We start from the raw sequence: 127,164 nt of genomic DNA, 5'->3' as shown, positions 1-127,164 counted from the left end.
TTTTGCTACTAGAAGTAACCGTGGGAGTGTTAGCCAGTGTGACCACTAAGAGGTTCCAAACCCCCACATGCCTTCAGGTAGCGTGTGTGGGTTAATTGATCACTTGCCTTCGCCCAGAGAGATCGCGTACTCGTGACGCCTGCGGCTGAAAGGTTTCACATCCACCACCAAGGTTTGTGAGTTGTGACGCTGGCAAACACTCCCAGGGTTATTTCTAGTAGTAAAACATACACTCAAGAAAGTGGATGGGAAAACGGTGCTGTGGTAGCTCAATTGGTAGAGCATCGCACGCGTAATCGTTCCCCAGCTGCGGTACGTTGCTTTTTCATCCACTTTCATTGCCAATAATTTATAATTTCTATAACTCAATTAGTAACTACAAGTAATTTCTCCCAGGTTGTCCTTGGTCTCTTTGTTGGCTTCTCATGATATGATTAATGAATATTGGGCCCCTCCGTTAACCCCCTTTCTTCTCGTATATTTTTCTTAGTTATTCCTAATAGTTTTCCTCGAATGAGCCTCTTAATAATGTGAGCGATATGCATAGAATGCATTTTACGTAGGAGCATAGGGTCCCATACGCTACTAAACGCCTTCAAGCAATTAATAATTGGCTATATGAAATAACTACTGAAAAAAATCATACATTTGAAAACACGATTCCTCACACAGAATTTCTCAATTTGTGCTCGTTATGAAAAAAAAATTATTTTCTTTACTCAAGATAAAAATTTACAAAGCATATGCTCCGGTACTTAAGACAGTGTGGAGGTCTGTGGTATTAGGAATTTCCTTAATTTAGTTTGTCAGCAGTCATTCGCTTAGTAAAGCGTCGTAAATAAAAATAAAAAATGAAAGAAAAAACTAACTAAAAGCCGAAGAAGCAAAACTAAACCAATAAGCAAAAAGAAAAACATTCAACCAAGGCCAACAATACCTTATTCCAGTAGCTCGTCAAAAATTCGTTTTATTATAACATGGAGATTTTTGTAATGTACAGTGGCGCAGCTACACTTGTTTGGCATTGAAATCACAAATAGCTTGAAATACCGGGGTATTTCAGGAAACTCATGCAAAATTCCTTGAAAATAGGGAATATCAGGTAAGTAAATGATTTTCTCCAGATTGGGTTCACCAGACAATCATACATTTGAAATTTACGCGACGTTGTGAAATACCTGTTCATAATATTTAACGTAAGTTTAAACGAAGGGGATCTGCCTAATGACTGGAAAGTCGCCAAAGTAGTCCCAGTCCACAAAAAGGGAGACAAGCTTAATGTAGAAAATTACAGACCTATCTCCCTACTCTGCACCGCTTCTAAAGTTATGGAACACTTTATTTCTAAGCATTTAAGTTCCTTTTTAGAAAATAATGACTTCTTTAGTGAGAGTCAGCATGGATTCAGGCGTGGCTTTTCTACCACTACGCAGTTACTTCATATGACCAACGAAATACTGGCAATCTTGGATCAAGGTGGGCAGGTAGACATTCTTTTTTTAGATTTCGAAAAAGCCTTCGATCGGGTTTCACACAAAAAAATGATGATACAGCTAAACAGTATCATACGCAACGAACAAATTTTGCGTTGGCTTGATTCGTACTTGACGCATCGAAAACAGTTTGTCAGCATAGGTGCTTCGAATTCATCGCTCGCCTCTGTACTTTCGGGCGTTCCACAGGGCTCGGTTTTAGGGCCACTTCTTTTTCTTATCTACCTAAATGACCTGGCTTGCAAATTTTCCGTGCGGTGCCGCTTTTTTGCGGACGATTGTATTGTTTACTCGAGCATTCAATCTGTGGATGACCAATCTAGCTTAACTGACTATCTAATAGCAATACACGACTGGTGTATCCAGTGGCATATGACCCTAAACATCTCGAAATGCGCGCACATGGTTATTACACGTAAAAAAAATCCGCTAATTTGCACTTACATGGTAAATAATATGGACATTAAACAGGTAGAGGAATTCACATATCTTGGAATTACAATTGATTCCAAGATGAGCTATACCGCTCACGTTAGGTATGTTTCTGCGGCAGCAATGAAAAAGTTATGGTTATTAAAGCACCGTTTAAAAAATTGCACTAGTGCTACCAAACTAACCGCATATAAGGCAATTATTAGGCCAACACTCGAGTATGCCGATATAGTCTGGGACCCTCACACAAAGGCTGGTATAGACATTATCGAAAGAGTACAAAAAAAAAGCTCTTAGATTTATCTATAATGCTTACAATTGGCGCATTTCAGTCACCTCTTTAAGGTTGCGATCTGGGCTCCAGACACTAGAAACTCGTCGCAAAATGCACCGTCTACAAGCAATGTATAACATAGTTAACAACCACACTAAAATGAGATTTGACAACTACATGCAATTTAACAAATCGCGACTGACCAGAGGTAAGCACAATCAAACAATATTATTGCCGCGCGCTAGAACAAACGCATATCTTTATTCCTTCCTGCCCAAGACAATTCGCGAATGGAACGCTCTTCCGCAAAGCGTGGTCAACTCAGCCACTCCAGGTTCCTTCTTATCTGCAGTACAGACGTGCTTGTAATGTCAGGCATTCACTGTACCTTTGCTTGTTACATATTCTGATGACTCATTTATTACGCCTTTCCTATTGGCAGCAATGTGACGGCATCATCGTATTTCTTTTGTGTATTTGCATGTGTTAACTTTGCCTATTAGGCTGGTTTTTTTACTTTTTTTTGTATCCCCTTGAGGAAAAAGTTTGAACTCACGTGATGTTTGTACCACTCCTGCCTGGGCTTCCAAATGGAAGCTGGCAGTATTCTGAAATAAATAAATAAAAGCAAGTAATCGTACAAATTAGAGTAATTGACATTTTATTCAAAATAGCCATGCCAATCATTTCAAGGGAACAACTGAAGGAGCTCATAAATATTGTCAGGTGCGTAAAAGGTTCAGGCTGTAAATTCTTACAGTGAAGGAATTCCGGCCAATTTTGCACAGTAAAGCAACGCTGAACAGACGAAGATCGCAACTGCGATGGCCGCCCGTGGGTGAGATTGCCGCTCACGCTTCACCGTCGGGCGAGCACGAAGTGACCGAGATCGCGGATTGATAAGGACAGTCGCTTGATGTTCGCCCAACTGTAAGGCACAACAATCATGTCACTTGATGGGTGTCTATTACGGGCGGGACAGTTTTGAGATAACCAGGTTGGAGATACATACTACAACACTTGCGCTAAGAATGCACTGTTGTTCCACTTTTCCATTCTAACAAAATGCCTTATAATGCATTGAAGTTAAAGATTTAATGAAAGCCAGTGCAATTCGAAACTTTCGGAACACATATCCAGAAACTGGTGTCATCGTCAGAATTCATTCCATGTGGATATGACCTTCGAAGTCACCAGCTACAAGACGTAGGTTGTAATATGGGCCGTAAAGTAGTCAGATTCAAATTTTATGACCGGAACATCGTTAAATTATGAAATATATTCATCTTGAACTTTTTTGGAAGTAATGTCTGTGAGAGTAATGTATTTCAAGTATAATTATATTACATGCGGCGGGTGATTTTTCTAAAATATTCTAAACGCAAAAAAAAAAAAAAACATTGCGCACTTCTATTTGATAAAGTGTTTGTCAAAAAGAGCCCTAACCTCGCAGCTCGTGGCTCATGAGCATGCGTGAACCATGGCGGCAACATTATTTCAAAAATACGTCACAAGATTATTCCACGTTCCGGAAAAGAGAGAAGACTGTGAAAGGCCATCTTAATGGAAACTGCAATTTAATGCCCTTAAGAAGTCCGCACAGCCTTTTAAATTACTACTTATGCCGGAAACGATCATGGAAGACTTCAACAACGTACGTCGAAAAATAGAAGCGAGAGCAATCAATATGCATGGCAATACCTGCCACCAAAGTTCAAATATCGCAGCTGCACAAATATAAGACAGAAATGGGCATCCAGGAACATTTTTATTTTTGTAAAGGACTCTATCGCGAATTTACTTTAGGAATGAGCGCACATAATGAAAGCGCGTGTGCTCCCATCACTGTCCTGAACTGATCGATGCACAGGCCGAGTCGCTAGACACACACTGATTGATACTTCTTACAACTGTTGCCTGATTGATCGAATGCACAACCTCGCACATTGGAGTACTAGAGCAGAGAGCTCAAGGTGCATATAATTTGTTGACCGACAGTTGGCAATTTTTCGAAGCAACGTACTTTATTTTTCTTTCACCGTTATTTTATTTTAGAGCTCTCATGATTTTTATGCCAAGGGGAAGTGTCGCACCATGCTAGACAATTTTTTAAGGAATCGCCATTTAAGCTTCTATACAGTTCATCAAACACATTGGACCACCGCCTGGGGCCCTTTAGGAGGTGTGCGTTCCTCTAGTCACTAACGGATGATATTATATATTTCTGATAGATATAAACGAGATCGTAGTGTAAGATTACGGCAAAGCAGGGAGTTGAGGAGTGACCGCCCTTTTCTGCTGCAGGGAATTGCCGAAGATAGACTTGGGGTTGAACATTGAATTGAGTTGTGAGGCCCTGGAGTTATTCTAGTTAGTTGATTTCTTTCGAGTTAAGTTACCGCTACTTAAATACACGTCACCTCCTCGTAATTTTTTCCCTTGAACTCATATACCAAGCAGCAGGATCGCAGCAAGCTAAATAGTGCATTCGCCAGAAATAAGCGCATGAGCGGAAAGAAACCGGCACGAAAACAAACGATGGACTTCATGAGAACGGTGATTTATTTTCTTCGTATAAGAAGCCTATAATCGGAAAACTAACTGGAAACGCTGCGGTTGACTTAACCAACTTGGCGACACAAGAAAGAGAGCCGCAGACCTGACAGCGGTGCGCAGCGTCAAGACAATCACAACGACCAAAGAAGTCATTTGCGACGAGACAAAATGCAGCGGTAAAGCGACACTTATGACCAGCACTATCAGCGAGGACATGGCGACCGGCCAGCGGCCACGGCTATGGAGAGAATGAAATGGGTGGCTATTGAAAGTAAAGTAACGACTGAGTGATGAGGTCGAACGAGTACAAGACGCCACGGGCAAAAAAAAAAAAGTCAGTATCGTCATGCTAAGAGTAATTAAAGAAATCACTGCACAGTAGTCATGAATTCCCTAACGGCAGACGTATAGGAGGAACTTGGAAGTAGTAGTGAAAAGGCTTCTGAAACGCAAGCTACTCTGCGCAGCCGTTATGCGCTGTTGAACACGTCAGATGAATTTGCATTTCGAATTCCGAGTAACCGGTAGGCCAATGGATGGTACTTTTTCAAGCGGATTAGAGGTCAATTTTGAAATGGGTGAACTACGTGGCAATGTGAAAGCGTGTGTGCACGAACGAACGCGTTAGCGCAAACCACATTGCGACGGCACAATCGGCAAAAAAATTGAGCGAGGAGCATCGACGCGACATTGCACCCGCCGCGGCATGTGGGCACGAGCAAATAAGATAGCTTTGGTGAAGTACGACAACAACAACAAATCGCTTATGACGATTCAGCGATGACTGCACCACCATGCGCTGGATCAGGGGGGAATTCTTATAGATGCAGAAGAATAAGCGGAATGTGAAGTTAGTCTGCTTTCATCTGGTCGATATGGCGCGAGAATGGCACTGTGGCGCGAGAATTGCAGGTTAATTGTACTATGTGTGGATGACGCAAGCAAAAAAAAAAAATACCAGACAACTGAAGTTTGCCTATTACTGCGACATCGGGTTTCCGTTACAACACAATAATGACACAATAAGCATACCTGCACTACACAACTAAAATGCATAATGCATCCTGGTAAATGAGTTCAAGTATTTACCGTCGGTCGGCGTGTCGGCGTCCACGGACACGGAGCCACGGCAACATTATGCATATCGGTGCTCCGCCTTTCTTAAAAGTAGTACTTCGTAGTACCTTCTCAATACGTAGCAGTCTCCTGCACGCAGGCGGAGCCGGCTGGGGAATCATATTCAAGCGTGCCCTAAACTTGGACAGCGTCACCGTATTCGAGGTGATAGCCGTCATGATGGCCACTTGCGTCGTTGAGGTGTTCCTGCTGTTCTACCTGAGCAATGTCCTGCCATGGGCCACGAATTATCCGAAGTCCCCACTCTTCTGTCTCACGGTGCGTGCAGATTACTCTGCGTGTATATCGTTTAGAGGGCTGTATACTATTTAAAGTTGACGACGCTCATGAGTGTTATCGTCACGAACACATCGTTGAACCGTCACTTGATTTTGTGGAGAAACATTCATTGGGTCAACAGTACACAAACAAAGAGGAACAAACGAAGATTGGTTTCATTATTTGTTTTCATTATTTCTACCGCAAGTGCTAGTCTTATACGTCCTTTGTTTTTATAGATGGGACTTTGAACTCTGACGCAGTTCTTACGATTTACAAAATTTATAGTAAAACGTGGTAAGTACATGCGTAGAGTAGACCAGAAAATGTCTACCGGCGCAACTTGAACACTTCAAACTACATATATATATATATATATATATATATATATATATATATATATATATATATATATATATATATATATATATATATATATATATAGCCAGCACTATCTTGACCGTTATGACTAACCGGCTGGCCATCATCACATTCATCGAGGCGCGGCCTCCTGTGACATCTTATACAGGACGTCGCCTGCGCTGCCCTTATTTCCCTAATAATGCGTTGCCGTTGATCACCTTGCTCACCTGATAGTACCGTTGTTGTTGTCGGCTACACATTGTTCTGTGCCTTCTTGTTGTCCTTGCGTCCTTTCAGCACTTGATCTCATCACAAAGTGAACGCTGCTCATGTCACCTCGAGTATACTAAAATACTTTGTTCCGCTTTGCTTTATTCCGCTTTACTTTGTTCCCATTGGGCTCTGATTTACACAGCTCCCTTCCTGTCTCTTATGGTTACGCGCAACATTTTTCATTCCGTCGCTCTCTGCGCTGTCCTTAACTTGTTCTCAAGCTTCCTTGTTAACCTCCAAGTTTCTGCCCCATATGTTAGCACCGGTAGAATGGAGTGATTGTACACTTTTTTCAAGGACAATGGTAAGCTCCCAGTCAAGATGTTGTCATGCCTGCCGCATGCACTCCACCCAATTTTTATTTTTTCTTTACATTTCCTTGTCATGATCAGGGTCCCCTGCGACTAATTGACCTAGACATCCTAGAGCAATGACCAGGTAGCCTCTAGAAAATAACATTATATCGTTGACCAACAGGCGAGCGTAGATTTCTATTACGCTTGAAACCATCTGTTTATCATTCCCATGGCACAGCAACACCTGCAGGCTTTGAAGGGTTGCTTGAGAATCATAGAATACTGCCTCTTTACATGCATCTAAAGTCGGTCTGAACCTATATAGATATTTATGCAATGGCAGACTCTTTACTCTTTAAGTAAAAGGCAAATTTGCTCGTCGGTCAAAACATGGCCCAACGTGATGCTATTAATAAAAAACTATTAACTAGAATGGCTTTTAACGGAGCACTGTAAAATTGAGCTCAAACAAGTACCAACCGAATGCCTCAAACATGGAACATTTCGTTTATTAGCAGTACATAGCATATAGCGAGAATATGTCGTGCGTCGGTATTACGCTGCTCGTAACTGGAACGAAGGCGTAATAGTTGGCAAGAGCGTAGTCTTGAATTACTCACAGTACTAACGTTTTTCGTGGAAACGTCGATCTACACATTACATCAGCGTCGCAGTCACTACGATGTAAAACGTTTCGTTTTGGTAAACAAAGAAAGCGTAAGAAAAATCATCTGAGTTATGAAAAGCATCTTTCTTCCATTAAGATAGAGTTGCAGTCCACTGCAGAAATGTGCAGGCCACGTACGGTTCTTGATAATTGAGCCCCCCCTGTTCTCGCGCTTTAATTTTCCCAAAAAAACGGGCCGTAAGTCGTATCTTCTATGTCTGGGAGCCGAGGGACTACGATAACAAGAATGATACTACCATTTCATGCCGCCATTACATGGCGCGTCTTTGGCAAATAATCATTTTACGCTTATAGCCGGGCTCGAAGAAGTTCTAGCCACGAGGTCGATGGACTGTGAGTTGCTGGCACCCTCTGGAACTTACGGTATCGCTTATATGCGTCGCTGATGCAACAATCCTCCACACACGCAGCCCGGCTACTGGCTTCCCGTTCAAGTAGTACCCGTTGCCGAAGCTACTGCGGAGGAGAGGCGAGACCTGGAACGTTTCGAGGCGTCGCCGAATATAGCCCCCGCAGTGGACATTCGTAGTTTAACGATGGTAAGTGGAGCATGATATATATATTGCAAGACAAGGGGGACGTTGGGTCGTACGTACACCTCGCCTAAATTGCAGCAATCAATGCCTGCTTCGTACTGCTTCGATTCCCTCTTTAATAGAATTACTACCGTATAGACTCGTGTGTGGGCCGCATCTTGAATACTATGTTAATAACGATAATTTCAGTCTACTTGGATATATTGATTACTCTTTTTGTTTCCAAAATTGTGCGTGCGCTGTTTTAAGCTGCTGTCCAAACCGAATGGAAATAAGTTTGGGGCTCATGACGCTGCGTAAATGCCGCTTTTATCTGCAGCCTTCCCTGTATTTTTTCACCTACAAGATCGCCAACTAAACTCATTTCATTCAGTAATTTAAATATCCTAGAGCGTACATTATAGATCTACACAGAGCGGCCATTAGCCTTTCATATTTTATAACTAATCTAGTATTACGCAGAGCTAGTAAACAGCCATTAGGCTTCGGTAACCACCGGCAATAATACATATAGCATCTATGACATAGAGTGAAACAGTGAACTAAGGTGCTGTGAACAATGTATGGCACATTCCTTCTCGGATTGTTCCGTAGAGCATGGGACGAGACAACATGTTTGTGGGAAACCATCACCTATTTTATAAATGACGCACGGACCTGCGTTTGTATCGTTAATTCATGAATGATGAGTATAAACAGATGGGAAATCTAGAAATTGTTCGTTTCCTAAGTGTTGTTAAGTTAATCCCGTTCAACTATATGGTAATTTCCAGTGCATTAATGCGCCAACAAATACGTCTTTGTTTCAGTTGTATTCTTATATGCAATCAATGATATTCTATTTGTTCTTGCTGAAGAAGAGCCTGTACTATAATATATGCTCCCGTCATGATTCTTGCTACTCTGTGTAATACCTAATCACACATATATATATATATATATATATATATATATATATATATATATATATATATATATATATATATATATATAGCATATGTATATCATATCTGATGGTAAACTAACTAATGAGAACAAATTCGAAACCAACGCCGCCTTGTTGATTAATTAAGGAGCAATGAACTGTGGCGCCCACTTAAAGAGGCATTTTGTGCCCTACGATAATTGTCGACGGTGTTTTCAGTATTACTTCCTCCTAGTTGTATTTCTTTAGTGGTTACAACTTTTCTGTTTAGGGAGTTTGCTTAGTTGGCGTGTCTGCATCTACCCTCTTAGGCACCTTTAATGGAGGTGCTGACAATTAAGAATGCACAGAATTTCGTAACCTTAGTCGACAAGAGCTTCACAGGACGAGATTAGCAAAAGCCGCCGCTTACATCTGGCACTCTAACCTGAATGCGACCTTGTTCATGGCGATGCTTTTAGGCAACGCAGGCAACATCAAAGTCAATGAGCCAACCTGCAAATTCCGCAGATTTAGGTCGCATTTCTATTTAGAGTTAGATTGGCATTTCTTGTCGAGTAGGAATGGTACTGGGAACTTCCAAGTCTCGCATATAGTACCTATACTGCGGTCCGCCCCCGAAATTTTCTTGGTAAACAGCTGTTTCCCGCCCACGACGCTTGCGGCAGTCTCCACAGACAGGGATCCCCGCTTGTGGCCGCTGTGACAACTTGGGGTGACAAGAAACACACTTTGATAGCAGCCCTGCCACACATATACATCCACTGGGCATTCGCCTGAGATTCAGCTGCGGGAAACGGAAGCCGGCTTAGCCCATCGGCGTAAGGAATCGGCCCACCAGGCCTGCACTTCAAGGTGTAGTCGTAATCTGCCATCTGCTCAGCGCAGTGTACGCGGTGAGCACGAGTCCTGAATTGGTCTGCTCACCGGTAGTGTACCCATGAGTGGTTCATGATCAGTTGCCATTTGAAAATAGTGACCCGACACTCACTATTTGAGCCGCGTCACAAGAAACACAATGACCAAGGTTTCCTTATCCAGTTCGTTATTGCTCAGCTTTGCCGTAAGAAAGCGCCGAGAAGCGAAAGTGCTTGACCTTTCCGTACCCGACAATTCCCGCCGGGCACAAAATTGCGCAAGGACCATACGGGGGCATATGCGTAACTAGTACAGTAAGTTTTCGCGGCTCAAAATGAGACACTGTCTCAAGACACTGTCTCATTTTGAGCCGCGAAAATGAGACACTGTCTCCGCAGGTACCTGCAGCTCCTTACTTTGGCCGCAGGCGCGCTCTTGTAGCGACGATTAGGACAGTGGGACGCCTGAAATTAACATTGGATGAAGCGCTGTCGCCAATCTAGGAATGAACTTGCAGTGAACAATGATAAGTTCCATGCACCTTTGTAGCACCTACACTTCATGTGGTCGAGGTGACAAACAAATTGCTTCGATGTTTTTCTGGCTATGGTGCAGACCTATCGCCGTAATGATCAGAATGAAGTATTCCACGCGCTCCTTCACGATCTCAATCACAATTTCAGACACACTTCACTTGTCAAATTAGACTGCGATGTCTTGTAGGCCACCGAGTAAGCTGTCAATTTCCGACACCCCGCCAAAGGGAAGTATAATGAACTAAAAATTTTGCTTCAACGTGCTTTTTGTGACCAGTTCCTGCCACATTTTTGTTATAAACTGGTTTAGAGTCTATTCTTCGCCTTCAGCTAGTTGCAGTGGCCTTGTAGACTCAAGTGCCGGCCACACTTGAATCAGATGTTGTTGCAGTGACGACGAGATACTTGGTGCTTCCAAGTGCACTGAGCACATTTGCGCTCGGCCGTACCCATACCTGGTCGTCCCACAAAACCATACGCTTCGACCGCGCCAGCAGAAAAAATTTTGATGACGCGGGAGTCCTGTCTCAGGGCATTTATTGCCGCGGCTAATTGCTTCATTGATGTTAGGTTCAAGTTATCGCTTTCGAGTAGGTGCGTCTGCATATCGGTGTTGGGGATGCCACCCACTATTCGGCCTCGTACATAGATTTACGAACGGGTTCTAAACAGCGGTCGTCCAGCAGCTTACTCATTGCGGTAGTGTAGTCACTCACCGATTCGCGTTCCAGCTTTCGCCATGAAAAAAGATTGAAACTCGTAACTACTTCACAGGTCGTTGGCTTGAAATGTGCGTCGAGGGTCGAAAAGGTAACTGTGTGAGTCGCATCTCTTGGCTTCGTCGACGCAAGCAGTATTCATATTAGCGAGTATATTGCAGCCCCGTAGCTGGTCAAGCAACTGCCTTATGCTTCGCGTAAGCGAAAATGTTAGCAGGAATGTGCAGCAGGACGAGCTCGTGGCACTAAATCCCCTCACATGTGCTTGTGCCAAACGGTAGCAGCGTTTGCATGGACGAGGTAGCCCATAAACGCACAAGACCCAATGTGAGTGCTGAAAGCTTCTTTGGGTAACAACTTCAGAGCGTAGGAAAACACAACCACAAGCACGCAGACCCACTCGCACGCCACCCCACGAATACACCCAGTCTTTCACACAAGCGCTCTCACATGAGCGCTTGTGCCAAAGAGGGGGTCCTTTCTTGGGTGTATAAGGTATTATACGCACTCATAACCCTCTAGCATTTTGCCTATATCTCCTTGATGTCTTATTTATTTGATTAAAACCGTTACTCCACGTTGAGCAGTTATATAAGCTTGCAACGACTCCGAACCTATCATTCTGATCCCAGTTTCTTTTTCCACCAATAATCTAAACGTCTCTTGCTTATCTGCACTGCTGGCCAGTTAATACTTCATTGGAATCGCTTGGAATTCCAGCGCTTAGGAAGGGTCTTCGTGAATTCCTTGGCATTCCATAACCTTGTGCTAAGTCGGTGCATGACTTGTGTTGCAGCAGACACTTGCGTCATCCTGATGTTAATATTTGTTCAAGTTCTCTTTTTTTTTTTTGCTTGAGGGAGCCTTTTAGGGAATCAGATAGCAAATCACTGCTCCCTGTGTTTTAGCTCGCATTTTCCCTCTTGAATTTTCAGTTGCTGTATTTGTAAATCAAAATTTCGTCAGGGATTCTCTTGCGCCGCGAGTTCGCGATGGGCTGGCCACCACCGGGTGACTAGCGAGACGTGCGACGAACGATCGAGCGACGGCCTCCTTCTCTTCTTCCGGATTCTGCCCGCAACTGCCTTGCCCAAGGAGGCGCGTACTGTCGCCAGTCTTCCCACAGCGAACGAGCAAGGGAGCTAAGGAAGTGACAGTGCACCTCTCCCCTATTCATACCACCTCCTCACCACTCGGTTGCGCGAGAGACCCTGCGCGACAATGTCAGCCCTCTCTCCACTCCTCCTCCACCCCTGTCCGCAACTCGGTTGTCCCAGAGCGCATACACTTTCATCGGCGCCTTTCCTTGCCTTCCCTCGCCCAAACGCGACCGCCGTCATACGTCCGACTTACGACAAAAACGACCGATAGAGCCAAAGAATATGATTCGCTTGATAAGAAAGCGTGTTATTCACCCGCACCTCGTTTGGAGTCGGCGGCATTTTTACGAATGATGAAGTTTACAGGCAAGCATGTAGTGCGCTATGTCCTATCGCCTTCTTTCTTTCTCCCAACGAATTGCGCACTAAAAAAAAGTTTTCCTTTATTAAAACACGTATGCCACCTATCTGTTTTTCATTTCACCTGTGTAATATTTATGTAGCAGTTTGAAATTGTTGATGAAGTTTTAGAGGTTACACACGAGACAGGCGTATATGTTAATAGACGGATTATGGCATGACTTTGTGTGAGAGTCACATTATCTGCTGCCTTAGTATGATATTATTTTTGCGAACTCTATACATTGCTGTCTGCAGCTGAGGTAATGGTCTGCTTTGTATTTCTCCCACGAACGTATCCACAGAGGTATGGCTCGTTCACCGCACTTGACAAGGTTAGCTTCAAGATCTACTCAACCCAAGTGACTGCGCTGCTTGGCCACAACGGTGCTGGCAAGACAACCCTCATGAGCACCATCACAGGTCAGTGCCTCTCACGCTATTGTTATCCGTGCGTCCTGTTACAGCGGTGAGACATCTAATAACTGGTCGCGTTGAATTTCTTTTAGTGCACACAAACGGCTATTATATGGGAATTTATAACTTCTTAACTACATCCCAATTTTACAATCTTCCAACACCTACGCCTGCCTTTTAATAAGACAGGTATAAAGAATGTGTCAGTGGTCAGTCTAAGATTGGCTTACCTTGCAGCAATTGTGTTTATTCCATGGATTGCAGGCACTTAATCTCTAATCTGTAAAACGCGTTGTAGAACATCAACAATCTTAAAGGGCCTGACTAACTGCATCACAAAGCTTCGCTTTCGTATAGATTTCAAAATGTGCGATGCCAATTATACGGACACTCGAGGTGCGTTGGCGCCGCCGCCGTCGCGGTCATGTCGGCGTGTCGAAGGCGCATGCGCAGCCCGCGTACGGAGAATCAGTTCTCCAGAGACGCGTAGAACGTTTTGCTGCAAAAGAAACGAAGCAAACTCGACGCACCGTCACGTTCCGCTCGGCTCTGCCGCGGGTATACAGCCAAGGCTATATCTTCCGCTTGCTGGCACGAGCGTTTGTCGTGCAGACGCTAGCGTTCCTCCTGAACAGTTTTCTGCGTGCCACAGCGTGGTACATATGCTGGTCGGAGTGTAAACGACAGTAAACGTCAAGCGATAAACCTTTCATTTGGCGCTGTCAAACGCCGACGAATTTCCGTCTCTCTCGTACCTCGTGCGCCATCGACCTGCGACGGCTGTGACGCCGTCTCCGGCTCATCGCGCCAGCTTGCGAGACTTACCTCGCGTCTGCAGCAGATGTATCGCGCGGTTTGTGGCGCAAACATCTCACCTCCGCGCATTGTTGGAACACCATCCGAGGCCCTCGGGTGCGACGCAAAAGTTTGCTTTCGCTTTCAATGCATCGCCTTCGGGCAGAAATGCCAATTTTCCTTCTGATGGCTTACATGTCTTGCAAAAATGAATTGCAGCAGGAGGTGCCGTAGCCGCAGACTGTGTAATTGCAGATCTGTCCATTGACAGAGTGATCAACTTATATGCGCTTTGAACCGACTTGCGTGGTCTCAGAAGCCTCGTCAACCACTGTCGGGGTTCCGATTACTTCAGTTTGGCAGCCCTGGTCTTCGTAAGGTGCACTTGCTGAGCCTACTACGTCACGTTTACTGGACTGAGAGTATCTGGTCGTACGACAGGCCTAGCGATACCGTCATGTCTTACTACGATGAAACCTATTCCGTCTGCCACACTTCCTCTAAATTCGAATCTGTCGTGAAGGCAATCGATGCCACATTTATTGCGGGAAAGCTCAAGTCAATGAGGTAATTACCGACGACATGATATTCGATGTTTGTGTGAGTAGATCTGTGGCAACTAAACAGAGCGACTTTGTTTACTAGGCATTCATTTCACATGCCCTAGAGCAGTTGCCTTGAACACTCAACTTTTGTAGACAAGTTGCGCCGCATATTTTGCGGTAGGGAGGCTGGAGCGTGAACCACCTTAACATTTCGGTGGGTATAGGCTCTTCAGTACAGTAGTTTTCTAATGCCAGTTTGCTTGTTGATATTGCCGGTGTTTCTTCATACTTACAGAGTGATTAGCAGCCGAACAGGTACAACTTGCTCAATACAGCTGTGATGACCGTCTTTTTGCTTTGTCTCCTATGGTTCATTCAGTGTCAAATGTACACTGCCTTCTCTAGCTTGTTTTTCTGCAAAGAAATACTCGATAAGCTCGCTCACCAATGTTTAGGCCCAAGACTGTCTTCGCTTCCGGATATTGTAGCGGAGCAATGATATTTGCAAAACTGCATTTACAAACAAATTACGTCAGAACCCACCTCACAATGAAATTCTACGTTGATGCGATTAGGTATAGAGCAGCGCATCAACACACCGTGTTGCCAACGCGGAAACCTGTCTTGTATGAGGCGTAAACTGCAGCCAGCCACCTCTCTCGCTATTCACTCTGGACGCGCTGCGCTATCTAGCGGTGCCACATTGAAGTTCGCGCGTGGTCTCCGAGATGTGTGGCGCGTCGGTGCGTGCACACGATGAGAACTGCTTCCTGGCTGCCCGCGCGCATCCGTGCCGCAGCGCTCAAGTGTCGGGTTGCTGTGCTTGATGGGGAGCCGTATGACATGGGTTCGATTTCGCACCCCACCAGAAGAATGTTAAGAATGTTTCTATGAAGAGCAGCCTGAAAAAGGTTAAATAGAGCTGTACCGCATATGCATACCTACACACATACCGCGAAGTGGGTAAAGCTCCCTTAGAATACTAATAACATTGAAGACTGGTCGGTCTACAAAGCGTTTCATTTCGGGCTTAGACAAGCACGAGCACAGGGTGGCTGCTAAAAAACTTTTGTTGCTGCAGTCCGTAAAACAAGCGTTTTCTTCGTCGTGATAAAATTCAGCCATGCTACTTCTTATCTTTTGCAACTTGTTGAGGCGACCGTGGAATAAAAGCTGAGCATTCGATGAACATGTTATGAAGTTCGAGAAAAAATCAGTGTGTCAATATTTATTTCGGTTTACAAACTGCAGGTCTGTTGCAGCCTACGTCTGGCACCATCCAATTTTGCGGTGACGAAACTGACACCGGCACTAAGAGTACCAGTTTTTGCCAGCAGATCGACGTGCTTTTCCCCGATCTCACAGTCAAGGAGCACCTCTTATATTTTGGTCAAGTGAGTGCTTCGTTTCTGCCTCAAATAAAGAAAAAAAAAATCATGAGGCACAGCGATTACCAATTGTGATTATTATATCGTGTGTACAGTCAGTGCAAAGTTCATTTTATCCCCTCTCCCCAGATTCAAGAATTCTGAAATATAATGTTTATAAAAAGATGTCTCTGCCATTTAAGCACACAAGCATTGGGCTTACATTCATGTCGAGCTGATGGTTTAGAGGTTGTGATGAGATATTCTGTATCGTGTTGGGTCTCGTCGTACAACTGTAGAAACTGGCCTGACGGGTATTTGACCTGCGAAATCATACGTTAAATCTACTCGGACTACGTGAAGTAAGATGTTTGCGCAGATTATATGACGAGCACATTCACAAGTTCCTTATTATGTTCCGGACACGCGGCTCACAGATGCGAAGCCGGTGGGGTGACGAGCTGAACAAGAGCATCGGCGAAACTCTGGAGTCCGTGAGGCTGACCGACAAGAAGGACGCGTTTCCCCCGCAGCTGTCTGGCGGCATGAGGAGGCGGCTCAGCATGGCCATCGCGCTGGTCGCCAAGCCCAAGGTAAACACAGCATCGACGGCCGATGCCGTGCCTCCCGCTCGGAAATACAAAGCACGTAGTGGGGTGTCAGACGCAAGCTGTCTCTTGATTTGGACTGTGAGCACAATGCCCGGTGCTTTACCGATCGCGTGACAGACTCGTCGATGGCACGAGGGCAGCGCAACTTTACCACTGTCCTTCTGCTGTGTGATGTGGCGCTATAAGACGGTTGGTAGGTGCGCCACGTCGCATAGCAACAGCTAGATTACATGATCGAAAGCGCGACAGTCTAGTACTTCACTTCTGACAGCGAGCGCTTGGATAAGCTATGCGACTTTGCATTAATGTTTGGAAGTCACCCATGTTGTAACCATAGGGTTTCATACAATTACTAGAGGAAACTGTAGCGCTAGTATATACAGGAGCTACAAGCAGGGCAGTTCAGCCAGCATGGGAATGGTTGCTGCTACACAGACTGCTCCTAAACTTCGTCCTTCGTGCTGTCAGTGGCTTCGTGACGTTGGAAAGTGATAATTAATTAAATAAACAATAAGATTGTCCGATGGCAGGATACGAATACAGGAACTCTAGCACAGAAGCCCGATGTTGAAACCATACCTCCATGGACGCACGAACAAGCGAAACCACTGCAATTAGCAGTGGTTTTGCAAGCCTACAGATTCTTATTACCTACTGCATAAAATAAAGTGTACATTGCTTTGTGATTTTGCCTCAAACAGAGCGTAGAAAACGAAGTCACAAGAACGTATGAAGCCCCAGGCACGAAGATAAAAAAAATCCATGTACTACCCGTAATTGCCACGGTAACTCAACAATCGCAAGCCAGGGTTCCCTCTACTCACTTTTGTAGAAAACTCTATGGCTGTAACGGAACAGGTAGCAGCATTCCTTCGCCGCGGTACAGTGAGTCGTCGTAAAACCATCGCAGCACTTCGCTGGGTGTCTCATTTCTAATGCTGTCGCAGCTTTCGGTATTTTTTCCGGGCTGTGAGTGCCGTGAATTTCTCTCACGATGTGCTATGCACATGGCTCATCACCAGGTATAGCAGTGTGTGTCTGTGTGTCACCTGAAAAAGCGGCAACGTGTCCCCATTTCCTCTGCGTAGCCCTTTGAGAGAAGCGTGGCGACGCGTCCACCTTCACTGCGTCATTTTTGCAGCCAAACGCTTAGAAGATGCATTAGAGACCTTCAAACGGGCCACAAGCGGGCCGCGTAAGTGGCGTCTACAGTGTGACGGCACGGCCAGTTGACGATATGGATAAAACGTGCCTTGAGCGTCCGTATAGTGGCTATTCTATTAAATCGATTTCACACAATCGCGATTGTTACTTCAAGTAGGGCACTGGCGTGCTTGCTACTTTAAATTGAGGGGTTCGTAGGCCTACTGCAAGGACATTTCACTTTGGCTAAATTTCATAAATGTGTCGTACATTACTAGTGAACCAATCCTGGTTAAGCCGCAGGGCTAGTAACTGAATAATTTTTTTTGTTGACAGCCTTTAAGCCCCACTTATACAGACGCATGCTGGTGCACCTGGTGGCTGCCGCTATGACGTAAGTCCTAGCACGCCAGCTCTGAGGTTTTTTAACACGCAGCGAGCACCGGGAGCTCGGGCTGGGTAGCGTTGCCAAACGCCTGGAGCTACGTCACCCACAGAGACCAATCGGAGCACGCGGGTGTTCGAGCACCCGGCAGCGAGCCTACGGGAAGCTAGAGCGGGCGGGCTCGTCGGGGCACCCCGCGACGGCTGTGTATCTACGTTGAGCTGCAGGCGCTGCTACTAGTGATGGAGGATTATTTTTCTGACTCGATTAACCATTATTAATTCATCATTTTAACATTTAACCGATCAATCGCTTTCGATACAGGGTTTTTCATCAATTAAATGATTAAGCAAACATTTTGCTGGGCACCTTAAAACACTCGTAACCCAGTTATCTACTTAGGTAGGACCCTATTTTAATGTTTCAGAGGTAGAACAAAGTTGGAAATACAAGTGTATAAAGCTTTTCAAGAATAATCTTTAATTTTTAAAGACTAAATAGAGCTGGCACAAGTGACCTTCCAAAGGATAAGCAATATATGTTATAAAATGGCACTTAGAGCAAAATAAACCAGATGCTTGGCACTAGTGAATCCTCACACAGTACAGTTAAACAAGAAATAGGAAATATGAGAAAACTGAAAGGCGACGTCCGACTAAAATTTGCAAGGAATTGCAATATGCACAGAGAAAAAAAAAATCACTGGTTTAGGATCTTAAGCCACAAGGTCTTTACTACAGAGCGAAGGAATACACATTTGTTGGGATGCTTGGGTGAAACCGACACCATCTTTGAATGGCCACACAACCAGCATGCGAGAATAGGCGATGGGAAGCTACAGATTTGCTGGGATTGACGTGAACTGCATCGCTGTGTCAAATACACCCTCCAAACCGGTGCGCGTGCTGTGCCACGTCTTTAGTAGAACGGGAGTGCCACGACGATAAACGGCTGGGTTGCTACAGGCCTTCTTATCGGGAGAGCAGGAAAGGGCGCGCGGCGAGCCTTTCCTGCTATCTGGCTTGGGGGATCCGGCGCGGCGCTGCTTAGTGGCTCATTCACACCGGTGACTTGAGGAGGTTGCGCAACCATTTGCGACTCGCGAAACAAAAAGCGACCGAAGGCGACTGACGTTCACACCGACAAGCCCAGCTGAGCGCGACCCGCAAGTCGCAATCCCGGAGATTATCGTTCTCAGCGAGAACTCTCAGAATCTACGCGGAATTTGCTGCGACGCGGGAGGAGGCCGGATGTAGACATGTGAAAGGTCACTTCCGGTGCGCCGCTGATTGGTTTATCAGTTTTGCGACCACGGTCGCGCGACTGAAAAATCGCGCAGTGAGCGACTGGCCCAAAATGGTAGCTTTTCGAGAAAAGCGACGGTTTGCGACCATTTGCGACTGGTCGCTTTGCGACCAACTTGGTCGTGCGACCACTGTAGATCGCCGGTGTGAATGAGCCCTAAAGGTATTGCTGTCGCGTGATGCGGAACGATTTCGAGATGTTTTAGATCGTACCTTGTGAAATTTACGCAATGTCCGTTCACATAAGGTTGTCAGGGAAGTCTTTCGGTGCATCGGTAACTACAGAACGCGGAAATATTTATTGGGGGCGCAAACATGCGACGCGCATTACCAGCCACAGTGTGTGTATGTGTAGTGAACTATTTTGCGTATATAGGTTCCAATTCAACGAAGAGAACCGGCGTCTCTGTATTACCAGTATGAAATAGTAAATATTCGCACTATCTGATCGCTCGGCGTAGGGACCAAAGGATAAGAGCGCATGCTCGTGCACAGCCAAGCTAAGGCAACCACGAAACACCTAAGCGGCAGGGGCTATCAGATATTTGTGATACACCGGCATCGCTCTCACGCATTTCAAGTCTAGTAGGCTTGAAATTACTATATGTCTACGCTAGCCTCTTGCATGAGGCCGATGGCGCTGCTTAACACAGCGGTCACTGCGGTTGGTGAACCAGCATGATACGTTTATAATCTATGTGCTTCGACATTGACTTTTTGCCCCGTAAAGCCATAATACATGAGAGGGATCGCATAAAACGAATGCGATGTCTATTTCCGAGGACAACATTTCCGTATAACTTGTGAGTGCGTCGTATATAGAGAGTAGAACGAACACAAGCGAAAAAGAATAATTCGGTTATCATCCTGTTCTCGAAAAAGAAATAGAAAACGGGCCAACGCCGCAATACCACCTCGCATAGTTACGCCGCACAACGTTTACAGATCTATAAAAGCGCCCCATGCTTGGACCATGCGCTATATGGAACAAATATATCTAATTCAGCACCTACCGCTGCTTAGGATGCTCGCGCAGTTCCTAAACGGTCGCTATGCTGGACAAGTATAGTTCACACTGTAAGGTATGCTGTTATTATTAACCAAAACTATTGAATTTATGGGTGGAAACCTCATCCACCGGAAGAAGTAGTCACGCAACGTAACCTGCAGCTAACAGTTTGAAAGCTTGTCAAATTATGACAGCACATCTCCTATCGTAGCAGAATGGTACCCATGCTGTTACGATCGTCGCATATGTTTTATTGCTCCTGCACAGCAGCTTAAAACTATAGGATAATACTGCAATAAGGTCATATTAGTGAATGGAACTTTCAGAAATAGACAATTGATCTTCGAGGCTGATTGCAGGCTCAAACAGGCGAGCACACATAGCGCTGCGTGCTCCGTCCGCCTCAACGCCAGCAGAAAGTCCGGCCATACCCACTTAAACCACTTCAGTACGTCTCACAGAACCGCTTTCCACGTAGAAGACGCCACCGTTATACTTAATAGACCGCACGAGCACAAAACCTGACGCCAGAAACTGCCGCCGAGCGTATACCTGCCATGCAAAACGGAGCGCTCACCCAAGCCAGCATGCCGACTGCCCGTAGTGGCGCCACTGCGCAGCAATATGGTGGCGCCCATGAAAAAAAAAAAAAAAAAAAAGAGACGGTCTATAGCATGCCTTGAATTGCGAGGGCATTTGCAGTCTTTGCCTTCGCACCGCTGGTGGCGTGTGCGGTGTGCGGGCAGAGAAGGGAAGCGGTCGGATCGGCATCGCTAGGAAAAATAGCCAACAGTCGCTCTACCACAATCACTGCTTGTACGCCACCATTTCAGCACGATTCCAAAAATTTCGCCCCACTCATGTCAAACTGTATAAAACGATTACTCGAACATGTCTAATCGATTAGGTCGATTAAATAAAAGGTTGACGTGTATTAAGATTAGCCGTTTTGTGGGATACGTTTAATCGATTAATCGTTCATCGATATTACCAACCCTAGCGGCTGGTACACGCACCTGCTCGAGTACGTGGTTGCGCTAAGTGCTTCAGTTTGGCTATACGACATGGTGTAGACCGGCGTTGTCCTGCACCCGCTGGATGGCTTAAAAAAATACCGGGTATTTTACAAGCTTTTCGTGACTTTTACACTCGTAGTTCAAACGTAAAAATTTTTCACGTAGGCCTCATATATATATATATATACACACGCTATCTCAAACTGAACTTCTACGTGGTCGAAAATTTTGTTGCAGTTGGCCTTTAACGTCGCGAAGCCACACAGTAGGCTACTGGGGACGCCGTATAAGAAGGATTCAGTGGCACCACCACGAGTCTTTAACCTGCGCCTTCTGCACGGTATACGAGTGTTTCTTGTATTCCGCCCCCACAAGGTTGTCGCCACCATGTCCTGGAGCCGAACATGCGACTCCGCAATACGCCGCGCAGCGCATAGTCCTTTACCTACCGCTGCAAGCTCATCTTTAGGGAAACTCTTTGGTGGGATTACGGGTGCCAAATCCTGGTTATCTTTCAATTTACAATACATCAGAAAGTGTGCTCTTGGGCTCTTGTATTGCTTAACGAACGATTATGAATCATAGGCGGAAATATTTAATGTGCCATCAACAAAAGTTCTAGCAGAAATAGCCGTTCGGAAACTATATAGTGTAGTGCTTACTTTTTTCCGTCAACGAGTTTCCTTCGCCCGAGGTGTGACGTAGGGTGGCATTTTTTTCTACGCTTTGTGCTCGTGCAGCTGCTGATCCTGGACGAGCCGACGACCGGGATGGACCCCGAAACGCGACGCAGCATCTGGGACTTGTTGAGCGCACTCCGCAAGGACACGACCATCTTGCTCTCGACGCACGACATGGAGGAAGCCGAAGTGCTCGCAGACCGGATCGTCATGCTGAGCTCCGGGAAGCTCATTTGCGCCGGCTCGCCAGCCTTCCTCAAGGAATCCTGCGGTTCGTAATTAGGCTTTTCTGCTTTGAAAGGAAAAAAAAAAAACTGAGATTGCCGACGATAACTCAGCCAAAAGAGGAAAAATACGCAAAAGCGCAAGCGCATCTCCAAAGACACTTGATCAATAAGAAGATTAGACTGACAAGGACCTCTGCGCGTTTACGATCTGCGTGACTTCCGCAGCCCTGGGGGATGACAGCGGAACGATGTGACTCGCACGAAACCTACTCCCCATCACTGTATATGCCTCTCTAATATTCGTTGTCTTCTTGTCAATCGTGAGGCTGACAGGCTAGTCTTCGACTATGCGACCTCCTTTTGTATTTCATATCTGTCAAAACATGCAACCACTTGGAAGCAATAAACTTTGAAACTGAACTTCGAAAGACGGTCCCGTAGATGCGCATATCGCTCTGTCTCGCCACAGTGCAAATTTCACTCTACAGCAGGTCGAACTGTTGCTCCTTCAGCAAGGCGCAGTAGGCAGCTGCATGTGCTAACTGCAAAGCTGTACCCGATTTCAGACGCATGCGTACAGTCACGCACCATACTGGTGCGCGATCCAGCCATAATCCACCGCGTGGCTTCGGCGCACGAACAGTTTTAAGCGTTCGTCTTTCAAAGACGGCTCTGCGCTTTCTCATATGTCAATCAACAAGGCATAGTCGTCGTGGCACCGCCTTAGTCGTCATGCCATCATTGTCACTGTGTCGTCGCTGTTGTAACCTTGTCACTAGATGTAGTTACAAGGCTTTTCGCTGGATAGCGGAAATTTCGCACAAGGTTGTACCGTAACACGTAAAAGGTAAGAATACGTAAGAATGCGTAAGAATAGGTAACACTTAACTGATAATTGTATGACAACTAGTACTCACATATTCTTCTGATTTCAACTGATACAGGCGCAAATACTCGACTTGTGCGCAGGTGCGTAGAAAACAGGACTATTTCTAACCAACATGAGACAGATTACCAAGCATTGCCGAGAAAATTGCAGTGAATATTCACTATGGCCTGTTTTTTTAATCTGCTTTCAGATTATATGGTTGAATATCAGTTTTCAGAAAAAGTGATGAGATTACTTGGTAGGCTTCATACTTATTGGCTCTCGACTTGATATTGAGTTCGTAAATGGTCGCTTCTTTCACTAGTATCCAAATACGGAGCGTAAGCGAATTATTACTCAGCCTACGCTTACACATGGCTTCATCCACATTGCCACCTCATTTGTTTTGTAGGCTCTTCCACAAGCACCATACTTTCAACTAAGCTATACTATCTTGAATATTGTGTCAATTGCCCAAAGAATTGAACACTTTCGAACGAGCGCGGCGTCTTGAAGTACAAGAGTATATATGCACACTGCTGGCGTAAATTCACGAAATGTACACTCCTCAAAAGACCACAAAAAAAAAAAAAGCTTGGCTGGTATTCTGTACCTACAGTAATTAAAAAAAGATGGTTGGTGTTCTCATGGCTATCGATACAATTTTGCACAGCATAGGCTAAATAAAAGAAACGCCAAAAAATTATTTTCTCTAAAATCCTGGCTGTGCCTACTAGAGATTACTCTTTAAGGAAAACTTCACTCCGTTTATAGTTAGCCTAAGTATTTGACGAGCTCCTATAAACGCCTCTGAGATTAGGACTTCACCGTCATTCCAGAAATTATTGAGCAATCACGAGAAGCCTAATTTGCAAATTTGCAAATAAAGCAAATTTTGCACGTATTTTTCGTTGTACATTTAGCACTCAGTTGTTTTGTGAACTTCACCGAATCAGCTGTATGCTGCGTCAACTTGGGGATGCGCAGTTTAACAAGTTATGTGGATAATACTCGTGAATACCCAGCACCTCCACCAGATATGTTACGTAGGAAGACACCGACGAAAAGCTATTTACAAGTATATTTACAAGGCAATACGCCGCAGTTGGCCAAGAGGCAACAGCCCGCGCTAGCTTCCAATCGTCGTCGTCGTCTTCTTATTGCTCGGCTCTTCGTCATTGGAAATACTATCGCGTAGCAATATACTTTCTCTGCAGTGGGAATCTGTTCTTTAGCTGAGGACTCTTTGTACTTGTCACTAAAACTTCTTTTTAAGAGCGAAACAAGATACATCAGAAATCAGAAGCTTGCTAAATCAGTAACAAAATGAGAGCTTATAGCAAATATGCTGACTCGCATGTGATGAAAATTATGGCTCCATTATTAAGCGACCGAGCATTGTCGTCGGCAGCATATGACACCGCAGTTGCGCATGCTATACCCGATTGCCCAGCCTAAAAAACTCGCAAAGGAAATAAACATTGTATCGCTGTTATCAGAGCTCAATTAAAAATGCGTAGAAGTAACGCATTCACAAATTTACTTCTGAACCTACATTGAAGCAAGGACGTAGGCATCATGGCGTCTTTTGACCATGTGCTGCTGCCGAGATACGGAGACGTTACTGGAGATAGCAAACATCGACTTAAAGAAATACCCAATCGTGAGTCTCTCATTTACATAATCTTGCTGCAGAGCCTTCAATGCGCATGCATTATGTCCAACTGCGGACTTCTGTATCTTGACCAGTATAAGATTCCAAGCGTAAGGAATATTTCTTCACTCTACGCACGCACTGAAAACAACTTCAGCTAAATCTTCGCTTGTGCAGGTGTGGGCTACACAATCAGCGTGAACACGGAGTCCGCCGATTTCGACCTCAAGAATACGCTGAACATTGTTCGCGAGACCGCACCGACCGCCATATTGCAGGACGTAAAGCAAGGCACCACGACGCTCGCATTGCAGACCATCGAGCACAAGGGCTTCGCAAAGATGTTCAAGCAGCTCGAGGAACAGTCCGAACGCCTGGGAATTGCGAGCTTTGGCGTCAGTGTCGCCACGATGGCGGATGCATATATCAAGTGAGCTGGCACCATAAAACGGCTCGCTTAGCTGAAACAGTACATGTAGTGGGATAGTGTAGTGACAACTGGAAGCAGGTTTCGCCGAAGGCGACGCCATTTCGCTTACTATTCTGCCTATGTGATTGCTTATAACTTGTCCATAGTTGGAAATAGACATTTTCTCGTAAGCTTTGGTGGAGTTGCAAAGCAGGCAGCTTTCCTAGTCAACCAAACACAGAAGTCTGGAGCGGTTGCAGCCTTGATTCTTCTCTGATGGCCAACACAGCACTAAAGCTACCGGAGGCCCGTGACGATTACATGCGGAGGGAATACTTCCATAACATTGTTCTGTGCGTCGTGGACACTTGGACTTGTGCATGTTACCACATAAAAGTTTTTTATCTGTTGCTTTATTGCTATGAAGAGCAAGACAGTGAGACCCGACATTATCAATGATCAAATTATGAGGCCTTATGTGGGAAAATCATGATATGATTTTGAGGCACACTGTAGCCGCACTCTCCGCACAATTTTTTACCACCTGCAGGATTTTACGGGGCACCAATTTTATGCAAAAGCGCATGAGCGCTTCTGCATTCCGGCTCATCACATCGTCGCAGCCCCGGTGGGATTTTACCCACAAACTTCTTCTCTGCACCGCAACGCCATAGCCATTTGTACTTACTCGCTTTTTTTTCGGCGTTGATTTTTCCTTTATTATAGCGCTGATCAAGTTCTCGTTTGGCGCAAGACGGGGCAACAACATTCGACATTTTCAACAATGTCGCACATTCTAATAATGTTGCACATTCTCGAATTTGCCTGAGCAGCAATGATTAATGTACGATGCCACATGTATCGATAACGGGCGCATTTGATACAGTTAAGTAGATCGATATAGGACGACTGTGCTCGGCGACATTGTTCTCACGGGTTGCTTGTTTCCTGATCACGTGTCCGCCCCCCCCCCCCCCCCGAAAAAAAAATATTACTTCTTAGCTCTCACATTTTCCGGCGTTTAATTCGTCATCGTCAGTACAACACAGACACATTGCACCCGGCTGGAAAGGATCTCACGAGTATTTAGGCGTAGCACTGGTTTAGTTGTCTGGAGCTTGACCAGGTTGATCTACACACAGGATACAGGCAGAGACGAGGCAACACAACGGATGATAAAAGACTTAATTATATCGCCTTGTAAAAAGCGGTCGGATGGACAATCTGGTCGTAACAAAAAGCGAAGGTGAAGGCCCAAAAGCTAGAGCTGCCATTGGAGATGGGCGATCAGCTTTCGAACATTTTTAATATAGGGACTGAAAGATAGTTTTATAGTTATAACCTTCGTGACAGTGAAAGCCAAAGACATTCTTTATGATCAATCTCATAGATTATATCACAATTTCTCTGCCAGGTTATAAATTATTAGTGGGTTCCAGTCCAGCCCGGCAAAATGGCTTCTGTGTAACACCACTCGAAATTTTCAATCCAGCTTAAACATGATTTTTTGGATACCATCTCTAGAAAGATTGGTGTAATTCAATTTACATAAAATATTTAGGATTTTGATAGAATGTACTCGCACGCGATATACTCTGCTTCATAAGTCGACCGATTACTAAGTAACTTCACATCTGTAGCCAGCCGAATAAGTAGCTGGAAGAATTACGATAACTGCGTACAGCAGTTCTCTTAAAGTAACGAAACCGTGTGAGACGTTAGGGAGCTCAAACCACACGCGGTGATGTTTCGCGGAGGACTACAGTCTTATGTTGCAAGCTTGTAACTCTTCTCGGCGACTGGGAAATGGCAGGTTTCTTTGAGGAATCTGGCTGCACGCACAAGGAAACCAGCCAGATTGATCGTGCAATATATATTGCTATGGAACAGACGCCACAGTGTGGCTGCACTGAGGAAGAGGAAGACGACGTGGGCCAGCTTGATATAGCGTCGCCATTTTGGCCTTCTGTTAGTGTCCCTGTAAATAAAGTGTATATAGCATTGGGCTTCAGCTACACGTAACATTAATTTGGTGGAGGTGGACGTTCCCCGTACCCGCCCTGGAGCTGTGCAGCGGTCGCAACGGCGACAGTGCAACTTCGGCTCCTGCTGGCAGCACTTCATCTACACAATCGTCTCCGCCTGCAGCCCCGACCTACGTCGCCGTTTCCCCCCCTCGAGATCCTGGTGTTTTCAACGAAGTCGGCAGTCCTGATGTTGACGACTGGCTCCGCTTATACGAACATGTCAGCACCAGTGACAGGTGGGATCCGACTATTATGCTTGCGAACGTTCTTTTTTACCTCAACGGAGCTCCACTTGCATGGTTCCAGACTCACGAAGAGGAGATCTCGAGCTGGGATCTCTTCAAAGAGAAGCTCCGCGACCTGTTTTTTTTTTTTCAATCCGTTCGGTCGCCAAGTCAATGCCAAGAAAGCCCTTTCCACACGTGTGCAGACGTCGACCGAGTCCTACGTGTCGTACACTCTCGACGTCTTGGCCCTTTGTGCCAAGGCTGACCCGACCATGTCTGAGGACGATGAGGTTAATCACGCCCTCAAAGGCATTGCTGACGACGGCTTCAATTTACTGGTGTTTACGAACGTCACCAGCATCGATACGATCCTCAAGGAGTGCCGCCGTCTCGAGCATGCTAAAAGCTGCCGGGTATCCCAGCACATCAAGCGACTTCCCAACACAGCTGCTACGTCATCCTGTGAGGACCTCTTCCACCAGCCGTCGCGATCTGACGACTTGACCCGCATCATTCGTCGTGAGGTTGAAGCGGCACAACCAGCGGCCCCTTCATTCCCGTCACCTGATCATTCTCCGGTGACAATCTCCTTGATCCCGGCCGTCGTCCGTCAAGGGTGGTCCAACGTCGGCCTGCACTCCATTCGTTCCGTATGCTCGGAACCTCTCTCTCCATGCACGGCCCCACCACGCCCTTCTTACTCTTATGGACGGCACAACCCCTCCGAATAGCGAACCGTGGACGACAAGCCGATCTGTTTTAACTGCCGACGCATTGGACATGTCGTTCGCCACTGCCGCAGCCGCTGGACTTCTCCGACACGCTATTCTCCTAATTACCACCCTCGCCCCTCTAGCGCATCCTTTTCCTTCGCCCCTTCTATGCCCGCTCCATCATCTGACCCGGCGACACCTTTGACACGACCCCGCTACTCCCGCTCGCCTTCTCCGTCCCGTCGTCAATCTCGTTCGCCCCCGTCTCGCCGTGCTCCTTCTCCGACTTACTCGCCGCACCCCCGACCGGAAAACTAGACAGTGCAGCTTCTGGAGGTGAAGCTGCAATGACGACATTAGCACGAAATCCTCGCTTCACATTACCCACGAACAAGAATCTTTTGGACGTTCTCGTCGACAATGTTCCTGTGTGCGCGTTGATTGACACCGGGGCGCATGTGTCCATTATGAGTGCTGCTCTTCGCCGTCGGCTCAAGAAAGTTCTGACGCCCGCCCCGAACAGAGTTGTACAAGTCGCCGACGGAGGGACTGTCGCTATTGTTGGCATGTGCTCTGCCCGACTCACCATTGCTGACAGACACACCGTCGTTCTCTTCACCGCCGTCGAGCATTGCCCTCACGAACTCATTCTTGGTCTGGATTTCCTTGCCAATCATTCTGCCCTCATTGACTGTTCCGACGACTCCCTTCGCCTTGACTTGCCTCTTCTTGCCGGCCCTGTGGACCCGCCTCCAAGCCGTTTGAGCTGCATGGATTTTACTCGCCTACCGCCTCACTCTGTGACACACGTCGACTTGTCCTCACCAGCTGTACCTGACGGTAATTACCTGGTCGCACAAATTCCGGCAGTTATCCTTACACATGGTGTTACCGTGTCGCACACTGTGCTGACAATTACTGGCAACCGCACCTGCCTTCCCCTTGTCAATTTCGCGCTAACCACGCATGTTCTGCCTCAGGGGATTTCATTGGCTATAATTAGCGCTTTGCAGGATGATGAGATCGAGCCATTCACAGTGGAAGATCGTCACAGCTCAGCCCATACCGTGACGTCATCGCACGGTACTGACGTCGACATTGAGAAGATGGTTTCCTCTGACCTTACACCTGCTCAAGCTGAAGCTCTTTGCCGCGTTCTTGAAGGCTATCGCGACATTTTTGACTTTGACAATCGACCCTTAGGTAAAACGTCCGTCGTGACCCATCGCATAAACAGTGGCGATGCGAACCCTGTTCACCGACGTCCATATCGTGTTTCTGCGTCAGAACGAGCTGTTATCCAACAGGAAGGCAAAAGATACTTGCAAATGACATTATCGAGACTTCCTGCAGTCCCTGGGCTTCTCCCGTCGTACTTGTCAAAAAGAAGGGTGGAACGTGGCGTTTTTGTGTAGATTATCGCCACCTGGAACAAAATCACAAAAAAGGACGTGTAGCCTTTGCCACGTATTGGTGACGCTCTAGACTGCCTGTACGGTGCCACCTATTTTTCTTCTATCGACTTACGGTCCGGCTACTGGCAGATATCCGTCGATAACATGGACCGAGAGAAGACTGCATTTGTTACCCCTGACGGCCTTTATCAGTTCAAGGTGATGCCTTTCGGTCTCTGTAACGCGCCCGCCACCTTCGAACGAATGATGGACTCTTTGCTTCAGGGGTTCAGTGGACCACCTGTTTGGGCTATCTGGACGACGTTATCGTTTATTCGCAGACATTTGACACGCATCTAGACCGTCTTTCAGCGATTCTTGGCGTGTTCCGCCGCGCCGGTCTCCAGCTGAACTCGTCAAAATGTCACTTCGCTGGCCGCCAAATCACCGTCCTTGGACACCTCGTGGATGCCGGGGGCGTGCGACCTGATTCGGACAAAATTAGCGACGTTATGAACTTCCCTGTTTCGAAGTCTGCCAAGGATGTTCGTAGTTTCGTAGGGCTGTGGTCTTATTTCCGACGCTTTGTGAAGGATTTTGCGACCATCGCACGTCCCCTTACCGACGTCTTGAAGAAAGACGCCCCTTTTTCGTGGGGTCCTGACTATGCCGCATCTTTTTTGCAGCACACTACTCTCCTTACCACGCCTTCAATTCTGGCCCACTTTGACCCGTCTGCCTCAATGGAAGTTCGAACTGATGCCAGTGGTCACGGCATAGGAGCAGTGTTAGCACAACGTCAGCGTGGATATGATCGCGTTATAGCCTATGTCAGCCGAGCGCAATTATTCAGTCAGAGAGTGCGAGTGCCTGGCTCTTGTGTAGGCTGTTGCAAAGTTTCGTCCATACTTGTACGGACGCCCATTTTGTGTCATCACTGATCACCACGCTCTCTGCTGGCTATCCTCGCTCAAGGACCCCACGGGACGACTCGCTCGCTGGGCGTTACGCCTGCAAGAATATACCTTCTCCGTCGTATATAAGACGGGACGCTTGCACCAGGATGCCGATTGTTTGTCTCGCTACCCCGTCGACGAACCAGCTGATGCGGACGCCATCGCTTGCGTTTTCTCTGTGTCCCAGTTGCTTGAAATTGGCAACGAGCAACGCCGCGATCCTTCATTACGAGCCCTCATCGACCATCTGGAGTCAAAGCCTGGCGACGCCTCTCTCCGGATGTTTCTCCTTAAGGAGGGGACATTATACCGCCGCAATCTCGATCCCCACGGCCTTGACTTTCTACTCGCAATTCCATCGCACCTACGTTCGACTGTCCTCCAACAACTTCACGACGCTCCCTTGGCTGGACACTTGGGCGTCTCGCGCGCATACGACCGTGTACGACGTCAATTCTTTTGGCCGGGTCTCGCCCGCTCTGTGCGGCGCTACGTTGCCGCTTGTGAGCCCTGTCAGCGCCAGAAGAAGCCCTCCACACCTCCAGCTGGATGTCTCCAGCCGATCGACATCCCACCGGAACCATTTTTCCGTGTCAGCCAAGACCTGCTTGGACCGTTTCCTCCCTCGGGCTGTGGAAATAAATGGGTCGCCGTCGCTACTGATTATGCTACGTTTAACGCAATCACCAGAGCCCTCCCGACAAGTTGTGCTACTGACGTTGCTGACTTTCTGCTCTATGACATAATTTTAGTGCACGGTGCTCCGCGCCAATTACTCACTCACCGTGGCCGCAGCTTTCTGTCGGCAGTCGTCGAGGACATCCTCCGCTCCTGCTCGACGAAGCACAAGTTCAGCACGTCCTACCACCCACAGACCAACGGCCTCACGGAGCGCCTCAACCGGACCATCACCGACATGCTTTTGAAGTACGTCGCGACCGACCACCACGACTGGGATCTTCACTTACCATATGTGACGTTCGCGTATAATTCATCGCGTCACGACACCGCCGGCTATTCACCATTCTATCTCCTATATGGCCGGGAACCCGCATTGCCCTTAGACACTTTGTTGCCCTCGGCCAAGCGTTCAGCCACTGAATACGCCCGCGACGCGATCGCACACGCCGACCACGCGCGCCAGCTCGCCCGCACCCGTCTCGAGGCCTCACAGGAGCATCAGAGACGCCTCTGTGATTGCCACCATCGCGACGTGCACTTTACTCCGGGTTCTCTGGTGCTTCTCTGGTCACCCATTCGACGTGTGGGCCTTTCAGAAAAGCTGCTGTCGCGCTACACTGGCTCATGCCGTGTGGTGCGACAAGTTACCGATGACACGTATGAAGTCATCCCCGCCGACCTCTCAGCGTCATCGTCGGCTGGAAGTGACATCGTTCACGTGGCGAGACTAAAGCCATACCACACACCTTTAACCGCGAGTGTGTAGATTAAGCACCGGGATGGTGCTTCTACTGTCGGGGGTGATGCTACGGAACAGCCGCCACAGTGTGGTCTCACTGAGGAAGAGGAAGACAACGTGTGCCCGCTTGATGTAGCGTCGCCATTTTGGCCTTCCGTTAGTGTCCCTGTAAATAAAGTGTATATAGCATTGGGCTTCAGCTACACGTAACAATATTAAGCCTAAAGAATTTGTCACATAGAATATCAGTAAATCAGCAGACTATACTTACCGAAATATGTTGCCAGGACGTTGTAAATGACAAAATAACGTTGTCAAGTTGTTGTGTAGCCTCATTTATCAGTGGAAACGTTGGTTTCTCTCGGTCATTACACCTTGTCCGCCCTTAGAAGTAAAGCGCTCGCTTTCCTCAAATATTCTGAGTCAAGAGGTCACTGGAGCGACAAATAGTTGGTCAGTATTAAATTTGGGTAAACAACGCCAAAGAGGAAGCAGAGCAAGAACAACAGGACAACGCACTGCCAAATAACTGTTTAAGTTTATTTCCCCGAAAGACAACCCTGTGGACAGCGTGCATGTAGCTGCATGTAGCGTGCATTTTTTCTGAAATAATAATAACATTGTGCTTACGCACACCTCTTCTCGTGTATAGCTAATGCAGTATTTATAAACTTCACGTGATCTCAAATCATATCTCTTCAGAAAAATATGCGTCATTCCAAGGTTTGTTTGAGCGAACGCACATGAAGTTTTCGCAACCTGTCATTCAGACAGCATCCCACCGGTTCAACACAAGGGCGCCAGTGATTGAATTATGAAGGACTTGATTGTGGCTGTTTACAAAATTTAGGCGTGCTTCTTACTGCAGCCTTGTACGATATTTTTTCTTAAATGAATACTTCACAAATACTTTTTGAAGTGGCACGAAACCCTGTAATTACATTTATAGTTTATATGTTTGTGTGCGACCATATGTGCTGTTCAGTGTTTATCATTGTGGGTATCGAATCTATAATCTACAAAGATTCCACAGCTGCTTTGGTGTTCCACAGGAAAAGTAGAAAGCTATCTATCAAGAAAGCGATCCGGCAAGGAGACGCAATCTCTTCCATGCTATTCACTGCATGCTTAGAAGTATTCAAGCTGTTGCACTGGAAAATATTAGGAATGAGGATAAACTGCGAATGTCTCAAGGACGCTCAGTTTTCAGATGACATTGTCTTGTTCAGGAACACTGGGGAGCAATTACAACTAATAATTGATTACCTTAACCGAGAAAGTGTAAGAGATGGGTTAAAGAATAATATTCAGAAGAACAAAGATAACGATCAATAGCCTGACAAGGGAACAAATGTTCAAGATCGCCAGTCAGCCTCAGGAATATGTACAGGAATACGCTTTTCTAGGTCAATTACTCATAGGGGACCGTGATAATGACAAGCAAATATACAGAAAAATACAAATGGGTTGGAGTGCATACATGAGAGATGACGCAATCCTGACTGGGTGCCTACCACTGTCGTTAATAATGAAAGTGTAAAATCATTCCATTCTACGGGTGTTAACACATGGGGCATAAACTTGGAGGTTAACGAAGAAGCTCGAGAAAAAGTTAAGGACCGCGCGAAGAGTGATGGAAAGAAAAATGTTAGGCGTAACGTGAAGAGACAGGAACAGAGCGGTGTGGATTAGAGAGAAAAATGGCACAGCGGATATTCTAGTTGACATTATGCGAAAGAATGGAGCTGAGCAGGCCGTATTTAGTGCCTAGGGTAGATAATTGTTGGATCATTAGTTAAAGAATGGGTGCCAAGGGAAGGAAAGCACAGTCGAGGACGGTGGAAAACTAGGTAGGGGTGATGAAACTAGGAAATTCTCATGCGCAAGTTCGAGTCAGCTAGCGCAATGTTAATGGTTAATTGGAGGTCCCAAGGAAAGGCCTTTTTCGTGCAGTTGACATAAAATAGGCTGATAATGATGATGATATCGTAATCATCACCCAGAACCTGGAGTGGCATGTCAGGCGGTCAGGCTAACACATGCAGCATATCAATAAAGCTTCTATCTCACTCTCTCTCTCTTCTTGAAGTGGCGTGGTCAAATGCTTATCACATCCCTTTTGATGAAGCAGTTGCCATGGTGCGCGACAAACGCCAATTGCAGATAAAATGTTAGAGTAAAGTAAATGTTACGTTGAGTCACTTAGTGACATGGAAATGCTGTTCTGGAATCTCACACCCCCATACTTATTGGCCTAGTTTGTCAATTCTTCGTACACGTGGCCCTGAGAAAGTCAGTCTAACAAACTTTTGACGTCCTTGGAGGATGCGCGAACTTTTGTTTAACACTCTCGCTCAAAGAACTCAGCGACCCTTGAGAATTTGAAGCTTTCAGTTAATGATCCAGCTTCATCCGCGAGATTTGATGAAACGATATTGTCGCCCCTTTCTTGGCCTCTTTTTGCTGGACATCATGCAGTTCTTTGAAATTTTTGGTGGTATTTATAAATGGGGGGGGGGGGGGGTCGAGGCTTTTTTTCTAGCACAGTAAAATTAACTAAATGACCGAATTTAAGCACGTTATTTCTAGTCGTTGCAGCAGGCAATATTCTTGTCAGTTTACACTTAAAAAGGACTTCTTCTTGGGCAAGTTGGTGCTTAGATTTCCTAGGTATACTCTGTGGCGCTAAATACATTTCTTGAAAAGGGATTTTCAAGAAATGTATTTTGCGCCACAGAGTATACCTAGGAAGTTTACGTTTATTCTCACTTGTTTATTGGGTAAAGGCGTAGAGGCACCATGTTAGATATATATATATGTATATCTTGGCTTTATTTTCAGAATAAACAAGCTTTGGGTCCCGCTTGACGGAGAGGATGACCAGCACATGGACATAAGATCTGCACAGAGTAAGTTATAGCACTGCCTACATGTCATAGTGCTTTGCGTGATAAGAAAAAAAAAACTTGCTCTGCGATATTTTTAAGGTCCAAATTGAAGGCACTCGGTAGACCTCAGCAAAGTACAAGCGTTCCTCGTGCTATATCATACCAGCATTGTACTGGTATAATGCCGAGTAGGTGAACCGGAGTTGGCTGTGTTTAATGTTGAGACGATGGCTGGGTGTGGTGGACTCATAAGGGTGCTATTCGGAGCGGTAGTGCTTCAACGACTAGTCCACATAGTAACAAAAAAGACTTAATGGGGTAAGAAAGAGGCAGTATGCATCATACAAGGCAACAAATAATTGGCATACTCGAGCGTCTCTGCTCTTTCATTTGAACAGATAGGGCTCGCACAGTGGGCGCTAATGGGCTAAACAAGTGAGCAATATTTTTTGCTCAGTATACAACGTAAAGATACGTCAATTCTTGAGTCTTCATAGAGGTCGAGCGATTTCGGAGAAGTTCACGCCTGAAATAACTCCATAGACCGAAATATGGCTAGACTGACCTTTCGTCTTCCATCTTCCGAAATGTTGTCCGGGTCACGGCCGACACCTTGAGCGTTGATTACATGTGCCATAAAATGAAACTCTTCGAATCGCAACTGGCACTTTTCTGGTTCGGTTGTTATACCTGGTGAGTGGGTAGCCTTGAGCGATAAACTCAGTTGCCCTGCGTGCAGATTAAATGTTGCAGAAAGTGCCCCGTCACCCAAGTGTCTAAGCACAACTGCCATTTGAGTCCGCAGAGGATATTGTCCATCTTTCCCTGGAACGTCGCCAGTGAGCAAAACAGGTCGAATGGAAGCGTTCAACTTCTACAATTCGTCTTGGGTCACAAACATAGCTTTTTTTTTGTGGTCTGTCTTATGCATTCCACTTTGCCGCTTTAACTTCCAAGAAGGAGAAATATTTGTGTGTCGTAGGCGATCCAGGTTGTGATCGACGTGTGGTAGGGGGTTCGGGCTGTTAAATTTTAGAGTGCGGTTTTTAGGCGCCCGTTCCTGTGGCGCGCTCCAGCGTTTGCTTTCGCAACTGAGTGAATGAACACAGCAAAGGATGAAAAAAGAACGTGGAACGCAGCGGGAGACGAAAGGCTGCGACAGCAAAGAGAGTCTGAAGAGGAAAACGGAGGCGGAGCGTGCAGCAGAACCACGAGGCGGAAAGCGGAGAAGGAGGGTACGGGAAAAGCGTGAGAGGAAAAGCGCAGTACCGAGCAAGACGGGCTTTGCGGTGACGATGGCTACGAGATGGCGACATAGTAGCGCGCGTCGTCTGTACGGAAACGCGCTTCATGAGCGCTTCATGAGCGGAGGTCTGCCTGCGGCGGCTGCTATGAATCGCACCCACGCACCACCTCTCGCGATCTCTCGATTAGCGAGGCTTTCGCACCACACATCGCTCAGTTTGCAGCGCGCCGCACGAGACACATTGTCTGCACCAGTCAATGTACTGCGAAATGAAAGCACGTATACAGCTGCACGAAAATTTCGAATTAGAGAGTATCGTAATCGTCGGTGAAATTTTGTAGCGATTAGTTCAGAAACAGCACTACGGGCCACGCCTACGGGCTGTTTGGTTGCTGGTTGACATTGTCTTGAAGCATGTTTTGCGCTTGACTCTTTATAATCCCCCTTTCCTTCGCTGATGCTACGGGTGTTGGTGTATCGTACAGGCGTGGTTGTTTCGCCGCTTACTGTACGGTGTTTAGCAATTGCGCTGCGCCGTACCTTGATGAAGTGGAGGAACATTCGGGCGATGAAATCTCGTATTACAGCCTTCTGGGTTGGCGACGGATTCGGTTGATTGAAACTGATGCTGGTGGCGTCGTCTTTAGCTTGTGTAGCAGGTCGCGGTGATGCTAGGCCACATAAATCGTCACTATAGTAAAAGTGTGTAGGAATTTGATGGCTGGGTTCCTTGCGACATCCTGAAGTTCCCTTACACGGCTCGTAGTACATGGCATTGCTCGGTGCCTAGATGGACAGTGCCATGTGCCACAAAAATACCGTTATTAGAGACTTTTAGCGTGTCCGGTATTCGGGCAAGCGCGGGCGGTTTTGCGGTTTAGCGAGGGCGACAACGTGAGCGGCCAGATTGGTGGCGCCAGCTGGTGGCGCAAAGCTCAACCACACAAACACAGAGCTAATTACTATATTCTGCTTAGCTGCTGGCGTAAATTTTCGACAGTGGCGTAATCGTGTTCACAATTACGCCGCTGCCAAAAATTTGCACGGGTGGCGAAGCAGGATATGGTGAGTTACTGCAGTTTTAGCTATGCGTTTGTCTGGTTGAGCTCTACAACACCAGGCGGCTTCACCGCTCCCGTTTACGCCCCGACCATCCGGTAATCCGCCCAAACCGCTCCCGTTTACCGGAATAGCGTACAAGCTAAAAGTCTCTATTGAGCAGTAGTTTCACCTTAGTATCCGCTATACCTGCGGAGTCATCGTATGCTTAATTTCTTAACGCGAAAAGTTCCATTGTATTGTCTCGACACTGTTACGTCATCGTCGACAGCACGTAAGTCCGGCGTGTTCTGTCGCGCGTACTTTAACTTGCTACATTGAGAAAGACGCACTAGCAGTTGATTATGACACCGTTCACTAGCAAGAACTCAATTCTCTGTATTTCATCATCTTCCCAAAATTCCGAGGGCACAATAAAGTGAGCGATACAGGTAGAACATCGAGTTACGATTCTTGCTGCGCTTCTTCCGAGGGGCGTTATGAAGTTATCGCTTTCCGTACGTACCTGGGGTCCACAGCACGGCATCAAAAGTGTCTTCAGTACCATTGAGAGTGCGTTGCTTTTGACCGAATAATTAGCAGCTCTATCCACTAATGGATTCAATATACAATCTTCCATGGTAACACGCAAGTCTAACGAGATTTTTTTTTGTATGTGTCTTGTTCACCCTTTTCTGATCGTCACTACCGCGTTATCCGCTTGATGAAGGATGCTTGCTTTTTAAACTTCAGCGGGCTCGCCTGCCGAAGTCACCCGCCTTAGTTTCCCTACATGGGGCGAGTGAACGCTTTCTTCGAAAAATTTAGATGCATGTGGAATTGGTGATCGATAACATGTTGGCGCTGTCGAGCACGGCTTGCTCTGGTCAACGGCAGTTAGGCTGCGTTGTCCAGACAGGTAGCCTTCAATTTCGATGAGTTTTTCGCCATTATGGGGGGCAAACGGAATTTACAGGACAGCCACGAAGAGTTGCTCGGGGGTATGCGCACATTTTGTATAAGGTTCATGGCTTTTCGGCAGTCAGAAAAAAAGGGGGCACCCTGCCGTAGGTGTGCCATACGTCGCTTTTTCGAAGCCTCAGCTCTGCTCAAAAGGGTGCATTGCGTGGAGTCGGTTGGCGCGGGCACTGGAAGCCACAGATGTAGCATTCTGCACGGTTGGTAGGTGTAGCATGCCAGCGTGTAATTCCGGCGACCGCATGCCGGCAGGGGTTGTTGGAGTGACGTAGTGTACGTCGGGTTTCGGTTGCAGAATGTCACGCCTAACTTCATGCCAGATGATGTTGAGGTTGCCACCTGCATTGCTGCAGCTCTTGAAGCTACTCCTTTGCGGTGAATTGCATTATAGGGATTCGGTTTTACTGTCTAGGTCCGCAGAAATAATGTCCGTGGATGTGCAGCTGGCATCGCCATTGTATTCGCAAGCAACGTGCTGCAGTACCTTCTGTGCGGTCTTAGTTTATGCGCGTAACTCGGCATCTAGTGGGTTCCAGTCCAGTCCGGCAAAATGGCTTCTGTGTAACACCACCTTTAGTTTCGGTGTCAGCTGCCGCTGCTCCGCCATCCAAGAAGGGCCCGTCAACCTGAGTTGGTGCCTCAAAGGTCTCGTCTCCCAAGGTGCAGCCTTCATGGCGAACGCACCGTTCGCAAGAGCGAGTGCCCTGCACCCCGCAAGCGGTTATGGACGTGACTTCCACTCAAACAGCATCACTAGAGCCAAAGGAGCGTTGAGAATATCTCGACCGCTCAAAAAAAAAAAAAAAGATCTCGGGACCCTAAAATGGCTTTGTATGGTAACGATCCTATATTAGACACAGCACAAACCTCGCCTGCAATATGGACACACAAATCATGTGGTGGAATGTTAGGCGACTTCTACGCAGTCTAGATGATTTCAAATAACTTCTTTATAAAATTAAGTCCGGAGGTGCTGTGTGTTCAGGAAACTGACCTAAAATGCGGACGGATAATCTTTCTTAGACACTATGACATCTTTCGGAGACCGCGACGATGCTCTCGCCTCGTCGAGCGGTGTGGCTATAATTGTTGACAAAGGGGCTGCCTGCCAGTAACTCTAGACGTTCATTGAAGCCGTTGCTGTCTGAGCGTCGTTGTTCAATAAGCTAGTCACAATCATATCGGTCTACATTTCTACCAGCTACCAACTGCACAAAACAGACTTTCAGAGCCTTAACGATGAACTTTCTAAAGCCTGTATAGTTGTGGTAGATACAAATGCACACAAAGAACCCTATCGGGACACTCTCATTGCGATGCAAGAGCTCGCCTAATAGAAAATTACCTTTTTTTCCCGAAGTGCATGCCGTCTTATAAGAAAGAGACGACATTATATAGCGTTTCATAGAAAACATTCTCGTCAATAGACATAAGCATAGCGTCAGGTACACACATGCCATGCCTTGAGTAGACTGTCATAATGAATCCTTACGAACGCGACTACTTTCCAATTGTCCCAAAGCTCACAAAACCAGATCAATGCTATCCACAAGTTCCTAGATGGAAAATCGATTCAGGAGACTGGACACGGTTTGGCGAACTTACGCTGTTTGCCTGGGATGATGTTTGTGCTTTTAGCTTTGATGATGCAATGACATACTTAGCAGCGCTAATAATTTATGCCGCATCAGCATATATCCCACGAAGTAGACGTTCGGCTTGGAAACGACGCATTCCTAGTGGAAGGAGGAATGTAAGGAAGCACGCAGAAGGAAGAACTAGGCGTGGTGCCTCCTGCGTGACTCTCCTACGGGACTCTCCTACGGCAGAGAGCTTCATAAGACTTAAGCACATCAAATCACAAGGCAGGTGATCACGACGTATTGCTAAAAGGGAGAAAAAGGGAGATGGAGGCGAAAGTCTGGAACACTAGGCCAATGCGCTTGGAGAGCATTTGGAGTGTATTTCTAAATCAAAACATTACTCCGAAGTTTTCTTGAAGCACAAGAATATAGAAGAAAGTAAAGCAGTAAATCGAAGGTGCAGTGGAAATGAACAACACAACCATCCTTGTGGTGTAGCTGAGCTTAGAGCGGCTTTGATTACCAGAAGTATGTTCCGGGAACTGATCGGATTATGTGCGTAATGATCAAACGCCTTCACCCTGATAGACAAATGGTTCTGTTGTCTCTCTTCGACACTATATGGGCAACAGGATACATTCCGTTAGCATGGAAAGAGGTTATTATAGTCCCTATCTTAAGACAGCGTAGGAATCCTTCTCTTCTGGCAAGTTACCGGCCTATAGCGCTAACTAGCTGTCTCTGTAAGCTATCTGAAAAAAAAATATTAATCGCCGGCTATCACACTTCCTCGAATATGACAAAGTGCTTGACCCTTCTATGCAATGTTGCAATGTTGTATGCAATGTTGTATGCAATGTTGATTTAGAGAAGGCCGATCCACAACTCACCACCTTGGGCGCGATCAGAGATCTTTGTTCGAAACGCGTTCTTTTAGTTGTTGCAACGTCGCAAAATGGCAGTATGCAAAGTTTGTGACAACGAGAGGGAGAGAGCAGCCAGTCGGCAAGCGGTGAACTCCCCGGAACATTACGTACCTCGTTTGTCGTCTGCTTGTAGACAATAAACTACAAAACTAAATGTTTCTCGTCTCCCAATGAATAAAACCTTTATATATATATATATTTTTTCAAACTTAAACACGTCTTCAAGTAGTAATACATGTCTACTACAATTTGTAACTATTGGTTTCTCATCGTGGTTGCTAGGTGATGTCACGCAGAGCAAAAAAAAAAAAGAAAGAAATACAAAAAAAGAAACGACGGGATCAGCGGCACCCTTTTCAAGAGCCATCGTCAAAATTCCGCTGGCTCGCTGCCACCCGATGATGTCGTCGAGTTCGCGCCATACCCAACGCACTGTTCGTTTCTAGAAACGACAGCTACGCCGCAATTCGCTTTCTTCCATCTCTTCAAATGCATTTCGCACTTCCAAGCGTTCTGCTTCGTCCTCGAGCAACGCGGACGCAACAACCGAAGGCCCCATTGCAAGCGCCAATTTCTCGAATTAGCCTGTGGATTGGATCCGAACGGGCCGTTCGGTAGCCGCAGCCGCCGTTTGGACCAAATAGAATCCACCAGACGTGCCTTTTGTTCGGTTTTTTCCGTCGCTGTTCCTTGATATTGAAAAGGCTTATGACACCACCTGCCGCTACAGAATTCTGCGACGTCTCTATGAAATCGTTATTCGTGGCAACATAGCTAACGTAATAGAAAATTATTTAGCGAGCCGGAAGTTTCTTGTTAGAGCTGGCTATGCTCTTTGCAGGAAATAAATAATTATTCATATTATTAACGAATTAATTCTTTATTTATTTATATATACTGTCAACTCCAAATGCGGTTTTTAGTCTGGTGGGTCCACTGAAAGAAATAAGAATTCAAGATATAGCGGCTATGGAATTGTGGTTATTGATTGCTAAGGGTACAAATGAAGCATGTCTAAGTATCAAGAGTATCAAACTAAGAGACTTGAAACTGGGATACCGCAGGGTGGAGTACTTAGTTGTACCCTTTTTATTGTAAAACTTAATTCATTACGTTCGTTTATTGCGCGAAGTATGTTTTATTCCACTTATGTTGATGACGTGCACATGAGATTTAAATTCTGTAGCCATGCAATCTGCGAACGACCGGTTTGACATGGCTTGAACGGAGTGTCCAGATGGGCACCGGAGAATGGATTTAAATTCCTTGAAAAACCCCTCTTTTTTTTTTGTTCAAGAAATAGGACTCTGTTCAAATTAGCTGCATGGTCAAAACTTACATAAAAACCGCGCACACAGTTTTAGGCATCATTTTAGGCAAGAAATTAACCTTTTTTTTCACACCTGAAATACCTTAGAAAGAAATGACTGAAAACCATGAATATTGTTAAAATTCTGTCGTTTACTACACTTGGTAGTGACAGGAAGTGCATCATGAACCTTTACAAAGTCCCTATTCGAACACGCTTGGATTACGGGGCCCTAAGGTATCAATCAGCTGCTCCTAGCATCTTGAAGATGCTGGATTCTGTCCATCAGCTAGGTATCCGCTTGGCAACCGGTGCAATCAGGAAAAGTCCTGTAGAGAGTCTCTGCGTTGAAGCTAACGAGTGGTTGCTTCATATTCAGAGATCGCACTCCAGTTTCACTTCTTAATGTGTGCGCAAACCACCACCATCCAGCTTATTTGACATAAACATTGTAACAGCGCCAACACATGCATACACAAAGTAACAAAGACGAGACACAAGCGCTGTGAACTAAATTTTATTGACGGAAGACGGATACCTTATATAAGGGGAAAGGCACAAGTGAACGGGGAGGGAGTCATAAAATCGGGGAAAATGACATTGCGCATCGATGAACGAACGTGCCGGCAGTCAACGGAATCAGGCGCAGAAAAACAAGAAAACTAGAAAATCTAGAAAAATCTAGGAAAAAGGCGAGGGATACTAGCCTACAATCAAATCAGTAAGCGGTCGCTTCCAAAAATTGAAGCTCTGCAGCAAAAAGCGATACAGAGGGGGTGCTTACGCACTTGCTGCCATATTTCTGTATGGGGAACGCTTCCAAACTGACGCCCGCAGTCGCGTCGGCACTCTTACCGAGAATCTTCGTCTCTCTCAATCGAGCCTCGCAACATGTGCATTCAATTAGGTGCGCGACTAAATGTGCATACTTGTCCATTAATTTACTTAAATTTCGGGCATGTTCCCCCAAGCCTTCATTAATGCAGCGGCCGGTTTGGCCGACATAAGCCTTTTCACACTTCAAGGGAATGTCGTAGACCACTCCTGTGGAACACTTGATGAACGGCTTCTCATGTTTTAGCTCACAACCTCTTTATTTAGAGTTGCAGATGCGTGGGCATAACTGTGCCAGCTTGTTAGGTGCCGAAAAGACAACGGACAGCCCATGCCTGTTGGCTACCTTCTTGAGACTGTGCGAAGTCTTGTGCAGGTACCGCACAACTAAAAGCTTGTCGGTCTTCCGATGGTCATCTTTTCTTCGTGTTCCTAGTTTTAGCTTCTGAAGGAAGGTCTCAGACACAGCAATCTAACCGAATAGGGGAACAAGGCAGAAAGCTGAGGTAGTTGGTGTGTCATCATTAATCAAAAGACTAGCGCACATAACAGGGACACAGACAGAGAAGACGACAGGACGAGCGCTCGTCCTGTCGTCTTCTCTGTCTGTGTCCCTGTTATTTGTGCTAGTCTTTTGATTAACGAATAGGGGAAGCCCGCTGCCAAAAGTCCGCTGGCCTGATTCTCAAAACATTTCTGCCTTAGGTGCGGGCACCCCTTCTGAAGAGACGATTCCAAACACTGCGACGCTATAGCTCTTCTTACAGTTTTGGAATGCGCTGAATCATATAGTCAGAAATCCTATTTTGCGCGAGGGAAGTAGCCCCAGCAAACGTGCTTATCATGAAAGGTTGGTCTCAGGTCTAAAAACTGTAAAACATCTGCGTCAGGTAGTTCATGGGTAAAATTGAGCCCAAGTTCATGCTTGTCAAATGCGTTTAAAACTTCACCTACTGTAAACAGGTAGGTGAAGGCCGAATTGAGCCCAAGATCATAAATATATATATATATATATATATGATGTACGAAGAGAGCGACGCACTTAGGCTCGCCGCGCTCGGACTGCGGGCGCGGGCAAAGACAAGAAGCAGAATAAACCACGCGTTCTAGCGGACGGCCGATATATATATATATATATATATATATATATATATATATATATATATATATATATATATATATATATATACCAAAATCGCGTGAGTCCAAGTATAAAAAAATGAAAGAAGCCCTTCAATCTCGTGCGCCATTCCATTTGGCTCGGCGCCGTGTCTGAAGTCCTATCATCGTGAAAACAAACTGCCGATCTCAGTAACTAATGCTTTGACCTCAGCTTGAGACGAGACTTGGAAATGACAGATTTTGCCTCTTGCTGACAAGGCGGAGGGCTAGCAACACGCAAGAATTCGGATGGAAGAGGGTGGTTGGCGCTGTATTGCCGCTGCCATGTAGGTGCAGGATGATCACGGTTAGGGTGGCTATTACGGTTACCGGCTATAACTGCCATAGTAATTCGCAGTATACGACGGTCATGCGTAAAGGCCATAAAATGTCACGTACCACTGTACCGCATCGTGTAGCGAGCATAAACTCTTTAGGGCAGCCAATAATCAGCCACTTAGGCCCGGAGCTACACACCGCTGCGCAAGGATATTGCTTGTGTACGCCGCGTACCTTTGGCAGTGCTGCAGGGTATACTTGCGAGATGGAGCATATTTGTCTGGGGAGCATATGAGGGCTCGCGCCGCGCTTCGACGCGTACGATCTGTCCTACAGCGTCTTAGCATGCGTCAGGCACAGGAGCGGGAGATTTCGCGCTCCGGCACGCGCACGTTTCGGGCTTTATGTGTTCACACCAAACCCCGGAAGGTTAGACAAAAAGTGCGTCGCTTTGTAAAATCAAAATGCATATTTAAGCATTGACATTTCCATCGCTATGCAGGCGGGCACCACACGACTATGATGTCCAACATGGCCGTCCCGACGTCCTCTAGCGGTGTGCAGCGACTGTACGCGCTGTTTTGCAAGCGACTAATCTACTGGTCCCGCTCGCCGCTCACCATCATGCTCGGCTGGGTCGTTCCGGTGGCGCTTTTCTACACGTACTGCTTTGGACTAGGACCTCCCAGAAGGCATAGCTCTCACGTGCACACGGGCCTACCCGGGACACTTGAGCTGCGCAGCAGCTTCCACTTTGGCGCTGCCCGTAGCTTTGTGGAAGAGGCGCCCGCGACCGACTTCTCCAAATACTTCGAGGCGCTGGCCGTGAGTGAGGGAGCCACCATTGAAAGGTTAAAGAACGCAAGGAGGGACCTGGTGGAACTAGCAACCAAGGACTTTGTGGAGTACTACAGTCACTACGCCTACGGGATCATCTTCAACGATACCACGTGAGTTCGTGTCCGTCGGAGCGGCCTAAGTTTACCCTGAATCTGAAAGTAGCACGAGTAATTTTTCAAACTCATCCAAACACCACACGAAAGTTACACAGGGAGCAGCGCTTTTTTAATGTATTGTGACGATGAACAGGGGTGGTACCGACCGAAACATTGTCAGGTAATTATAATAGAAGAATAGAACTCCTTGCTCGGTGAAGTTCTGCCTGGAAAGCAAAAGAGCTCTGAATAGACAATAATGCAGCAATTGTGGTCGGTGCTGGTCGAAGTAAAGCAACTCAGTTCAGATACATTTGCTGTGCGTGGGTCAAACTAAATTCAAAGTGTTAGCAGTAAATCTACAAATTCCTAATACGCTGCACTAATCGCGTGGATTAGGAAGTTTCGTTGGGCAGACACGCCTCACCATCTAATTGGCGACAACGTCCAATGTCTCAGGTACACTAAGCTGGTCTTGTGCAGTAATAGTTGTTTAAAATAAAACGGCCTAAGTAAAACAGCGCCCACGGGAGAGAATTAGGCCAGCAGTTATTTGCAACTTATGGCCCTTCTAATAAAACCTGATGTATCCTCTTATTCGTGTATGACACTGGACTTGTTTCTTTGCGACTTTGTTCACGCGCCAACCTTTTTACGCAAGATTGCAGAGTTGTTTGCTTGTTCACCGACTACAGCTGATGCTCACGGGCTCTTCGACAGGCAGAAGGTTTTGTCACCATTTCACCAATTTGTTGCGTTATCGCCTCTTGTTCTCGTTCCTGAAACTCATTTGACCGAGTTCTGGACCACATCATTTCATTATAATGAAGTGCTTCGCGTTTTCACTGCTGGTGGCGGCGGCTCACACGCAGGACACCACACTCACATAAATTTGTTTAGTATATCCCTATCTGGGGGGTATTATCCCTGCCGGTGTGCCGGAAGCTGGACTTGTTTCTTTGCGACTTTGTTCACGCGCCAACCTTTTTACGCAAGATTGCAGAGTTGTTTGCTTGTTCACCGACTACAGCTGATGCTCACGGGCTCTTCGACAGGCAGAAGGTTTTGTCACCATTTCACCAATTTGTTGCGTTATCGCCTCTTGTTCTCGTTCCTGAAACTCATTTGACCGAGTTCTGGACCACATCATTTCATTATAATGAAGTGCTTCGCGTTTTCACTGCTGGTGGCGGCGGCTCACACGCAGGACACCACACTCACATAAATTTGTTTAGTATATCCCTATCTGGGGGGTATTATCCCTGCCGGTGTGCCGGAAGCTGGCTCTCTAAAGAATCACGCTATGAAGGAAATACGGTACCTAAATAACTTATTATAAAGCGCACCTTTCTGTGCCTTCTTTCGCTATGCTACTAAAGCTTTGCAAAAGATAAGCAGTTTGACAGCCTCTGACAGAACAAAAGTTTCTAATCACGACCGATGTGTGCTGGATCTGCAGTATTTGAGTTTAGCTTTTTTTTTCGTTCCAGAATAACCTAACCCAACCCAATGGGACCTATCCTAACCAAATCTAATTTAGCCTAACGAGTGCCTCATCGTTCTTGTGGGCCGATTTCAAAGATGAAGCGATCTTAACACACCGGCAAGAAGTGGCGGGAGTTCAACGTGGCTGGAAATTACTTTACGAGCGAAAGCTCTGCTGAGTATGGTGAGACACGGTGCTTCAGTGCTCCTCCCAGGCGAGCTATAGACCAGAACACGCTAGCCTCGCACCCAGGCTAATCGAACGCATACTCTCGCACCCGGATTGCCCGGTCGACCAGCGCCATATTGTTCTGGGCTGCCAAAGCGTGTTCGCCGGCGACCAGCAGACATGGCTAGCGCTAGCTCTAGGACTCCAAAGTGCGGAAATGTGCCCGTTCACGCGAATCCAAAGTACAAGAAGTCATCTGGGCATTGTTGCGTCGTGTTTGGATGCCAAAATAACCAGCGGAAAAGGAGCAGGTTGCTTAGCGCTGTTTGCGAAGAGCACAATACACGTAGGGAATCGTGCCGGTGCGCTGTTTTCAGCCTGCACCGATTTCCATCCGCAACGAAGAATGACAAGCTGCGCCACCGGTGGATAGCTGCAGTGAATAGGAAGAACTACCAACCCAGTGAAAATGCACGAGTGAGTATTCGATCTGTGTATATTTTGGTGCCACGTTCAACTTTGTGCCCTACGAACGTAATATGTGTAACACGCAGGTTTGCTCCGAGCACTTTCTGTACAAGCCCACAGAGCAGAATCCCGCGCCGGTGCTTCGCCTTGGCTATAACAAGAAGGCAAGCCTTTTCGTGTTTTCATTCAGGCAGAGCTCCCGACGGTTAAGCGGAACAGTTGAGTTTGCGGTTAGCGATACTTGCAGCTGCTGCACGGCATGACCATTAAGCGTGAACGACAAGTTATAAACGATAGTATGTTGCCCTGCTGGTGAGCGTTATTGCTAATGAAAGTAAAACGAAGTCTGCTCGTCACGTAGCATGCGTCGACAAAAACGTAAACAACGACTGCTCGTCGCCGAAGGCGTTCTTGCAGCGCGCCTGTCTTTACGAGCTGGTGTTGCAGGTGTCATTCGTAACGAATTCATTTGAGCATCCTGAGCTCTAAACTGCGTGCGGGCTGTTATGCAGGGCAAAGCGCAAAATTTTTCCGTTCATAAGGTGAGGAAAATAAGGTGCTTAATTATTGTTGTATTTTGTAGCAAAATTTTGCTCGTTCTCACCAGTTTCTTTTACTGTTTTCTAAGGGAGCGCTAACAATCCGATATGGCCTCGCACAAGCGAAGCAGGTCTAATACCAGGTAGATGCAGTTGGTGGGGCTAATTTTTTGGAATGCAGGTGCGGTTGTTGTCTTGTACCAAAGGCTTCCCTGATGATGCAGCTTTAAGTAGGGATGGTAATTTTATGTGCCCTGTCATGGTTTGTGCAACTGTACAAAACCTGCATCCGTCATGCTCGCCCTGTTATATGGGCTTTGACTGCACATGTAGTTGAACATTATAACTACTGTAGTTCCTCATTTTCCAATGAGTGCAGGTTTAGCATCACATGCTGCTTGTTCGAGTACTGTAGGCTTGTGTTCTTAATGTTGTACTCTTAAGGGGTTGCACGATACAATTGGCCTGGTGCATTTTCTATTTCATTTTGAGATGACTTTATGTCTTCGCAACAGTGATGGCATGGGAAAGAACTACAGCCCTTCTTACTATAACATATATATTGTTTTCAATGTGCAGGTGGTGAAGGGCAGGCGTCTGCTAATCAGGCAGTCAAACGACCTCGCCAGTAGGTTGCCAAACGCGGCCAACCCAGTAGTGACCATGACAAACAAGACCAAACTGAAAGTGCAGAGGACAATGTTCTGCGTGCTTTAATAAAATGTGGCACCAACACAGTGCTGTAAAATCCTTCACAGGTTACGTGCTTACGTGGTTACCCGATGTATTCGCTTCTGCAGTCTGCACATCACTCAGTGTAGCCATTGCGGACTTGCATGAGGTCTTGAAGTTTGATTGAATCGAGACAGCGAAAATGACAGGCTAGAAAAAACGCGAAACACGCCTTCCGCCCAGCTAAAAAGCCCAAGTTTCGCTTTCGCGCCGGGTCGCATCTCCCGGCGTGGCAGCCCAGGCCTGCTACTTCGCGGCGCTTGGGATAGATGGCGCGACCGGCGCTCATCAATATGGCGGCGCGCTTTGAATTCACGGTGTTCTGGTGTATATCGGCACGATGCTCAGACTCAGCCTGCGGCGAAGGGTTGACGCGTTCGCACCGGCGCGTGCTTCTCCGACGGCGAGACTTAGCGAGCAAGCGCCGCCGAAGCAGCTGTTTAAACCCTCACCTAGTCACGTGGTACACAGCAGCAAGGCTCGAGCGAGCGCAGCTGCGACGCCTTCCAGCAGCGGCATCACACCTGCGTGCGTGCGCGCTGGCGGCTGAAGGTCAAATGAGCGCCGAGATTGACCTTGGGAGTTGTACCTCGAAGAGTAGACCCTGCGATCTCAAAACCGCACGGTGGTACGATGTCCGCGTGATGGCACCGGTGATACCATGCGGTACCGCGCAGTGGCAGCACGGCAAAGGGAGCGTTCTCGCAAGGTTTCCTGGGGTCAGCTAGCGTTTTGAGGCGTTGTCGTTGAGACGTCAACCTCTCGTCGCATCCCGGAGGTGCAGCAGTCTAATGCCGCTGACGTAGCGAACATATGTAAAGGTATAAAAGCAGCGCAGATAGGTCTGTTTGCAGGAACATTGACTTGCTTTTAAAAAGTCTAGATCGATTGCAAAAAGCTCGCGGGAAGGACATTTAATTACAAAAAAGGTAAAACAACTGAAAGAGCACACAAAAAGAATAAAATGGAAAACCGACATACACTCGCTTTCGATAAGCTGGTCCTCAACAAGACTCTCCCAACTTTTCATTTTCATTTTATTGCTACTCTTGCCATACAAATCATCAAAACACTGACTGAACCCAGAGCCAGAGGCTAGTGTGGGGTTCAGAAACAAAAATACACGATGGCAATGACACAGCACTTGTGTAAAACGAAAAGCCCAAAATCACGGCGAAAGACGAAAGTACAGCATACAATGAGGAAAAAATGAAATAATGTGCATTTTACAGCAGAATGAATAAAGATCTGTAATGAACAACACGGTACAACAAACACAAACCGAAAACGACTGTCACATAGATCAAATAAGGCTCATAAAGTATGTTCTTAATGTTTAATTTGTTTCGTGGGACTGGTTTATTTCTGGGGTAAAGCATTCCAAACATTGGCTCCTGAAAACTGCACCAATCTTTCACTGTAGATGCTATTATTCGGTGGTAGATTAAAGTTACTATTTTCATTCCATTGACTGAATAAGTGCCCTACCGAAACTTTATGACTGCACTACGACACACTGACTTTAACGGGAATGCACACATCCCGCTTTATCAACCTTGGTATAAAAATTCGGAAACCTATTCCACAAACAGGAAGATTTTTGTGCGTTCCTCCATGCATGCTACGCAGATATTGTGCTAAGATCAGAATCTTGGTTATCTGGTGAAATGTCAGACGATATTCGACTATGTATGACAAATCAATTTACAATATTAAAAAAAAACGTAGAACAGCATAACTGTGTGGTGGGGTGTTACTGATTACTATAGATGAAATTTGGACGCACACGTCATGTTCACTCGCACGTTCGTGGGTATTCTGTGGATCGCGTCTCGTCCCTTTGTAGCTGTAACGTGCTGTCGGTGTGTATTACCCCCGTCAGATTCAGCTGATTTCCAAGAGCTTCTAAATACAATGCAGAGCGCATTTCCACAGTTCGCAATTATTCTGGCTAAGAACGTTATGCCCAATATTGACTGGCAGTCATGCATCGCTCCTAGTGGCACAAGAAGACGAAGGTTGAGAGTTTTCTGGATGTACATTCCTTGTTTTACTTACACTAGATGATTCTGGATAATATGCGCGGCGATTCAATTTAGGATCTCGTGATCAATACTGATCAAGACAACATGCTGGTTGAGGCTTTGAAAAGCAACACGACCACAGAATATTCAAGGTGCTCTGGAGATAAGTGTAACAGGAGCAAAACTACATTTGACTACAGACGAGCAATAGTTCAAATTTTTTATGTTAATTTGTTGAGCTTTTGAAGTTTTCGAGCTGCAGACAAAAAGTGTATTCTGATCTGGCGACACTCAGGCTTACCTCTCTATGAGAAATGTGCATTAGAAAAGTCACTGTAGCCACATCGACACGAAGAACCTGGTTTTTGACTCATGCACAACGTTCGAGAAAAAACAATACCACCTCCAGTCCACCCTGTGAAAGTGGACGCACAGCGAAGCTGTTGCGGACGTTAGACAAGCATTACCAGCACATGCAAAGTAAGTCACGCGCGCAGGAACGCGTGCGGAAGTGCAGCATACAAGGTCTGTTCTGAAAGAAGTAGGATTAATTTTTTTTAATTTCATGCATGAGAATGCTACAAACGATTAAAATTTTTCAAAGTAGCACCCTTCCACATCTACACACTGCTGCCAACGAGTTTTCCAGTTTTCGTACGCCTCCAGCAGCGCCTGGACCGGAATGCTGTTTAGCTCCTTCGTCACGGCCTGTTGAACTGCGTCTACCGATCCGTGATGCTTCCCCTTGAGCATCGATTTTATTCCCGGGAATAGAAAAAAGTCTGGCGGGGACAAGTCGGGGCTGTAGGGGAGCTGAGGCAGCGTTGCCACCTTGTGCTGGGCAAGATACTCCGCTACGCGGAACGCTGTGTGGCTCGCCGCGTGGTCATGGTGCAGCCGCCAATTGTTAGCGATGGCTGGGCGGACACGAACAATGCGTTTTCGCAGTCTTTTGAGGACTTTCACGTGAAAAACTGCACTAACTGTTTTTCTAGATGGTACGAACTCTTTGTGGATGACTCCATGTCGATCAAAAAAGCAAATGAGCATGGACGTTTGCTTGGATTTGCTCATTCGTGCTTTCTTGAGGCGTGGGCAAGAAGGGTGTGCCATTCTGAGCTCTGCCGCTTCCTCTCCGGGTCGTAATCAAACACCCACACCTCGTCACCGGTCACTACATTGTCCAAAAAGTCGGGGTCCTCATTCACCTGATGAAGAAGATCCTGGCAGATCGCTTTCCGATTGGCCTTTTGCTCCTCTGACAACCGACTCGCGGCACGAACTTCGCGCACACTTTCCTCATGGCTAAGTTTTCTGTCACGATCTCAAAAACTTGGGTTTGAGGAATGCTCAAGTCATCAGCAGTCATTCTGATGCTCATTCTGCGATCACTGTTCAGTAAATTTTTACTCGTGACACATTTTCGTTGGTCTCGCTGGTCGAAGGGCATCTGGAGCAGTCGCCGCCTTCCACCTCTTTTCCTACCTTCTCGGAACAGCTTGTGCCTCTCAAGAACACCTGATCTACCCATGGCCGCAACACCGTAGGTCTCCTTAATCATGTGGTTAGTCTCTTTGCCCGTTTTACTAAGCTTTACACAAAATTTGATCGTGTATTGCTGATCTAGTAAAGGCTCCATGATTCTCCTTGACGAGGCATATCGACAGGGATTCACAGTACAAGCGACCTGCTCTCTTCAACGGCCGAGAGCCGACTGCCGATTTTCCCCAGCATTCCAAACATCCCCCTTCACCAATCCTGCACGCGCAGACCGCCTCTCGTCCACCCATTCACCGAGGAAAAAGCCAGTCCTACTACTTTCAGAACAGACCCTGTACATGCTCATTCTTCTAGGCCCTCAGCCAAGCGCGAGTACCTTATTGAACTAAGGGAACTTTTTAAATTAAATTGCGTCAGACAATTTGTAAGGTACGACTTGCACACAAGCTACGTATCTGATAGCTTCGGAACGTAATTCGATTATACGAGAAAACATATTTCCGTGGGGCGGAAACTCAGACAAAACCACTTTCCAGTTGCCGTTGGATGTCTGAGTGGCCGCGGCTGCTAGGCGGCGGTGCGGTTTTTGGTTAAACCCAGAACGAGCCCACGAACAATCTTCACCAACTAAAGGCTAAGAGTTTCGCTGTAAACAATTTTACTCGCAAGCGAAGCTGACAGCCGCAGAGGACGATTGGAAACGTTACCATGAGCGTGCACAGGTCTAAAATCCTCATAGCGAAAAGAAAGGTAACTTTAATACATATAATCTTGTTAAACCGAATTTAAAGGAACTGGGAAATATATTTCTATGAACAGGAGTTCTGTTTGCTGCACACGCGCCGAGGTGCACCCTGTTCACACTATTAGTGTAAATATAAAGAAGTCAACGTACCGGCTAATTCATGTTGCGGTACACGGGGCCCTATAACGTAAAAAATATTCCGATATGTTTTTAGTTCAATCTACTCACGGCAAATTTGCATAACCGCAAATGCAAACATCGGGTGGTGACCCGCAGCGCAGTTACTGCGCTGCACTTTACCCGATGTTTTTCCTTCTCTCAAACAAGAATCTCTCTCTCTCTCGACACCCTCTCCACTTGAGGGTGCTCCTCGCCTCCTGGCAGCCAATTACAAAGGAACAACCGATCAATGTAGGCAATATTAATCGTCTTCGAAACAAAGAAAAGTGACCTCCTATAAACTAAGAAGGCGTTTGATTGATCCGTTCAGACAACCCTGTGGGTGACCACCCGGTGCTTGCGTTGGCGGTTACGCAAATTCGACGTCAAGAGATTGCATTAAAAACACATTGGAATAGTTTTACGTTGTAGGGCCCCAGGTTAGTAAAACTTGGGATGCCGACAAACTTGCTAAATTGCGACTTACACAAACAGGCTGTAAATTGAGGGTAACGCAAACTAAGCAAGCTGTGCTATTAACAATAAAGAAAACCTCATTATCATATTAATAACACATTTAAAACAAGTCATTTTAATTCGTATCAAGCATAATAATTCAGGTGTTCCTTTAGCGTTTGATTTATATAACATTTACAAATGGATGTGATTAGCAGCGTACATAAGGCTCTAAGATTCGTTACGACCAACTTGTATTTTGTCATTTTTCTAAGCAACCTTTAGATTACAATGCATTAGTCCAGTCAAAAGTGCATTGCCCATCCCAAATCCGGAAACTCACCAGGCATGCCTAACAAATAAACGTGAATCACCTTAGAACAAAAGGACCCTCGGGTTTTTAGAATATACTTGAATAAAACAAGGAACGTTTGTATTTGGGGAGGCATGCCCGACACTGTATCTTATTGGCTATGGCATCCAGCTGTTGAGACAATGACAGTGCAGATGATTGGGCTGATATGATTGTTCATTTCCTGCCAGACATATTGTTTCTATTAGGGCATTTTTACTTACAATCTTGCTGACATATTTCTGCATGTGCCCTCGAACGGGAATTAAAACATTGGTAAGGTTCTCACTAACGTTTTTTTATAAATTAAGAACTGCAGAAACAAGCTGCATCTCAGTTTGGGGAAACACATATTGCTCGCACATAATACATCTACAACATTTACAAAATCAAGCCTTGAGGATCATCAATTTCTCTTGTTACATGTCACATGCAGTACCAATTTTCAGTTCCTTAAAAATACTACCATTACGTTACATGCTCCAGCTCAAGTTGGTTTTACTAATATACCGCACACTAAATCATGAAATAATTTTAGATGCATTTAATAACTCTGCTCTTACCAACACTAACAATACGAGATTTTCCTCTAACAACAATTTTTTACTTCCTCGAATAAGCACTAATTATGGAATGTTTACTTCCCTTTTTACGGCCATTAAATACTGGAACATACTACCACCCCATATTAAAGCCTGCCGCACAACATTAACATTCAGGAGAGAGACGAAGAAATATTTACTAACGACACTACTGGCTACTGATTCGTTACTATAAGTATATATTGTGTACAAATCTATTTCCCAGTTTTCAGTGGTTCTGTACTCACGTATTGTATCGACAGCCTTTATTTATTGGTTATTCTATATCTTCCTTTGTCTTCTTTTTTCTCCTTTCTTAGGCATTTCAAATTTTTTGTCGCATAGTCTATATAACATTTGTACTTTGCGTATTGTAAGCATATATTTATTTCTAATTATCAGTTACATCAACCCCGTGTTCTTTGACATGTGTCATTCCTATGTTCCATAACGTGTCAATTACTACATATTCATTTATTCATACGCTGTATCGGTTTCATTTGCTTGTGTTTTGAACTTCAATTATTGTAAGCAACTTTTTGTATTTGTTTATTTTTTCATTAACTTCGCGTTTTCTGATGTCTGTCGCTGCTATGTTGCCAAAATTTATTAATTCATGCAATGTTAAATTACTAATAGGAGGTCCCCCTGACAGTTCTTGTAACTCCGGGACCTCCTTCTGTACTAATGATGAGTGACCAAAAAAAAGAAAGGAGGGTTCGCTATATCTCCCACGAAAGCAGCCCAAACGAAGGACATTTTATAGGTTTTCCTTTACTACCGAGTTTAAGAAAGTCGCATCGTACAATTTGTGTTGCATGCGATATAATGCAAGGTACATCATTTTGCCTGTTAGTTTATTGATCGTGAATGGTTTTGATGGCACCGTGCATTGGATGTGGGTTTCTCCGTTGCATGACACCCGTGTTCATTAGCGGTTCTGAGCACCTGCAAGTTTTTTTATTGTTTCACTCTAGTGCTGTTAGCATGGCATCAGGCAGTGCTTAATAGTTTAATAACTAACAATCTCATCAGTGTTCAAACAGCATCATTTATGGACCACCCCCACTTCACCTGTCTGTCCCGCGACGTCACGAAAACCACGATAGCTCCCCATCTGATATGACGTGTACACACCGATTATGCATGACTTGACCGAACGAAAGAAAAAATTTTATTTCTGATACGACGCCTTTTCGCCATAAGCCCTCGGCTATTGGTCCAAAGTTTTCTGGTGGCACCCACTTCCCCTGCCTGTCACACGATGTCACAAAACCTCAAAAACTCACTGCGTCAAAGTGACGTGTACGCGTTAAAAATGCATTAATATGCCGAACAAAACTGAATTTTCTTGTCAATAGTCACAGGCTGCCCCGCTCCGAAAGGAATAAAAGATGGCTGCTGCCGATCACTCAAGCACTGGCTACTCGTACCTGCCGGAACGCATGGGTTTATTTGCGTATAAAACTTTTTGCGTGGCCGTGCAACGTTTTCGAGCACTTTCGGCACGTTTACGACCTCGTTCTGCTAACTCCTCTTTGTTGAGGATCTGGTTAAGCGTCATTCTTAGGCTTCCGTTGCATGCCCCCTCGATTTTCGACCAGCGGCCGCAAGCTAAGTAAGGGAAAGCGAACCAATCGCGGACGCCGGCGCCGTCCTCTTCATCCGAATATATATTTTCAGCGCGCTGGCTCGGCCCCATCGACACCCTCTCCACTTGAGCGTGCTCCACGCCTCCTGGCAGCCAGTTACAAACTAAGCACAGCTCAATGTAGGCAATGTTAATCGTTTTCAAAGCAAAGAAAAGTGACCTCCTATAAACTAAGAAGGCGTTTGATTCATCCGTTCAGACAACCCTGTGGGTGACCACCCGGTGCTTGCGTTGGCGGTTACGCAAATTTGACGTCAGGAGATTGCAATAAAAACATATTGGAATAGTTTTACGTTATAGGGCCCCAGGTGAGTCTCCTTCCCAAGTATTGAGGTCCCGTATTGGCTGATCACCTGGCAGCGAACGTGCTTGTACCTACTTACCGGTAGGTATCCGGCGGCCGCTCTCGACTGCCTGCCACAGCAGTGGTAGATGCTGTACCTGAATACCGTTTGTTGTTAGATGATGGCCACCCAGAGACCTCGAAATACTGATAGGGATGAGAACCCCATTTCGAGATGATAATTTAAATAAGTAGCCGAGCACTACACCAGGGGGCATCTCTACCCGTTAGATAAACCGCAGCATTCGCAGTAGTTGAGGGTCTCGGCAGGTGAGGATCCTAGAATAGGTTGTTCTCGAGTCTTGAGGCCCATGAAGGCTGCGCTCTTCGCCAGGAGCAGGCTTGTAACAATTTTACTGGTAGGTTCCCGATGAATCTTTTTCAGAAAGTTGCAATGCGTTCCATGCCATGGCAATGCTGTGCAGTAAAGCCACCCGTGGTCCGAAAGGTATGCGTATCCCACAGACATGGAAGGAAACGTGCGCAGTGGGCGCCAGAGCCACTATAGCTCCATTCGTGATGATGGCACTTTGTCCCACAGCCAAGCACCAGGCAGTGGAACCCCTCCACCTGTTCGAAAAACCGGTGGGCTTCCGGCAGCTTAGGGATTCCAGCCCTGTATCTAAGAGGCGGATGTTCCACCCCACTGCTCCAGCAACTTTAAGTGCTGTGCGCGAAAATAACGCGCCTTAGGCGTTTGGTGGCATGCATAAAAAGTTATGGAATACAACTTTTAGACAATAATCATGATATGTTGCCTCAATGATTGTTTGAAGGAGTAGCGTGCGCAGGTACCCTATTCTTCCAAACCAGGAGGTTTAGTAAACCTCTGTAGATTATGCGACTGTACGCCGGTTTTCGAGAGCAAATGTATGATTATAACTATAAAAATAAATAACAACTTCAAGAATTATAATTTGGACAAATGCAGATTTTCATTTGAAGCATTGTGAATTTAAGGACACGAGCAAATCTGGTACGTGCCCCTTGGATTCCTAAAAACAAAAAGGCCTACGTTGTGTGAAGGGTTGGGTGGCACTCAGCACAATCACTGAATTTCTTTCATCATTAACCAGGCTGGGAAGTTGCAACGTTCTTCTCCATTCTCCTATAATAAACCACGTAGTGTTCAGCACCTGTTAACTGTATTTCTTGTCGGGTTCCGGAAGTCTCTAGCATTGTAAATACATTACAAAATTTAAAAAAAACGAGCTACTCCACCTTTCAGCTGTAGTTTTACTTTGGCAAGTGTAGAAAGGTCGAAAGAAACACGCCTCCGTAAGACTGCATTTAGCTCCACCTGCCTTCGTCCCTACGCACGCGCACCACTCTCTCCCTGCCGGTCGAGCCGACGCTTACTTGACAATCAAGTTTTGGGTGGCCACCATTGGCCGCACAGAACTTTAACGAATAAGTTCCAGAGAAGGTGCTGCCGCACTAGGCACTTTGTGTCCGTTCGGGTGTGGCACACAAGAGCACGTGTCACGAGGGCATCTCCAGCCTCTGGCCTCTCTAGGTGCGTCCAAGCCGAGCGGGCATACAGTGGGCCTTGCAGTTGATGTGGATTTTCTCGTGTGTAGCGGCGTCGTGCGACCTCCAGCGTGGCATCGGAGAGGTCGATGTATGTCCTCTTCGGGGCTGTGCGGTGATTGCGTCCAGTGGACAATGCCTCCGGGATCGCGAAAGATGTCTCTGCAGGTCAGTCGTGCTACGGCTGCGTGTCGGGGCTAAGCTGACCAAGCGCCTAGCGGTCGATGACGAGTCACTCACGTCATCCATTGTCGAATAGGTCGGCGATGCAGTGTGACCCGGTCAATATCGCGGAGAAGTGTCATTCCCAGCTGGAATATTCGAAGGCATTAAATTTTATATATAAAAAACGCCTAAAAAATGGAAAGCAATGGATTCAAGGCCGACCCTTTCAGAAGTTCTGAATTTTACTTTCCGAAATAAGAACGAAGCGCTACAAAAAGAAAAGCATTTAAAGTAAAACGAACGAGAATTGCTAACAGTTCATATTAGTATACGTGCTGGCGCAAACATTGGAACGAAAAGTCTACGTCAGACGCGAACAGTCGAGTTTGTGGCCTTGAAGAAAGGGTGGAATGGCGGATCAATAAGGAGAACGCGGTTCGGCAACCACATTCCAGGAAGATTTGCACTGCATTTGTAGCATAGTGGGTAAAATACGCACATATCTGCTTGTCATACGCACATACTTTTCCGTTGTCACATGTGTGATCTATACGAACCTACACAAACAAGAGGGACGAGTACGTGCCGTAGCGCATTTCGGTGGCAATCGATACTAGTGCACGACAGGGGTCGCTATTTATAAGCGTTGCTAGCTTTAAATACGTTATAAATATACGTAAAGCGCCCAAAGGCCTAAGCAGTTGTAAGGCAGTGGTTAATATGACATATGACATCTCGAAAAGCAATTCGGCATGTCGCAGCGGTGTGGCATAGGTAACATAAGTGCTCATTAAGCAGTGATTTAGGCTTCAATTCGTCATCAGATATTTTTTTCTCTTTTTTAATACACCTTTTTTTTTTCAATTTTGGGTGGTGTCGCTGACAGAGCGAAAACAGTTTCGCCACTTATATCTGATAACCGCAAGTGATCGCGAGCAACACGTCCTCACGCCACTCGACCGTCGGTTAATACGGATAACTACGTGTATCGCTGTTTCCACAATACGTTTATAGTGATGTTTTCGCATGTGCTCTGTAACGCCATATCCGGTGCGTGTGGAAATGCGATAGCAATGATAACGTCTTACCTTGCGAGATGTATGGTGGCGAAGAGTCTTTCGCACCAGAAAAAGTGCCACATGCAGAAAAGAAGCAAAGCAACAAAAGAAGTTCCTAAGTCGGTATCAAATCCGCGAACTCAGCATAGCAATCGGACGTTTTACTGCGATCCCAAGAAAACGGCCGACGGGGTAGCTACTGTACGTGATCGTTTTTGTACGTCTGCAGCTTTCTGCTGCATGATTTTTGTCGATCTTTACGTTTCTCAAAACCAATTTTTATGTGTTTTACGTACTTTCTACTCTGACACTTAAGATATAGCGTCGCTATACGTCGCCACTGTGCCACTGTGTGTTTCGTTAAAAAGTGAGTCTTCAGCCACGTTGTCAAGGTCTATCATCGATGTGATCTATTGTGCGTGTATTATCCATCACGTTTGCGCAGAACCCTATCCATACAACACTAAGCACTTTAACTGGTTGATGCAGTATCAAAGCAGAAGTGTGGATATATTCTTCTGACATGCTGCTGACACGAATGAAATCCATTTTTCTTGCTTTGATACGTGCATCAGTGCTATAAAATCAGATGTGGCAGTTGCTACAGCGATGATGAGCACGCCGATCTGCGCAAGCTGTGCCAAAACAGGCAGGCTTCACCAAAACACATGTAAAATAAGCAACCACGCGAGCTAAACATGTGTTTAGCTGTTCAACATGATTATGCTCGACACATCCAAACGTGAAACGCGGCAAAACGAACGATAAATGTCGGATGTATTTCCCTTAAACACTGCAGTTTCCGTCTCATGTACTCGTAAAGAAAGTTGGAAGGAGACGTCAGACGCACCTTCAGCTACAGTCAATATGACAACCCATGCTTGCAGTCAACAGTGCAGATAACCATACATGTATAATCAAACATTACATAGGCATTATGTATGCGCTGCGCTTTCGACTAATTATATCAAGTACCATTTCTTTTCTCGTAAAAATATCTTTCTATATCGAATGAGCTACACTACTTTCTCCCTTGGTAACGCGACACCTATCACACGACGGACACACCGTAACCAACGTCTGGATGAGCGCCTACATGCACGGTGTGGTAACGTGTTGTCCACCGTCCACCACAAGAAACTTTGATGACGACAGAATTCGATGCGGGTCCGAAACTGCCCGACTGATTGGCGGGGCGCTCGCCATCTTTTTCTAACGCAGGATCGAAGGCTGGTACAACCCGGCGAGCCGCGTTTCCGGAAGCGTGCTACTCAACCTGATCAACACGGCACTACTGCGCGCCTACTCGGGCTCTCCCAAGGCGCGCATCACCACCAGTGCGTCGTTTTACAACGCAAAGGCTTCGGGCGAGGCCGGGGATGGCACCGCGAGCGCGGAAGCGAGCTTCACGTCCGTCGAAGCTTTCTGGGCAGTCTTGCCGCAAGCCATCCTCGGTCTGACCGTATCGACGATGGCCATCTTCCCCGTCGCCGAGAAGAGCAGTGGCTCGCTCGAGCTCCAGCTCATGACGGGCGTCTCGGGCTCGCTGTACGTGGCCTCGCACTTCGTGTTCGACCTGCTCGTGCAGTACCTGCCGCCCTTCGGCGCCTCGTTGGCCCTGTACTCGCTCGTGTACGAGAAAGAGCTGCACTTCACCGGCGTCGGTGAGTGGTCAACTATGCGGTCAAGGTCATCGCCCGTATGCCGCGCAGTAGCGCTTGAAGGCTGATCGGATAAAGGGGCGGCGTACACGGGAGCGTTGTGGTGGGAGTTTGCGGGCCCCTTCGATTTGGCTGCTCGCGCTGCACTAGGTCAGAGAGTGCACGAATTTAGTCATTGGTTTGGCATGTGTAGTGCGCAACGCCTACACCGTGTTCTACAACACGAGTTAACGGTTCTCTAAAAGTCGCAACTTTTGGAAGTACTGACGTCGTGCGAGCTTTCTGTGGCGGACGGCATTCCGCAGCGCTTAGCTGTTCAGTTGTAAATGGACGTAAATTTATTTCGTCTTTCTTACAACAGTCAGCCTAACAGACAGCAGAAGGCGACATTGGTGTTAGATTTCTAGATAGTTCTTAGGACACGTTGGTAAAGACTTGTATCGGCTTAAATTCCCTTTGCATGAGCTCGATTCTTTTTACATGTAGCATCTGATAAAATAACAATATCATCGACCGTAACATCGCGACCATCGCTGAGTACTGCATGCCATAATTAGGAATTCGATACTAGTCGAAAAGATATAACCACCCGCGCAGCAGTCGACATAGCTTGTCAGTCACTGCAGTCTTCTTCGGTATTTGCAAGGCGCGCGAGGCGTGCAGCATCCCGACTGCGCTCTTACGATGCGATCACAACGGGGCCTGCGAACTGCACTGCTCTACCATATAGGTCATAAAGTGCAGCCAAATTGAAGACACCATTCTGATGAAGAGACTCTTGTAGTACTAAATTTACACCAAAAATAACAACGACAGAAGACCTCGGAAACTTTACAGAACCACAGCCCACATTCCATCGAAGCTTGTGTTTTTTTTTATCAGTTGTAATAGAAATTTCAGTAGCTTGTAATCAAACCACATTAAACCATTTGCCGCACACGACTAACCCGTCTGAAACGTTGCCCGAATATGATGCTTTGGAGAACTTGCGAAAGATTTCTGTTTACGAAGGCTGCAATTCACAGGCATTTTATTTGGCGAGCTCATCAGCCATAACAGACTCCCCATTTTCGCAAACTTTTAATCTTGGAAGAATTTACAATTCACTAGGGTTAGAAGGACAAATTGTGCAGCGGTTTGATAGGGCACACTTCACCTGCGGCGTCCGTACGTAATTTATTTCAGAGGCAGCAAGTAACGCACACAATTTGAAATTGTCCTACGCATCGCCCATAACGTTCATCTTATTTTCAAAAAAATATGCAAATTTTCGTGATTTAATTCACCCACAATAGCGGGGAAACCTACTAATGTGCAATATAGGAACGTCGTATAGCGCATGAAAATAAGCAACAAACAAAGTTTCAGTAATTGTTTGCAACTTATCTTACTCAGCCAGAAGCGCCCAAAGCTTGATCTTACACTAAATCTGACATGTTCGTCATTTCAACCATATTTAAGCGTGGTGTAGAGTCAGACAGGTAGAGTTACTTCGGGACATTGAAGGGTATAGCGTGAAGTGGCCGTATAAAGCTTTCAATCACTTCCTGAATACAGTTTTAGCAAAATTTATACTCAAAGCACACTAATATGTCCGCACAGAGCTTTGTCATGATCGGCCTGAAATTCTGCGTCGCAAGTTCGCGCCACCTTCCAGCACCCTGCCGTTCTCGAGCCATTTGCCCTCCTCTCTAGAAAAACGTCACTGTTTTGGTATCTGCCACTCCCTGGGCTGACCCGAGCATCGGAGCGAGGAAGGGGGAGAAGGACATTGACATCAATCGCCATGTGGACCAAACGTCTGCGGCGCACAGTCAGACACCGGCCCCTCCATGGGCGCACCCACAGCCGACTCCGGCAATTAAGAAACCACGAAGGTTAAACGGGCCTTTTCGGTGGGGACTTCCCCAATTCCCTTTCAAATGACCTCTCCGCGGATTGTACCGTCTACAAGCGGGAGGTTTGCTTGCCAGAACCGTTAGGGATTCCGATTGAGCTGTATACTTGGTGTAAATAAATTTGTTCTCGTTTTCAGCATAACGGTGTCAGCCTTCGTCGTCGTCTACGAATTTCCGCGGCGAAAACCCACTTAGTCCGCGGTCCACATCGTGTCAGCTTAAACGTGTTGTTCTTAATTTTGCTGAAATTATTTATAGTTCTCGCAGGCCAGCTGATAAAATTCAGTGGAGTTCATTAGACAAACAACGTTTCGGAGTTATTGCATGGTTAACTTATTGCAAAAGCCGCAATTAACCCACAGGCTTTGAACTTTGAATACACATCCCCCAGAACCTGCACCTTATGTTGGCCTTGTACGAACGAGGTGACTTGTTTATCCCACCAGGAAAACTGGGTACACGTACTACGAATCTCATATAATTCAATAAAAAAATAAAGGTCCGGTAATTACTTGGAACGCTCAAATTTAAGTAAGAGATTTTGAACGTTTTGCCACTTATAACAAGTAAGGTGCCCCTTATTTCCACATGTGTTCACGCTTTGTGACATACAATTCTGTCTGGACACCAGAAGGACGGCGAATGAAGACTGTATAACGCTTTTAGGCACATGCTTAAAGAATTTCTTACAACTGGCGCTCTTAAAACATTATCCACGCGTACTATAAGATACCGCCTTTTGCTAAGAAACATGAACTACTGTGGCTGATTGAGTACTTTCAGGACACTGGGTACTTCCTAGGTGGTCGGTAACGTACGCTTGTAAAGCACTGGTATGCTTTATAGGTCAATCTCTACAAAATTTTTAATTACCATCCACACAAAATATAGTGTGTTACCACTATTGTGCCAATAGTGGTAGCACCTCCAATGGGACAGAAAACGAGGGTTCAGCACACTCCAATTATCCCGTAACTATAGGTCAGACAGTTTGAAATTTCCCTTGACATCACCCTCATCGTGCCCCTACATTCCATCCAAATGAGAAATCGGAAAAATGTCTTGTTGACTCAAGACACAACAAAACGCGCATATAGCATTTTCCATCGCTTGTAGTAGCTCTAAAGCTTCGTTGTAAAAGAAACCGCAAACAATCAAAGGGCATTCTAAACCATACAGTGAAGTTAACGAAAAAGAACGTAGAACCTTGAAACATAACTAATCCTGTAACACAGTACTACCCAATGTATAGTTAAACGAGAAAAATCGTGGCGCATCGGCCAGCCCGGTAGCCCACTCTCTCTTGGATTGTACGTAATCTTAAAAGCGGTGCACTTGACTGTCGCAGTGGGCGCTTCCCTGTCGTCAGAGGGCGCACTCTTATTTCGCCCGCGTGGAAGGCGTCGGAGAGGCTGCTGGCGGAAAAGAGAAAAAAAACAACAACTTATATTTTAACTGCCAACTTGAGGTGATAACGAGGGGATGGTCAGCTACCAGTCCTCGGCGCAACACATTTCTAACGTGTTGAACGATACTGCCAGGGCAAAGCTGTTCATCTATCACTGGGCCGACTGGTATCGATAGATAGCAGCAAACGTGTTCTTTCCACGGCGCGCCAATGGCTCCCGGTAATTATTGATTATACCAACGTAAAAAAAAAAAAAGCGGGCTGCTCTGCACGTCGAGCCTGATGAGAGCTTGGTTTTTTCTTTTTTTTTGCGCGGAGACTGTTTGATGGTGCTGTTATGCATGTGCACCACCATTAGCTTCGCATATTCACTCTGATCATTCAGACAAAGCTATATAATTGGCCACTCCATTCGAGAATTTTGCGACACAACGACGTGCCTGGCGCGATGCGATAACTTTGTTGCAGTTTTTTTCCAGTTAGCTGCTGAGAAACGGTTGCAGGAGAATTATTCATGTGGTACAATATTGAAAAGTACAAAATTGCATGGCGTCTCACTGGCATCTATGCTTGGGCCTTTGTTATTTAAATTATACGTAAATGATCTTTCTCATATAATAAATTGTGAAACACCGATCATGTAGGGTATGCTGATGACACTAATGTGTTTTTCGCAGACAGGGGGCTGGAAACTTTGCACAATTTATTTGATAACAACTCAAGTTTTCTGTATTCTTAGTTACATATCGACCAGTTATAAATAAATACAAATAAATAGAAATGTATAGTATTTGGGCGAATTAACAAGCCGATTGCTTGTAGGTCAACAATATGGTTCCGAGTTGTATATATAGAAAAGGTAAAAACGTGTTCTTGCATGTTTTTGGTTTAAAGGATCTGTCCTGAAATCTACTGCAAAATTACGATGTGTTTTATTAGGATCCGAGACATGCATGATTCCTCTTCTGCTTAAAAAATATTTATATTACACCGTCCTTTATTCACCGCTTGCACACGAACAACTGCTCGCTTGTATGGGGTTTAACAAAGCCACGAAATTATCGATAGTTAGTAGTCTTCCAAAAACAGCTCTTAGGTATGTCAAAAATTTTAGAGGTAGGCCGCAAGATTTAAGCATGCATGTTATATTCATCAAACACACAGTGCTGAAGGGCTATCATATATACCGTTCTGTGTTAAGGCAGCACATAATAACTAACAAACCATATGCGTTAAAATAATCTGAATGAAAATCTGACTACTGTCTACGCAGAGAAGCTGGGACACTTCCAAAAGCAAGAACTTATGGCGGAGAGCACTTAAATTATCAAATTCTCCATTTATGAAAAAAAGTACACTTATCTGATTACAGGAAAATAGAGGATTAGGGTATAGTGGTTTTATTTCATATGTTTAATACATGTATAATATTTGAACTTTTATCTATTTCACGTGCTATAATTGACTATGTTATGTTATTCCACAAGTCATATTGGTTGAAATTGTGTGATGCACGATTTTTTTTTTAATTCCTAACGTTGTTACCCCGCTCACTTGAATTTGGTAATCGTTTCTTCAGATATGAAAGTTACTTGTGGTTCACTTGTATATCGCATGGTGCTTACTTTCAAAGTGCCTCGTTACATTTATTTGATCTCATACGATGTGCCCAATGTGATCTCATAGTTCAAATCATGTACCATATTGCTGAACGCCTACAGAACCAATAGCCTTTATCAGGCCTCGCAACCACCTGCTCTCGCTCCCGTTTTGGAAATAAAAACGAAACAAACTTCAACTTCAGCTTAATTCCGGCGATGCTCTTCGGCGCATTCTTTTCTTTTCATCTCATTAAGGCGTCCCCTGCTTTCTGTCAGAGTTTGTGTTGTTATTTGTCATTGTCTTATCGCTAATGCTAGCCTTTCCACACGATACAGTCCGCCTGAAAGATCTCTGAGAGCCCTGCACTGGGCGTAATGACTAGGCGCTCCAGTCGATACTGGTGATGACACTGTTGGAGCGTTCTAGGCGTGTGTGAATTAACTGACACGTTGTATGCTGTCTCCTCTTTACAGCGGCACTTTACCTGGTCGGGTTGTCGTTTGCTCCGGTGGCGATATTCTGGCCCTACCTTCTGTCAAATGTCATCAGTTCAGAAGGAGGCGCTTTCACCGCAACTCTGGCGATGTTCGTCGTTGGAGGTAATATTTGTTTTAGATAACATCAGATAGATAACCCCGATCATGAGAAAACATAATTGAATATTGAACCATTTTCAACACCAATTCAACTCGCCATCTCCTTCATCACACGCCTATAACGACTACTTTTCAAACACTTTCGAAGGAGCTAGACTACGAACTTATAGCGAAAATGCTTTATTACACGAGCATGCGGAGGACGACGAGTAGGCGACGCTGTAAAAGGAAACTGGCGAACCAGTATAGTAGAACATAGAGTAATTTGTATTAGAACTGCTACTGGTAAGAACTGCGCCTTGTTTCAACAGAATTTCGAATTATTGGCTTGTATTTCAGGTGCAAGTTGTATTTTTGGCAAAGTTTTGTGTTCTTCAGTTCTATATGCAAGTTGTGCATAATTATAGAAGCAGCTTTCGAGGAAATGTAACCGAATGTAAGGCGTCGGCATAGAAAGGTTTGCTTTACGAGCACACCCGTGTTATTCGTCACTGAAATGCAAATAGAGAGCGAAAAAGAACTACGATCGTCGATCATAGTGTGGAGTCAAAGATATTATAGAAGCTTGACCGCTCCACTATGACGCGAAGCACCGTGACATAACATTCGAAATTCCCTCGAAGTTGAAAGCAGTCGCGTAGAGCACCACAGTTGCGAAATGACCGGATCCAAGTGACGGCGAAAATAGCTGTGCGGGGCGAGGAGAAATCTTAAGAAGCAAACTCACGTCAACCTTAAAAGGGATTTTTGAAAGGAGAATCTGTGAGCCTAAATCGACAGGTCATAAAGGAACAGAAATGACCTGTCAGGTTAGTTGGCGCTGCACAAAATCATTTCTCAAGAACCATGTGTCAACCAGTCCGTGAACGAATTTTTAGTAGCAATTTTGATTGTCATTCGCCAAGCCCCTTGGTCACGGCCCGAACAATCGCGTCCGCTAACGAGCAGGTCTTTTTTCTAATTTTTTGCTGCCTGCTTTTGTGGCTTCGTTAAGAAGACCGAAATTTAGAAACTAAATCGTTGGTTCGAGAGATGAGAAAGAGGTTTTCTGTTTTGATAAATAATACAGCTCGTATGACATAACACGATGCAGCAATGCCATTCTGGTATCAGATTCACGAAGAGAGAGAACGCAATGACTCGAATGGCAGATCGAACGCACTTTGTTGGAAACTACAACGCTGTGAAACCTTGTTTACGTACATAAAAAGTGCTTAAACCTGTGTTTGTTTCTATATTAGAGCAGTGTCAGTCCAAGGCCATGCCGATGGCCCTCGTCAAGATATTACGCCTCAAGCTTTCCAGACACAGCGCTGTCGCATCTGCTCGGGTGTACGGACATGTGCTCGCGCTCACCCCAGCTATGTACGCATTGCGACATTTGAGCAAAACAAAGCAAGGCAGCGGTGGCGCAAACTCTTTTCTTTATGTTTAAAGGGACACTAAAGCGAACGAATAAATCTGTTTGGATTAATGAAGCATTGTTGGAGAACCCTGCAGGCAGTCATTGCAAAAAAAATAATTTGATTACTAGATGAGAAAATGAAGGTCCAAGTATCGATATTTGAATTTCGCGCCGAAAACCCAGCGCCGGTACGTCAGCGTGACATCAGGGATTCCAAAGTATGTTTTTGCATTTGGGTCGCGTTGGCTGAATAAAGGTTCCCGAAAGTTGCCATGTTTAATATTTGGTGCCTTTAGAACACAATGTGGTCAATCTGTACCGCTATAATATAATCAGTAGGCCCTAGAAGTGGTGCAGCGGTGGCGTAGAGGTAGAACACCCGCCTCGCGTGCAAAAGGTCCGTGGTTCGAATCCCGGTGCCGTGCAATTTTCCACCGGATTAAAAAAAAATCCGCGTGTTGATAAAATTGCATAGACAGGCCTGGAGTGTGGCCTAATCCCGGTGACCAGAACCGGTAACGCACTCCCTCACCAGAGCAGGATTGGCCACCCTGGTGCAGTACTTGGCCACAACCCCCTATATGAATACAACAATCAAACCCCGGCCCTCAGTCCCCAGCAGCTGCGAAGCAACTGACCACGGCGGCGGTCAGACCTGCCACGCTGGAGAGGGTGCTAAGAATCCCTGGCTCCGGACAGGCCGCCATTGGAATATGAACCGGGCAACGTTTAGCGCTATCTAGTGAGTCGAGTCTAGCAGTGCTATTGGAGGAATTAGAGGGCAGTAAATGGGATATAATGGGGCTCAGTGAAGCTAGGAGGCCAAAAGAAGCATATGCAGTGCTAAAAAGCGGGCACGTCCTGTGCTACTGGGGCTTAGGGGAGAGACGAGAACTAGGAGTCCGATTCCTGATTAATAAGAACATAGCTGGTAACATACAGGAACTCTATAGCATTAACGAGAGGGTGGCAGGTCTTGTTCTGAAACTTAATAAGAGGTACAAAATGAAGGTTGTACAGGTCTACGCCCCTACATCCAGTCATGATGACCAGGAAGTCGAAAGCTTCTATGAAGACGTGGAATGGGCGACGGGTAAAGTCAAAGCAAAATACAGTATACTGATTGGCGACTTCAATGCCAAGGTAGACATGAAGCAGGCTGGAGACAAGGCATTGGGGGAATATGGCATAGGCACTAGGATTAGCAGGGGAGAGTTAGTAGTAGAGTTTGCGGAACAGAATAATATGCGGATAATGAATACCTTCTTCCGCAAGCGGGATAGTCGAAAGTGGACGTGGAGGAGCCCGAACGGCGAGACTAGAAATGAAATAGACCTCATACTCTGCGCTAACCCTGGCATCATACAAGATGTGGACGTGCTCGGCAAGGTGCGCTGCAGTGACCACAGGATGGTAAGAACTCGAATTAGCCTAGACCTGAGGAGGGAACGGAAGAAACTGGTACATAAGAAGCCGATTAATGAGTTAGCGGTAAGAGGGAAAATAGATGAATTCCAGATCAAGCTACAGAACAGGTATTCGGCTTTAACTCAGGAAGAGGACATTAGTGTTGAAGCAATGAATGACAATCTTGTGGGCATCATTAAGGAGTGTGCAATGGAAGTCGGTGGTAACTCCATTAGGCAGGATACCAGCAAACTATCGCAGGAGACGAAAGATCTGATCAAGAAGCGCCAATGTATGAAAGCCTCTAACCCTACAGCTAGAATAGAACTGGCAGAACTTTCGAAGTTAATCAACAAGCGTAAGACAGCTCACGTAAGGAAGTATAATATGGATAGAATTGAACATGCTCTCAGGAACGGAGGAAGCCTAAAAACAGTGAAGAAGAAACTAGGAATTGGCAAGAATCAGATGTATGCGTTAAGAGACAAAGCCGGCAATATCATTACTAATATGGATGAGATAGTTCAAGTGGCTGAGGAGTTCTATAGAGATTTATACAGTACCAGTGGCACCCACGACGATAATGGAAGAGAAAATAGTCTAGAGGAATTCGAAATCCCAAAGGTAACGCCGGAAGAAGTAAAGAAAGCCTTGGGAGATATGCAAAGGGGGAAGGCAGCTGGGGAGGATCAGGTAACAGCAGATTTGTTGAAGGGTGGACAGATTGTTCTAGAGAAACTAGATTTTTGTTCTTGCGCTTTTTCTCTCTTACCAAACGTCTTGTAGAACGGTAATTTACTGAAGCAGAAGAAATAATTTTTCATTTTAGTGTCCCTTTACGATAACAACGCCGGACGTCGTACTATGTCCGACAAATGAGACATTGGCAAAGCCGCTCTGAAGATAATTCGGTTAAATATTGATTTCTGCATTAACGTTTTTCCAATGAAAACCAGGTACTAGCCTCTTTGGCTATGGGTCCAGACAAGGGTTGAAATATTCTTTGTGTTTCTGATGAACGCTAATAAAACTGAATAGAAATGGTAACCAAATTTTCGTTACGAGAACCAGTGTACTTCTGGTTGTATTATTTTACGTGCCCGTAGCATGATACGATAATAATTTTTATCACCCGATGTTGTTTAATGTGCACCGGAATTTAAGCACACGAGTGATTTCGCATTGCGCACCCCATCAAAATGCGGCCGCCGTGATCGGAATCGTGCCCGCGACCTCATGCACAGCAGCGCAACGGCGTAGTCAGTGGGGCACCGCAGCGGCTCAGTTATGAAGATCACTAATGTGTCTCGATGCATCAAGCAGAAGTTATTTTCTTAAAGACAATGCCTTCCTCAGCTTTCCTGCATCGGGTATGTGCTGCTAGATTCTTTCATGGGCTGATTCCTGAGATAGCGCATTGTAAATAATGTGGGCTGATCCCGAAAAATTTTGCACCCTAAAGATATTTTCATGGGTATGTCCAGTCTAAAAATATGAGCCGACGCCGAATTTGTGCATTGTAAAAATGCGCCCAGAAAAAAAAACGCGTTGTTAATAAGCACAGGGACAGAAGTAGGCGGAGCAAGGTGCGACAACTTCCTAAAATTCGGGCTGATCCCAAAGATAGCGCAGTAAACAAATTTGGCATTCAGGTACTTATCCTGCCACCCTCGCCCGAGGACACAGGGACACAGTGACAACGCCCCATGCGCACCCCCCAACTGGGTCAGGACGGTGTCACGTGTTTGATCGACGTCAATTAGAGGTTGACCGGTCTCTTCTACCCCCCCCCCCTCCCCACACACACACTTTTTTATTATATCCTCTTCAACTCACGTCCGCTGAGATACGTCGCTCCGTACTCGCGCATGCAGGGCCCGTGACGTTGCTGCTCTATCTTCTCACGCTCCGCAAGATGTCTCCCAAGATGGCGCGCACAACCTGGATGCTGGTGTCCCCACCATTCGCTCTGGGCCAGGCGGCCACTCGAGCCGTCGTGCGAGGGAAAATTGCCTACGTCTGCCGCGAAATGGAAGCGAGGAAATGGCACGCAATAGGCCGCGATGCGGCGATCCGTGACCTGCGTCGTGCACTGTCCGCCCACAACCTTGGGGCCTATTACCAGCGTGAGTTTTAACCACCCATGATGGCTTCCCATGTTTCTTGGCCTGCTGGTTTACTTCCGTGTTGTGACACATGTCAACGCATGGAGGACACGTAGGCGTCGGAAATGCAGTATCCTGCGTCTTCCTCCTAACCCACACAGCGCAACACATGATCTTGTGCTACGCTAAGTTTCGGATCTCAATATTCAGCTTTCAGCCCAGAAAATTTTATGCAAAGCCTACAGTTGCGTTTCCGATTGAATGGAGCGATACTCAAGCTTGAATGGCTCAGAAAAATGAAATACTACGCTACACATACCTTACAAAATAACAATTCAGTGTTCTTTTTGTACAGGTGTTCTCTGAGTGGCCAGAAATAACGGTTCTAATTTTCAAGATGGTAATATAAAAATTCTGAGTTTTCTAGATGTTGCATGGAATGTCTTATGATACGTCTTATATCCTCTCAAGTTCCATAGATTGCATGCGGAGATTTCAACGTTAACTTGTGCAAAGATAATTCCAATTATTTATTATTACTTCGGTTACTTAGCCTTACAAACGTTATTTCCACTGCAACTCGCGTCACTGACCAATCAGAATTCATTATCGAACACATGTTATGCCACATCGGATGGGAAGTGAGTGCTGGCGTTTATGATGTGAGCGTTGCCGATTATAACCCAACATTTCTGTTTATTCCCCGTAGATGCATAACACACAGGCCAGCGCTTCACCAGGCAAGCACTCAGCATAAGTAGAATATGTTCTATTGAGTCGATTATTCCAGGATCTTAACTTTGCGTGTATTTATGATGAAATAGAAAATGAGCGTGAACATTTTTTGCAGTGCATAAGCAACCTGATCACGCAATCAACATGTGAATGTTCCCGTACCAATTGTTGATCACGCCATTTGTCCCTAGCTGACCAGCAGTCTCTTAGATATATTGAAATTGAAGGACTCGTACTACAATCGGTGGAAAAACAACAAGAATAATGAATATTACAGAGAAAGTTTCAAGTGTTATAGAAGTAAGTCAGTCACAATAAAATAACAATTCAAGAGGCAGTATTGTGCTACGTAATTAAGCGTGAAAGGATACAAGAAGGCAGGTAGTGAAAGATCTTACAGGCATAGATCAAAAACGCTTTCTTCCTAATATCATCTTTTCATAATTGCTGATGATTTCAATATAGACTGAAACCAGTAATGACGCTATCCTTGCTGGTCAGTTTTCCCTCGTTGCTATCCACTCCCTTTCTTCCTACGTTGGCTGGTATTGATTTCTACCTTAAAGACATTACAACAAATAAACTAAAATATATCATGGCTAATATGTCAGCAAACAAAGCGACTACTGATGATGGAATACCAGCAAAGATTATTAAGGATAATATAACCCTCTCTGCCTTCCGATATGTCATCTATTCAACCATGCATTTGCCTCTCGTACATATATATTTAGTGTAAAAACCGCCAATGTAGTTCCCGTACACAAACCAGGGGACTCAAATCAACCGGGAAACTACAGACCGATTTCGGTTCTAAGCTCCCTTAAAGCACTTTTCGAGAAGCTCCTTGTCGTACGATTAAACAGCTTTCTGAGTTAAAGTGGCGTAATCTGCCCACAGCAGCCAGTATCCGTTCCAGCTAGGTCTACAGCACCAGCTATTCTGACCCCCTCGCAGGATATGAACATCGCACCTCACGACGGTAAAACAGCAATAGCAGTCTCCCTAAATATCAAAAAGACATTCGACACAGTTTCTCACGATATATTCTTACATAGGCGTGAAAGCTATGGCTTCAGCGACAGTTCGCTCCTGTTCTCGCTACTTGTCCTCGCGAAAAAAAAAAATACTGGTGATTGACAGTTAAAGAGTCCGCGTACTTTTTTACTGTACATGAATGATATCCCCAAAACTCTTATGTATTCTAAAATACTAATGTACACTGACGATAAGGCCATAATATTCACAGGAAGTATTCTGTCAACACAGCAAGCCAAGATAATCTCTGAGTTGTCAATGGTGAACAACTGTTTTATTGAAAACAAGTTAACATTATATAAGTACGTTGTTTTTCTATCTAGAAGAAAGAACATTGTTACTACATCACTGAAGCTCTTTCTGTACAACAACCCAATCGAGGACGTTGTTTCTTTTGAACACTTAGGCATGATTTTTGACTAGAACCTTCATTGGGAAGAATAAATCCGCAGCGTTTGCAGAAAGGTGGCGTATGGTTGTAACACCCTAATTAAAGCGCTCCACTGCTTTCCCCTTTCTGTGCTTCGGACACTGTGCTTTACTTGTTGTCATTCCCATATAAGCTACTATATAGAATCATAGGGTGTAACATATATATCATATGTAAAACCGCTACTACGACTACAAAAGAGAGCGCTAAGCATAATAGATAACTATGTGAATGCTAACAACACTTCTTTTCTGGAAGAACGTGTACTATCAGCTTGGGCACTTCGTAATAATAAGTTTGCCATTCTTGTTAACAAAATAGGCACTAGCTTTCCCAACTCCTTCATTCTTTTCATCCCTCCATCGCGTAACACTAGACACGCCTAAAACGGCAATTTTAATATGTCTACATGCTGCAATTTATGTGGAAACGTTAAACTGACTTTCACGGGAAGGCAATTTGTAATAAACTAGCCCTGGAAGTTAAACTAAGAAGGAAATTTAAACATAGTGCGAAAATAATTTTTAAACAGTCCTTTAAAACAGTTTTTAAACAGTCCTTTTTACTTGGTGGCGTAAGTGTATTTTATTAAATTTGCCTGTTATAATTCTTTCTATCAAAATTTATTATATATATATATATATATATATATATATATATATATATATATATATATATATATATATATATATATATATATATATATATGCACTGTTAACCTGTTCAACGTATTCTTCAATGAAGCGACCACTAGCCAATATAGGCTATCGGTCTTGATAGTTTGTGACCACCTCTTGCGATTCATCAATAGATTTAACGAATGAATGAATGGTCTTCATAGCCTGTACGTATTTAGATTTTTGAACGAACGTCGAAAAGGTGAATTTTATGATTCTGTTTGTTCAGAATAAGATTCAGTTACAGCTTAGTTCGCAAATAAAAGTATGCGATGTTATCTTCGTCTGTGCCCCTCGTGATGCTGACATCGCACTCCAGCCCCCATATAAAAAATATTGATCTCGAGGGCCATGTTTTACTGTTACAGCAGACGACGGAAGCGCCAAGTTGGCATCGCAGCTGGCAATATTTCGGACAATATTTAGCACAACTAAAAGGCATGCACGAAGGCAATTTACAAATCTTTCTTAATAAACCACGTAATTTGCAGCAACAACGGCTAATTACACAATCTGGAGCATGAAATGTGATCTCACTTGACTAAGATCGCATTTCCGTGATTGAATGGTATACCATTCAATCACTAAAGTTGCTCGTGCAAAGTCTTACGTTCTTTACTAAATTATTCCCTAGTATTGCGACAATGGGAGCCCACAAACAGATCTCAGTAAACATAACATCCACAGCGCATGTATTTTATCCTAAGTACTATCAGATTCATATTAAGTGTCAGATTCATATTAAAAGTGTAAAGCAATATCAGTGCTCAAACCTGAAAGTGATACATTTTCACTGGCACTGCTCTTTACGGGCAGCGCAGTGGCACCTGTGCGGTGCCATTATAGGCGCTGCACGGCAAGTGAAAGGCTTTAAGAGCGTTATAAACAGCATCCATTTGTTGCTCTTACAACACATGGACGCGGCCGAGGCGGAAGCTGCTTTAACGCAGTTTCAAAAGTCGGCGACAGGCTACAAGTGCAGCACAATGAAACACATGGAGTTAATATTGGTAATTTAATATCGTTGACTGAACCGTTAAATAAAAACCAAGTAGTTTTGTTCTCAGACACGTACGAGTCCTGACTGGAACAGAAAACACTGTCTGATACTCAATTAGAGATATAAAAAGTGAAATGGAAACAGCTGGGGAATAACGTTCCACAACGTAAGTGTAGACGTAGGTTTTCTCCAGGAATTCCTTCAGTTTCCCGAGTCCGTTATCACATCCCGTAATTTCTTGGGTGACCGAATTGAACGAGAATCTTGCACACGTGGGCACGCTATACATAAGCAGGGTGGAGCGAAGCTGTGTAATTTGCATTCGGAGTACTTCCTCCGCAGGGGCCTTCACCGAGCAGGAAGAGGACCCATGCAGCGTGGGCTTTTTCTCGCTGTCGGTGACCAGTGCAATGCCGGACGTTTTACTGCTGGCGTGCGAGGGGCTGGTGCTCTTCGTTCTAGTAAGCCTTTCGCACTCGGGATACAACTTGGATTTTCGCAAGGCTATCTTTCCAGGTATGCGCCTGCTCTCTTGTTCAAAATACTCAATATATATATATATATATATATATATATATATATATATATATATATATATATATATATATATATATATATATATATATAGTATAGTAAGTGATAGTGTCGAAGCTCTACGTTGAAATCGGGAGGACTAGAGGCGTGCAGTCATGAGCAAGTGAGTGAATAAACTTTTGTTGGGTCCAGCAAAACGCGATGAAATGCGCACCCGGCTAATCCCACGATGGGGCTGACAGGTCTAGCCTGCCAGCCAGGATTTAGTCTTCAAAGACGGGACTTCGCTGGAGCGCGTCCCACTCTTCCTTGGCGAACCTGGGGCCCAATGACCCTCACTTCCACAGCAAGTGAGACAAAGTAGCAGCCTCACCACAGGCCATGCAATCATGACACCCTTGATATAGCCTACTAACATTTATTGACGACTTGGATGCTCATACCGTGCTACGCGATGCCTGCCGGTCTGACGTCACATTTCTCTCTGTGGTACGTTCAGCCCACGCATGTGAAAAGAAACGCTTGGGAAGAGCATTTACCGGCATGCATTTGCATGACTGCATGGATATGTGTGTATCCTGCACCACTTTCCTTTTCTGCGTCTCTTTTCTTACTGCTTTTTTTATCATCTATTGTGGCCTCGTAGCCGCTACTAGCGGTGGGTAACAGTCCTATGACTAGGATGTCAATAAACGCACAAAAATGCGCACTGAAGTTGACAGAGCAGCGTCATCTATAGATCCACGGGGGCATGAGGGCAGGGTCTACTGCGGATACTTTTGCGGTGTTGATTACTGACGAAGCAAGACAGAGAGAGAGAGAGAGAAAGAAACATCGTGTGCGTGTTTGTGTTAGCAGTTATTTAGCAGTTAGTGTTATTTAGCAGTATTTAGTGTTAGCAGTTATTGTTAGCAGTTAAAAGCATGTACATTAAGAGCCGAATAATAAATGGATGCCTCAGCGGTGTTAGCGGGATACCTGGCTCCGCGATAACTTTCGCAGAAAGCAGACATAAAAAATAAGATTTTTGACTGACCCTTTTAGAAATATACTTCACTAAAATCATTCTTTCGTTGCCGATGTTTTATATTGCAAATGGTATTGTGTTTTGAACTGTGCCGCATATTCCCTTATTCAATGCCTCTCTGGAGACCTGTAAGGCATACCTAAAGACTATTAAAAATGAAACAGACAATCGGGCTTGTTGCTTTTTCATAAAGTGTATAATAACGGTGCATTAGACAGGGGCCAACGTAGAAACCGGACACACAACGCGCTCACTTCCAAATGATTTATTTGCCTAAAGCACGTACCTACAAGGACATGCACAAGTTGAAAACGAGAAATCGCCAACAATAGACCAACCAAGCATGCGCGGAAAAGCAAAATATTTGTCTTGTGGGGAAATGGTGCGAGCACTCCCACATCCAATTCATATTCGTTATCTCAAATCTTCAACTATCTCTCTGATGCATTGTTTCTCAAACTGCGGGTGATAACCCCCGAATGGGTAATGTGCCTTTATATATGAGTCACGGAGAGTCCAACTATCACTACGACTAATGACGTCAATGCCTCTTACCAAACTTTGGCGTCAAGTTTTATACTATCCACTTCCTTCTTCGCACTCCATTTATTGGTGCGAGGCGGTAAAATTGTGCTTGGAGGAAGCCATAGAAACTACACAGCATTTAAAGTCCGTCCCTCAAGGATTAAACTAAGTTTCCCTCACTGAATTGATTAATAAATTAGTACTTCATTAAAGACGTTAGCAAACATTTTTCGTAGCTCTTTCTGCCGCTGTTAGCGGCTTTTAGATAAATGAAAATGTAATTGTGCTTGTGGAAATGAAAAATTAAGGATTCATAAAGCTTATAAAAGGGGGGGGGGGAGGAGGTTACGTTATGTTTGGTATTAGTAGAAGGAGTCAAGTACTGGGTGAAGCTAAAGAAACACTAATCTTGTCAGTTGTCCCTTTGCAGAACCCCTAATTCTGCACTTGTACGATGGAACGCAATCCCAACGTGTATAATGATAAGATGTTTCCTTGCTTATACTTGTCATCGTGTCACTTATTTCGCGTCAATATTAGCGCTCAGCTAAGCTTGTATAAAGCAATCAATCAATAAATCAAGTTTTATTTTCGCCGCACACAATACATTGTTACTGCGAAAATAGGGGGCCAGAGAAAAAAGCTGCATCTATGCAGCTTGACTAAGCCCTAGCCACCCGTACAGCAGCAGTGACACGACGATTTGTTATATGGATTCAGTTATATAAACATATCAGCAAATAAAGAAATGATTAGACAATCCCATCAAAAATGGCAGTTACAAGAACAATTTAGCAGCATACACATTTCAATGAAAATTAGACATATAAGCAGTTCCAATACAGTCACACAAACAGTTCAAATAAGCTTTTGTTAGTAAGGGCCAGAACGTCAACATTTTTTCCGGTCTAGCTCATTTAGTGTAGTTGCGAGTGCGTAGTCAAGTCTTGCTTTCTCATAATGGGTGCGCGAGAAGAGAACGTAGCATGGCGGTTGATATCTGAAAGGGTAGGAAACTGTACTTTTCCTGAGATTTGATAATTCTTGGAATAGTTCCACCCTACCTAATGTGGCGTTTTTATAGGTTCTTAATAGTTCGTATATACTGTGGATTTTCATAATTTTATGTTTGTGAAACAGTGGTTCTGTGTGTTCTACGAACGAGGAATTTTCTATTGATCGAAGTGCTTTTTTCTGAATGAGGAAGAGTTTGTGTAAGTTCGATGCTATCGTGTTTCCCCATATTAGCTTGCAGTAATGTAAGTGAGAGTTAAAGAGTGCAAAATATAACCCCTTTTCAATGCTGACTGGAAAAGTGTGACGGTTCTGGTTTAATACACCAGCGGCTTTACTTAATTTTGGTAATAGAGTTTTCACATGTTTTCACAGACATGTTTATTGAGAAAATTACACCTAGAATTTTAACAGACTTTCCTATTTTAATTTTGAATGGCCCGAGAGCAATATCGTCGTCTATTTTTTCTAAGGTGCCTCGAGTGCGAAACAACACACGCTTAGATTTTGACTCATTAAGAATGAGCCCATTGTTCTGGCACCAAATCTGCTAGTTGTGAGAGCTCGCACTTCTCTTTTGTCTTAGAATATCAATGTCTCTTTCTTTAACGAGTGCCGAGCAATCATCGGCATAAATAATATATCTAATATCCTCATATATCTTTACAATATCATTAATATAGAAAACAAAGAGAATTGGTCGCAGTATGCTACCCTGTGGTGCTCCAGTAGGTGAAATTTATATTTATTTAGTTGGACGTATTTATGGCTCGCACTCAGGTAAGATTTAATAAGTTGTAGTGTTGTGCCACGAAACCCATAATGCTCTAACAAGGCTTTGCTAAAATCTAAGAGCATACCCAATGTCATTGGGTATACTCTTATGCAAGAATAATAATAATAATAATAATAATAATAATAATAATAATAATAATAATAATAATAATAATAATAATAATAATAATGTTAACAATAATAATAAGGTATTACCTTGCTCTCAAAATTGTTTAACATTTCTTCCTTCTGAACTAGAAGTACTGTCTCCGTGCAGCGTCCCTTTCTGAAACCAAATTGGTAATCTGATAAGAGGTCATATTTTCTAGTAAATTTGTCAATACGAGAATTAATCACTTTATCTTGTCCCTTAGAGAATACTGCCAAGATTGACGCCAGGCGGTAATTACCTAAACAATTTTTTCACCATTCTTGTAGATTACTACAAGAGCGGTTACACTTTTCCGAGCGGCCCACGTATTCTTTAACAGGCGAGCTATAAAAACAGTCTCCCGGCCGCAAACAATCTTCTTTTGGCGTTTTCTATCATCTCCTTCTGAATTTCCGCGATTTTGTTTACCTAGCTAGCATAAATTAGGCAGCTTTTCTGGTGTCGTGAAAAGGCTACAAAATTGTTTTATCTGTGTACTATCTTCATCAAATTGTGAGATACCGCGTGCGCATGAATTATGCGATATTGCAAGGAATGACAGTGCCCTTTTGCATTTATTTTTCTGGGAATGATTACATGATTTGTCCGATCCGTGCTGTTTTCTGAAGAGACTCTTAAGAAATGAAACTACAATGAGCCTGCAACAGCCATCTTCGGTTAAGTGGGGACGTTGCTCATTAAAGCTTTCTGTCATTTGGTGGGTACGAGAGTTCTTTAGGGCGCCCTGAAACGAATTGCTTTCTTCGGTTCTTTTTGCTCGTTTTCTTGGATGTTGGTTATGGTTCAACTTCCACCGCTGGCGCAGAAGGCTCGTGCTCTCACGCAACTGAGCTTTTTGAGACACATGTGCTGGTCGCGCGAGATTTTTGTGGCCTCTTGACGGTTTATGTGCAGTAGTGGAGCGTCCGGGAAGGAGAGTCTTCCTGCTCTACCGCCACTCCGTCCTCTGGGGTGGCTGCGGGAGACAACTCCGGCGGGAGAAGAGAATGGCAGGCGTGTATTTTTTGTTATTCAGGAGACCCAAAACCACGCGTGACAAGGACGTACCTTCCTACCGCAACGTTCCTGCAATGAGGCAATGAAATGATTTGTATTTTTACTAGTGCTTGGCCCTTGGCACGGGTCTGGCGTCAGGTGGGCAGAGAGAGCAGGTGGTAGGGAAACCAAGGTTGACATATCTTTGACGCACGACTGCCTTAATAAGGTCAGGGCTTATTGGTCAGTGGTATGGTCAAGCTGCCGATCTCGAAATGGGGTTCGCCACAAGGTGGATGCTTGTGGCGAACGATGGGCGTCAATTTTCGTAGGAGTACGGCGCGGCGCAAAGGTTGAAGCAATATGATGGCGGAGCCGTGTTAGCTAGACGGAAAAACGGAAATTCCTTCTTGGGCAGCGCACATACAAAGGAAACACGAGAAATAATACAGGACAAGCGCTATGCATTCTGCCCAAGAATGGATAGGTTCCGAATCGCCCGCTTTTTGCTGCTCTGCAGAAAAACTGAAATGTCACGAAGATTCTTGGCGAGCTCGATGTAGCGGCATCCCTTGACGATAGCTTGGCTACTGGAGACATTGTTGTATATCAAGCAAATTAAATGCGTCGTCCGTGATCGCTTTCATAACGTGGCCAACTCTGTCAACCTCTGCCATTTTTCCGTCTACTTTTCTGAAAGGCCTCTATGTATGTCATGAGCACATACTGCACACACGAGACAAAAGATTCAATGGATGGCTGGACACAGGTAGCGATCTCTTTTTTCTTTTCTTTTTTTCTTTTTTGGAGTTACTTGGAGATTAGACGGGTTTCTCCTCATTGAAAATCCCCCAGTTAGAGAGCTCGTCTTCAGGTACATGGAATCAGACACGTGACTATTTGCCCAAGCAGAATATAGCAATGGCAAGCATTACGCTTGATACTTCAGTAAAAACTACATCGGACGAAACCAAGATAAGATTCCTACTCTCCAAGCACTACGGTAGGGTCCCAGCAGTTGTGCTGGCTAACACGCTCCTACACGCTAAGCTAGTCATCGACGTCAAGGCCATAACGGCCAGAAAGTGTACCAGGATAGCCGGGATTTGACATCGTGACGTACGGTTTTGCTGGAGCCGCATTTGTAGGTGGACACAAGATTGAAGCGGGAGCCATGGCAGAAAAGTGGGCGCTGCGGCCGCTGCAGAAGTCTGTGGTGAGGACGAACCCGGACCTCAACTTTTTACAAGTTGTCCACAACAGCAATTACAACACTGACCAGTGTAGCTGATACCTCGAGCGTCCGCCTTCTTCGTCGGTGCGATCGTGCGTATTGTTTCATAGACGCATGTAGAATGGACTTAGCAACATGACATGGTATTTTTGAAGGGACGGACAGTGGCCCATCTGAGATATTGCGCATAGTTCTCAAATTGTTGATGTTGGGGACAGCTCATTTGCTTCCTGTGGCCTTGACGGATCCTTCTCACGCTGCGGTGTGAATAGCTTCTGCAGATACGCAGGGAGTGCCGCCTGATTACTGGTGCTTTGTGGCCGTGGCTAAAACTTGCCCATTACTCAGATGTGGCTGTGGCTCAAACGCACAATGTCGTCTTGGAAGACTGCGCTGTTTTGAAGAAATTGCGTGAAGCAAATTGATTGACGGCAATGAAGCTCAAAAGGCTCTTTTCACTATTTGGCAACACACAACACATTTGGCAAGACATTTGGAGAGGCGCTTCTAATGACGCCGTGAAGATGTCAGCACTAGCATGAAAAACTATCAAGCAGCATTTTTTTCTGCAGTCCTCACCTCCCATTGTGTGGCTGTAATAATAAAGAGAAGAATTGGTGGTTCCATTGGTTGCCATAGCACTTCCGTATTTCTGCCTACTGTCGAATTCACGGGGTTCTTATTTCAGCATCAAATGACAAAGTGGAAACTCTGAAGCCCATTTTGTGAACTTTGGAGTTGTATATTGGCGTAAGTCAAAGTCGCTTGCCGCGGCAGTGGCCAAGATGGGAGCCATACAATACAAGCGTCCATGCAATGTCCTGTGTAATGATGCTGCCATCAAAATACGATAAAGAAGCGAACCCCTCTGAATGATCACGTGGTAGCATCGAGACTTTCTCTCAGTATCAGTAATGTACGATTGCGTTCCACACCACGTTGATCTGAGCAAGGTTTCGGGAAATCGGGTATTAGGGTTAACGTTCACGAAGTTATGTAAAGGCCATTCACCTCTAGGCTAACTTTGATTATTGAAATGTTTTATGCATTGTCCTCGATACGGTGTTTATAAACAACACATTTGTGTTTATTATACCGTCAAGTTGCTTTCTTTTACGGTGGTCAGAGCGGAATAGACACAGGCTATTGTCCAGTAGAAATGTTATGATGCATAGAATACGTGGTTGGGTAACATACATTGCGCTGTATGCCAAAGTGTGGTCTTGCGAGCATGCTTGTTCTTGAAAACGGACGCCGAAACGGTTTCATTCAATCTGGCCGGTATACTGCTGTTACAGCGCATTGGAAGAAATTTACCGCTGTTACCGTGTCACAATCAATGATATATGTGAATTGTTTACTTGGAATTTTTGTTCGAACTGTAGATAACAGAAGCTGTTTTCATTCACTTGCAAACTGGACACATTCTTTTGATTGTAGCGGACACCGTGACACGATCGAGCTTGTTTTTGGCGTGTTGGTGCTAGTTCGAATTATTTATTTTTGCGCTTCCAGTACACAACGCAAACTGCAGATTAGACAGTTCATGGCACTAGGCTCGGCTATACTTCATGTACTTTCAGTTTTACACTGAATTCTCTTTCGCCAATGCGCATGATTTAATTTACCTTTGCTTTTTATTTTGTCTAGCGTAACTTATCTCGAGGTGTGCATTCCACCACGAAATGAAAAAAGAATAATTACAAGCACATGCAAGTTTTCAATGACACGCAGCCTTCCCTGGCCATGTTGTTTTGTGGGGCCGTATAACGCAAAACTATTGCAATATGTTTTTATTCCAATCTCCTGAGGTCAAATAAGCGTAACCGCCGACGCAAGCATCGGACGGTCACCCGCAGGGTTGTCTGAACAGACCAATCAAACGCTCTCCTCGTTCATAAGAGGTCACTTTTGTTTAACGAATAACGTTGCCTACTCTAAGCTGCTAGTCTTATCTAATAGGCTGACAAGAGGCGAGGAGCACGCTCAACTGGAGATGGATTCGATGGGGCCGAGCCACTGCACTGAAAATCGATAACCGGATGAAGAGGGTGGTGCCGGCGTCAGCCATTGGTCCGCTTTACCTTACTCAGCTTGCGGCGGCTGGTTGAAAATCGCGGTGGCATGCAGCGGAAGCTTAAGAATGACGCTAAAACCGAACCTTAGCAAATAATAGTTGGCAGAACGAGGTCGGAAACGTGCCGAAATTGCTCGAAAACCTTACACTGCAACGCAAAAAGTTTTATTATACGCAAATAAAGTGCGAGTAGCCAGTGCCTGAGCTATCTTCGGCAGCCATCTTTTATTCCTTTCGGAACGGGGCAGCCGGGGCTATTCAGAAGAAAAGTCAGTTTTGTTCGGCACATTAATACATCTTTAACGCGTACACGTCACATCGACTTGGTGAGTTTTTGGGGCTTTGTGACGTCGCGTGACAGGCAGGTGAACTAGGTGCAGCCCGAAAACTTTTAACCAATAGCCGAGGGCTAATGGCGAAAAGGCGTCGAATCAGAATAACTATTTTTGTTTTGTTCGGTCCAATAATGCATAATGTGTTTGTACACGTCATATCAGATGGGGAGCTATCGCGGTTTTCGTGACGTCGCGTGACAGACATGTGAAGTGGGGGTGGTCCAAAAAATGTTTGACCAATCGCGGGGGGCTGATCGCAGAATTTGAATAGAAAGGTTTGGAATAGTTTTTTGTTATGGCACCCGTGAATTCCATTTCTCGATCTCTGCTTGCAGACGCCCGATTTCTACTTCGCGGAAAGGAGGACATCGTGGACGAAGACGTCAAGGCGGAAAAGGACCTCGTCGAGCATCTGGCAGATACTGGCTCGTCGCCCGAGCTCGAGCAGCAGGGCTACACACTCGTGGCGCAGAACCTGCACAAGTGGTTCGGTTCCTTGGAGGCCGTCAAGGGCATCAATCTGGCTCTTCGTCGCGGCGAGTGCTTCGGGCTGCTCGGCGTGAACGGCGCGGGAAAGAGCACGACTTTCCAGATGCTCGCGGGTCTCGTGGACCTGAGCTCGGGCGACGCCTACATGTCCGACGTCAGGCTGTCGAGATCCCGTAGGCAGGTACGGATCTTGTTGCTGCGGTGAAGGGAGTTTTCAGCGACGTTGCGCCATACCGTTCCGCATCCCACTTTTTCTTTGATGTCATATAATGCCAGTGCCGCGAGTGAGTGCGCCGGTCAATTGGTGCTGGCGCTCCTCGACCGAGATACAATGTTATTTTCATAATTTTTCTTCCTCATTTCTTTCCTTCTGTAGCCACATTTCGCTTAATCTTAGCACCACTTCACACTTAACAGGAGTGAAGCGAAGAACCAACCGTAATAGTTTATTTTGCTATAAAGAACAGCAGCTAATTGTTATTTTTTAATGCTACACGTTCAGAATTTTTTTGGCGTAAGGCAGTTCTTTTCGCATATGAAGACAAAAGAAAGCAAAAAGAAAAAAACATTTTCACAGTGATTATCGTAATATATTGAAGCCTTATATGATTTTTTTTATTTAAGAGAGATAGTCATATGTAAAATTTCTAAATTCACATTGTAGAATGCGTGTGAGTTATGGTGTTAAATTATTTGAAAGTTGATTGCATGCCCCTGTTGTTATGCAAGTCGACTATCATATATGTGGTAGGCGCCAGAGGCGAGCCATAGAGGCCGAATCGCAGTGTAGTGCAAAGTGTGCGAATTCTATAAATAAAAAAAAGTGGTTTGTGGCATAAAAGTTAAGAAGAAGAATTATTACCCAATTTTTCTGGAACAGCGATCCGTCAAAAAGCTTTTCAGTTCGCCTTTTCTCTTGGTGAGGTGCAGTACCTCGTAAGGTATTGGCATTACTTAAAAAAAAAAAAAACGCACTGGTCCGGAAAGTATTAATTGCAATGCGACAGCGATTACAACATTTCATGGCATCTTAAAGTGAACAACATCAAAAATGTACCGTTGCTTTATTGTGCCGATTTGTCAGTATAGTTTTCCCGTCATGTCGTATATTCAATAACGCAGGCCTGCGAGCTCTGCGTGAGAGACGTGCGCTACAGAGTTTTGCTTTTATTTTAAATGTCGTGGGCTTTTCTCAGAAATCCAAAAAAGTAAAGTTTACCAGAAGAGAGAACTTCGTGAAAATAACCTCAGCGGGTGGCATTTAATCTCCCTCTGCAACGTATCAAACTTTTATCTTTCTTCATCGTAAAGTTTCTTAAACATCTAATTATCCTAATGATACAACTACGCTAGCATTATAAATGTGTAGCTAACATTTGCTATACTAGAGATTCATAGCCCAATTTAGAATAAGGTCATTTCTTTTGACCGGTTGCACAAGTAAATTGTAGTGCCCGTAATGAAATCACGTGCTGAAAAACGATGCCTCCTCATGACGAATAATACGTTATGCATTTCCTGAACACTCCGTGTCGCATCGCGTTTAGGGATAATCGACTAATTTTTTTTATTCAATCAACGATTAATAATTTATCATATTAGCCCTTCATCGATTCATCGCTTTGGATGCAGGGTTTTTCATTGATTAGTTGAATAACTGAAATTTTCTCCGGGCACACTGAAATGTTGAAACACAGGTACCTACTTTTGTAGGACCCTATTCTAATGTTCTAAGCAACAATAACACGAAGTGCAAGACACGGGACTCTAGTGGCAGTGTAAACTGAAGTAAACGTAAGCTGGCTAAGTAAAAATGAGCTGTTGTGCTAGGGGTCCTCTGAATCGTGCCAATGGACAATTTCATATATGTTGATTAATAAAAGCTAACGTCTTTTTATAGCGAATTTACCACAACTTTTGCACTACTACCACCATCCCGGAGGTAGTGCGCAACTGCGCCAGTGAAATTACGTCATTTAAAGGTTTGAGCTCAGCCATTGTTTCGCACTTTTAAATATTAATGTTTGAGCATACTTAAAATGCAAGGCATGTGCGGTCGGGACGTGCTTCCTTTCATGACGTTTGTGTGGGCTGCCATTATAAAAATTTCGAGGAATAATGTCGAGACTGTCAGACCTGGTCTGAGCAACCTTAGTGATAGAATGGTGTGGAAATAGAGCCCGCATATACCACGTGTAAGCTAGCAGGGCGTGGTATATAGACCCTTTTTGTGCTTACAGAGTTCCCAGAAGACTTCCTGTTCAGCCCTCCAGAACAAGACAAGTTACAATAGTCTATAAACTTATAAGACCCTCCAGCCGACACCTGTTTTGTTGCAGAGTTGGAGCGTTTGAAAAGTGAAATGTATTGTTAGGTCCAAAAAAAAAAAAAAAGAAAGCTAATACATTAGCTCGGTGCATGGCGCACGTCCTTTAAACCTGAAAACATCAAGAATTTGTGCCTGCAGTATACTACGCGACAAAATACTTCTTTTTTCTTGCCTAACTGGACTGTCCAAAATGGCTGACGGGAAGTTCTCTGTGTTCATGAACGCACCAACGCCACATTGTGGATGCAAAGGGTCTATAGCATACATCTACCTAAATATATGCGGAACCACACGGCAACCCCGACGACGTCGGAGAATTCGATTGGAATGCTCATATAATTGCTATGGCAATAAAAACAAGAAGCATCGTCTGCGGGAGACGCCGTGGGTTGGTTAACGGGCTCTGATGGCAAAGATGATCGTGACGTCATCGTGTGTATCGGCAGGGCGCGTGATTCTAACAGAGCGCTCACGCAAGCCCTGTGTCGACATTTCACGCTGGGCTCCTTAGCATCTGTCTTATCAGCTATAGCATATGCCTCATACAGCTTAGAATACCGAAAATGTTGCATCGGATGAATGTCCTTCAATGTGTCTTTCAACGCGTATTGACAAGTTGCGGGGGACCACCGACAAATGGCATGTAAACATTGCCTGCCCCTGGGGCTATCTCCAAAGCCTGTGCACAAAAATACGCCTTGGTGTATTGTGGCAAGAGTGGCGCCGTTCCTGTGAGTGTGTTTTTCATTTTTTTAGAGCACGCGACAGCACACTTTTTCACAAAATACTGCGCAACATCTATTGATTGCAGCAGCCGTCCGACAACGTTTACAAACGTTTCGCGTGCGTCGCGGGCAGATAACTTCTCAGACATTACTCACGGAACGGAGGCTGCGTCGGCGAGCGCAGCCAAAGCGCCCGCGAAGGAAAGTGCCAGCTGCTGCCCACACACTTCCGCGCATAGGGCCAGCGTGCACAGACAGCGCGAGGCATTTCGTGCAGGTCGAAGCGCGACCGCCGTGAACCCGTCTGGCTCGCATCACCACGCTCACCCACAGAGACCAACCAGAGCATGCAGTTTTCCGAGCGTTTCGGTGGCGAGCTTGGCGAGATAGTGTCCCTGTATTGCGCATTTTCGCGGCGATCCTGTGGGTGCTGTCATGTTTGATGACGTGGTGACACGTCCATTGCTTGCCTCAACTGCCTCCATTGCCTGCGTGTTTACAATGGGTGTGTGAGACGCCGGTGCAGCTTAGCAAACCTCTGTTTCGGGAGATACCATAGGCTTGACTGGGTGGGCGACACGAAGCTTTGGCCACAGCTTCATAGAACATCAAAAGCGCTTTGGAAGTTGATTAAGCGATTTCCAAACTGCGCGAGCAGCGTATATAGTGTTTCTTTTAAGAGCGAGGATAAATATGTATTCCAGGCTACATCCGAATATTCCGCTCACGAATTGAATCAGGACTAGTGTGTTTTGCTCATTGTTCTCTATTTGGCAAATATTTTGAATAGCGGCTTGTCACATTTCTGGCTCAGTAAATTTCCTTGATACGGTTACTATCGGATTATTTCGGCCTAATTGGTCGCGGGTGTGTTGAGTTCCGATAGATTTGTTCTTGCTTTGCGCAAGGCTTGAAACGTAGCCGTTTTGCACATTGTAGCAAAGATGTATTGTCGATAGTAACTCGCTTACTCTTCGACCATATGCGGTGTAATCCGTCATGTATTGTGCGCATATGGTGCGCATATATTCAAGTGTGCGCCCGCTCTCCTATTGACACGTTGACGATAGAGTGGGAGTAAGATTCCGTTCCAGTTGAAGTAAATGTGTGTAGGCACTGTGTGCGAAATGTACTATGACAGAAAGCGGCGCTATTCCCTTTGTCATTGGTTAACGAGCCGTACTCTCTTGCCAACGCTCTGGGGCTGAAGCACTTCGTTTGAACGTTAGCGGTACAACGCTGGCGCATGAGCAAATCTCTGTATCCGCGATGAAAGCCGTACATCTCTAAGTGCAAGTAACACGTACGGACAGCTGCAGCAGGGGTCCGCGAACTTGGCCATACGGATTCATTCCATTCTTTATTATGCCAGTCACTATTTTTGCAGCCAACTCTCGCACACGTCTTCACTCCACATGATTCAATCCAGCACGTGCATATGCTTATGCAGGAACACTATGGCGAGCGAGCTCGTCGCGTCACCCCGCGGCGGCCTCGGCGTATAGTTGCACACCGCGTGGCTTCCAATACCGAAACTGACCCTCAAAGTTTCCATAATGGTCTTCGTGCTACAAGCGGCGCTGACTGTTCTGAAGTCGTCCATTTGCGGCACCCTCACGTTTACGCCTCGTTCCACGGATGACGATAGCTCAGGAATGCCGTGATGATACCATATGCACCTGCCAGTGGGCGTGGCCACGTCTTAAAAAGGCAGCCAAAGAAAAAAAAAGATCATGGGCGCTGCAAGGCTGATGTTTCGCAGTGCGGTTCAACACGTTCGTACTAGGCCGTGCATGTCTCAACCATACCGCGAGACAGCGACGTCAAGGTATAGCGCTCTGAACGCGGGCGTGACTTCGCTGCCTTTGCGCCTGCAGTGCCGCTAACACTACAGAAAATTCCTAAGGTCTAGGATTTTGACGCCTCGTTTTAGCGAAATAGGGAAAGTTTCCTAAATCTAGGTAACTTTCGTGCTAATTAGGACGACACTGAAACGGTGAAACTGCTGACGTCACAGCATGTTTGAATCCACTCACCGCATACTACCTTCGCACTAACAGGCGATCTATGACTTTGGATCACACTGCAACGCATCGAATACATATCGCCAAGTAAACGACTGGATATAGATGTCCTGGGCTTTTTAACGAATTAATGCTACCGATATTTTGCCGTTCGTACCTCTAGCTTGTTTGTCAATGTCATTGCACGCTCAATGATATCGTTATCTATAACCGGCGGAAAAAAATATATGCTGGAACAACAAGGAAAGCAACACATGAAACCTGCGCGAAAGGCGACACATAGATATATTTAGCGCCAAACACGACACCACAGGTCGCGGTGCTGAGCAGCCGACTTAGCGCGCGCCCGTAGGCACAGCCACGTCCGACACAGTCACAGGGGTCATGTGTTGGGTGAGTTCTGCTCTGGAGCAAGTATATATAAAAATATAGAGGACGCTTAAGCTCCGCTTTTTAAAGTGGAACGCGATAGCATTCAAAGTCCCCTGATTACTTCTCACGCTTCCCCGCAACTGTAGCGTATGCAACCGCAATGTTTACCGGGAAACGTTTGCGGCGAACGCTATGCACGAAGGCGGGCTTTATGGTAGAAACTCGGCCTCTTGCGTGGGCCGCAATGCGGTGGAGGCCAGCGCCATCTGGATGATCTTGTTGCAAGGAACCGGGCGTACCTCTCCGTGGCCTCAAAGATCCTCACGCGCCTGCGCGCGCTAACGGCAGACGTCGCGGCCGGTATATGAATTGGTAGAAAAGCTAAAAAAGGGGTTCCATTGAGTTTTCGCGTAACAAAATTGTTTTCTCGTGTAGTCAAATTACAATCAGATGTCAATATACTTTACGACTTTTCTACATATTTTAGCTTGATAAAGTTAATTAATTCAGTAGCTTCCTTTCGCCACATGGAGGGTATGGGTAGTTCGAAAATCTTTTTGCCGAAACGACGACAAACGCAGGATTTTCTACGACACGGGCCCTTAACGCTTTCGCGTTAATAAGCAGCGCGAATTCCTGTTCCGCTGCAAATGATGCGTGTGCGCGTGAATATGGTGGTGCTACGTCAGTACACGGCATTAAAAAAATACTAATCAAATCTTTTACATTGAGGCCGTGCGGTGATGCACTTTTCTGACGCTGTTACATTCTGCAAGTGAGGTCCGGCGCCCATATTTTTTACAATAAGGCACTTCGGTCTAGGAGTGAAACAAAACAACACTACAAGTAGGTGCTAATGTCTTCTGCGATTATGGTTTCGAGCACGAAGCTTGGTTATCTACCAACTTGCACTGAAACATCTTTTCAGCTTTGAGTCTAGTAACTTCATTATTTCAATACTTGAAAACGTGCCGAGAAATAAAATTAATGCATAGAATTTGCAGTATACTTGCAAAACACAAACAAAAATTTATCATGACAGGAATTATATTGAAAACCGAACAACCACATTTTGCAAAGATCCAAAGAAATCTAGGGAAGTTTTCTTAGCGGAGTTCACGGACAACTGACTTTGTAGGTTGGCAGCACTGCAGTGCGGAAAAGGCGGACTGGCAAGCTTTCCCGACCTCCGAATCGTAGCTCAAATAAAAATACGCGAATCCACATTTATTCGGAAGCCAGAAAGATGATTTTTCAGAAAAACTGGCCCACTGACCCATCGGCGATGACTCATCGACTGTACTTGGTGGCCTATTCTAAGTCCAGGTGCCCCCAGCGTTTGTAGTATGAATCTCCATCTGACCCGTCCGGATATTTAGCACTTTCTACGCTAATGGCGATACGAGCATCCGACATCGCACTGACGCCTGGTTACCGTCGTTCGGTTTTGCAGTGGCAGTCGTTCATCGGCTACTGCCCGCAGACCAACGGGCTGCTGGAGAAGCTGAGTGCGTTCGAACACCTGCGCCTATTCGCTCGCCTTCGTGGCGTCCCTGGATTCCTCGTAGAAGGAGTGGTGCATGCGGCCATTTCGCTTGTCGACGTGGAGAAGTATGCGCGAAATCAGTGCGCGACATACAGGTGCGTTTACATGGTTGGCGCTTAACGCGTGCGCGGGCATCAACTGAAACAGAAGAGTGAAAGAAAGTGTTGGTATTGCGCAGTTGTGCAGTATTGTGCAGTTGGTATTGTGCATTACAAAGAACGCTTCGAAAACGTGCGCTCATGCTGACGCGCGCGTACAATAAATAAATGGTAAACGGGCGCAAGATATTTGTTTATCATGCATATTTTAGTGAACTCAAGGAGAGTGTGTTAGGAGGCTAGTTGGTAAGATATATTTCTTGTGAACTTAAACTGCACTTGGGACGAGACACCGAGGTAGAAGAAGACAGGATGAATGCAGACTAACAACTGCTTTATTGAAATCCTACAATGCTTCCTCTTCGAACCGCCCGCATGCCCAAGCGAGATCGTAGCCGCGTGACCATGGAACACTCCCTCACCAAGCCGCTATCTACACTAAAAAAGTCAAGCTCTTTCTTGAAAAAAAAAAAAAAGCTGACGGTTCGTTGACGCATCTGGGACATATCTTGCTATCAAGGGAGCTCTAAGATTTCACGTGCCCTTTGGTCCTTTGCTCGTCCTAACAGCCTCGTTTTCTGTATCTGCAAAGACAGCTGAAGTTGTTGGCACCTGAGAACCCATACAATATTGCTAACTCAGAAAGACTAGTGAAGATGACCTGCCAGGTGCGAACTCGGGCTTTTCGGTTAACATCGAGGAGCTATTCTACTGGATTCCTCACGAGGACCTGTTCCAGGTGGTTCGCGATTGCATTGAACGTTCGGGAGCGGTAGGGTTCCAAAATGCGAGTGGTGTCTCCGTTGGGGGGTTCCTAGAGTTTTGGAAGTGTAGCTTACCTTAACCATTGCGAGGTTTCACGATAACTTTTATGTACGAAAACGAGGTATATGTATTGGATCAAGTGTTGCAGCGGTGCTCACTGAGATCATTTTAGCGGAATTAGCTTGTTGTCGCGGGTGCTTACTGACGACCGCATAGTTCGTGTCTTTAGATACGTGGACAACTTTTTAATCCTGTTATATACTGCTCAGATGATGACCCTGAAGAGGTAGCGAAGTACATTCTTCAGTCCTTCAAATACACACCCACCAAGTTGAATTTTACTTTTGAATTGCCCGAGAATATTTCTTTGCAGTGTTTAGACATTAGGCTGTTCTTTGATGACAAGGACCACCCATGTTGGTCATATTCGCCTCTTTCAAATAAGACACTTCTGTCGTTCGATTGGCGTCACTCAAAGATGGTTAAGAGGGGCATTGCGGGGTCATACTTGAGGTCATACTCTTGCCAAATGTGTTCACCATAAGGTCCAAGCTAGTTTTTCCTCCCAGGTGAAACGTCTCCGTAATGCAGGTTTTCCGCATGCCCTACTTCAGGCCATAGCTGACTCACTGTTGAAGGTCATATGCCACCATAACACCAACACTGGGGTTGAGTTACGAGAAAAGAGAGAGAGGCGAAAGATTTTTCGATAATGCTCCATTGTCCATAAGGTTTCGCATGGGATGAAGACGGTGACCGGAAAATTTGGTGTTGATGTGATTTTTTCAGCGCCCTGCAAGTTGTCCCGTCTATGCGCCCTTTCTAACGTAGATAAACCCAAGAGTGATGGATGTGGCATAAAGCACAGACGCACGTATGTACCATGTAGAACAGAGATGGTGTACGAGTTTCCGCTTACCTGTGTAATGTTTTATGTGGAAGCAAATCGGAAGATGTATCATCAATAGTTTATTGGAGCACTCTAACTGATTAAAATATGGCAGCGGAAAGCACCTGTCACTTCGATGTAGGCCACGTGTGAAGAAGCGCAAGCAGGTTTTTGACAAAACCAAAGTGTTCGGGTGAGCAAAGGACCAAAGGGTACGTGAAATCTTGGAAGCTTCCTTGATAGCAAGACATGGGCCAGATAGGTGCGTCAGCGAACCGTCAGTGTATCTTCTCAAGAAAGAGCTTGATTTTCGGTGTAGGTGCGGGCTGGGCGAGGGAGTCTTCCATGGTCACGCGGTTATGATCTGGCTTGGGCATGCGCACGATTCGAAAAAGCAGCATTGTGTGATTTCAATAAACCAGTTGTTAGTCTGCGTACGTCCTGTCTTTTTCTACATCGGTGTCTCGGCCCTAGCGCAGTTTAAGTACACAAAAAAATGTTAATCCGATTGAATTAAGGGGGGGGGGGGGAGGACTTCCCTCACTTTGGAAGTATGTAATAAAAAATACGGGGGGGGGGGGGGCGATCACGAAGGAAATGATGCCTAACACCGCGTCTCAAAGCGCTAGCTCTTATCAGGAAATAATGCGAGCAACTAGTACCTAACACACACGCCAGGCCTTTCAAGAACTACTTTGGTGCTACAGGAGCATGAGTGCTATTGTGGCCAAATAGTTGGAGCGTTTGGCTGCTGTTCGGTCCCGACATCGGCCACGTATTTCTCTGTGGCAATATAGGCGCACTTCAGTCCACCTTGGAGGTGTGTAACAGAAAACTCGGTGCGTCGAGCGTCTACGAGTGCGTCACAGTGAGCACGATACGAAAAGTTTGTACGATGTGCAGTTATAGAAATGTCACCTTGATAACTGAAAGTGCGAGGTCGCACGCGATGTGCACAGTAGTCTTGACGTCACATACTTAGATTATGGCAAATCGGTGACATCCTCAGAATTCGTGCCAATTATGCCTTGCAAACTGATCGGCTACGATGCATAAATTTCAATATGTGCCGTAAAGTACTCATTTAATATCTTAGAGATTTTCGTTAATCTATTATGCATCTTGATTTATTATTGCGAGTTATGTCTGCTGCTTTGAGTGAACCGGCTCAGGCACTACACATCTGCTATCTGGCGCAGGTGATTAAAAAAATGGGTTGTAGTCTGACAAAAAAAAAAAGAAGCACCTCGTATTTAGAGCGAGAGCCAGTGTTTGCAAACTCAAGACACGAGTGCACCGTCGGCGGCGTCATGGTGCACAGGTATCAAGGGCGCATGCGCAGCCTGCTCGTGGACGATTAGAAGGCCTCCAAAGACGCGCAGTGCGTTTTTCTTTTTTTTTGTCACCGCCCAATATATTTTATTGGGCACTGACAAATGACGACAGTTTTCCACCGTCATTATCAACGTTAGTTCGGTTCTAGTGACGTCGGTTCTCATCTGGCGCACCATTTACGTGCGACCCTGGTAACGTTGTTACCCGCATTTCTCGTCACGCGGGCATTGTTACAGGCCCGGTATCAATATGGTTTAGTAGTGTACATTTAGCCGTGAACTAAGCTGCATTCTTAAACGTTCGCCTGCACCGTATACCCCTAATATGCACCAAGTTCCTTCAAATTTAAGCTTGTCGCTTCATTTAGACCTTGCGGGACATCTGTTGGCGCCGTGCCACGTCGCCTCCGTGTATTAATGCGATAGCGTGAAAGGTCCCGTGTCGCTGAAGGTCCGGCGTTGGTGTCGGCGCCAGCGTCGGCTTCGGCGACTTTGTCCGTACGAGAAAAAGCATCTCGAACACGGCGGCGGCATTTCGCTGGGGGTGAAATGCGAAAACACCCATGTACTTATATTTAGGTGCACGTTAAAGAACCCCAGGTGGTCAAAATTTACGGAGTCCTCCAATACGGCGTGCCTCATAATCAGAAAGTTGTTTTGGCACGGAAAACCGCAGAATTTAATTAAAAATAATCACGAAGTTCCGTAAAGAAAATTTCACTCCGCGCGTTCCGTCCACGCTTCGCTGTGCGCCAACAGCGGTGGCTAGCACGAGCATGCACGTGATGCTCCTCGCGACGGGTTGCAAATAAAAAAACTACCCGAAAAGAATGACAAAAATAAAAATGATCTAAAATAACGCATTATCAGCTGCATACCACAGTGTGTTTGCGCCTGAGGATTAAAACTTGTTTCATTCAATGCTGAGCCTATATCAGAATCAGTTGCGTACAGTTGCAATAAAAAAAAAAAAAAACGTGGAACTGTGTTTAAGTGCGTATGAAGCCCCTGCAAGAAGTCTCTAGCTTTCGCAGCGTTGAATGTTATGTATGTAACGGAGTATAGTGATTTATAGGACGAAGTGACGCTTAATTCTGCAGCCCTTGAGGGCGCGGCGTATAGCGTGGTCAGGAGGGAGGGAATGGGAAATGAAAGCAACATGGCGCGCTACGTTGGCTTTCCTGGTAAGCAGCTGCGTGCACATGACACTCAAGGTTTACCCGATCTTACACGTAACCTGAGCCAAAGTTAAAGTATGCAAATGCCATGTAGCTGGACAGAAGCAACATAATGTATGTCATCGCTTGTAGATACTCAGATTACTTTCTTGCATTCCGCCTAATTAGATAAATAATCCTAAAATAACTAGATCAAAAGTGTCAATAAGAAAACTGTAGAGCGACATGAGAATCTCCCGATAGAGCCTTCTGTTGCTCAATAGGTGCTACATAAAAGTTTTTTCAAGCGTGAAAGCAGCTCGTGAATACACGCAAAGTGCCTCGAGCGGTCAGTCGCGCGGAAATTTGATGAATCTAAGTGGATTAAGGTGAATTGAAGTGGATTAAGGTGGCTTAAATTGGTTCACATTAAAGTAGAGGTATAACGTAGGGTGATAACTTAGAGAAGTCGTGATTTCATATTCAAATCACGTAAGGATACCTAAGTGACTCTCCACTTTTTCTTCGCTAAGCTTACGATTCACCTCAGCTGACGTGCCAGCGTGTCATTAAGCGTGTCATTAAGCTATAGGAATGACCAGTGTCATAAGGTGAAAATAATTAGGCTATTACTGACGGCAATTGCTTCTGTACGCTCCTAAGGAACGTGAGGGGGTAGGATGAGATTTATGACAGTTTCAGAGAGGTTTCAAAAGCTACTTCACTTTTATTCGTCTAGAATTCTGAATCCAGTATGCATAACCAAATAAGACACCTGTTTCAATGACTGAAAGTTACTATGACCAGCACAATGTGGCAATATATATCAACATAAGGAAGCCCATTGGCAGAATCTTCGAAGCTTTCACGATTACATGCGACACCAGGTATTCATAACGAACAGATATCAGACAAGACCACGTTGCACCACTTAGCAAGCATTTCGACTTAACCAATTTTGACACCTCTATAGAGCGCCCAGAGCCTGTGTTACGGAGACTGAACGAACACAGTGTGGTGTTTCTTCGCGTGTAGTGTTCCGCAGTATCGTCACAATGACACAGCGCCTCGTCGGCAGCAGCGTGAACGTGCACGATAACAAACAGCCTGCACCTTTCGCCAATAAATGCCGGTGCGGCAGCTCAGACGAAATTTGAAGTAAAGCGCACGACACACGTTGAACAAGCGCGCAAGTAAATGAGAGAAAAACACGGACGAAACCGCAGCGTTCGAGTGAGCAACACCATTCCGCACGGTTTTGCACAGGCCGGCTACCTCTTGAGCCAGAAGCATTGCTCGATAGGGCTCACAAGAGCCAAATAATTCATTGCAAAATATAAAAAACACAAACCTCTTCTTTTCGCAAAAAAAAAATTGTTAGACACGAAATTGTTACTTTTTTGGCAGTACTTTAATGAAACTTCTTTTTTAAAGGCAATAGCATAATGACGGCGCCTTTGCGGATGGCGATTGATATGAATGGGCGCAATGGGGGCTATGTTCTCTAGACTTCGTTATATTAACTCTATGCCTAAATCTAAGTACATGACTGTACTTTCAGTGCGTGATGCAATTCGTGACCGCGAGCTCAGCAGCACAACGCCATACCCACCGGTCTACACACTCTAAATATTTTAACACCCTTAAAGGTGTAAATGACTTGTCCCATGGGTGACACCCTTTTTGGGTGTATTGCTACACCCCAAGCAAAGGGGTGTATATTAACACCCCACAAAGGGAAGGGTGTTAATATGACGTCACCTTGCCTATGGGTGTAAAACAAACAACACCCTTTCTATATGGGCGTAACACAGACACCACCCTTTCAATATGGGTGTAGCATGGACAACACCCTTCCAAAAGGGTGTCGTCCCTGCAAGTATTTTAGCGTTCACTACAGCCATGCAGTTAATGAACAGACTAGCTGTTGTGAATGCTGCCTAGTCTTAGATATGGTACTACCTTGTTCAGTATGAGCCAGAATCTGTGAGAAGTCGTCATATTGCGCTTCTGGTCCGTCATGTGGTAGCATATATAACGTGCGACCCTTTCAGGCAAAAAAATTTAAGTTTCACGATCGCAGCAATGCACACACCCTATGCTTTTCGTAATCTTCCTCTGCAGTGATAGTACACTGCCGGCAGGATGCAGAACGCAATAACAACGCGCGCTGCACTAAGGACATAGGATATCGCGCACCTTGGTGCACCAGTACTTATCATTCCATGGAAACAGCACACAGCCAAAAGCATGATGTTACATGCATTTCAGAAATAATTAAAAACCTCCACTTTTCTTGGTCAAAAATTTTCGCAGCAACACCAGCTCGACCAGGAGGGAAAGACACCACAGCTCGTTGTTGTAGCTCATATTGAATGCAATAGAGCGCAAGCAATGCATGGATTGGCGACGGTAACAAGTGCAGTACTACAGAAGCATACGTTTGCCTGTCAATCAGCTTTTGCCGTTTTAAGCGCATATTTTATACCTCTATTCATCAAAGTTGTCATTTGTCTCCACGGGATGCTTCTACTAGTACTTTCACATATATGACTTAAAGGTAGCACTGAAAGCCAAACAAAGTGGAACAAAGCGCTTCCACTTAGAATAATGTTTCAGCATTTACAAACAAAACTGCATGTGTAGTTGTGCATACTGTTTAATATATAAGCATGCACTATTTCCTGAAATGTATGTATGCTTCATTTACTGCCAGTGACCTCCTTATACCCAATAATTTAGTTTACTTTTCACCATGTGCTTGCACTGAATATCCCACAGGCATTGTAAGTTAAGCTGCGAGAACAACAATCAGCTAGTCTAAGGTTACTTAATTGAACAAAATCATTGTAAGATTTGTGACAAGATGTCAGAAGAAATGTATTTATTATTTCATTTAAGAGAAATGGTTACATAATAATGTTTGCACATTTTAAAAGTAAAAAGGAACATAAGGAGTAAAACCATACCAATACACAGACATAAGCAACGAATAATGGCACAGGCTTGTTCAATTAAATTTTAAGCATACAAGTTATTTTAAATAACCTCACTACGAACTATCACATTTTCATTCGAAAAGCACTGCATCTTATTACAAAGTACAAAAATAACCCGCCACATAAGAAAGAACAAGTCTGAGTGTGTCTATGTGAACACAAGGATAGGAAGTTGGGCGAGTTGGTACGGTAACATCATCTTGGATTGTAGCGCGAAGTGACACGGACACAGACTAGAAGCAGACAGCATGAGCGCTGACTCAACTAAATTTTTATTGAAATGAAGAACACATAAATATGGGTGATTGCAAAAGAACCGCAGCATAAGAACATGACAAGGTATGAAGACATCAGTTAAACATATCAGGAAGTAGGGAAGTCAAAAAAGGAAACAACAAAAAGGCACTACTTTAGATTAACACACGTGTTGTGAAAATACTGAAATTCGCATTCTAACGGAGACGAAGATGCCTGGCTAACGCAAGCCTCTCCTAATCATTTGATGTGGAATGCCTCGATTATTTCCTGTGTGGTTTGGCATTTGTGTCTTGAAAGAATTTTCGTGTCTTCAAACAAAGGTTTACAACCGCAATTGAAACGATGTGACGCTAGAACGCTAGATGTGAAGCATTAGGATTGTTAAGTAAATGTTTGTGTTCTTCTGGTCGAATATTAATGCACCTGTCGCTCCGTCCAATGTAAGTCTTCCCGCACTTGAGAGGAATCTGATAAACTATACCAGTGTTACAAGGCACAAAAACGGACGGATGTCTAATGCCGCAATCATCTTTTCTTTTTTGCCACACTGTTCCAAGTTTCGTATTTATGATCGGGCACATGATAGACAACTTGCGGGGCCGAGAAAACTTTATCCACGTCATATCTACTGGCCACGTTCCCTAAACCATGGGATAATCTATGTACATAGGGCACCACAGCAAACCTTTTTTCTTTTTTTCTTGTTTCTTAGGGGGGCTTTTTATCCATTTTAAAAGCTTTTCGCAGGTTAGTGATAATAAATGCACAGGATAACTAGCCTTCTCGAGCCTATTTGTTGTGAAAAACTTTGTTTCATATTGTGTGGACATGACTAGCTTACTCAGCTCTTAAGTTTGCCATTACAAAGTCATGTCCATGCAATATGAAACAAAGTTTTTCACAACAAATAGATAGGTTCGAGAAGCCTAGTTATCCTGTGCATTTATGATCACTAACCTGCGAAAAGCTTTTAAAATGGGTAAAAGGCCCCGCTAAGAAACAAGAAAAACAGAAAAATAAGGTTTGCTGTGGCGCCCTATGTACATAGATTATCCCATGGTTTAGGGAATGTGGCCAATAGATATGACGTGGATAAAGTTTTCTCGGCCCCGCAAGTTGTCTATCATGTGCCCTATGATAAATAGGAAACTTGAACAGGGTGGCAAAAAAAGAAAAGATGATCACGGTGTTAGACATGTGCCCCTTCTTGTGCCTTGTAACGCTGGTATAGTTTATCATATTCCTCTCAAATGCGGGAAGACTTACATTGGACAGGGCGGCAGGTGCATTAATATTAGACTAAAAGAACACAAACATTCACTTTACAACCCTAATGCTTCACATATAGCGTCACATTGTTTCAATTGAGATTCTAAACCTTTGTTTGAAGACACAAAATTCTTCCGAGACACAAATGCCAAACCACACGGGAAATAATCGAGGCATTCCACATTAAAAGGTTAGGAGAGACTTGCGTTAGCCAGGCATCTTTGTCTCTGTTAGAATGCGAATTTCAGCGTCTTCACAACACGTGTCTTAATCTGAAGTACTGTCTTTTTGTTGTGTCCTTTTTTGACTTCCCTACTTCCTGATACGTTTAACTGATGTCTTCATACCTCGTCATGTTCTTATGCTGCGGTTTTTTGCAATCACCTATATATATATATATGTTCTTCGTTTCAATAAAAATTTAGCTGAGAGTTAGCGCTCATCCTGTCTGCTTGTAGTTTGTGTCCGTGTAACTTTGCGCAACAATCAAAACATGGCTAGTAATAACTAGTGAGCACTACAAAAGTTGAACATGAAAACTAGTAATAGTAAAGATATATACTTCGCTCAGCTGAACTGCAAAATATTGCAAATATCACAGAGACAGCATAAAAATTGAGCAGGACAGGGCACTGACTGTTATAGTTGCAATATGCACACCAAATCTAGACATAAGAAGTCAAAACTCTACTGCCGGAAATCGTGATCTCTCCAAGAGACCGCTGAGGAACAAAAGGTATACTTTTTATAATTCCATCTCATAGATTACTGATCTAATTAAATTTGATACATGACCCCTTGTGTGTCACAAATGCCCTGTTCTCATTACCTATGCATGATTACCAGCCTTGGTGAAAGAATGACTTGCACTAATGTTTTGAACACCGGTAAAAATGCTGTTTGTTCTAAACTTTCTGTTGGGACAGCACACTTGTGGGCAGTTGTGGACGCAGTTGCCTATAGGGCTCAAACACCATGTTTTGGCTGCACAGGTACTGTCTACCGAACACCTGGTTCAAGATAGCTTGCATCTCAGAGTGTGCAGCCACACTGGTGGCACAGCATTCTTTTTTTCACCTTGCCAGTTGATAAAGCCTCAGCAGCTGCATTCACTTGCGACTGCTCCTAAAGGTGCCATAAGGTCAGGCAGCAAACACAGATACCACATAGCAAAACTTTCAGAGTGCATTGTGTGGGTCGAGGTGTGTATTTTGTGCTTTAGTTGGGCAGCACTGCCACCATTCAGAACTATTCACTGCAGCTCCTAAATTTCAACCACATCGACAAAACAAATTAGGACAGTTCCTTCAGTACGGTGGCAGATGCTCAGCTGCAGGCTTTCTAGAACCATGCATTATCTTCAGACAGTGCCAGTACAGCCCGTTGCACATCTTTCAAGCACTCCAGACAAGTACACCGATTGCACTGTACACAGAACATCTGGTGTCCATTTACCTATAGAGGCAAGGTAGCCCCTAGAACACATTTTGTGACAGGCATGCTGTACACTTTGTCCCATGAAATGCAAGTGCCATTTGATACTTCAGTGCCTGTAGTGTCATTTACATCTAAATGAATAATGAATACATAGTAGTAACATAAAGACGACAAAAAAAAAGTCATCAGCCATCAGCTGTGTGGCAAATCTGGGTGCAAGGTATTCTCTTATCAAATATACCTGTAGGCATTGCGACCAATGTGCTCCCAAGATGTATGAGGCATTAGTCATTGCAGAGCTGTAAGGACATGACAATCCTAGGATGATCATGTTCTTGAGGCTTTCTTCCCCACTTTCCATCTTTTGAAACGTGTATATTGTCATGAAGACAAAAATGCTACAACTGGCGTGTGATAAGTTTTGTGTCTTATTTCCTAGCAGCTCATTGAAACGAGCCACGATGACAAATTCAAATGCTGTTACCTCATCAGACATTCAAATTTCTTAAACACTAACAAAACCAGATAGGCATTAGAGTGAGCATCACCTAAATATATTACACTGATTTAAAGTTATTGCACTGCATTGTGCCAGGTAAAAATGTTAGAAAAATAAAGAATGGTAAGATTCTATGCCTAACTGTGAAAACTAAATGAAAAAATCACTAAGCTTTCTTAAACGGGTTCAGAAGCTTTACAACTGGCAGTCTTGGTGATGGACACGCTGATAGATGAGCAGCCATTCCACTGAGACGAGAATGTTGAGGGCTTTGCATGGAAGTCTGCGAGACACTGAAGAGCAGTTCTTGGTCAACATGAAGGAGCATACACGTCTGGGCCACCATACTGAATGCATGGTGTTACCGGAACTTTTTCTCCCTGCATTGTGGTAAAAAAAGCATGGTTAAGTTTAGACGATATTTAATATGTAAAAAAAAAAGAGGTGAGGCACGCAGACAGGACACAAGAGCACAGAAGTGAACACGAACGCAAAAAACATGAAACATTTCATGAAAATGTTTTAACACATAACATTTTGTACTATGTGTCATTAATTATGAGGGTTCATAACCGCAACATATTTCATATATAAGCAGGTAGAATTATCAGCTTGGTCAGTTTGTACAAGCTCGTTTGAGGCAAGAAATCGAGTTTCACAAAGACAACCTCAACATTCTTGATTGAAAAAGGAACACCTCAGATGACATGCCGTCCTGTGAATGGGAATTGCACAGTTCCAGAAAAACTAATTAAAGCTGGCACACCGATCCTGAAAAAAAGAATAAGCACCTGCTACTGCAAGAAGCTAATTAATTGATAGGTTTTAGTATCACAAGGGCATCTTTGGCCAAAGAGCGTTAAGTCTATACTGCAAAAAATAAACTTAGCGCATCTTAACAAAGCAAATATATAAAGATGACTGATGTTTCTCTGTACTACAGTTGCTTTGCTCTAGCATGAAGTCATTTTGATGCATGCACACGTACATACACACGCTACACCCAAGTGTAACTGCTGCAGAATTAAAATTTGGCAGCAACGAAGCCACAAATTTTAGCCCTTGATCCCGAGCTGTACTAGTGGCTGGAGGTAGTACCAATATCGCCAATGACGAGTCGCATTTTCTCTGCCCAATGTTATGCAGCTCTGACTGTCAAAGATGAGTTACAGTCGGCATTGAGGGAAAGCTGCCCTCAAGAGCAGCTTTTATTTTTGTGTTATTTCTAACCAGAGACCAATGAAGTAATATATTTTAGAATGAGAATGACACCGAAAAAATGAGTACATAAAAAATTTGGAAAATTTGGTACATTTTTCCGAAATTAGCTTGGGGGTTTACGGGTAAAGCGGCAATCCAGAAACTAGAACAAGTTTTGACATGTTTGCTACCAGTGAATGCTAGAAAATATGTTGGCATTCTGTAGTTTTGTCTAACAATGCAAAAGGGATTCTTAATAACTGAAGAAATAAATGGAAAGGTATCATGAAGTATATTTCGTGAATGTAATGCGGAATCACTCAACTTCGGTTACTATATAATCTCCACTCGATTAACCTGCATTAACCTAACTAGTTCAGGAGGTGTTAGAAGTGCTTCTTGAAATCCTCCTATTTATTAAACTCAGCATATCTCTGTACACAAAGGCTACTAATTAGGTCCCATGCTATATCATCATCTTAACAAAAACTACACTTAGTAATACACATGCTGCGATAAGATTTGAGACCACATTGAGATGCTGTACAAGGAGAATTCATTACTTTTAAAATGAAGCTCCTGTTCTTGCAAACGGGAAGAAAGGATAGTGAGGGTCAAAATTTTTCTTAATCACAGCTGGAAGATGCCAGGGAAGGCCCATGGAAACTTATTTGTAATTTTCTATTTAAATGTAGAAATGATAAAGGGAAATTAAAATTGTCAAAAAACAAACCAGCCACGGGAGGAGAACGAACCTACAGCCTTTGCATTAGGCATGCGATGCACTAACCACTGTGCTACCAAGGCAGCATTCAACCATCCACAATGGCCCCTCAGATTGTCGACGCTCGAACGCGGCCGTAGTACCACAGTGGTTAGTATATCACATGCGTAATGTGAACGTTATGGGTCCGTTCCCTACCCACAGGTGGATGTCTTTTCATCCACTTTCATTTCCCTTGAATTTATCATTTCTATACTTCATATAAAAAACTTAAAACATGTTCCTGTATGCTTTCCTTGGCCTCATTATCTGCTGGCTTCTTCCAGTTGTTACTTCCAACACTTATACATATTCTAATCTGGTAAGTAAACAGCTTTTGCATGATGCTGGAATGCAATATAAAACATTATTGCAAGGCCGTGTTATGTAGAATGCCTTACATTGCCCAGGCAAGGTGTATTAATGTCAATCTGAAAAAAAATCCCACTTTAGACAGAAATGCGGTGTACTGCTGTGTGCAATAGGGTTTAAAGAAAGCAACTTGTTCAGAAATAAAGCCGTCAAACAACAAGGAAATATGAAAACTAGATGAAAATTTGTGCAGTTGCATGTTAAAAATTTAGCACAGCAACAGATGAAGACATAATGAAGCGCGAGGATGGTTTATTTTGGACACACTAGGCAATATACTTGAAAGATGCATATGAGCTTACATGTGGAGAAATATTGTTTATGTAGCAGCTAAACTACGAACAGGCCTAGAACACACTGATACAAGGTGTCTAGCATGTAAATCTTAACAAGCCCTTAAGTCAAAGAAACATGGCTCTTTCTCATGATTCGCTACACATGGCTGGCTCACACAACTTAGCCGCTTCTATATATGTCTTGTAAGTATCAGGTGGTCTGTGTGACTTGTGCAAGCTTTGAATATGTACAAGTGCCACGTAGCTGGACAGAACCAAGGTAATGTCGTTTGCCATCATTTTGAGCAAGTGAAACCAATTTTCGCGTTTTTCCTAATTAGGTAATTAGTTATTAACGATTATTTAACTGCTCAAATATTATATTCAAAGCAAAAGTGTTAGTGCGAAAATTAGCATCCTGAAAAATTCCCAATCCAGATTTCTACTGCTCAATAGGTGCAATACAAATTTTTTTCAAGCTTGAAAGAAGCCTGTGAATGCATGCAAGTGCCGTGCAACTAACCACTCGTGCACCTGAACACCATTTGGCTCCTCCTTTCATGCTTGAAAAAAACTTTTTGAAAAGAATATTTTAGAAATTGATTAATTATTATTGACTATGTTTTAGGCAAAATGCATGAAATAGTGTGACTGCCACCTCCATTTTTGGCGACAAGAATTGACTCCATCTTCATGTCCAAATTCAGGTATACATGATGCGTGTTTTGAGCTGGTTCTGTAATTTAGGCTGGTTTTGACTACTTGAAGCTTCGCACTCTAATAATGGAGTCTACAGTCTAAAAAGAAATTGGTACATAAGCGGTCGCTGTCAGTACTCCATACTCCTTTAACTTAGTGCAAAGTGCTTGTGAGCCAAGAAGTTGGTAGTTCTAAGTAGTATTTCCCATCCTGACCTGGTGTTATAGTCCAGTTCCTATGATGCCATGCTGCTCAGTCATGCTGGTCACAGCTTCAATCTAGGCCATGGCAGCTACCCTCCAATGGGGGTAAAATGCAATAACGCTTATGGGCACTTAGATTCAGGTGTACATTAAAGAAGGCCAGGTTCCCAAAACTTCAGGCTGTGACTTTGGAATGTAAAAGCCCTTAATTTAACTTTAAAATCTAAAGGTGCTTTATTAGGAGCAGGACATTATCTTGAGCTTTTACTGCACTGCCATGACACCAAGAAACTCCGAGTAAATAAAAACAATTTCTTAGACAATGTCTATATCTTGCAAACAATTACAAACACTTCTCTGCATGCACCTCTGTTATATTTAGTTCCGTATGCCAAGGCGGGTTAGGATGTTAGAATATTTTTCAAACCTGTTCTCTTTTTTACCGCTTTAAAGTTGTTGGTTATTTTGCATCTGTGTGTGTGTGTCGAACGCACATTTCAGTGCATCAATTTCTTCAGAAAGTGCACTCCTCTTTATTTATTTGTGCATGCAAAAACGGTTCAGAAGAACTGCTGTCTGAAGATCTGTATAACAAGGAAAAAACAATTCTGTGTAGGCTGCACAAAGAGAAAGGATTGGTTTGTAAATACGTTATTTAGTTCTTAAATAAAGAGGCAGCTGTCAGTATTCTGTTCCAAAGTAAATAATTGCCCCTACCTGGCTCTGCATGTCCATTCGGAGGCACTCAACTGATAGGCTGCACTTTGGCCATGTCGGGTGTGCTGTCACCAGGCCCAAGGTCGATCGACATCCTCACCAAAAGTCGAGTCCAAACTCTATAATAGAAACATCTCATCATTTTGCTATCAGTTTTGTCATCTTGCGAGTTTCACACACGGCCGTCAGTGAAATATTTCGTCACTTGAATACTGAAAAAAATTCAAGCATTTTCTGGCAGTAAATGGAGAACATTAAAGAGCAAATACAGTTGTCAGATTGGATTGATCAAGTACAGCAGAAATGGAAATAAATCAGTGATACTGTGTCTGTTGGCTTTGAATGCAAGAAAAGTAAAAACAGGAACTTGCAGCCACGCCACTTTGAATTTCCCGCGTTTGCTACACCTCACGACAAGTTTGGCATCGTCCGGTATACTTGGGTCAGTAATCGCTTAAACTTAAGATGAACGAGCGTCGGCATAAATTAATACGATACTTAACCGGGCAATATTTGCGCATAAAACAACTCACGTAGCGAAGCTACTGTCAAATACCCGATGACGCATCTGCGGGCGGTGCGGTTTGGGCGAAAAATTCAAAAAGGAATGCGAGTTTCACTTGTTTCACGCCTACTAAGCTAAGATAGAATTTGAGTTTCCTGCTAAACTATACTGGATATTTACGCTCCGAATAAAACGCTGGAAATTTTGTTACGTCAGGTTGCATACGTACGAAAGTGAGGAAATTGCTTTTATTGTATTCTGCCCAGGCGGCATGTAGCAGCTACCACTCTCATGCAACAAAAGCATGAAAGTGGTACTCGCGGCACGGAAAACAAACACATACAGCGCCAACGTTACGTCTCTTGCGCCTCTTGGAGTTAGAACTAAGCACGATCAGGCCAGTTTTCTAGCCTTCATAACGCCATGAACACGAACAAACATCGAGCGAAACAACTGTCTGCTCTCGAAAATTATTACCGCTTCCATTTACATACCTATCGCTGCCACAAGCAAACGTCAATGGGCTAGCCGTCCACAAGCCGCAGATTAGACTGACAGCAACATATTACGGTAACGTAAAACAATTTCCACGCTGACTTAGCAGCCGCGGTGTGCGCTAAGTGCCACAGTTCCCGTTTGCCGCTCAAAATTCACACCATGATGAGGGGCACTGCATCTTTCACATGGAATATTACACGCTTTGCTCCGGAGCTCAATAGGAGGGCGAAACGCATTTGCACGTACCTGAAATCCGCATGCCGGAAGCCCGTCGACGCTTCCGAGAACGGGACACAACCATACACGCGTACGGCGGCTTGACTTAGACGTGAGGCACTTCTATCAAATATTTCACATCCGAGATGTCGCACACCGATTGCTCGAACACGAGAAAATGCCGCAGGTCGCAATGCGACGCCGTGCACCCGTGCATCTACCGATGAGCTGCGTGCACGGACTTGCAGAAAACAAAACTACGACAAAACGGCGGGCGCGAAGGGATGGCGGCTTCCGTTGCGGAGACGAAGCACGAAGCAATGAAGCGCGAATGAATGTTGCCAACTGTTGGTTCCGCGTTATGCCGGCGGTGGTGGCTTTGGTGGCGTGTGTTGCGGCTGTGTAATTTTTTATTTCTTTTCCCCAAACAGTATAGCTAAGATCAGTTCTTTGTTTGCATCTTTTACTATGTCGTTTGGTATTATCTTTTTATGCTATTAAGCAGCCAATTATGGCCCCCCCAGGTTCGCGCGCGCCAGCTTCGCGCGCAAATCTCGGAGGCCATAAGACAACGCTTTATAAAATGCCGTTCTTGTCGTTGTTAACGTTTCATCATCGTTTCTTCAACTAAGATAGAGGCGTAGTGTCCCTTTTCCCGGGGTGGGGAGGGGGCGATCAAGACGGAGTTGGTTATCGCGACATCCGCGAACCCTGCGATTTTTTTATAACGTAAGCATTTCTATACTTACCCACAAATAAAAACCATCCGTCCGTCAGTCCGTACCGCACGATACCTTTCAGAATAGAACCCGCAGCAGCGAGTGAATTCACCTTCGTGCTAGCTCTCGCTTCAACGCGACCGAAGCGGCGAGAACACAGCGCTCACGAAGCTCTCAGCTCATGCCGCACTGTGCTCTTTTCGTAGATCACTTTCAAGATAGGTGTACGCGCGTCTGTTTTCAAAGCGAAGTAAACGGTGAGAACACAGCGCGTGAAGTTTTCAGCAGTGGGCACACTCTGTGCACATTGCAGTTCGCTTTCGAGATACGGTTCGCGCGGCCGTGCCACAAGCAGCCGCCGCCGGAGAACGGTTGATAATGGTTCGACGCGGATGAGAAGTGCTAAAGAGCGATAACGGCTCAAAGCGAACGTAACGTCACCAGCGCACCTGGCCCCGCCACCTGAAGTACTTTGCTTGCGCCATTCACTTGGCGCCGCCGGCCACAGCAGTTCGTGTCGCCGCAGCGCTGTCGCTTATACTCGTCGGATCAAGTCTCATAACATTGATAACGACATGGACTGCGTGTAGATGAGGAAGAGTCACAATGCTTACGCATACTCAGACAAATCCGAGAGGAGTTCCTGTGTGATTTTTTTTACCGGGAATGTGTACTCAGCGGTGATTCAGAGTTGACAATGCATGTAAGACGGGTGCCAAGCTTTTCTTTTTATGAGAGTCTTGCCCAGCTCCCAAAGATCTGCTCAAGCTAAGACTTGCTGATGGCTGTATGTGTTTTTTTTATTGTCGAATGGCCTCGAACCGCCATGAATCCTACTGTGTAATGACATAGAGCAGCATTCACGTCCAAAAGGAAATGCAGCCGGTATATGGCTGCCTAAGGTAGGCGGCCCGGCGGCAGCTGCCCTCCCCTCCCCCGTTTCCGTTGACAAGTTAGGGGGAGGGGTTTAGAGCAATCTTACACACCCCCTCCCCACAGTGGCGTAGCCAGAAAATTTTTCGTGTGATGGGGGGGGGGGGGGGGGTCCCAATTGACCGTGGAGGGGGAAGAAGCGGGGACATTGCCATTGCAGCAAAAAATTTACTGTTAGTGAGCGTGACAAGCGCCCCACTTGGCTACGCCGCTACTCGCCCCCCCCCCCCCCCCCCCCCCCTGCGATCGACGCAAATCGAGCTGTCAGAACGTGTATGACACGCATGCATGACATAATATGAATGACAAGCCGCGAAGCTGGCATGGATGTCGTCACATCATCATCAGCTTATTTTGATGTCCATCGCAGGACGAAAGTTTCTCCAGCGATCACCAGTATACCCCTGTCTTGTGCTAACTTGTTCCACGTGTCTTCAAGTTTCCTAATTCCATCATGTCCACATTATTCTCTGCCGTCCTCGACTGTGCTTCGCTTCCCTCAGCACCCATTTTGCAACTCCAATAGACCAGCAGTTCTCTCTCTTACGCATTGCAATGTCTGCCCTTCATCTTCATCTTTATGTCAACCAGAATATCAGCTATCCCCGTTCGCTCTCTAATCCACATCGCTGTCTTACAGTCTATTATCGTCATGCCTAATATTTTTCATTCCATCGCTCGTTGCGCGGTCCTCAACGAATTCCCAAGCTTCTTTGGTAACTTCCAAGTTTCCGCCCCATACGTTAGTAACGGTAGAAAGCAATGATTAGCAGTAAGCTCCCTTGTCATGATTTAGTAATGCCTGCCGTAAGCTCTCCAGCTAATTCTTATTTTTGTTGATTTCCTTGATCAAAGGCCCTTGCGAGTAATTAACCTCAATAAACGTATTTCTGCGCAGGTTCTAGAGGCTGACTGCCGACCATGACATTCGTTCTCTCGCCAGGCTTCGGAACATTACTTTTCTCTTCTGCATACTAACTTTCAATCAGACTCTTACACTTTCTTCGCCAAGGTCCTAAGCGTTTGTTGCAAATAGTCTGCAGCGTTGCTGAGTATGCCAATGTCATGTACAAACCGTAAGTTGGCGAGCTATTTACCGTAAGCCCTCACTCCTAACCATTCCCAGTCTAACTGGTTGCACACCTTTAAGTATTCAGTGATATCATTGTAAATATTTTGCCATTGATCATATGAAGCCTTTTGCAGATATCTGGCTATGCAAAGTCTGCGCGTTAGTGTCATCCATTCGATATCAGCATTCGTGGGAAACTTCATTTTTGACCGCTGTTCGGAGTCTGTACGCTGCTGCCTAGATGCCCCGATCTAATCATTCCAGCTACCTGATTCAAGCGCAGGTAGCGCGCGTTTCATGTATAGCCAATATCAACGCGTTAAGTGGCAATGTTCATTTATCATATACTGTAAGCTTGTTCCCTTACTCCCTTATAATTAGGGTGTAAATTAGAAAGACTGGGGTGTTTCACGGGTGTTTACAAGGGTGAAAAGATAGATACACCCGCATTACACCCATAAGGGTGTGAAAATTTTTAGAGTGCAGGGGCGAGTGTATCTTTTATTGCGATATATATATATATATATATATATATATATTATACCGACACTCCGAGCCAAATTTTCGCGGTCGCCCCGGGCGTCACCGTGGAGCTCCGCAAAAATTTAGGCATACGCATCCCGTACGTTCATCCATGCCGTATATGCGAATTAAACGGCTACACTATTCAATCACCAAGGCTGCTCATGCCAGAGGTTACGGTCTCAACTAAATTATTGCACAGAATTTTGAGAATGAGAGCCCGCAAGCAAACTTCGTGATACATAACATTCACAGCGCATGCCTTGCTATCTTAAGTACTCTCATAATACTATTAAAACTGCAAAACGATATCAGTGCTCTAACCTGAAGGCAATGTAATTTTACTGACGTGGTTCTCCATACGGGCAGCGTAGTGACGCCCGTGCGATGTAACTGCAGACCCCGAACTGCGTGTTAAGCTTCTAGGGGCACCAGAAATTTAGGCGTGCCTGCGTGTGTTGCTTTCGGGATAGTCGGACCCGCTTATGGTTGGGATACCAACGCAGAAGCTCAAGTGCAGCACTGAGCCGCGCCTTGCTATTGCAGTCGGGGCTCCACCCTTCGGGCGAAACTGCCAATTTTCTATTTAGGCAACTAGCGGTTACGAGTGGCACTAGTTATTTTAACTATTCTTTCATTTATGCTTATCTGCATCACTTTCTGTGGGACTGATTCTTGAATATATTTATCCCGTCGACTAACGACTCTACAGAGCTAAAGAAAGCCGCCAAATTAATCGCGACAACTGTCCTAATTAATACATCTTAATGTTTGCGAAAGCTATATATACATGCCATTCCCATTGTTACAAGCCAGAGGCGAACGTACTCCACTCCCTTGTGTCTTCTTTTGCTGTCTTTTCGAACAGTGGTGGCAACAAGCGAAAGTTGTCAATCGCTCTAGCCATCCTGGGAAATCCCAGGGTGATCTTCCTCGACGAGCCATTCGCCGGCATCGACGTCGTGGCCAGGAACACGATTACTGGCAGGCTTGCTACGATGCGCATCGAGGGAAACGTACCAGTGGTGTTCACGTCTCACGGGTATGCGGTGTCATTGTTCACACACAGGCGTTCTGCGATCAACATGGTTCGACGTTCCCATGTCGAAATTCAAAAGCAATGCTTTTTGCGGCAGTTGAGAAACATCAATTTCTCGGTTAGTTTGGTTGTGTAGGTTTAACCAGAACAGCGAGAAAAACGGGGGTGACAACGATTTAACCGGCGACACCTAGCGGTGCGTAGTATGCTTCTTACTTTTCACCAAGCTGGACAATGTTCCTTTGAAAAAAAACTGCTTACAAAAGGTTGAAGGACATTACAAAAAGTAATGTCTACAGCAGGTAGGGGACGGCTTTTGTAATGTCAAGACATTGCAAAATTAATGTTTTGACTAAGACATTACCAAGGTAATCTGTTACACCAAGGGTGTCAAGATAGAATTTGACGGATATGTGAAGGAGTGGGTGATAAGTAGCGTTATTTGTTTATAACGGTGGAGAATGCTTGAAGAAGGGTAGAATATTCATGATGTTTAAAGCGATAGGTTGTAAACGAGAAAGCAAATTTTTTAACCTAAACGAAAGAGTTAAGGTAGTTTAGGAAGAGAACGCGTCAAAGCGTTAGCTACAGGAACCTACGCGTGGTACTAAACCGATTCTTTGAATTTCAACTGTTTCAAATTCGTAGGTATAACTGGGTCGATCGAATATACAGTATTCCTGGTGAAAATAGGAGTTATTGACGGGCACAAAACCGCGCTTTGTTCACTACTCCACGCTATACTCAACTAGAATCCGCCCGTTAGGTCGCATCTAGAGCAAAAATTTCGCAATCGCTGACATCAACTACCGTAGTTTCCTAGCGCACCTCACACCCACAGGAAAAAATATATATTCGCATAGACAGCTACCGCTGATAACTAGCAATTGAATTTTTTTAGGGCAGATATAAATACTGCTTACGGAAAAAATAGATATAGAGAAAACAAAGCGAAAGCAGAAAACAGCAATCTGCTCAAGCATGCCTTGTTTGACAAGGATAGCGAATCCCGTGCGACGCTTTTTTCGCCTCGTTTCAAGTTTCTTATGCTTCCTGGAGGCAATCTAATAAACTGTAATATATATATAGTTCTTTTAGCAATTACGCGTACTCCAAAAAAAAAGAGGCCACCCACTGCAATGGCCACAATGCGCACAAAGGTGTCCATTGACAATCCTTATAGCATTACGCCACGTGTATTAGGCAGATGCTCTCGAAGCCGTTAATTTCGGCATCGTTCAGTTTGACCTGGATGCTCCCTCTTGCGCACTAATAGCATGCCGTAAACTACTCCTCTAACCATGAAGTTCGTGGATGGCGTAGTTTAGAGTACGGACTCCGAAGTACTACCGACCACGCCGACCATCTTCGCGAATTGAAATCAGAATAGCTAGCACAGGGATAAAAACATACAATACATGGTAATTGGAAATTTATGACAGAAGCCCTTGTCCTTGCGTGCAGCTAGAATGGGCTCATAATGAATACGATGAAGCAGACGACTTGCGACTTCCATCTCCACCCTTCATTTCCAGCAAGCATTCCTTGCATGTAGGAAAAAAGATGGTTTGCTATAACTTTATGATTGCTGCAGGGCATAAAGTATGTTACATTGCGCTCGCTACTTACGGAGAAAACCAAGCAGTTATTTGGGTAAAAAAAAAAGGGGCAGAGGGGAGGGGTGCTCCAACGATATGCGTAAATGCCTCATGGTGCTCATGTATACGGTACATGTTGGCAGATTGCAGCCGCATTAAGACAAATAGAATGGCGAGTTTACGCAGATCTGAAAATTACACAAGTTGGTACACTGGACCCGTACAGTGCGATTCTTCTTGTCGTCGTGTTTCTTCCGAAACCCAGAGCGTGGGCGAGCATGAATATTTCTTTCGCCTTATAACTGCGAAATCACATTCATATGGTCTTAGTCCGTCGCCAATCTGCGACAAAAGCAATAATTAGCACTGGTTAAACTTCGGGCGCTTCCCGGTCTTTACCGCACTCCGATCGTCGCCCCCAGCATGGAAGAGTGCGAGACGGCGTGCGACCGCATGTGCATCATGGTGGGCGGCCAGATGACCTGCCTGGGCACCCTGCAGCATCTGCGCGACAAGTTCGGCACCGGCTACACGATGCAGCTCGTGCTGGCGCGCCCTCAGCCTCCGCAGGCGGCGACCGAAAAAAGCGCCGCGCCCTCGGAGATCAAGTCCAGCCAGACGCTCGAAAGGGACGTGCTCGGCCTCTTCCCGGGAGCGCGTGTCCTCGGCACACATGACGTGAGATTTCTTTGTTTACAGAAAATAATGACACTCGACGTCGGTGTTATGTCCTGGAGATATATATATATATATATATATATATTATATATATATATATATACATATATATATATATATATATATATATATATATATATATATATATATATATACATATATACATATATATATATTATTGGGTTTCACGTGCCAAAACCACTTTCTGATTATGAGGCACGCCGTAGTGGAGCGCTCCGGAAATTTCGACCACCTGGGGTTCTTTAACGTGCACCTAAATCTAAGTACACGGGTGTTTTCGCATTTCGCCCCCATCGAAATGCGGCCGCCGTGGCCGGGATTCGATCCCGCGACCTCGTGCTCAGCCGCCCAACACCATTGGATATATATATATATATATATATATATATATATATATATATATATATATATATATATATATATATATATATATGTGTGGGGGAGGGGGGAATGAAGAAATATGGAATGTACATTTTTGTAGTAAACGCATCGAAACTGTGAAAAATCGGATTGGTAAAATTTCTAGCAGTTAGCCGATTACATATTTCGATTTCTCGTGCACTTCTACACAGTCATCCAGCATCAAGACTTCAATTGTGCTGTGGGGAAAATGAAACTTCAGTTTCAGGCGCTGTAAAGGGACGTAGATGTCCAAGAGACAGCTAACACATTAACGCATAAAGTGATAAGTGCATTCGAAGAAACCGAGCTGGAGAGCAATTTATCCCTGCGTGACAATAGGCCAACAAAGCCTCTCAGAAAGCAACTTTCAAGGGTCCTCGTTGAAGGTTAAAATACTATTTTAAGGTTGCAGCTTGTAGTATATTGAGGCGAAAATCAGTCACCTGTTTTTTTAAAGGCAAGGTCAAGAGCACTGATGGCATAGATATAATTGATAAGGTCACGAAAGGAAGTGGACAAACATGTGCATTCTTCTTTCCGGCCGGTCTGGACGTATGCTCAGTGCACAGCGAGGAAACGCGCCAACGCCGCCAGAGTGACAAGTATCAGAAAGAATAAAAAGGATAAAATTGAGGCTTCAGTGTTGACGTGCCCGCATATTAGGTCGAGTAGACAAAAGTTAGGGCCAAATGCAATGTGTCACATTGCTGCAGAATGATATCCTACGCCTATCAATAAAAAGGCTGGACTGGGACACATTTCATTGTTAGCAGTTTTTATAACATTTCGGCCCACAGAGGCTCAGCCTTCGGCCATAATATACTAGTTGCCTTTTTTTAATTGCATCAAATTTTTAAAAATCTCCTGTGGCGGATAGAACAATGCCAACCCTTGAACTAAACTACTCGATGAGGCGGATATTATGTCTACAAGAAATCAAAGTGCTTAATTAAATCATTACCGCAATTGCACAAATAAACTTTTTCACTAATTCCTTTATGGAACATATCGCAGTTTACGAATTGTAGCGTGCGAGTTCGTAAGGCGCGTCCACCCACAACGAAATCTCAAGGTGACACTAGTTTCGAATTATTCGTTCGGTACGACGAAATGCATTGGCCTTCCCAGTTATTTCTGTGCTTGAATGCGTGACACAGCATTTTCTTAAAAAGGTATGCGGAAAAACAGTGCATATTTACCGAAAATGTGACGGTGCATATCTAGAAACCGGTGCCACCATCAGAATAAGTTCCAAGTCCATGTGCCTTGAAAATTAACTGGCTACAATTCGTAAATTACAATATATGTGCTGTAAAAGATTTAACAAAAACATAATTAGTAAAATTGTGTTAATTATTCAATTATTCATTTTATCGCTTGTGGAATGAATGCCCGCCTCATCGAGTAATTTACTTCGGGGGTTAGATTTGTGCTACCTGCCACAAGTGGATTTTCTTAAAATTTAGTACAGCTAAAACAAATATACCCTATATATGTGTACTAAACAGAAAGAGAGAAGCATCGATAACAATCGAATTTTGTAGTCAGATCTTCACGCCTCTTACTCTCCCCATCGTTTTGTAGCCGCATTAGTGCGTCGTGATTTAGCATGTGGCTAATACTTGGCTGCTGCTATTGCAATATTTGGATCATTGCCTAACTCTGAGCGAAGTGCTTTGTGGGACAGTTATGCTAAAGTAACTGCATGTTCGCAATATCTTCGAATGCAGAACGTCCACGACTTCCACGTCAAAAAGAAGCTTTGTTGGAGCACCATGTTCGAGAAGGTTGCATTGCTCGAGGAATCCTACACCTTTGCCCATGTCCTGATCCAAGACACCAACTTGGAACAGATCTTCCTTTCGTTCGCTGAAAAAAGGAGTGCAGTGACCGAAGTTTGACTTGACGTTCGCATTTCAGGATATTATCCCGCAGAACTTCATGAAAACAAAGGAACCTTACGGAATGTGTATATAAGTTGCGCGTTCATCGCCACACAATACGGAATAGTGTTCATATTGTCGTCAACATTTATTGTATAGTGCCAGGTCCGTGCGGACATTGACCTTCATTGCGCTGTAAGGTCCTGCCTTCAAGATAGTATGCCTCTAACTGATGACATGTTAGCTCCTTGATTTATTTAGCGCTGTTTTGTTCTTGTGCAAAATGCTTTCTTGAACATGTACTCACTCTGTAGCCTACTTCTGCACTAGTTGAAATGAATATAGGCGTTTATTGACGGATACTATAACGCTATAGAATGTAATATATCATGTAAAACCATAATGTCGTTTGTCATTGCAAGCAAAGCCCATTGAATGGGGGTGAACTCTGTGAACTAACTGTGTGTACACCGCCGAACTGTGTGCAGCTATAATGACTGATGGAGCCTAAACGGCTCTTTATAGACACCGACTATCAGGCATGCCATGGTATTGTGTACAACTGTGTATTTATTTACTTTGACCACATAGGCTTGATTAACCTGCTCCACAAATATCGCTGAACGAGGGTTTCTGCTTCCGACACCATTAGAACGGATTCACCAACTCTGGGAACCGAACTCGAGACCTCGGGTTGAGCAACAGAACGCCATTGCCTTTTTAGGTAGCGCGGTGGTTGGCGCCATACGCATTGCGCCTCAATATCTGTCAAACACATTCACACTGAAAAAGAAGCAATACAGAAATAAGCACTTCAGAACTTTGTCGACCTTACATTCAGAATAGTCCAGAAATGAACATTGAAAATTGTAATTGAAATGAATAAAATTGAACAATGAAAGGAGAATGTTATGCTAAAACAAAGTTTGAAAATGCTTAATTGAAATATTTCGAAACAGAGTAGTAAATAGCTTTTATGTAGTTTTAGCGCATTAGAAATGGTAAAGTACGGTATTTTATTTAAAACACGTATCATATTGCTTGTCCTTGGTGACTTCTGCAGACCAATGCTTCTGCCACAAGAAATAGCGCAGCTGCGCAAGCGTGCGCGCAGCCAGCTTACCCCGCACAATTTTGTTATTTCTCCGAGTGTTTGTTGAAGTTCTGGCAAGCCCTTCACCCGCTTCACTGGAAGTTTCATTTGAGATAACGTAGGGACTTTATTGGCAAAAGAAAATGCGGCATCAGACAGTTCGTTATGGTGCATCCTGACGCTGCAGCTTCCAAGATGCTGTGTCCCGCGACGACGATGAAAGCGGAGCGCTAGGCGAAGAAATGGCGCGCTGCGTTTGGTTACTTCTCCTCAGGCAACCTCCGAGCACACTGCAAGCAGACACAAAGTGGTAGAACAAAATTCTTTTTAAGACATAAGCTCCAACGCTGCCTTGGCTGATAAAGGATGATTTTAATGGATGGATTTGCACAAAACTGTAAGCGGTTGGGTTATTTTGTGCATAAGCTCCTTATAGACTGCTACTTTGCGACTTTGTTGGCCATGCTGTATTTTTGTCAAATGATACATATTTATTTGATATAGTCATGTGTATTGGCTCTATATTTACAGCGAATAAATGTGAGCAGTTTTCTTTTAAGTCTCTTTGGCACTTCCATTTCTCCCCATCCCATTTCCTCACATTCTTTAGAAAACAAATCAGCAAGTTCGAGGACACGCTTCCGTGAGATCGGAGCTGGGGTGAAAGCTGAGAGAAGCAAGAAAGACGCATTTTCGCCCGAAAGGCGAAGCATAGATTGCAAAATAGTAGGCAGCTACACGATGTAAGGTTGCAGTTATATCGGCAGCATAAACGTGGAAGCATTCGCTTACTAACTAAATTAACAAGCATGGTGTGAGCGCACACAAGCAAACGTGAACACATCACGCTCGACGAGCCCGGACACTCGTTGTCAAAATGCTGGTGTGAGCAAGTTCGGCAGCAGCAGCGAGCGAAGTGACCTTCGCGCGGTCTCTCGTTTCAACGCGAGAGCGACGAGAACACAGCGCGCACAAAGGCATGAGCCGTCTGCAGGTCCCTTTCAAATACGGCTAAGGCTGCCGCGAGCGGCCGTGCAAATTGCGCACTTGTTGGCGGTGTAATAGCCGCCCGCCTTCCTCCCTCGCTGCCTCCCGGCTTTCCTCCACATATGGCGCGCGAGATTGAGCCGCGGTCGTCAATTCCCCTTGCTCCCTGTCGTGAAATGCGCAATTGGTGCGGGAGCACAACGCCACCTCCCTCCCTCTCTCCCATCTCCTCCACGGCCTCTCGCGCGACTTAAGAGCGCTTCCATCATTCGCGCGCGCCAGATTTAGCCGCGATCATGCTTCTCTCGCATGCTTTCCCTCGTACATATAGCATACGATGCGCGGCAACGGTGTTACCGCCCTTGGACTTTATACAGAACATCACGGCGACGCCAAAGAAATGCGCCTCGAGTGTCCATATAATTGCTGTCGCAATAATAACCCTTCGCGCAGCGGTCGAAAATTTCAGCTGTTACGGGAAGTGTTATTTTGCTTCCTTGAGCTTGCAGCTTGAAATGCCAAATCTTAGCCGAACTTCGACATTTGCGCCAAGGAGCGTAAGACAAGGACGTAACCTCCGCTTACGGGTGTGACGTCATATCTTTTTTTTTTCGATGATAGAAGTTGTCCCTCCGGTTGTAGCACACCGCAGTTTTGTATACATGTGATTCCTATGGAAGTTTCGTTACCACTTTACATATACCCTGCCTCCAGCTCCGAGGAAAAAAGTGGCGAAGAATAGACACTCAGCTGATTGGTGAGCGCACAGGACTGCGGGAACATAGGTAACAGGGTCAGCTGTACCAGCCCCTCGGAGCTGTCAAAATGCGATTCTGATGAAGTCAATAGCCATGAACCACCGTCCACATTCGACACGCTGTCGCAAAGGCCACATAGGCCAGATAGGACTACCATTGTTGCAGCACTTCGTGCTGCAACAATGGTAGTCCTATCCAATGTTATTGATTTGCTGCAATTGCAGGAGTTTGTCTTAACGCTTTTCTATCTTAAGAACGCTTAACTTAAGTATCTTAAGAACGCTTTTCGCATAGTCGCTATAAGATGTCTTGAAGCGTCGCTTTGTGCATTTGTATAGGTTGATCTGTGGAAAGCCCAATTTGCCCGGAAGAGCGCGGGTAACAGTTCAGCACACCCACCGGCGCATTTGTTCATGTCGGCAGGCACAGCGACTGCTCGTCTTCGCTTGAAATATAATGCAAGGCACGCCGCAGGGCTATGTTCCATCATGAAATAATGCCAGAACATAGCAAAACACACAGAATGAGTGCATGCGAGCACCATCGCAGCACTCTGAGTCGCGCTGGTATGAGCGACTTGGTACATTCAGACTGCCAAATTATAATTTGGTCGTGTTCTTATCATGCGGACTATTCATTTGTTCCACAAAGTAGAAATATATTACGACATTGCTTGTGTGATCGCTCATTCAGAGCACCGTGTGGTTTTCTCGCTGGAACTCTGATGCCCCTACTGACTTTCGTTGGCAGCTTAACGAGGCGGGTATTAACGCTGCTGCATTGAAGGGGTCACAGATTTTTGTATGTCTTGGGTGGACAGGCAAACAGCGCACCTCCGAAGTTAAATGAGTCGTCGTAACAATAAGCGCAAGTATGTATATGGACGTAGTCAGGTTAACATAGGGAAGCGCCGGTGAGTGCGTCAGGTAGTCGATGTTGACTGGCAACTCATGTTTATGGTGATCCTTGACACCGATTCTCGCTTTTTCTGTGTGCACTGTGCGAAATAAAGAGTGGTTGATGTCAAATACGTATGGTCACAACAGCTTTTAAAGCAGGTTTGTCCAGCCTAATTGATACACTAATCAGAACGGGATTAAAAAAGGTCAGAAGCCTCCCTAGAAACACTAGCACGGAACGACTCCTCCAATTGGGGCTACACAACACGGCAACCGAACTCTGAGGTACAGCGAAGCTCCCAAATTAGTCGGCTCTCACTCACAAGGGCGGACATCGAGATCTGACTAGAAGCAGGCATACTAGAGGGCAGGCCCCTCTTCATGCCACCAGAGAAGTCGCAACTATGCACAAAGGCCAAGAGATCAATAACCGTTGATCCCATCCCACGAAACATACACCCCACCCACAACGAAGGGCGGAGAAAAGCGAGAGCGAAGGCAATCCTTGACAACATCAAACGTAACGAAACGCAAGTTCTCTTCGTTGACGCGGCCAGATATTGGAATCCAGGCGCCTACGCGGTCTCTCTGATGGACGCCCATGGCTCACTCGTCAACGCAGCCACGGTAGTTACCAACTTCACTCACGAAGCAGAAAAAATGGCCATCGCCGTGGCCCTTCGAAGCTGCAAAGGAGCCTCAGTCATTTACTCGGACTCAAGAACAGCTATTAGAACCATCTCGTCGGCCCTCGTCTCCAAGAAAGCAGCTACGGGTATCAACACCATCTTCTTCCAAGAAACGGGAAGAGACAACCTCACGTCCCCACAGATCACATGGTTCCCGGCTCACATGGGCAACATTTCCGGACCTCCTGACTGTAATCCGAACGAGCGGGCACACCAACTGGCGTGAGAGCTCGCATTCCGCGTCTGCGGCCCGCCCTCTCCCTTCAACCCAGCCTGGAGGGACCTAGACAACAGACACGCTCGTATCATACCACGAAATCACTTCAAATCATAGGTTATCACGAAGAATTTTTCCTCCTCCTCACCCAAAGCTCAAAAAAGCACAGGCCGTCACTTACAGACAGTTGCAGACTAGGACATACATCACACCAGCAACGCTAAGCAGGATCAATCCTGACCTTCCTACTGAATGCCCACACTGCGGCCACGAATACAACTTCGAACACATGCTCTGGCTGTGCCCTGCTAACGCGAGCACGGACTTTCCCGACCAGTCTTCCTGGGACTCAGCGTTCAGAAGCACAGAGCTCATCGCTCAGCTCAAGGCTTTCCAGAGTGCCCGGGCCGTCGCCGAAGGACTCTGTCTACCGGCCCCGACCTGGGTGGAGCCGCCGGATTGATTTCTCCTCAGGACCTAAATAAAGTTCTAACTCACTCACTTCTCATGGAGGAGAAACAGAAACGCCGGCATTCCAGTAAGTAGTGGTGGATCGTCTCTAATGAGTTGCAAAAATGGCACAATGGGGATATTGCCAGACCAGATCGGTGCATGCAAAAATTTAGAGAAATTTGGAATTTACAGCGCCGCGGTAGCTGAATTGGTAGAGCATCGCACGCAAAATGCGAAGGTTGTGGGCTCGCTTCCCACCTGCGGCAAGTTGTTTTTTCATCCACTTTAATTTCCTATAATTTAGTTCATTTCATTTATTAAGCACAAGTAATTTCCCCTATGTTGTCCTTGGTGTCAGTGTTTGTTAGCTTCTTATGATAGAGCTGCATATTGTTTTTGGTAACCAGTCAACTGAATTCGGCTTTCTATGTCGACATGTTCGCACCAAATTGATATCCCAGGTTTAAATCCAATTTGGCAGGGGCTCAGTGCTTCTCTTGTGGTAACAAACTTAACCACACGTGCGTTTAATAATATTTCTACTAATTTTACAAAATTTGATGTTAGAGAAATAGGCCGAATATTGTCTAGAACATACCCTTTGGTTTGGTTTTCAGGAAAGGAATCACCTTCGCAATTCTCCACACAGGAGTGATTCATGCATATTGTATTGAGTAATTTACGGCATCTAACGAGCCGTTAGGAGCGACTTCAAAGAGAAGTTTATTCACCTTGGTAGTGAGTCCATCGGCACCTGTGGCTGCAGCTGGTAAACAGGAAACGGCTTGGGACAATTCCGACATATAAAACTCTTCGAAATCTTCTGAAGTGCCCTATCCGCGAGGAGAGAAGGGAAGTTGGATCCCTGGTTCCAAGTGATGCTATGCAACCCATTCTGGGAGCGTCAAATATACTACGAGTATAGAGGTAATAAAACAATAATAATGATAGTAAATTAATAAAACAATAAACATAAATAAGGAACCACATTGAGAAGTAGTATAGTCGATTGCAAAATACGATTCATCAAATTGTTGTTATTGTTGCCTCAAAACGTGGCTCGTACCCACGAAGGGGATTCGCCACAGTAGATAGATTGAAACGTACACCCAACAACATATCAAATGGGTTACCGGCGAACATTTAGAGCGAATCATTTTGCAATTAACTAACAACACAGAATCTGAGTGCCTATGCATCAAATAAATAAATAAAAATAATATTACACTGAAAAGCCCAAGAAAAATAATAACAATAAAGTAAAACATGCCATGGTCGGTGCCCTAGCAGCGTAACCTTCCGGATGCTTCAATGAACTTGTGCAGATCACTAACCATCGAACCACGGCTTGTGTGTAATTGACAGGCACCGAAAGACAAAGTGCTTGGTGTTGTAAGTACTAAACCTAGTTTACTGGTTGGAAATATGAGCGAATTTTTGCAGAGGGAGGAGAAGCGGTGGCAAGAAAGGAATGGTCAATAGTTTTTGGTTCATTAGAAAAAAAAAAGAAAAGCAGAGGTTAGTTGTGGATAAACCAGATCTATGAAGGTAAATTTTTATCGCGGAACTCTACAGTGGAACCTTGCTAACTTCACATCGCATTGGCGTGCAAGGCATTTGCTCGTGTTCCAGCGAAATTTTAGGTGTCGAAAAGCATCTGCGGGAACTATGGACGACTTATTACAGGTCAACAATAAAAGGCGCTTGAATCTAGCTCCTGCTATAAAAGAGAAATCAGGAAGAGCATTTAAGACCGGACCATTTAGCGATGACGATGCGAACGAGTCAGCTGATTCCTTTAAAAAGATTCCACTATATCCGGCGACTCAGACAAAGCTGACTTCAGACAAAGTGTCTTGGACAAGTGTCGAAAATATACTCAACGGGTGAGACCGAAAATTAGAAGTTAAATGTGTACACATCGGAAGCTCATCTGTAACCTCTACTAGTCCGGCCGAAAGTCTTTGTATTGTCATGGTCTTTATGATTGCATCCATGGCCAAGCATATATTCTGTATCTTCAAGCCATTTACCCAAAGCCAGCCATTTCTTCTCATTAAGACGTTGCATGGCAGTAAATGGTGCCATTCGGGCAAGGTGTAGCGATGATCTGGCCAAAAAGAATTGCTCTTTTTGGATTCTGCTAAAACTGTGCTTTCACGACGCATAGCTTTAAATACGCTTTGCCTGCACCCCACTACTGGGACATCGTACCGAGGAAGAAGAAGGATTCTGGTGCTGACGAAGGCATGGATTTTTCCTTTCCTGGTAAGAATGCTTTGGCAGGTTTTAGCATATGACTAGCTGGGCTGCACTTCTTTATTTCTATTTATAACATACTGTAGACCACACATCGCTCATTGCGGGACCGATTTAGTTAGCAGTGTCATTATTGCGTTAATGTTGCTCATCTCTATCCTCCCGTTCAACGTATAAAATTTTGATCACTATGTCACTCGCGAAAGTAGCCGAAGTGACTAAGACTTAGAGTCACGGACAGCGTTTCCGCTGTGGTTGTTTTAGAACTGAAGAACAATAACAACAAACGAACAGCACATCTACGGCATTTGCTGGTAGGCATTCAGGAAGAACCGTGTCAGCAGAAATAGAGCGCCTTAAAACCTGCATTCATGTATTCAAGTGCAGCATTCTGACGCTGCAGATCACTAAATTCACACATCTCAGTCACCACTCAAGTCACAGTGGTGATCACGGCGATCACTCAACTTCGCCGTTGATGAGAAAATGAGAGACTGTAACGCGCCGTCCTTCCACTCCGTACCCCTCTACCAAATATCGCAGAATGTAGCTTTCCTAATTGCAGACTCTAGAATCTTACCACACAGTCCCAAAGAAACTCATCCGGTTCTACACATGATTGGTCTGCACAAAATTTCCATATACTTAGTATATGGAAATTTTCACGTGAATACGTGTATATTCCTGTATACGTGTGAAGATTTTCGTAAATTGTTTCACGAAAGTGTTTTATTTAATGTCTGTAAGGAGGCGCCAGAGCTTATAATGTCCACCAACAAAGAATGACCAACTGCTGCATGACATGTATAAGATAGATGTTCCTAAGTGTGTCGCATTTTCGCAGTCGCACCCGACTCGTCATAAGCATAAATACACATTAATTGAATATACTTTCAACTATGACTCGTTTGGGCAATCGTTTTTTCCACTTGCGATACGCGAAAGGAATTGGTTAAATCCAAATGTCACGGCCGCCTAAACAGTGTCCGCTTTCACTGCAAAGTTACAACATACATCTAACCCCTGTCGCCATTATTGCCGCGCACACTCTCTCATTGGAACGTTAGTTCCGTTTTCTTAGATTCCTGCACTTATACAATGTATTTTCTTTCGTAATATTTGCTGGTGATGGCCGATGAAATGTGTACCGGTTGTCTTGGTGAAAGGGATTGCTCATGCGATTGCACATAAATTTGTTCTTGTACTAACACTTGCTTGCTTCTTTATTCCATTCCCATTTTTGTAACAGATTGCAATCATGTGTCTGGCTGTGCTGGCTTTTTTAATTTTCCGTATTACTTCCTGGTGTTTGCACATTGAGCATGATCGATACGCCATTGATGCACTTTGCTTGGCAAACTGTTTGTAATCCTTCCTCGTGATTGCGCTTCATTTTGTGTGCGTAGCAGGCATGTTTTCGATATGTTAATTTGAATTTGTGGGTGACCTTTCCTTTAAATGCTGTGTATAGAAGCTTGTTTTCTTTGCTTTTCTCTCGAATATTTTTTTAAGCGCAACGTGCTTGATTCCGCACTGTTAAACTTTATTACAATATTGGTGTTCTTGCTTGAACTGTTTAGACCACATTTATTGCTTGCACGCTACCCTGGCGAATGCACTTCGGTATTTTCTTTCTTTTTTGTGTGCGTGTTTGTACACAGCGCAAGTTTTCAAAATGCCGTTTTCTTTTTTTTCTGTTTTTTAAACATAATTATCTTTGTAATGCCCACCTGCTATGCTCTCAAATGAGAGTGGCAGTATTGAAAATAAAACCCCTCGCATGAGGATGTGCCAATGTGTCAATTATAGCTTTTCAGTGGAGTGAACCAAAAAATTAATGGTTAACAAGATACATAAAAGGACGTCTTGTTGGGTGAGTTGGTCACAATTCATCTTGGATACTAGGCGCGAACACACACAGAAGCAAGAAAGAAGACGGAAGGCGCTCTGTCCCGTCTCCTTTCTTTTTTCTGTGTGTGTTCGCGCCTAGTACCTAAGATAACCAGACACATATTGGAGATTGTGCTAAAGTAAAAGCTTTAATTTGAAGAAGTGTAGTAGACATTGTGCCCAGCTTTGCTGACGCTTCCCTGTCCAACGGGTCACCACCTTTTGCACCTTAAGATAGCCGTCTTTCAAAGCACTGCGTTGTTCACGTATAGAAAGTATGTTCGTTAAAACGCTCCTTTTTCAATAGTCTAAACTCAACCCTGCAGAGACGCGTATTACTCAGTTAAAACATATACAGGCAGTGGCGAATGCAGCAGAAAGAACATTTTCATACACGCCTGCAAATTACTTTGCCACGAAGATTAGCCATCTTCACAGGACTCGCCTGGTTGTGTTTGCGTTTTAACTTTCACCTACATCCACTCGCTACGGCCTTTTCGCTTCTGCTCGCACTTGCTTCTGGAGCACGCGGATGGGCTCGCGAAAACAAGCTGACGCTCTTATTTTAAGGCGGCTACCACCACGTAGTGCAAACGGGTGAGTGGCGAGTGGTGCCGAACACCGTCTGCTAAACGCCCACATTCCAAGATGACTGCGCACCCGCTGTGGGCGCAATTTTCTTCGAGCGAAAACACTCGTCTATAATATTGTGCAAATCCTACCTCGGACGCCGCCGCGCTGCCGCTACTTTCGCGTCAGGCATGTCGTGCGTGTCTCAGTGTGACGTGTTCTTGACAAGGATGTGGCCTGCGCGCTGAAAGGATGTGCATGCAAGACAAATGACGATATCATCCTTTGGGGACAAGATAAGCCCCAAAGGGAGCCAACGCTTTGGAGAGTGCGTTCCAGCTGTCAAACACGCATCCTTAATTCTGTCACAATGCTTATCCGTTCGCTACGTGTTCGTCGACTTCAGTTCCCGCTCCACCGATGCCCCAACCATTGTACTTTCGTACGCTGCGCACTGGGAGCAAGCTCAAAGGGGCACTAATCGGAACAATTTTAAAAGCCGTTTTAGTTAAATAGTCTACTATAACACCAAGGAAGCCACTCTTAACAAAATAATCTCTCAGCAAGCCAGCAAATAGACAAAAACGGACGAAAGAGGGTTCCAGCTCGCGTGACGTCATGGATCTTGACAGCGTCTGCTTGCGGCTAGGCAGTTCTTTACTGGCAGAGATGGAATACATCGTATAATAACTCTACATTGTAATTTACCGGTATTCTAGGTGCAAACTCGTTTAGTGTGTGGATCGACGCTGGCATGGCTGGGCTCGGTCCTACGGGTCACCAATTTGTAGGAGGTGGCGCGAAGACGTAGCCGCCCTAGCCACGGTTTATTTAGGCCGGCCAGCCACGGTGCCGCGGGATCTCGGGAGCGGCCGACATCGCGGCCGCTCAGGTCGAGCGCGCCAGCGTGTTCTATTCTCGCGCTAGATGCAAGCGAGCCCACCTTCTTCGACGCCTGCTTGGCCGGGAGGCGATAGCCGCGCCGCTACAAGTGCTTCTCTATAGCGTCCATTAAGGGCGTAGCATCACCAAGTTACATGTTTGAGGCAGCGCACACAAAAAGATGTGAGG

At 45.0% G+C, this 127,164-nt stretch overlaps 3 protein-coding genes across 4 annotated transcripts; all 3 read left to right on the top strand.

Annotated features, from left to right (window-relative positions):
• Positions 1–8,201: 8,201 nt before the first annotated feature.
• LOC140215960 (nod factor export ATP-binding protein I-like) lies at positions 8,202–22,759 on the top strand. The gene is made up of 5 exons (XM_072286275.1): positions 8,202–8,309; positions 13,149–13,266; positions 15,852–15,994; positions 16,405–16,560; positions 22,176–22,759. The coding sequence occupies exons 1-5, from the start codon at positions 8,307–8,309 to the stop codon at positions 22,392–22,394; spliced, it is 639 nt and encodes a 212-aa protein (XP_072142376.1). The 5' UTR covers positions 8,202–8,306; the 3' UTR covers positions 22,395–22,759.
• A 21,926-nt stretch (positions 22,760–44,685) lies between these two features.
• On the top strand, positions 44,686–61,036 carry LOC140215850 (uncharacterized). Its single transcript, XM_072286170.1, has 3 exons — positions 44,686–45,202; positions 60,366–60,808; positions 60,999–61,036. Exons 1-3 carry the CDS (start codon positions 44,772–44,774, stop codon positions 61,034–61,036), a joined length of 912 nt encoding a protein of 303 aa, XP_072142271.1. The 5' UTR covers positions 44,686–44,771.
• A 5,156-nt stretch (positions 61,037–66,192) lies between these two features.
• Positions 66,193–119,336, top strand: LOC126540970 (uncharacterized). 2 transcript variants are annotated; one of them, XM_072286273.1, is made up of 7 exons: positions 66,193–66,312; positions 70,996–71,247; positions 75,449–75,622; positions 84,109–84,443; positions 111,526–111,699; positions 113,717–113,972; positions 116,126–116,215. In XM_072286273.1, exons 1-6 carry the CDS (start codon positions 66,297–66,299, stop codon positions 113,969–113,971), a joined length of 1,206 nt encoding a protein of 401 aa, XP_072142374.1. In that variant the 5' UTR covers positions 66,193–66,296; the 3' UTR covers position 113,972; positions 116,126–116,215. The 2 variants fall into 2 exon arrangements, with proteins under 2 accessions (XP_072142374.1, XP_072142375.1); XM_072286274.1 differs by lacking the exon at positions 113,717–113,972 and having other exon boundaries at positions 116,126–119,336.
• Positions 119,337–127,164: the final 7,828 nt, after the last annotated feature.

The sequence above is a fragment of the Dermacentor andersoni genome, chromosome 2 (genome assembly GCF_023375885.2).
Source record: "Dermacentor andersoni chromosome 2, qqDerAnde1_hic_scaffold, whole genome shotgun sequence".
Classification (NCBI taxonomy): domain Eukaryota; kingdom Metazoa; phylum Arthropoda; class Arachnida; order Ixodida; family Ixodidae; genus Dermacentor; species Dermacentor andersoni.
Note: the sequence above shows the minus strand (reverse complement) of the source record. Positions and strands in the feature narration are given on the sequence as shown.

Bases quoted from the DNA above. Each gene is read 5' to 3' on its own strand.
- LOC126540970 (XM_072286273.1), top strand. The intron at 71,248-75,448 runs GTGAGTTTTAAC...CTTCCTCCGCAG, and splicing joins CCTTGGGGCCTATTACCAGC to GGGCCTTCACCGAGCAGGAA. The intron at 75,623-84,108 runs GTATGCGCCTGC...CTCTGCTTGCAG, and splicing joins TCGCAAGGCTATCTTTCCAG to ACGCCCGATTTCTACTTCGC.
- LOC140215850 (XM_072286170.1), top strand. From the start codon at position 44,772: ATGATGTCCAACATGGCCGTCCCGACGTCCTCTAGCGGTGTGCAGCGA. The intron at 45,203-60,365 runs GTGAGTTCGTGT...TTTCTAACGCAG, and splicing joins ATCATCTTCAACGATACCAC to GATCGAAGGCTGGTACAACC. The intron at 60,809-60,998 runs GTGAGTGGTCAA...TGGCATGTGTAG, and splicing joins GCTGCACTTCACCGGCGTCG to TGCGCAACGCCTACACCGTG.
- LOC140215960 (XM_072286275.1), top strand. The intron at 13,267-15,851 runs GTCAGTGCCTCT...TACAAACTGCAG, and splicing joins CCTCATGAGCACCATCACAG to GTCTGTTGCAGCCTACGTCT. The intron at 15,995-16,404 runs GTGAGTGCTTCG...CGCGGCTCACAG, and splicing joins ACCTCTTATATTTTGGTCAA to ATGCGAAGCCGGTGGGGTGA.